The sequence below is a fragment of the Saccoglossus kowalevskii genome, chromosome 2, assembly GCF_978046115.1.
Source record: "Saccoglossus kowalevskii chromosome 2, keSacKowa6.1, whole genome shotgun sequence".
NCBI lineage: Eukaryota > Metazoa > Hemichordata > Enteropneusta > Harrimaniidae > Saccoglossus > Saccoglossus kowalevskii.
Window position 1 is genome coordinate 4807241 of NC_140642.1, and position 144179 is coordinate 4951419.

Consider the following 144179-nt stretch of genomic DNA (forward strand, 5'->3'; position numbering starts at 1 on the left):
GTCGCGTCCTGTTCGATATGGGACTCATAGCGACGTTTACAACGCGTGTAAAATACATTGTTTATTTACATGAAATTCGAACACGCGCTGCGCGACGACCACCGCGCTTTAAATAAATCCACTCAATAAACTAAAATAAACTAATCACTAAATAAACACTAAAAACATTTTTCGAATGAATCACGACAACCACGTAAGTTTTATGTAACTCCCGAAAGGCTTGCTGTGCGTATAAATAATAGAGACAGAATACATCTAAGAGTTTATCGCTGCTTTTATTAGGAATCCTGAGCATTCTAGATATGTGGATACTTGACCTACAAGTCAAACGATGTATGCCAATTGTTACTTTTGGATGGACGTGTTTTTTCTTGTGCCAGAAAAGCAAAAACTGTGGGCTCGATTAATCAAGTGTTTAGATTTATAAGAAATGTGTGCATTACATCATGTGCAAATATAGATAATACCAGTCGTCATTATTTCATTTGTAGGAATTTTTGAAGATGCATTTGATTTTTGAAGACTTTTGAAGTGAGGTATTTGCCGGAACATTGGGACAGAGTCAGTTTATCATGATATAAATGGGTTCTTTCTCAACATTTTCACGACAATTTTGGTGATTGTGCCCGTTTTATGACACACGATTTCGTTCGTGGACAGTACGTGTGATCGTATGTGATGCTAATAATGTTGTGATGTCAAGCGAATTATCATCAAATATATTGTATAGCTGTCAATGAAATAATTTCACATAAACAACCTTACCATATTTAGATATGGATCTTTTTCAATAAAGAGTTCAGGAAATAAGGTGGTACACCAGAAAATATAGCTTTTGTAGAAGATTCAACACAAAGAAAACAAGACATGATAGAAAGGCCCTCAGCGCAAACTAGATCGACTGAGGAAACACAATCAACCAAAAATAATAACATACGATTGCCAGGAGAAAAATACAATAAATTCAAACAGGATCAAATTATGAAATAGAAAGTTAAATGTAGCTAAAGCTCAGTGTTATAAGCTGGTTGAGGTACTGGTGTTTCATTTCTACTCATCAACAGCTCATTTACAACTCGGATATCTTCGTCTATGATTTCATGCAACTCTTGAGTGAAGGGATCAAAATGAAATTTCGCAGGATGTTGACGATGGTAAAGACCTTCAATGTCGTTTCGCAAGCATTTGAGTCGTTCAGGGGTTAGTGTAATATTTAGAAAGTTCACCATTTTCTTCACATTCTGTATTGGGTTTTGTACCAAATCCTCATAATGTACCACCAAAAATGGATTCCCAGATTTGAACCAGCTAACAACTAGATTCCGCCAACTTTCATGTTTCTTTTTTACCATATCAACAAAATCTGTACCTGTTAAAAGTAATAGTATTTATTTGAAAACACAAACAAAATAAATAAACGCACTGGGGACGAGATGTCCCCTTTTAAGCACTTTTCGATGGATGAAGAGACTGGAGAAACGTGTTTCTCTATTCTCAACACATGTCTGTATTCTCAAAAAAACTGAGTCACACTAATTTGACTTGAGAATTTGGGTACGATAATATGGAAACAAAGTATATGACTTCGGGGGATAATAGAGTTGGAATGAAATACCACAGAAAGAATACAAAATACACCACTGGCTTATAATGCAAAGGAAGAAGATTTTCACTCTGTGTGGAGTGTTATCATTGTGAAGGAACGGGCACTTGGAATGGTATTGTACTACTTTAGCATGAAGATATAAGAAATGCCAGTAATAAATAGATTACTGATTACTAATATTGGCCCAGATTCGTGAAATTTTAAAAAATTATCAACAAATTGGCTTGGAAGTAGGATGGAAGGGAAATTTGACAGATTACAAAACCAATGGAAGAAGATGGCTGGAAGTACCACTGATAGCTAACCCTAGTCAAGAGTGACTAATGTGAAGAAATTAGGAAATGGCAGGGAATAATCTTGATTAAGATATCAGTCAGAACTGGGAATGTAATCATTCCCAATAACACAGAATTGACAATCATTAACAAAATAATCTATAAGAACACAAAGGACAAGTTTGCTAGAATGCATTGTCAAATCAGAAAGAAAAGGATAGGTGGACCTCATGGTATAAATGAACATTGCGTCCAGAGTTTTGAAAGATGAGCCCGCCATGCCATATATGGCCTCTCCATACATGTATATCATTGAAGTCATAATCGAATATCATAAACACTTTAAGGTTATGACTAGTCGTTCTTTAAATGAAAGAAGACAATGTCATTGTTAGAAAATTAAATCTAGCATGGCATGATAAAATTGGCCTCTTATTCTAAAGAGAATGTATCACTTATTCAGGTGCGGCATATTCAAGATGGTTTCAATTTGATTAAAATGCCATGTACGTATAGGCTCCATTTTGTTTTTAATTTTTTACATTTTTATAAATAACAATATACTAAGAAACCACACTTGTGTGTTTTGAGCGTATTACTTACTCTTTCGAAATAACTCGAGGCTCGGGTCGCCCATCATTCCATTCAGGTGAAATGCATGCAAAGAGAGCAGTGAGTCATATAGGTTTCTGATGAGCAAAATCCCAAACTTGAAGGTCTTAATATTTACCGAGTGGCATTTATACACCAACTTTTGTCCTTGGCCTGGCTTATCAAGTTCTCCTTTAAAACCTAATAATAATATCACACGTGATAACAAGTTTGAAGGGATATAATAATACGAGATGGAAAAGTGATAACCTGGTAAAAGTCTGATGCCAAAATGTTGGTAATTAATATTGAAAATTGATAATTAATCATGTCAGGTCGACGCAAAAGACACAATACCCATCAATAATTGTCGCTGTGTGTGTGTGTGCACACATTCTTGTAGACATTGTTACATGAAACTTCAGTTTCATTTGAGTATAAGTATCTTATGACTAACAATATGTCTGCCCATCATAATAAGGACTAAAACGGAAATAAAATGCCATACATGTTAGCAATTGCAGTATAATCTTATAATAATATGAAACTGGAAAACTTGTTGAATTATCTCAGCAAGCAAAATTTTGAACATCACATAATTAAAACCTCAACTCATGAACAAAATCAAACAGCAACACTAAAATGCTAAAACCACATAACAGAAACCTTTGATTTAGAAAAACATCTGCTATATACCTAAAACACTTTCAGCTGGTGGCTTATTTTATGTCTACAGAACTATGTGTGAGGAGCTATCTCGGGGGTCTACTGTGAACTGTCCATGCTGCGCTTACATATTGGTGCTTTGACTAGAACCTGTTCTATTTGTGATACATTTTCTAGCCATTTTCAAGAACGTCAGTATTGAGTAGTAAATGTAAAGAATGGCAATATAAACAATGCTATGTGCAAGATTAATTCAGATAAACACTAATAAGAGCGTTCAATAGAATATATTTGTTTTCAGGGGCTACAGGTGGTATTGCGGGTTGGTGTTTCATGCCAGTACTCAACTCATTAAGGATAATGGGGTGAATGACATACCATAGGCAAAGGTTCATGTCAATAAAAGAACAATGTTTACAAAAAATAAACTCTGAAAATGACTACAAATATTATAATCCATATATAATACGAATGGATACACATGCGGAAGTTCCTGTGCTCTATCTATACTCTACCCAGTGGCACTAAATTATAATGTCAATATAAACATAGTCTTTTGCAGTTTTGCTGTGTTTAATAAACACAAGCAAAGTATCGATAATTGAGCTATATATAACAATACTTTTTTGTTTTGAGGTCAAATGCCACCATTCAACAACTCCCCATAGGAAGATATCTATGTTCTTCATCAGTATCTTCAATATTTTCTTTTAGTCTTCTAGACAGGGACTTCTCGTCATCACACCAACCTCATCTTCAAACTTGTAGCTTGACTTTCTAATTAAATTACATTAAAAACTAACAATATCTCCTAAGGAACTAAAATGGCTGTAAATTATGCACAAGAGCGAATCTGCATACTACAAAAGTGCAAATGACTACTTCATACTTATTTTAATGTATTAGACTATGTATTTTTTCATTTTGCTACTTGGAAGTTTCACTTCCATCTACCTCTAGAACATCCTTTATCATATCCTCTTCTAGTACATCAGGACCACATCTTGTTAATAATACTACAAACTGGAAATCCCAAATCTGGAACAAACACCATAGAACATCACCCAGCAAAGTACAACCACACATTGATGTAATTCAGAAGCCATATGCACAAACAACATATGCAGCACAGCAACCAAGTGACTGGACTAGAATCTCCTACATTCACAATAAGACACATCAATGTGAATATATTAACTGCCAAAACATGGCAAAAAAGTAAAGAACCATGTGACCAACAATACAACACATTGACTCAAAACAGACAGCTAGCAAACTACTGACTTACATACTGGATTCAGCTAATTTTGAGGTTACCTCTCAACTTTTGTCTCACAATATGTCTGCAGCCCACAAACTTGCTTCTTGCAGTCCTACAGCTCACTTTTTATCACATCATATTACTCCACACAACCACCTAATTAAATTGGACCATTATCCTCACTTCCCGATTCAGTTTCCCATGATTCAGTCTCATTTGTAACTCTACAAACTATGGATTCTGCTAGCATGATCTGTTCTTGTATCTCCATCGGGCAGGTCCTCTATGTGTAAACACCACCCACTCAACAGTATCAGAATCCTCTCCATCACTTGAACTTGCAGCCACTCTGAAATAGTTAGTTGCTAACAATATATCCTTGTATCCCCCTTTCGATGAATTAAGTGTAAGATCATCAAGGTGGTACTCTCATCACAAAAATCTCATGCACTTTTCCAATAACTGTATTCTTCTTTGCTCGTCTTGCCACATTTCAGGTGCAGTATCTGGGAGGGTTATTTGACCTACGTCAGCACTTGGTTCACCTAGTGTCAAAGGCACTACCGGTGATGTAGTTATTCTTTTGAGCCTTACAAACTGATACTTAGATTTCACTTAGATTAGATTTCAAGACTTCTCTACCATGTTTTGCAGGTGGGACCAGTCTAACTAATGAGGTTTCCCTTTGCTATCAGTTACGCACCTCTACTGTGGTCGTTGTGACATGACATCAGCATCACCATTTAACTTGCCTGGTCTGTGCTAGGCATGCTAACCACCGATGTCCTGTTGCATCTAATCGAGTTGATGTGGGTCAAAATGTAGGTCAGCGGTTTGTAGTCTATAACCACTTTGAATTTGTGCCCATACAACACAAAATGTATTGCTGACTGCCCATTTGAAATCCCCAGTTTGTGAGCCAGATAATTCATCTCATTCATCTTCTATAAAGTTCCCTGCTGGCATACCCTACCACTCACTTCATTCAATTATGTTCTGGATACAGAGATGCACCCAATCCTATCTGACTCGCATCAGTATGCAACTCAAATATCTTTTTATAATCACTGTAGGCCAACAGTGGTGGAGTTGTCAGACTTTCTTGGTGGTGACCTTCAACCCATTGTCACAAAGCTTCTTCAGCACTTCAGTCTCTCAAAGTTTTCAAGGAATGAAACTGAGTAGACAATCACATCATCCTAATAAATCAAACAGGTCTTAAATGGCTAGGTCACCTAGACATCTCTCTATAACTCTTTGAAATGAGCTGGCATTACTAGAGGGCCACATGGGAAACTGTTGCACTCCTAGTGTCAAACCAGAGTCACAAAGGCAGTCACGTTCATTCATTTGTCATTTGTCAGTACCCACTTTTCAAGTCAAACGTTCATGCTTTCTTCTATTCAAGGCAGTGCATAACGTCTTGGTTTTGGTTTTGGTTTTGCTTCCCAACCACACATCCTGGCTTGGCGGTTATAGCGTGATTCATTGAAGTATTAGATATAGTTACAGGAACTTTAGATTTTCTTCACTCACACTCCTACATAGCAGCTGCTGACTCCGCCACTACAGATGTCCAGGCATTTTTGGTTGGCTCTACAGCCACTACATATCTGTCTTTTTGGTGCTCCCTTAACTTTGCCTTATATGATCTGGCAGTCGTCAAGACGAATCATCACTGGCTTGTTGATATCAGCTTTCACTATTCCAAAATGACCTCTAGGTCTAAGAACTTGTCTCATGCCCCCAAGTGTTGTTGACTCGTGTATCTAACAGTACCACTATATTCATCACCATTACCATTGTCCTGCATGAGCGATGACATTGATCCAAAACATTGTGCCAATAGTCCCAGGTGTCTTCAGAGTGTAATTATCTGGTACAACAAGAGTTATGGCGATATGATGCTCTGTTCTACCAAACACTCTAGCTGGGAATTGGGCAGGACAGTTTTTTTTATAGAAATGGACCTAACTGTTGTTACTTGTGAACCGTTAAATATTTGCTTTATTTCCCTTCAATAAAAACTGTTTCTCAGAGCAGTTTCTAGTCATTTGACCAAATTTATCACATTCACTCACCAGACTATTTGGCACCAATCAAACGCTACAGAAACAGTCTGAACCTGTTGTCACACTTCATGTTCAGTGTCTCAGGTCTCATGCAACAACTCATCATAAGTGCTGACCTCATAGTACTATGGCGAGCTATGGACACTTTCACATCTGAGATGTTGTGCCAGACCACAGTTCTCAAAGTCTTGTCTAACTAACTAGAGACAATGCTGCACCGCTTTCCAACAGTCTCCAAAGCAAGCTCCAACTGGTTTCCATTCTTAACTATAGTTTCGCCTTCTACTGGCTGTAAAACTTGGCCAGCAGAGTCCCTCCAGGCCCAACTTCACAATATAGGTCTAATCGAGCTGCACTACTATGCAGAGAAGTACGAATTGCTTGCAGCACTATCTATAGAACTTGCTGTTATGACATATGTATAGTAACTTTAATAGTTGTTGGCGGTTGACATTGCTGTCAGTTTCATTCGATGTAAACCAGAAAAAAAATGTATATGCTTACTGTTATGCTCAGATTGACGTTCTATCTGGGTCTCATGTTCATGGGTGTTTTTATATGTTCGTTATGCACCTGTAATCTCTATTCCCATATATCTCAAAATAAAATCTGGTGTTCAAAAGACAGAAAGTAAGGGTGCTACATCATTGGCAAGGTCAAGGGAAAAGTTATTGCCCGCCAACTTGTTATTGACACTGGTGATTTGAGCTTCCTTTCAAGAGACACCTGCTAGAGAGACATACCTGTTGGTACACAAGACATTGGCCATTTACATTACTGCAAGATATTGCATTTTTATAAACAAACAAACAATACAATCATCAATTCACACTGTTATGAATACCAGTTCTATTCTGTCAAATGTGAATAGCGAAAACATATGTATTGTCAACAATCATACATTCTGAATCTAAATCCGCATATCGCTTGAAACAATTTGACAGTGATTTGACAATGTGACTGATTCCCATATAACTTTTAAAATCGTGATGTGTTCCGGGAACATTATTGACATCGTCAGACTAAACAATATAATTTCCAATTCTAACATTAGGGGTAAGAAAACTTTTGAACAAGCAAATAATGTACATACAATTGACAAATGAACTGACTGAAGAAAGAAAAGAAGTGAATTGAATAAAGTGCAACAGAATCTAACACAAAATACAAAATTAACTATTGTGCTCAAATCAGGTATATCCATGAATTTGTAGTAGTTGGGATTTTTCTAAATTGTTAAAGTGAAGACAAGGCCAAATAAAACAATGCGGTGATGCAATTTTCTTTCTTTTCTTCTTATAAATGTTATATAAAAAGTTTTCTTACCATGCATATATAACCCATTTGCATTGTGACATGAACCAGTATAAATTCCTGTTGCAACTTCCAATAAATGACGTGTCCAAGTGTTTCCAGATCTTGGAAAGCTTGTTAACCACACTTTCTCTTTTGTTCCTTCCGGCCATTCACCAAAATTAATAGCACAGTTGAAGGTTTTATTCCCTAAATTGTTAAACAGAATGTCATTTCAATGCTTTGAATACTACAGCTAGTATATTGCATTGGCAGTCGATGACAGCACAGAGGCTTGTCGGAAAGTGCGAGAATGGAGGACACTTCACAGCTCCGATGACGTCACAGCTAACAATTACCTGAATTTTAGGCAGTGATGCATTGTTTAATTTCGAAAAAACGGACTAAATTATATTTTCGATACGTTTAAATCAAAACCACGACAATATCAGTCAATCATTAAACGTTTATTAATTCATTACTAAACAGCATGGTAAATACTATTTCAAATAAACAAGTACAGAGTGTGTGACTCGAACCAGAGTGTGCGTTCGGCATCTAATCGCTTAGCTTGACGTCACGACACGTCATTTCCTCTAACACCGGGCATCTCTAATAATGGTGAATATCAGTGCAGCAGTATAACAAGCTGCTGCTGACACGCAAGTAAAATAAACAACATGGTTAACATTATTTCAAATAATATTATTTTGTGCAGTGCGTTTCAAAGTAAACATTTCGTGCGTATGTGACTGAGACCAAAACTAACAAATACACCGCCTAGATGAGGGTCACGGCACACCTTTCCCTCGGCCACCGTATATGTAGTGAACTTGTCTGCAATGTACGCCATACTCGAACTAGCGGCCATAGTTACGTATTTTAAGCTTAAAGCCTCTTTCTGGTGGCCTCTCATTGATGGTTTTAAGTATCATTTCATAATAGTGTGCGTCGATTTCAACGACTGGAAATAGTGACTATTCAACCCTTCTTATCACATTTTATGTCATGTTAGCCTTACGTAGGGATACCTTGCAAATGTGTCAGAATTGACTATTTTTATGAAGTTAAATTTAAACAAATATGTGTTCAAAACTACAGCTAGTGCCGCTTTAATTATTCACATACCTTTGACACCAAGTGTATTTTGTGTAGATATCATGTCTAGTTTTACTTTATCATAATTGTCTAATGCTGGATCGGAACGCAGCCCTGTTTTTGAAGACAAGGTTGATTTGTCTAAAAAACAAAATGTGAATCAGAACTTTAATCATTGCACGTCTTCATGATTAGTATATGAGTCGATGTAGTTGTATTTGTTCTTAAACATGGAACTATATATATATAATTGTTCTGATTATTTGTTACTGGATTTTGTGCCCTCGTAGACAATAAGCTGATAATCATCTAAGAGGGGTTAACAGTATGACCATTACACTACTATTACTACTATAGTTAGACAGAACTATACACACCTTGTCTGTTCTCTGTTTCACTGGGTATCACTTCAGATTGATATTTTGTATTGCCGTGTTTCGTTAATTCCATGATTGGTTCAGGATTGCCATGCACATGTGTTAAATGGTAATGCTGTGCATTATAGTACAACGACACAGTGCATATGCCCAGTAAAACAACTTTAAGTATTGGTGCTTTTATAGTCATACTGATGTTACAATCTCTGTGAAAGATATTAAAAGTGCAACACTGTTATAATTGTGCTGCAAAAACATTTCATGCAACATTCGTACTAATTCACACGGCAAACATATTTACCACTGGTGCCGGTTTTGAACACGCGGGAATTACGGAAATATTTTTTTGTTGGTCGTGAAAACAAAATACATGTATCAGCATTCAAAAAAGATCGCCGCAAATTAGGTAATATATTATAGTCTATAGTATAATGAGAATGCCGAATAAAACACTCGTAGCTCAGTGACGAGGTCCAAGTGAGTATTATCACTTCAAACAATAAGCACAATATGTGTAAATGATTCAAAATAAAAGTGGGAAAAAAAATATTACAATATCCGTTCATTTTCTCTTTAAGCTTGAGGTACGTGATGAGAATACAAGGTAATTAATATAATACTTGATAACAGTTACGTGCGATATGATTCACCATCAGAGTTCAACAACATTTTCGTGTTATCTTACAATTTCCATTCGTGTCTGCGACTCTAAAGTGTGCATGTCAAAACATTATAAAATATAAAAATATATAGAGCTGTGTTTCTCATCTAAATATTTTACATAAACACTATTCATGATTTAGTGCATACTGTGATCAGAAGCAGATTGTGTAAATGAAACTATACAACACTATACAATGAGCAAGTGTGTTCAACTCCAAGTGTAATTTACAATACATAGTTTAGATAATTGGACAACGATTAAACGATCAGCAAATTACATGAAATTTCTTAGATGTCGAGTTTTGACCAGCACACAAATACCAAAAATTGCAGTTTCGTAACATTTAACTGATTCCATCATCTAAAAATGCTAATCTACTTCAGTAAATGTGTCATTATTTCTACGACAAGATAGCATGATAAAGGTCGCATGTATTTCTATTGTGTGATATTCAATTTTCACTACAACCTCGACGCAACAATCACCGCTCAGATAATGGCAAAGACAAAATACATACCTTTATTTCATTGAAATGATGAAGTAAACTCGCTGCCTACAACCCGGTCTAGCAATCGAAATAAAATCCGCATTACTTCTACGAGGAATAATCCATTTTTACGGAGGGGACTGCTTGGTGTTGTTAGAGACAGTATGGTAAAACAAACACCAGCAAATTGTTTGTAAAATACATAATAATTAAAATTAACAATAATAAAAAAATATATTAAAATAAAATTAAAGAACTGTATTGTGCTGAGGATATTGGAGACATATTACAAATGAATTAGCTTTCCAAAACAAAAGGGTTGGCAACTAATATTTGTTTGCTATACGAGATGTACAACATGAAAACGATTTGATCCACATTATTGAAGTTATAATACTTATACAAATTATTTGATGTTTTTTTTTTAAAGTTTTACATTTGATTTTTCATCTGTAGTTTCAGTCTCATTTATTCCAGAGCACTTCTACTTTTTTTGAGATACCAGAAATTAGCAAATAATAATTAGATGATTAATATGCATATTATTGATTATTAAACAAATGTCAATGCAATATGATGATTATGCAATTATTATTCTCTCATTTCAATTCTTATCTTATTTTAATCATATTGAATTGGTGTCTGTTTGCTTTTGTATGTCTGTCAACATGAGTATATATACAGTGTTACGCTGAATGTGATTTTTTTCGACCACAATAGTAAATAACACAATGAACAAATTAAAAACAAAACCAGAATGTATAATATGAATAATAAATATAATAAAAAGCAGGGCAATGTTTTAATGTTGAGCTGACCATGAACTAATTTAAACCGCCACCAGCCACACTAAACAAACACCTGTATCTATTCGAACAGCCTGCGATATTGATATTGTTTTTATCATTGCCATAATATTGTGAATAACCACATTGAGTACAACACCGTATGTCACTAAGCGGTATATATTAATGCAATACAAGGCTAAAAAAACGTACATTTCAGCAACGTAATATTGGAGTAATAATCCATTAACTATGCTTCATGTTAATGTGTTAGTCGACGCAAATATTTACAATTTAAAATCAAAGGGTATTATTGACCACTTTTGAAATGTGCGTTACATAATTTGTGTAATGCGATATGTAAAATCATCTTAATGAAGACACGTAAAACCATAAAATTAGTCATAAATAAACAAAAAACAACCCTATGCCTATGTTGGATTTTAATCAGATGTTTTTAATCATATGTTTTTTTTTTTTTGCATGGCACAGTTTGATGGTTCTTGGTCAGGTTAGTTGGTGTATTCAGCAGTGATATATCTACCAGATGTATGAATTGTTGTCCCCTAATCACGTGTCTTGTGTAAAGCAGGTATTGTTTCTCACAAGTCTGTGCTGATCATGTCCATGTGCACTGATCACCAAGTTCATCATGATTCAACATGTACTTACTTCTGCTGCGTCTTCTTTTTTCAGTTCCTTTTGTAACCATTATTTTCAATTCATGCTCAGGTCTTTGCCATGTTCTGTTGAATCTGTCATCCATTTCCTAACAAAGTTTATTGAGATTACATAGAGCAGTTTTTTTTTTTTTCAATTTCCGCTTTATAAAGTGTCTGGAGTAATGAACGATATAATACTCCCACTTTTGGCCCGATATTCATTAATACATTTCCACGACCTTATTTGTTGCCAGTAACTCAATTATTTTATTCAGTGTCAGCCTCGTCAGCTGTACATTTCATTTAATATATACTGCCATAAAGCAGTGATTTCAAATTGATGTTAGAAGCCTGAGTAATACAACCTGACTGCAGCCCCTTCCTCAGTTCTGTGGTCCTTGGACGCAAGCTTGGTGGTTCCATGAAATTCAAAGTTGGTAGAAGCGACGACAAATATTTATCTATTGCCCAGAATAGATGTTTGGCGCACGCTAGTGCTCAACTATTAAATATGACATCTGCTTATTTGCGAGTTGGTATTAACGCAAAAGCACAACTGATATAGCTTTTATAAGTGAGCTATATGAATGGAAGTTAAAGGCAAGTAACACCTACTAGCAATGTTAATCATACTAGTACTCAAACGGGGGATCATTTCAATGCAACAATTCACAAGACGTTCTACGTTGCTAAGACACACACCACTGTACCATGTATTTCAATGAGCCGGTGAAAATAGCTAAGTTCGAGAAAACAACACAAACTCAACCTAGAAGTAATCCTGAACAACCAAATTTATATATGTTGTGCATGCAGGAGTAACATTGTTACACTGTTCAGGGGAGTCTCAATAACCATCTCAAAGTACTATTTTCTTAGAGTTTTCTGCCTTTGTTTTCACCGTGATGGTTGCCAAGCGGTTAAAATGCCCAGATGTCCGCTCCCAAGTATATGGCCGCTCCTATGTAAAGTTTCGCCAGTAAAGGCGCTCATACTTCTGTTTCTGGCGTCAACACTTAGATACAAGCAACATTTATGATAAACAAGGACAGCTTTGCAGTTCCACCATCATCCCTACTGTGGACTTGTTGGCAAACCAGGGTAATGTTGTTGATTTGACTTACACCCTGATTCAAGTAAGACTAAACGTCACCCAAATCTTAAAGAGCCGAGTGAAATTTGATTCTGACGATTCCTCAGTTGCGAGACAATAAAAACAATAACAACCTAGTGTAGTGTATCACTCTTAGGCTCTGTAATATACCAGGCCGTCACTCTTACTATCATAAATTATAGGACTCAATCGAACATGGATGGAGACTTTATTTACCAAACTCACGAGGTAGTACCCAGCATGCAATGCGCTTAGGCAAACTCAATACATTACATATACACATATACATTGCTAGTTATAATATTGGTCGAATATTTTGCTGTTTATAAAGCACACTATTTCCCCCACAAGGCTGTACATCTTTTCAACTACCAGCGCCACATCGCTAGCAAAGCCAAACGCATGGGTCAGCTTCGATAAAGAATTCTGACTAGATCACTCACTTTACCCTGGCCTGCAGAACTGGAGTTTGCCCAATGATTACAAATTCTGTCAATATAAACTAATCTGCTCATTCCAACAAAAAGATCACACGAGGCAAGAGTGTTAACACAATAGAACACATGGGTAAATGAATCAACAATTATAATAATTCAGTGTGCCGCATCACGCCATGCCCATACAACTGTCTTCACATTTGTTCATGCCACACTGCCACTAGCTATCATAACACTGAGCCAAATGAACAACTTCACAAGCAACCACCACAACCCTTTCATCCCCATGCATATGTCAGTACACGCAGGGGCAAATTTGCACCCAAGCACACCTCTCAATAAAGCAAGCTTGCGTCTTTCGGGCAAGAACTGCACGATCGACCGGAAAAATCAGTTTTATGAATGGAGCATTACAGAATGAATTCTGAAAAAAAATCAAACTTAGTCGTGTTACACTCTTCACTACAGGTACACGGAGATGGTTTTGAGTACAAGTGTATAATAGTTGGGTTTATTCAATGAGGTACATAGAGATCACACAGTGGAGTATGAGAGAGCTGCTATAACAGATGTTGATCCCTTGCTGGTCTGTCTAGGGTGTGTCTGACTTAACTGCCTCCTATCTACTAATTACCTCCACATCCTGTTTAGATAATACTCTTAATTCCATACATGGTAATGACCCTGAAACTTGAACATGTGCTCCTGTTTACATAAAGTACTAGTGTGCATATGTCTTTTAGCCTTGAACGTCTTGTTTCACTAGTACATGGAATAATAGTTATATTATATAATTGCTATCTAACTATAAATACTGATATATAATAATAGTTACAGTGCACTAGTGGCTACCTTACTGAATAATTAATAAATAAATAACAATGACTGCCTATATAACACAAAACTACAATATAATGTTAATTTGATAGTCAACCTAATTCTACCAGGACTCCACACTCGCACCATCAGTCCATTTAAAACCCTCTCATTGACAGCTTAATCAGTAACTTACTTAACCTACGTCCAAAGAAAAGTGGGGGCTTTAGTATTATCATGGATCTCTCTCAACAATTGCTGATGCCATTTCTTGGGTTGTTAGCCATCAAAGACTTTCTACGTAATTTACAGTTGGGTCTGCAAACACAAACACAAGCCAGCACAATGTATATCTATGTGATGCTCTAATCTGTCTCCACTTAAGAGTACCCATTGCTACAGAAAAGGTCGAGGGTCCTTTCTCTTACATTACCTTTCTATGAGCTGGACAATATCAACATGCTTATATGAACATGTGATATGTGCAGCCAAAATATAGTTGAGGATGAGCAACATTTTGTAATGAAATGTCCAGCTTACAGTCACCATAGGGACAAATTATTCCTGACTGCACAAAATAAAATTCCAAATTTTGATAAAGAAAATAGTCAGAATAAATTCATTTTGATTATGGCAAACCATACTCTAGCACCAGCCTTAGCTGTCTTCTTAAAAAACAGCTATGGAACAAAACAGCAACAACTATCAGTGTATTAGGCCACATTCTGTGTTCATTCTATATTCTGTATTGGCTGCAAATTGTATTTTTTTTGTTTTTGACTTGTTTTTTTTTTTTTTTTTTTTTTTGGAAAAGTTTTTATTTTTTGTTTTCTTTTTTAGATTGTAGTTTTTTTTTGTTTTTTTTTTAATTTCTTTCTGTAAGACCCTTTTTATCCTTTCCTAAGGATTTTATGCGTCTAATAAAAATATATAATATATCAGGCTGCCGAAAGAAAAACTCTTTGATCTATTCTCCAAGCTGCCCATCTGAACGTTATATACGTAAGCAGCTAATTAATAAGATACTTGATAAACTCCCTAAAGATAATAATATCAGGAGAGGTACAGGGTTAATAAAAAATATAAACAGCTTATTAAGGCTAACAAAAGAGAATTTAGAGCCAAATTGTGTGACAAATGTCAATGCAACACTTTGATCCACAATAGTTTTGGAAATTATTAGAGGAGTTTGGTAGTTTAAACAAAGATGGTAAGGAGGAGGATTGTATTAGTGGAGAGTAATGACTTAGCCATTTCAAATCCCTAAATTCAAATACTATTACTGGTGATAAGGATTTCACAAAGTATGTTTACAGTAATACTGTAGAAATGGAAAGCAGTGTCATAGGCAGAATGGATCTTGACAGAGATTTTAGTTACAATGAAATATAACTGAAATATAAGTCAGACAAAGCACCTGCACTAATTGTGATTGCACTGATTGCACTAATTACCGCCGGTGACTCCTTCAATACCATCAAATGACCTACAAAATACCCCATTAAAGCTTGATAACGTCTCAGTTTGTACTCGTTGATCTGCGCAACAGTCAAAATCGCCATCTTTGTTTATATGAGACCTGCATATATGTCGTTCTTTAACATGCGACTGAGTTTCAGCTCACTTGTCAAACTTCTGAACTATCTTGCGATCGAATCCAAATTTCCTTTGTGGACTTTGTTGTTTTTTTGACGTTTTCATGACACGCACAGACCAATCATACTATACACGGGTGCCCGCGCTGTCCATCCCCAATGGGCTGTGAGTCTACCTGCACACTCCCGCCAGACATGATGCCTGGCTGTACATTCTGCGGGTGGAAGGTGCGACCAGATACCACGCGCTCAGCATCATGGCGAGATTCACAGGCGAATCACATCATGGAGTTCAACTATTACCAAAAATTGTTCTGTCTTCTGTCATTTATTAAAGCGTTAAATCTTTGTAAAACATATTAAGAACTGATTTGCAAACTTATATTTCACAATGAAGATGGCATTTGACTATATACACGTTATATGTTTTCTGTTGGCTCTGATCTTTAATTTCGTAAAACTTATTGTTGTGTTTAAACACATGCAAGTACATTCCTGTTTTCCTTCAAACTAATATTATTTAGTAAAACGTTGTGTGTGCTCAAAATAGAAGAAGACAGCAAACGAGACTTTTTATTGTTATCAGTGTTTAGCAAAGCAGGAAAACGACAATTTCTGTTTATATGTGTAAACTAGACAATGGGAAATTTGCATAAAAGTTATTTAACTTTTCAATCAAGTAAAAATAAATCTATTGCAATAGGTATTCCGTGTAAAAATGTAACAAAGTTTCAGCATTCAGTTAAAAACACGAGTAAATATGGTGATACAACTTCTCCCTGTGTTGTGTAACTAATAAGTGTTTTACATAATCATATAGATTACTGTAACAATTAAATATAAACGCAATCTCACATACTAAAGCCTTTTTTTTTAGCATAAATTAGCATTTCTAAACATAATTCGAGATCAGATTTGTTACTAGTGTTGATCTACACAATCCAAATTTACCTACAAAGCTGTGTCGCATTCTTAAATGAGATACGAATATGTATAATATGAAGTAATATCGTCTCGACAATTCTTCTCAATAAAATGAACTACACCTTACCAGACAAAACACTACATGTATATGTTAAGACACCAATGTGATATGCACCAGCCTCTAATACAAAATAGTTCTAAATCTCAGCCTCGAATGTTGAAAAAATAGACTAGCTTTAGAACAAGCTCGCGCCAGAAAACCAAATGAGCCTATCATCTCGAACGTAGCCACTGGGCAGTGATTGGTTGATGGGCACGACTGTTGCATTGAAATTATACGTCTTAATTACAGTTATGTTAGGTGTCTTTGTGCATAGGCCTTTAGTTACCCAATCTGGCAAGTCCAATTGATTAAGGATTTCTGTGAAATAACCCTCAATTGCAAAGAATTTCTGTGAAAAAATTAAATAAAAAATGATTTAGTATTGAAGGAACATTTCATCATAAAATATTCATAGATCCTATCATAAGTAACTGTCGGCAAACATTAAAAGAAATACAAGACACAGGTTTACAAGCTATCATTTTAATAAATGACTTCAGTAATATTAAAGTTAACGTGGTGGACTTCCTCTGTCAAAAAGCAAACATAATAAGCGTTTTATTGATTAAGATTTATCAATTATTAATCTCGTTTCACAGATTCATTTCATGTTTCTATGTTTATTGCGTAGTCGAACGTTGCTCGTTTTTGAATGCATACTATGTTTTGTTCGTTGTGACTGGGTGCAGCCATTTTGAAGTGTCTTCGTTGCATTGCGTTATGGATTGTGAAGTTCGTGTCCAGTTGTACAAGATTTAACAAGCCATGCATGGCACAGTCCCCGTTAGTTATCAAATTTAAGATATAAAGTTTTGTTTATAGTAATATAGCTGGAATATAAACATGTCAGGAATATGATGATTGTTTAACATTTAAATGATTGACATTTGTATCTGATCGTCAAATGAGTATTGAGAGATATTGCTCTGGAACAGCATTAATTAAAACAAAATCAGCCATTATGAATATATGTATAATGAATATAAGAAATTTGAACATAGTCAGTCAAAGCATGTCAGAGATATGGCTCTAGAAGCCCATTCATTAAAACAAAAAGGCCACTAGTCAGCCATTCAGAATCCGATCTACAAAATAAAACAAGTTTTTTAGCACAAAAATAGCCACCATTAGGCCACTTTGAAAAGGATCGTCAAACCAATATATCTGTATATCTGTGACATGATGTATAATGAATATTAAAAATTTGAACATAATCAGTCAAAACAAGTCAGACATATGAGTTTGGAAACCCATTCATTAAAACAAAATGGCCACCTGACAGCCATTTTGAGTCTGATCTGAAAAATAAAATGACGTGCATTGGGAACCCGTAATGTCTAATGTATGTAGCAAGTTTGAACGAAATCCATCCATAAATGCCAGAAATGCTTGATATTTGATGATTTTTTTAGCACAAAAATGACAACCATTCGGCCATTTTGAATAGGATCGTCAAACCAATATATCTGTCTATCTATAACATGATGTATAATGAATATTTAAAATTTGAACATAATCAGTCAAAACAAGTTGGAAATATGGGTCTAGAAGCCCATTCATTAAAACAAAATGACCGCCAGTCGGCCATTTTGAATGTTATCTGAAAAACAAAATTATTTGCATCAAGGTCCCATAATGTCTAATGTATATATCAAGTTTAAACAAAATCCATCTGTAAACAGCCGAGAAATGCTTGATTTTTATGATTTTTAGTACAAAAATGGCCGCCATTCGGCCATCTTGAATCAGATCGTGAAACAAATTGACGTGCATATGTATGATATCATGTATGATGTATGTGTGAAGTTTGATTGTGATTGGTCCAGGCATTTCTAAGATACAGTTCCGGACGCACGCACAGACGCACGCACGCACGGAGGTCAAAACATATGTCCCCGTTTTCGGACTTCGTTCGAACGGGGACTAATAACTGTCCATCTCGTTTTACTAGTACATACCGCGTTTCGATATTTATTGCCTGAACGGATGTCCACTTTTTTCATAAATTATAGTCCTAAATAGTAAGTTACCGACATCGTTACGCGCCTGGGTTATAGGCTATTATTGAGTATCCTGTCATCTACAATATTACCATTATTAAAATAACCATCGCTGAAAGTACAGGCATATTACGAACATATAACTACACAAGACGAATAAATGACCAACTCACCCAACTTTTACTGATTTACATAATCACGTCTTTCGAATTGTGAGTTCACGCGTAATTTACACAGTTCACCTAGTAACATTCCGTAAATGGAGATATTACAGACGTAATAGGATTCAAAAAAAACCCAGAGGAAATATACAAATTTTCTATAGTGGTATATAAATATGCTACCGTATATATAAACATATAATGAGGTACAATTTTACAGCACTGTTTATGTTCACTAAACTATTGTACCATGTACATGAACTATATGATAAATGAATTTTTATGAATATCAAACAATTTTCCCATATTCATTTGAACACTATTATATGATTTACCTTTTGTGCATTATACACCTCAACAAGACTTGAATATACAGGCCAGTTGGGATCCCTTGTAAACTTGGTACTGTTAACTGTATCAGTGCTAAATTGTAAAATACCCCACCTGGTGAATGAGATAAAATAATATCATATCCACCAACCTATACCTTACCTATTAGCCCATAACATGGCGTTTACAAAATATAATGCAAACAAATGATAAAATTTTAAACAACATCACCACATAAAATATATATATTACTCTAACCTTTCTGGCAAATGCATATTGATAGCATGTTGGGGGGACCAAACCCAATTGTCTTCTGGTAAGCCTGAAATCTGAGGAGATGTAAAATTATTATTGACACTCACTACTGTTCACAGCAGTCGATTGATAGGAAGAGTTTCAAAATTGCTGCATGATTTGTAAATATAAAGCTTTTTTTAACACAGAAAATTGTTGTGCAAATTTTCGGAACTAATTTCCCGTCAATCAATATTAACTTATTAATTCGTTATGACAACCATAAATACCGATCTTATATCTAGATGTGATGTGTTCTCTTCATGTCGCTGAGCACAGTGTAGGTTTAAAAATTTGTGATGAGACCTTTCTACTACAGAAACCAATTGTAAATTGTTAAAAAACATGTCGTTTTATAATGAATAATTGTCCCATTTTGTGTTTGAATCGTTGTTCAGTAGCCATACTAAACTGTAAGCAGTACAAATTCTATATAAGCGTCGTCATGACAAACTTGTAGTTGCGATTGTAATGATAAATTATATTTGGCATATAATTTAACTGACAATCATACCTTTTCATAATGTCCGTCTACATTCTGCACATGCCACTCGACCCTGCCAAGAATAATAAATGCCAAAGAACGATTAGGGTAATAGCGACAGAAGAAAGGCGATTACTAGTAACATGAATGTGCATATCGTAGCCTTCTCAGAAAATTGTTTAGGAAGAATACAGCTACTCAGGCAGAGGGCTCAGGTATTTATTAAATCTCGGAATGCCATCATTTTGATGCAACATACTTCGTCTTTGTGCTTCTCTGTATCTTCTGTATAAAGTCTGGTGCAAAACAAGTATACTACAAAGAGTAATTTTGATGCAAGAGAAAATGTTTTTTTTTGTTTCTCCTGAATTATCCAAAGGACGCCAAAAAAAATTATTGCCGTTTACAGTAGTTATCGATTCTCAAAACGTAATTGAGCGTACGACATTTGTACATGGTTTGGGTTTAGGTGCTTTAACGTTATTTTAATGTCTCAGCATTATAATTAAAATAAATTTTTGTGTACTATAATAGGTGCGGCTCGTGAATTATGCAATTTCTCGGGGCTTTATCATATGTTATCAACCCAATATACGAATTAATTAAATACTCCGAACAAATAAATTACAACCTGCTGAAATTGATTCTCCACTGGTCCCCATGCTTTGGTGGTGCCGTGGCTTTGCAGGTCTGTCTAACCAGGTCTTTAAATGGCATGGCTATTTCCACTGTCCAATATTTATCTGAAAATGTGAACACTTACATGATATGAACGTGAAGTTGAGAAGTTTAAAATGGCCACGTACTAAATTACGTGTTTCAATACTGGTTACCAATATGGTATAGAAATTCGTAACTGAGCATTAGAATATTATATGTAATTAATTGCTGCATCTTAATACATAACAGATATATTTAATTATACAACTTACTTTTAATCTTTGGGTTATTGACAGGCCCATCTACGAATACAGCTGACTTCATTGACGGCATTTCAAAACTACTATTGGCAGATCCTCCATTCAGATAAGGCTATAGAATATAACATTTACTGAATATATTATGTCAGTTATAAATATACTTTGACGAATAATCAACGATGATATGTTTTGTTTTAATAGATTCGAATCGTCTTGAAGACTGAATGTCGGCGACAAAAAGCCAATATTTGTGGCAATGCGTATACACTTCTGACCTTATCAAGTTCCAGGTCCCATACGGTATTTATGGCATTTATTTCGAACTCTTTGTACCTGTGAGACAAAGTAATAGCAACATTGTTGTTACAAAACAATATCCGTGGACACTGGTAACACAGTGGACTTGTTTTGCATTAGCCTAAAATAAATTTAATAACTGGCCGATTACATAGTAATCTGAGGTTAACACTGCTGGGACGACCACACCTGTCTACTACCTACATATAATGTTTTCACAATCATAGTTTACTTAACACCTGACCATGGGGTTCATTTGCCTCACCCCATTGCCAGTCTTTTGTTCAATGTTATGTTGGCGATCCGCTCCGCTAGGATTGCCCTTATAATCACTTTTGTCGTTTTGTGTGTGTGTGTGTGTGTCTGTGTGTGTACATTTCCAGTGTTCACTATTATTTCTTCTGTGATTTTTTTGGCTTGGCCAATTTTGTTCAAACTTGGCAGGTAGGTCACACCTTAACCCTAGTTATAAGGAAAAATCTGAAAAATTTTTTTGGCCCACCGTTGCCATAGCAACAGCAAAAAAACTGATTTTTGGATAGCTTCACGCCAAATGTATCTCCTCCTACAAATTTGGGATAAAACACTTTAGACATAGCTCATTCTACTCAGCTTGAGTGTGGGCACAAAGTTACCATTTGAATTTTTGATATCTATTTTCATTACCGAGAAATTTGACCCTAAAGTTGGGGTAACTTTTCACCAGCAACGGCTTTTAACTCCTCTGTGATTGTTTCGGCTCGGCCGGTTTTGTTCATACTTCACAGGTAGGTCGTGCCGTCACTAATTGGAAAACAATCCTGGCCCACCATTGCCATTGCAACATCCAAAAACTGATTTTTGAATACTTTCGCCCCAAATGTATTACCTCCTACCAGTTTTATCAGTGTCGCTGGGTGTATATGATAAAGGGAAGTTGTGCAACCAAATTTGCCGAGTTCGCAGTTTTTCGCCAATAAAAAAATAACTAAGGCAACAACTCACGGTTTTTCAGCATTTTTGTAATAAAGACATTATTCTCCATCAATAATCCGCCCAAAACAGGAACATTTCTACTAATTCTTGTGTTTTTTCGACGTTTTTCGAAAAACCTGCGATTAGGCTGTGAAAGTAGAACATTCCGGAGGGGGCGAAATGGAAGAGCCATATTTAACGTGTAAAAATAGAACGCGTATTTTGACCTCTATGCGGTCGTCGCCAAAGAGCCCCCCGTCCATCGCCTGGCAATGCTCTTCCGTTTCACCAGTTGCGTTTTTTTGGCTAAAATTTGGGCAGTACTGTCAGTCACGAAAATTGATGAATAAATTAATACACGGGCTATGAATCACGGGCTAATTCAATGGTCACCGAACACTCCACTGTGGCAAGATAGTAGCGTACTGTATATTTAACCCAGATTTGACAAGCGTGGTACAGTTTTTTGCGCGTGTCCGTAATAATGCGCACAAAGGATTGTGGGGCAGAGTTCTTTATTTGCTGGCATTCTTGACTTTTGACTGCAGTTCTTTTTTATATTTTAGAGTAAATGCTTTTGATATGCTCTTAGGTTTCTTAATATCCGTCTGAAATTCTGGACTGTGGTCATATTTTTCGATTAGGAGTCGTATATTTAAATAACTCACCGTGACTAAAGTTTTGCATTATGAAGTATATTTTTATGAAGGTCAACACACTGTACTTTAGGTAAATATTTACCATCTCGTTATTTCATTATTTCGCTTTCCAGCATTTACAGGAAACGTTTCATTCTAGAAAATGCTATCGCAAAACTGTTGGAAATAATAAATGTAACAGCAGAATACGTCCTAGCACATCACTCGACTAGGAGAGTGATTGTGGTCCTAGTAATAAACTAAGTGACTTCCAAAAACTGAATGGTATTTGCGAACTTCATATTAGTTATAAACTGACGTTAGCTTCACGTTTATGTCACAACATGGAAACAGCCAAAAACATGGTGCTTGTTTTTGAGCGGAGCGGATCGCCAACCAGCCTACCGGCTTGTTTTAATTATCACCCTCATACTTATAATAATCCTCTTTCTGCATTACACATCCAGTCCTTTGTTTCATTGCCATGCTTTGTTATTAAGTACACATTCCATAACCTGCATTCTTGGAAACCAATCATATTTTGTATATTCCATAATCCTCCCATTCCCAACCAATCAATTCTCTGCATCTTGGTTATTTAACCACTAGACCAAGCATTCACTCATCAGTCATATCACACTTGCTTCATTGCTTGCTGTTGAACGATTTTTCCCACCCACCCACCGCAAAGTCTCTGTTATTCACTTGATTTTCAGTATTATACAATAAAGCACAGGGGGGGGGAGGCTGTCACTGCAGCATACACAGCCTTGCTTGGGTACCACAGTGTTCTTGCCGCAGTGTTAGTCTAAATTGTGACTCGTACTGTGGCAACAACTCTTACGACGCCTACTTGTGAGGTTGCCCCATACCTACCTACCGACATCCTTGTCTCTGTGTCATTTATTTTGGTCTCACCCCACTTGATTTAACTACTGTAGTCCCATCAGTGTTAATCAACTCTAATATTAGTGTTTTCGAAGCTGCTAATTCGAAGCTGTGAATTGTTAACAAAATGGCGTAATTGAAACATGAAAAATATCTTGAGCATCAAGCCATGCTGATAAATACTTACCAGTGTGTACTGCCGTCGGGATCGGTGAATACCTGTCAAAAATAAATATGGAACATTGTCTGTGTTCTAGAATGCGTTGAATTATTGAAATCAGTGTAAGATTAAGTCCGTGGCCAATTCATGGTATTAAGAAAGAAATACAATAAAATCCTAAAAATTAAGAGAAAACAATATAAGCAAAATTTATAGGATTCAGTCACGTTGCAAGAAAGTAACCCAAAACAGTATTGGAAAAATTTCAAAATCTTTTTAAAGAATGATACTAGTATCAGTGCTAACAATGACATAATCCAAGCAGATGAGTGGTACAACCACTTTAAAAATCTAAATAACTTAAAAAATAGTAAAACCAGTAAATATGACAGTGATTTTCAAAATAAAATAATTAATGAAACTAGGGAGATGGAAACTAATAAAGAGATTAATAAGGAACTAAATGAACCAATTATCATAGGTGAAGTTAAAGCTGCAGTCAAGAAATTAAAATTAAACAAATCTTCTGGTGAAGACAAAATAATTAATGAACTAATCAAGTATGGCCAGAACTATCTTATGGAACCAATTACTGCTGTTTTTAATAATGTTTTAAAGTCAGGAACATTTCCTAAGGGATGGAAGGGTAGCATTATTGTACCAATACACAAAAAGGGATCAAGATCAGACCCAGACAATTTCAGGGGAGTGGCTTTGTCCAGTTGCTTGGGTAAGCTATTCACTGCCACACTAAATAATAGATTAATAAAATATTTAGAGAAAAATAATTTATACTCTCCTTATCAATTCGGTTTTCGTAGAAATAGACGGACGACAGATTGTTTATTTATTCTAAAATCTATAGTAGATAAGTATATTCACTCAGAATACTCAAAAAATTCAAAAAGTAAAAAATTGTATGCATGCTTCGTAGACTGTAAGAAGGCATTCGATAGCATGTGGCGTGATGGATTATATTGGAAATTGCAAAAATATGGTATCACCGGAAATATTTACAACCTCATAAAAAATATGTATAGTGGGGTATCCTACAAGGTAAAAACTAGTAAAGGGCTCACAAATGAATTTGATTCATTTATGGGGGTAAAACAAGGCTGTAATATAAGTCCAACTTTATTTAGTTTATTCATTAATGACTTGCCGGAAAAAATAAAATCTGCAAATGGCACCCCCCTGAACTAAACGGCCAAAAACTAAACTGCATTTTATTTGCTGATGACGTCCTAATATTATCACAGACCCAGGAAGGTATGCAGTGCAGCATAGATGCACTGGCAAAATACAGCAATTCTTGGAAACTATCAGTAAGCCTCAATAAAACTAAATTAATGGTATTCAATAAAAGAAATCATACATTAAATAAGAAGTCAGTGTTTTATGAGGGAATGAAATTGCCACAGTAGATAGTTTTAATTACCTGGGCATAGTTTTCACGCCGAATGGAAAATTCAAAACTGCGTCCAATACTTTAAAAGAGAAAGCTATGAAAGCTATGTTTCCACTAAAGCAGTCTTTATTAACATTATCACATTATAAAATTAGCACAGCATTGAATTTATTTGATAAATTAATTGTACCAATCATTAATTATGGGTGTGAAGTATGAGGAGAAGAATCAGCAAAACATAGTAACATTATAGAAAGTGTACAGTTTGCATTCTGTAGATTTCTCTTAGGTGTCAGCAAAAATTCAACAAAAATTGCTATTCTTGGAGAGCTGGGTAGATATCCATTGAACATCAAAATTGAAACACAATTGTTAAAATATTGGTTGAGACTAAAAGCCCCAGTAATTCCAAACATTGTAGCAACTGCCTTTATGGAAATAAACACTTGGAAAACAGGATGGGTAGAAAGAATAGAAGAGATAACTAAAAACAACAATCTTTCAGAATTATCAAAACAACATGAAAAAAAGATAGGGGAGGTACTCAGAGAAAATTATGTAAAAACATGGAGAAGGAAATTATTTAATGACAGCAGAATGAATGGAGCAACAAACAAACTAACTTCATACAGAAAATTTAAAACTACTTTCAATATGGAGAATTATTTAAATGATATAAAAAATTTAAAAATAAAAAATTTAAATAATTTCTGATCATAAACTACTCATTGAGACTGGCAGACAAAAGAAAATTCCTAGAAACGAAAGAATATGTAAACTCTGCACAGATGATAAAATTGAAGATGAGTACCATTTCTTAATAGGATGCAGTAAATATGACATACCCCGTAATAAATTATTTAAATATATACAGGGCAAAAAATCTGACTTCTTGAAAATGAATGAAGACGAAAAATTCCGATTAATTATGACAAGCTTTGCAGGAATAGAAACTGCACAATTCATACATACAAGTATGAAATTAAGAGATGAAACATAGCAACTCCATCAAATTAGTCTGCAGGTAGTTTTAATGCAATGGCATATTTAGTAGCTTAGTAGTTTTATTGTTATACTAATTTTCATATATTTTTTCCTCCATTCTTAGTTACATGTATTCAATGTTTTATTCGTGATTCTGGTGGATTGAACTGTACTTCCGTCTTGCTTTGTACTAAACAATAACATTAGCTTATGTTTAATGTGCTATTTGTGATATTGGTTGTGTGAAGTATTATTTCTGTTCTTGTTTTACAACCATAAAATTACTCTCTGTAGTAGATTTTCGTGTTGAATAAAATTATTATTATTATTATAATGGAGAGAAACAATTATTACATTTATCAGAGACATATATAAACGTATTATGTCAAATGATTAGAAAAATTTCATATCTTGCACCACATAGTCATAGTTCTGAGTAGGTGGTTCACATCCGACTACTGCAGTGATATAAATACTGTTTTATACTCACTACTATTTTAATAAAAAGAGTTCTCGTCAATTGAAACTCGTACACAGACAAAATAACAACCCACACGAGTTAAAGTACTAACACACATACATTACACAAAACCAGTAATCCTTCTCTGGGTTCATTTAATTTATAAATATGGAGAATTAACAACCAATTTCCCAAATATTAATGTGTTGTGTTTCTAAAAGCATTTTTTGAACCTTGTATTCAAATGCGTTAAATGGGTTAAATGGGCAATGAGCAGTATCGTACTTGAAATAACCAACTTACCTCAAAATCGTTATCAAGAAACACTATGAAGAAATGCGGAAAATAAAGAGCATCAAGTGTGAGGTTAATCAATTACGTTGGTCAGAATGATTAGCTAGCTTGTCCAAATTAATTGGGCACAGTTGTCGAATAATATAGGCCCAATCATTAATATTACGCGACAAAAACATCACATATTGTTCAGATTCACATTTATATTTATACAACTGAATTATCTGAAAATTGTGAATAGCAGATACTTACCAACTGAATCATGTTTGGTTTGGTTTGCGAAGACGTCTGTCTCCTGCAAATAACCACCAATGTACAAATAGGTATCATCCCATCTAATTTTAACCCATGTATCCAACCTAGGCTTGGGAAAATCTTCTCCTTGAATGTCTAGGAAAAGAAAAACATTACTGTTATAGAATCTCCTTTGACTACAATATTCATTAAAATACACTGAAAAATACAGTACAAATTTCATTGTGTAAATCAAAATGCCTGTCTAACCGTTTATCGTTTGCTCTATCGAAATGTAGATGGTTGCAATGCCAGTTTACTGTACTGCACGATCGATGGTTGGATGCACTATAAACCAGTTTACTGTACTGCACGATGGTTAGATGCACTGTGATACCAGTTTACTGTACTGCACGATGGTTGGATGCACTGCGATACCAGTGTACTGTACTGCACGATGGTTGGATGCACTGTGATACCAGTTTACTGTACTACACGATTGGTTGGATGCACTGCGATACCAGTGTACTGTACTGCACGATGGTTGGATGCACTGCGATACCAGTTAACTGTACTGCACGATGTTTTAATGCACTTTGATACCAGTTTACTGTACTGCACGATGGTTGGATGCACTGTGATACCAGTTTACTGTACTGCACGATGGTTGGATGCACTGTGATACCAGTTTACTGTACTGCACAATGGTTGGATGCACTGTGGTACCAGTTTACTGTACTGCACAATGGTTGGATGCACTGTGATATCAGTTTACTGTATTGCACGATGGTTGGATGCACTGTGATACCAGTTCACTGTATTGCATGGTGGTTGGATGCACTGTGATACCAGTTTACTGTACTGCACGATATTTTAATGCACTGTAAACCAGTTTACTGTACTGCACAATGGTTGGATGCACTGTGAAACCAGTATACTCTACTGCACAATGGTTGGATGCACTGTAAACCAGTTAACTGTACTGCACGATATTTTAATGCACTGTAAACCAGTTTACTGTACTGCACGATGGTTGGATGCACTGTGAAACCAGTATACTGTACTGCACAATGGTTGGATGCACTGTGATACCAATTTACTGTACTGCACGATGGTTGGATGCACTGTGGTACCAGTTTACTGTATTGTACCCTGGCTGGATGCACTGTGATACCAGTTTACTGTACTGCATGATGTTTGAATGCACTGTAATACCAGTTTACTGTACTGCAAGATGTTTGAATGCAATGTGATACCAGTTTACTGTACTGCACCATGGTTGGATGCACTGTGATACCAGTTTACTGTACTGTACAGTGGCTGGATGGACTGATACCAGTTTACTGTACTGCACAATGCTTGGTACAATGTGATACCAGTTTACTGTATTGTACCCTTGTTGGATGCACTGTGATACCAGTTTACTGTACTGCACAGTGGTTGGATGCACTGTGATATCAGTTTACTGTATTGTACCATGGTTGGATGCACTGTGATACCAGTTTATTGTATTGCACGATGGTTGGATGCACTGTGATACCAGTTTACTGCATTGCACGATGGTTGGATGCACTGTAAACCAGTTTACTCTATTGCACGATGGTTGGATGCACTGTGATACCAGTTTACTGTACTGCACGATGGTTGGATGCACTGTAAACCAGTTTACTGTACTGCACAATGGTTGGATGCACTATAAACCAGTCTAGTCTACTGCACGATGGTTGGATGCACTGTGATATCAGTTTACTGTATTGCACGATGGTTGGATGCACTGTAAACCAGTTTACTGTACTGCACAATGGTTGGATGCACTGTGATACCAGTTTATTGTATTGCACGATGGTTGGATGCACTGTGATACCAGTTTATTGTATTGCACGATGGTTGGATGCACTGTGATACCAGTTTACTGTACTGCACGATGGTTGGATGCACTGTAAACCAGTTTACTGTACTGCACGATGGTTGGATGCACTATAAACCAGTCTACTCTACTGCACAATGGTTGGATGCACTGTGATATCAGTTTACTGTATTGCACGATGGTTGGATGCACTGTAAACCAGTTTACTGTACTGCACGATGGTTGGATGCACTGTAAACCAGATTACTCTACTGCACGATGGTTGGATGCACTGTAAACCAGTTTACTGTACTGCACGATGGTTGGATGCACTGTAAACCAGTTTACAGTACTGCACGATGGTTGGATGCACTGTAAACCAGTTTACTGTACTGCACGATGGTTGGATGCACTATGATATCAGTTTACTGCATTGCACGATGGTTGGATGCACTGTGATACCAGTTTACTGTACCGCACGATGGTTGGATGCACTGTGATACCAGTTTACTGTACTGCACGATGTTTTAATGCACTGTAAAACAGTTTACTGTACTGCACGATGGTTGAATGCACTATGATATCAGTTTACTCTACTGCACGATGGTTGGATGCACTGTGATACCGGTTTATTGTAATGTACGATCATTGGATGCACTGTGATACCAGTTTACTGTACTGCACGATGTTTTAATGCACTGTGAAACCAGTATACTGTACTGCACAATGGTTGGATGCACTGTGATACCAATTTACTGTACTGCAAGATGTTTGAATGCAATGTGATACCAGTTTACTGTACTGCACCATGGTTGGGTGCACTGTAATACCAGTTTACTGTACTGCACCATGGTTGGATGCACTGTGATACCAGTTTACTGTACTGTACAGTGGCTGGATGGACTGATACCAGTTTACTGTACTGCACAATGCTTGGTACAATGTGATACCAGTTTACTGTATTGTACCCTTGTTGGATGCACTGTGATACCAGTTTACTGTACTGCACAGTGGTTGGATGAACTGTGATATCAGTTTACTGTATTGTACCATGGTTGGATGCACTGTGATACCAGTTTATTGTATTGCACGATGGTTGGATGCACTGTAAACCAGTTTACTGTACTGCACGATGGTTGGATGCACTGTAAACCAGTTTACTCTACTGCACGATGGTTGGATGCACTGTGATATCAGTTTACTGTATTGCACGATGGTTGGATGCACTGTGATACCAGTTCACTGTATTGCATGATGGTTGGATGCACTGTGATACCAGTTTACTGTACTGCACGATATTTTAATGCACTGTAAACCAGTTTACTGTACTGCACAATGGTTGGATGCACTGTGAAACCAGTATACTCTACTGCACAATGGTTGGATGCACTGTAAACCAGTTAACTGTACTGCACGATATTTTAATGCACTGTAAACCAGTTTACTGTACTGCACGATGTTTTAAAGCACTGTAAACCAGTTTACTGTACTGCACAATGGTTGGATGCACTGTGAAACCAGTATACTGTACTGCACAATGGTTGGATGCACTGTGATACCAATTTACTGTACTGCACGATGGTTGGATGCACTGTGGTACCAGTTTACTGTATTGTACCCTGGCTGGATGCACTGTGATACCAGTTTACTGTACTGCATGATGTTTGAATGCACTGTGATACCAGTTTACTGTACTGCAAGATGTTGGAATGCAATGTGATACCAGTTTACTGTACTGCACCATGGTTGGATGCACTGTGATACCAGTTTACTGTACTGTACAGTGGCTGGATGGACTGATACCAGTTTACTGTACTGCACAATGCTTGGTACAATGTGATACCAGTTTACTGTATTGTACCCTTGTTAGATGCACTGTGATACCAGTTTACTGTACTGCACAGTGGTTGGATGCACTGTGATATCAGTTTACTGTATTGTACCATGGTTGGATGCACTGTGATACCAGTTTACTCTATTGCACGATGGTTGGATGCACTGTGATACCAGTTTACTGTACTGCACGATGGTTGGATGCACTGTAAACCAGTTTACTGTACTGCACTATGGTTGGATGCACTGTAAACCAGTTTACTGCATTGCACGATGGTTGGATGCACTGTAAATCAGTTTACTCTATTGCACGATGGTTGGATGCACTGTGATATCAGTTTACTGTATTGCACGATGGTTGGATGCACTGTAAACCAGTTTACTGTACTGCACAATGGTTGGATGCACTGTGATACCAGTTTATTGTATTGCACGATGGTTGGATGCACTGTGATACCAGTTTATTGTATTGCACGATGGTTGGATGCACTGTGATACCAGTTTACTGTACTGCACGATGGTTGGATGCACTGTAAACCAGTTTACTGTACTGCACGATGGTTGGATGCACTATAAACCAGTCTACTCTACTGCACGATGGTTGGATGCACTGTGATATCAGTTTACTGTATTGCACGATGGTTGGATGCACTGTAAACCAGTTTACTGTACTGCACGATGGTTGGATGCACTGTAAACCAGATTACTCTACTGCACGATGGTTGGATGTACTGTAAACCAGTTTACTGTACTGCACAATGGTTGGATGCACTGTAAACCAGTTTACAGTACTGCACGATGGTTAGATGCACTGTAAACCAGTTTACTGTACTGCACGATGGTTGGATGCACTATGATATCAGTTTACTGCATTGCACGATGGTTGGATGCACTGTGATACCAGTTTACTGTACTGCACGATGGTTGGATGCACTGTGATACCAGTTTACTGTACTGCACGATGTTTTAATGCACTGTAAAACAGTTTACTGTACTGCACGATGGTTGAATGCATTATGATATCAGTTTACTCTACTGCACGATGGTTGGATGCACTGTGATACCGGTTTACTGTAATGTACGATCATTGGATGCACTGTGATACCAGTTTACTGTACTGCACGATGTTTTAATGCACTGTGAAACCAGTATACTGTACTGCACAATGGTTGGATGCACTGTGATACCAATTTACTGTACTGCAAGATGTTTGAATGCAATGTGATACCAGTTTACTGTACTGCACCATGGTTGGGTGCACTGTAATACCAGTTTACTGTACTGCACCATGGTTGGATGCACTGTGATACCAGTTTACTGTACTGTACAGTGGCTGGATGGACTGATACCAGTTTACTGTACTGCACAATGCTTGGTACAATGTGATACCAGTTTACTGTATTGTACCCTTGTTGGATGCACTGTGATACCAGTTTACTGTACTGCACAGTGGTTGGATGAACTGTGATATCAGTTTACTGTATTGTACCATGGTTGGATGCACTGTGATACCAGTTTATTGTATTGCACGATGGTTGGATGCACTGTAAACCAGTTTACTGTACTGCACGATGGTTGGATGCACTGTAAACCAGTTTACTCTACTGCACGATGGTTGAATGCACTGTGATATCAGTTTACTGTATTGCACAATGGTTGGATGCACTGTAAACCAGTTTACTGTACTGCACAATGGTTGGATGCACTGTAAACCAGTTTACTCTACTGCACGATGGTTGGATGCACTGTAAACCAGTTTACTTTACTGCACAATGGTTGGATGCACTGTAAACCAGTTTACAGTACTGCACGATGGTTGGATGCACTGTAAACCAGTTTACTGTACTACACGATGGTTGGATGCACTATGATATCAGTTTACTGCATTGCACGATGGTTGGATGCACTGTGATACCAGTTCACTGTACTGCACGATGGTTGGATGCACTGTAAACCAGTTTACTGTACTGCACGATGGTTGGATGCACTGTGATGCCGGTTTACTGTAATGTACGATCATTGGATGCACTGTGATACCAGTTTACTGTATTGCACGATGGTTGGATGCACTGTGATACCAGTTTACTGTACTGCACGATGGTTGGATGCACTGTAAACCAGTTTACTGTACTGCACTATGGTTGGATGTACTGCAAACCAGTTTACTGCATTGCACGATGGTTGGATGCACTGTAAACCAGTTTACTCTATTGCACGATGGTTGGATGCACTGTGATACCAGTTTACTGTACTGCACGATGGTTGGATGCACTGTGATACCGGTTTACTGTAATGTACAATCGTTGGATGCACTGTGATACCAGTTTACTGTACTGCACGATGGTTGGATGCACTGTGATACCAGTTTACTGTACTGCATGTTGGTTGGATACACTGTGATGCCGGTTTACTGTACTGCACGATGGTTGGATGCACTGTGATACCAGTTTACTGTATTGTACGAACGTTGGATGCACTTTGATACTAGTTTACTGTATTGTACCCTGGTTGGGTGCACTGTGATACCAGTTTACTGCATTGTACCCTGGTTAGGTGCACTTTGATACTAGTTTACTGTATTGTACGATGATTGGGTGCACTGTGGTACTAGTTTACTGTATTGTACCCTGGTTGGATGCACTTTGATACTAGTTTACTGTATTGTATGATGATTGGGTGCACTGTGGTACTAGTTTACTGTATTGTACCCTGGTTGGATGCACTTTGATACTAGTTTACTGTATTGTACGATGATTGGGTGCACTGTGGTACTAGTTTACTGTATTGTACCCTGGTTGGATGCACTTTGATACCAGTTTACTGTACTGCACAGTGGTTGGATGCACTTTGATAGCAGTTTACTGTACTGCACAGTGGGTGGATGCACTGTGATACCAGTGTACTGTACTGCACAGTGGTTGGATGCACTTTGATACCAGTTTACTGTACTGCACAGTGGTTGGATGCACTGTGATGCCAGTGTACTGTATTGTACCCTGGCTGGATGCACTGTGATACCAGTTTACTACATTTGTATATTACACGATCGATGGTTGGATGCACTGTGATAGCAGTTTGCTGTACTGCATTTTATGTCTATCGTTGATCTGTGGTCGGGGTGTTTCTGCGGTACGGCAACGGCGAGCGATGAAATTACTCGGTATGTGTTACATGTCCTACATCATTACTTATTAGTCGTGTGTAACGATTTACAAACGTGGGCAAATGAGAGACATTCTACATAAGCATACCTACCAATAAAGTCGTCAGTAGTTTTCACGTCAAGCCATGCCTTATCGTCTAGTTTGCCATCAATTTGTATGGATTCCCCTTGTCTCAGCTGATAAGCTACATACGATTTGGGCGTCGGCAGCGTGTCACAATCAAACGACGTCACTTTGAACGGAGCCAACACCACGATATAAACAAATACTATGTAAATAACGCGTGTGAATGCATTCATCCTTTAGTGTGATTCAAAATGCCAGTATATGGCGAGTATGCAGCAGCAGCAGAAGACAAAACCCGGAAATCGTTAACGATCGAAGTGAGTCTACGAAGCATGCGCAGCGACCTTTGGTCCACCCAGAGACACGTTGGCGAAAACAGCTGGCCTGTTCGTTCGCTTACACTGTTTTGTTTTTCTTTGTGATATGTCCCGTGCCGTGTATCCTGCAGCCGTAACGACATGACCTCTAATTTATTTTAAAATGCCAACAATTATTTCTCAGGTAAGTGAATGTCGGTTAAATCTTGATAGTTCCGTAGATATGCGTATACATACTGATCTATTTTATGAGAGTACCTTTCGTCCTCAACTTTATGAGATATATTTTTCTCTAGATCGAGCAGCTCGAGGATAATCTCAGACGCTTTCGTTATCGGTTTGACACTGTCGAGAAGTCTTTGAGATCTGGTTCACTGTCGGTTAAACGAAGGTAATGCTATGATGTGTGCAGGCTTTCATCCATGGCCTTTGCATCCATGGTCACCATGTGTGGTGATTAGACTGTTTATAAGTGGTACATTTCATTGGTTCATTAAAAACAGCTTCCCTACTCCTCACCAAGCCCCGAACTAAACTAAGTGTTTGTTCCATTGGACGTTTTTTCATTCTATTTTATTTTATTTTTTATTTTCATTTGATTTTGTAAACATTAAAGTCCCTCTGTGGAATGCGTAAGGGTTTTCACAACTAAAAATAGAATAAACATATACACGTACAGTAGTACGAAGTTGTGTCGATGATTTGCTGTGTATTCCCGCATTATCCACAATGAGTATTCTCTTTGCTGAAAAACGTGGCTTAGAACTTAAAAACAAATTTCTGCTATGAAATTCGGAATTACACTTATTCTCACCAAGACCCAAGACAGCGAAACAAGGGACATCTAAACTCCATAATACCTACACTTCAAGTTGTTTGATTTCAATCTATAATTTATTTTGCAGAGATGATTTGCTGAATGAGGAAGAAAATTTGACAAAATTGATCGCTGAAAGCGGTGAGATATTGCTTTGTTATTCGTGCACTGGGTTCTGTATTCAAGACACTGGCAATATGAAGTACTATTAGTAAAATGGTAAAGTTACTGCTAGTACTTGCCAATCAAATCCTTCCAGTAATGGTATGTCATTCAATAGAGTGAAGTAAAATAAACACTAAATATGAATTGAATATTATCTTTGCAGAAAAAGACGTGAAATTACTAAGAGCCGAAAACAGGAAAACTATGCTGGTTTCAGTGATATTACTTGCTGTGCTTGCAGGACTATACTACAGTTTTGCGGGATTTAGTTAATATACATAAAGATTCAAGACGTGTACGTATATCACCAGGATTATGTTGTGGGGGAACTTCAACACATTGTATGTGTGTCTCCATTTGAAGTGAAGCCAAGTTCACTGTGACATTCCAATCAACAGGACGAGCCAAGTCGTTAATAGTGCTACTCTTCACAACCCTTATAACAACAATGTTGTTATTGTAATTAAAAAAACAAACAAATAAATTATGTGCCAATCGTTTATAAATCTCGTAAATTACTAGTCATTTGTAAGACATTATCATTGTTTGAATTTCCGTTTGAATACGACTTTGATATAAAAAAAACATTCTGTGTCTCGTGTTTACGTATTCCAATTGACGAAAATGTTCTTTTCATCCATTTAAAATTAAATAGAAAAAATAATCAAGCCCTTGGAAATGAAGTGCATTACCGCTAAGACCAGTGATTGTTGGGAGTTTTCTCCCCCATAAATCAATTCATCCGAATGACATTATTTCATTAATGAAGTTAGTATTGGATTCTATTATCATATTTTGAATGTTGGAATTGTATTGACCGCGTGGCCTAATGGATAAGGCGTCTGACTTCGAAGTTACTCACGTTGTAATCAGAAGATTGCGGGTTCGAGTCCCGTCGTGGTCGTCTCAGATTTTTTACATCCTTTTTCTGTTTTTTTTTTGAATGGATTCATTTTTTTGCATTTTAAAATAGTCTTAGAAAATACTAACATTATGCTAATTAGTATTATTAGCATAATATGCCATCTATTTTGTTTGGCCCTCTACGTCGAAATTTGTTCATTTTACTGGTAGGTTGGCATCCACATTCAAAAAACGAATAACTTGTAACTAATTGTCAGTTGTTTAATAGTTTCGACCGGACTTCCTCTGCCAGTATCCACCAATGACGTGGTACGAACATGTGGGCAATAACAGCCCGTAAACTAAGAAGTTTTGTGCAAACTATGCATTCACGTGACTCGAGTGCAAATATTTCTTCTTCTATATACTAGTCTATGCGTATAATAGCAGCTTCTGGTCATATACACTTTCGATATTTATATTTTATGTCGATTTGGTTGAACATTTTAATAAACAAATAACACAATGCGCGAGATTGGAAACTAAAAACGTGAAAAATGAAAAAAAAAGCCGACACATTATGGGACACAATAATACAGTACTCCAGAATCCGTGACAATTTTTGTGTATATCAAATAAACAAGATGGAATTATGGCAAAACAGTATGTTTCATCTTAGAAATTTACACTTAGACTATGAAAAATATCCATATTTAATGATTCAAGCAATAAAGCCACAGCGGTTTTATTCCATTTTAAATTACCCCTACGTCTGCCCTACATACTGTCACGGTGGCCATTCATTATTTTATTCTCATTATAACAGTTAAACTTTCAAAATACGAGCTTAATGTATTCAATTGGACTGAGGGCGTACTACGACAAATTGAAAATTGGAATATTGGAGGCAAAATTCTTTATTTCATCTGGGTCTTGACCTGTTTTCAAGATAAACAACAAACCCAACCTGCGAGATTTGATACAAAGTAGCATTGTCATATCCGGCCCTTCGACGTGGAAACATTCTCGGCAGGAGGAAGCGGACAGAGCCCCAAGCCAGCTAGTGAAAACTGAAAAAGTCTAATTGGTTAAACGATTGATTTAGAGTCATCTACATTGGGTGAACAGTTAGTAGAATGTTGTTTAAGCGCAGGAAGCCCATAAAATCTAAAAAATAATACCAGGTTGAAGAATATTAGTTGCTCCTTCGAATTTCGCCAAAGCCTTACCTACATTTTACCGATATCTGCAGAATAAATCAAGAACGCTACACAAATTGACTCCATTTAGGAATCCCTAACGGTTAGTCCGAACGCACGACACCGTTGGAGGCGTGGCCTGTTCAGCATTTGTCAACAACCAATCACAAGACTGGTTACGAACCAGTTGAGCAAGGCTAACCGAGTCGTGACCTCGATGTGGAGCCTTCATCCCTTGTCTATTTCTTACACTAGATACCAGCCGATACCCCCCCCCCCCGCTCATAGAGACTGCGTACTGTATTACAGTTGATTATAGTTCCTGGGCTCCCTGTAGTTTAAGCCACACCTCTAATATTACGGCGTTTTCTATTGGCTGGAATATGTCGACGTGACTTGCACACAGAACGAAACAGCGCATAGAACAGTACGAAGCTCGCCCGTAATAGTCACGGTGGTTGGGGTTGGTGCGTCACGGTGCAGTATGTCGGTTAACATCAAGGTGAGGAAGATGCGGAATCTAACGCCATGATTGGGAAATGCCGCGGCAAGTTAGCACGGAATACAGTTATACGCGCTGTACTCATTACACTGGTTGTAATAATAATAATAAATATAGCTGCGTTGCAGCAATGTCGGGTTTCGAGCCCACTGACTTATTAGCAGCGTTCCAAAATCAGCATCATTGACAATAATATATTAAAGGAAATTGCATGGCCTTCATACTAAACATGTTACATGTTCCTGTCTGTAACAGTGCTTAAGGTATTATAATCTCGCATATTTAATTATGTCCCATGACCATATATGGTCATCTGATGTTTTTGTCAGCTCTGTTGTGCAATAACTTCAATATTGCATTGGTGGCATGTTCCTATCTGTAACAGTGCTTGAGATATAACATTGATGCATATTTGATGAGGTCACATGACCATATATGGTCATCACATTAGTTAGTCACATCTCTTGTTCCATAGATTCAATATTGCACAGGTTGCATGTTCCCGTCTGTAATAGTGATTGAGTAATTACATTTATGCTTATTTGATGAGGTCACATGACCATATATGGTCATCGGATATGTTAGTGACTTCTGTTGTGCAATAGCTTCAATATTGCACTGGTTGCATGTTTCTATCTGTAACAGTGCTTGAGATATAACATTTATGCATATTTGATGAGGTCACATGACCATATATGGTCATCGGATGTGTTAGTCACTTCTGTTGTGCAATAGCTTCAATATTGCACTGGTTGCATGTTCCTATGTGTAACAGTGCTTGAGTTATTACATTTATGCATATTTGATGAAATTACATGACCATATATGGTCATCACATTAGTTAGCCACATCTCTTGTCTCATAGCTTCGATATTGCATAGGTTGCATGTCTCTATCTGTGATTCTGCTTGAGATATTACAATTATGCATATTTAATGACGTCACATGACCATATACGGTCATCACATTAGTTACGCACATCTCATGTCCCACAGCTTCGATTTTGCACAGGTTGCATGTTCATGTCTGTAACAGTGCTTGAGATAATTCAATTATGCATATTTAATGAAGTCACATGACCATATATGGTCATCACATTAGTTAGCCACATCTCTTGACCATACCTTCGATATTGCACAGGTTGCAAGTCCCTAAATCTTGCAGTGCTTGATATATTACATTTATGCATATTCAATGAGGTCACATGACCATATATGGTCATCTTGTTTGTTAGTAAAATTTCATGTACCATCACTTCAATATTGCACTGGTTGCATGTTCCCGTCTGTAACTGTGCTTGAGTTATTGCATTTATGCATATTTGATGAAGTCACATGACCATATATGGTCATCACATTAGTTAGTCACATCTCGTGTCTTATAGCTTCGATATTGCACAGGTTGCATGTCCCTATCTGTAACAGTGCTTGATATATTACATTTATGCATATTTAATGAGATCACATGACCATATATGGTCATCTTGTTTGTTAGTAGAATGTCATGTACCATCACTTCAATATTGCACTGGTTGCATGTTCCTATCTGTAACAGTGCTTGAGATATTGCAATTATGTCTATAAAATGAGGTCACGTGACCATATAAAAGAACAAAAAAATATGAAAAAACATTCTAAAATCTTCTTATAAAAAACGGCTTTTCGCATGGACTTCCATATTTTGGAATTAAATACTATATCATATGATCTTTCAAAGTTATTCAGGGTTAGTTGATTTGTCGAAAATTATGCAAATGAGATGCAAAACAAAATTTAAAAAAATTCTAAAAAAAAAAGTCACGTGACCGCTAAAGTTTTTTTTGATGAAATTTGTAGCCCTTGTCGCACTGCTACTATCATAAAAAAATTGGAGCACTCAGACCCTCAGAAAGGTGCGCAATTCGGCATTGAAAATTTCGCCTTTAATCCAAGATGGCGGCCTGGTCATGTGACCTATGTGTCTGAACTTAGGATATGCACCAGATCTCATATTGCTTTACCATTGTGGCAAGTATTGAATTGATCGGTCCAACGGCGTTGACATAAAGCGTGACCAAAAATTTAGGCGGAAGAATAATAATAATAAATATAGCTGCGTTGCAGCAATGTCGGGTTTCGAGCCCACTGACTTATTAGCAGCGTTCCAAAATCAGCATCATTGACAATAATATATTATAGGAAATTGCATGGCCTTCATACTAAACATGTTGCATGTTTCTGTCTAGTAACAGTGCTTAAGGTATTACAATCTTGCATATTTAATGATGTCCCATGACCATATATGGTCATCGGATGTTTTTGTCAGCTCTGTTGTGCAATAACTTCAATATTGCATTGGTTGCATTTTCCTATCTGTAACAGTGCTTGAGATATAACATATATGCATATTTGATGAGGTCACATGACCATATGTGGTCATCACATTAGTTAGTCACATCTCTTGTTCCACAGATTCGATATTGCACAGGTTGCATGTTCCCGTCTGTAACAGTGCTTGAGTTATTACATTTATGCATATTTAATGATGTCACATGACCGTGTATGGGCATCAGATGTGTTAGTCACATATCTTGTCTCATAGCTTCGATATTGCACAGGTTGTGTGTTTCTATCTGTTACTGTGTTTCAAATATAACATTTATGCATATTTGATGAGGTCACATGACCACATATGGTCATCACATTAGTTAGTCACATCTCTTGTCCCATAGCTTCGATATTGCACAGGTTGCATGTTCCCGTCTGTAACAGTGCTTGAGTTATTACATTTATGCATATTTGATGAGGTCACATGATCATATATAATCATCACATTAGTTAATCACATCTCTTGACCCATAGCTTCGATATTGCACAGGTTGCATGTCCCTAACTCTTACAGTGCTTGATATATTACATTTATGCATATTCAATGAGGTCACATGACCATATATGGTCATCTTGTTTGTTAGTAAAATTTCATGTACCATCACTTCAATATTGCACTGGTTGCATGTTCCTGTCTGTAACTGTGCTTGAGTTATTACATTTATGTATATTTGATGAAGTCACATGACCATATATGGTCATGACATTAGTTAGTCACATCTCGTGTCTTATAGCTTCGATATTGCACAGGTTGCATGTCCCTATCTGTAACAGTGCTTGATATATTACATTCATGTATATTTAATGAGATCACATGACCATATATGGTCATCTTGTTTGTTAGTAGAATTTCATGTACCATCACTTCAAAATTGCACTGGTTGCATGTTCCTATCTGTAACAGTGCTTGAGATATTGCAATTATGTCTATAAAATGAGGTCACGTGACCATATAAAAGAACAAAAAAATATGAAAAAACATTCTAAAATCTTCTTATAAAAAACGGCTTATCGCCTGGACTCGATATTTTGGAATTAAATACTATGTCATATGATCTTTCAAAGTTATTCAGGGTTAGTTGATTTGTCGAAAATTATGCAAATGAGATGCAAAACAATATTTAAAAAAATTCTAAAAAAAAAAGTCACGTGACCGCTAAAGTTTTTTTTGACAAGATTTGTAGCCCTTGTCGCACTGCTACTATCATAAAAAAATTGGAGCACTCAGACCCTCAGAAAGGTGCGCAATTCGGCATTGAAAATTTCGCCTTTAATCCAAGATGGCGGCCTGGTCATGTGACCTACGTGTCTGAACTTAGGATATGCACCAGATCTCATATAGCTTTACCATTGTGGCAAGTATGGAATTGATCGGTCCAACGGCGTTCACATAAAGCGTGACCAAAAATTTAGGCGGAAGAATAATAATAATAATAATAATAAATATAGCTGCGTTGCAGCAATGTCGGGTTTCGAGCCCACTGGCTTATTAGCAGCGTTCCAAAATCAGCATCATTGACAATAATATATTAAAGGAAATTGCATGGCCTTCATACTAAACATGTTACATGTTCCAGTCTGTAACAGTGCTTAAGGTATTACAATCTTGCATATTTAATGATGTCACATGACCATATATGGTCATTACATTAGTTAGTCACATCACTTGTTCCATAGATTCGATATTGCACAGGTTGCATGTTCCTGTCTGTAACAGTGCTTGAGTTATTACATTTATGACCATATATGGTCATCGGATGTGTTAGTCACTTCTGTTGTGCAATAGCTTCAATATTGCACTGGTTGCATGTTCCTATCTGTAACAGTGCTTGAGTTATTACATTTATGCATATTTGATGAAGTTACATGACCATATATGGTCATCACATTAGTTAGTCACATCTCTTGTCACATAGCTTCGATATTGCATAGGTTGCATGTCTCTATCTGTGATTCTGCTTGAGATATTACAATTATGCATATTTAATGACGGCACATGACCATATACGGTCATCACATTAGTTACTCACATCTCATATCCCATAGCTTCGATTTTGCACAGGTTGCATGTTTCTATCTGTAACAGTGCTTGAGATAATTCAATTATGCATATTTAATGAAGTCACATGACCATATATGGTCATCACATTAGTTAGTCACATCTCTTGACCCATACCTCCGATATTGCACAGGTTGCATGTAACTAACTCTTGCAGTGCTTGACATATTACATTTATGCATATTCAATGAGGTCACATGACCATATATAGTCATCTTGTTTGTTAGTAAAATTTCATGTACCATCACTTCAATATTGCACTGGTTGCATGTTCTCATCTGTAACTGTGCTTGAGTTATTACATTTATGCATATTTGATGAAGTCACATGACCATATATGGTCATCACATTAGTTAGTCACATCTCGTGTCTTATAGCTTCGATATTGCACAGGTTGCATGTCCCTATCTGTAACAGTGCTTGATATATTACATTTATGCATATTTAATGAGATCACATGACCATATATGGTCATCTTGTTTGTTAGTAGAATTTCATGTACCATCACTTCAATATTGCACTGGTTGCATGTTCCTATCTGTAACAGTGCTTGAGATATTGCAATTATGTCTAAAAAATGAGGTCACGTGACCATGTAAAAGAACAAAAAAATATGGAAAAACATTCTAAAATCTTCTTATAAAAAACGGTTTATCGCCTGGACTCAATATTTTGGAATTAAATACTATGTCATATGATCTTTCAAAGTTATTCAGGGTTAGTTGATTTGTCGAAAATTATGCAAATGAGATGCAAAACAAAATTTAAAAAAATTCTAAAAAAAAAAGTCACGTGACCGCTAAAGTTTTTTTTGCTGAAATTTGTAGCCCTTGTCGCACTGCTACTATCGTAAAAAAATTGGAGCACTCAGACCCTCAGAAAGGTGCGCAATTCGGCATTGAAAATTTCGCCTTTAATCCAAGATGGCGGCCTGGCCATGTGACCTATGTGTCTGAACTTAGGATATGCACCAGATCTCATACAGCTTTACCATTGTGGCAAGTATGGAACTGATCGGTCCAACGGTGTTGACATAAAGCGTGACCAAAAATTTAGGCGGAAGAATAATAATAATAATAATAATAATAATAATAATAAACGGAACAATTACAAAAGGGTTTCGACCAAATGGGCTCGAAACCCTAATAATAATAATAAACGGAACAATTACAAAAGGGTTTCGACCAAATGGGCTCGAAACCCTAATAATAATAATAATAATAATAAACGGAACAATTACAAAAGGGTTTCGACCAAATGGGCTCGAAACCCTAAATAATAATAATAATAATAATAATAATAATAATAATAATAATAATAATAATTGAAACTGTATCCAGGATTGGGATCTTAGTTGAAAATACAATAAAGTAATACAAAAAGATAGCAAAAAAAAAAAAAAAAAAAAAGACATTCATACCAATTGAAAAGAAGAAAAAAAAATTTAATTATTTGGTGGTTGGTTGATGTATCTGGCATTTTAAGATTTTTTCTTGTCGTAATTTGAAACAAGTGTGGATGAATTTTCCTAGTTCAATGATTGTTTTGTCATTTTTACTTTTTAGTATATTTGTAAGTTTTTCGTCATCCGTCCCCAAGTTGCTTATATTGTATTTAATATTGTTGATCGTGATTTCTCGTTCCTTCTTGTATAAATTACAATTGAGAAGAAAATGTTTTTCGTTTTCAATTTCCTGTTTGTCACAAACTGGGCAAATTCGGTCCTCCGCTAAAATGTTATTATATCTGCCCCTTTAGATTTGAAGGGTATGAGCACTTATTCTGAGTTTTGTCATAGCTGCTCTATGATTTGGATTTTTGATTGTGGTGAGATATTTTTCATATGCAAATTCTGTTTTAATTTTCCTATAGGTTCGTAACTTGTTTTTGTGGTTTTTACCTTTATTGTCATCGTGTAATGTTTCTGTGCTATGTATTTCAAAGGATTGTTCTAGTTTGCGCGTTACTGTTTCAGTGATTTGTTTGTCATCAAGAGATTGGTCGTATATATTGTCTTTTGTTGCTAATAAAATGAATACAATTACGATTAAAACAGCAGTCTCGCGGTTACAAATTTAGTCGGCATAGGGATTGAACACTCTATTGAAGGTCGTATCAAGATCAAACTGAAAAGAAAAATTATGTAAACACAGTACCGCTGTATTCAGGAAAATTACTCCGCATTACGTCCACGAAATAAATGTGGAGGTGAAGCATTTACCAGCAACAAACTGACAAGATGACACGCCCTCTACCCCAATACCCATTTTGAAATGTTGCGTATACGTCGAAACTAGGTCGGGTCCTACCAATGCACATTGAATATTGAAATTTTGATTTCAATATATAAATTTTCAATTTAGATTTGTGCGCTATACACTCGACAATGTTGAATTCATCACACATTGTAATATGGTTATGGGTCGTTCGTAAATAAATAATAAACGTATTATGTATTTCAATTCGACAAATGCGCATTTGAAAATATGGATAAAGTTCAATTTCCTTGCCGTTTATTCGGTGTTATTTGCTTACTTTACTTCCTATGTCGACAGCAACTATGAGTTTAAAAAAAATTATTTCTCAGTACTTATTCACTGTTAAAATGCTGTACCATTACTTTCACCATCCTACTACAGCCAGATCTGAAGGCCTTTGCCACATTCTGGCCATGCTGTGTGGCGCGTATCGCGTCGACGGGTTTCACGTTCTCTGCACGTAATAAGCTCGGTTATTAAGCATCCTTTTTTGGGGATGCCCGGTGGCCGAGGGGAAGACGTGTAGTGGCGTGAAGCTAGGCGATTAGGTGCCGTACGCGAGCGCCGGTTCGAGTCACGCACGCAGTACGTATTTACTATATTTAGACATAGTCTTTACCTTGCCGTTTATTCGGTGTTATTTGCTTACTTTACTTCCTATGTCGACAGCAACTATGAGTTTAAAAAAAATTATTTCTCAGTACTTATTCACTGTTAAAATGCTGTACCATTACTTTCACCATCCTACTACAGCCATATCTGAAGGCCTTTGCCACATTCTGGCCATGCTGTGTGGCGCGTATCGCGTCGACGGGTTTCACGTTCTCTGCACGTAATAAGCTCGGTTATTAAGCATCCTTTTTTGGGGATGCCCGGTGGCCGAGGGGAAGACGTGTAGTGGCGTGAAGCTAGGCGATTAGGTGCCGTACGCGAGCGCCGGTTCGAGTCACGCACGCAGTACGTATTTACTATATTTAGACATAGTCTTTACCTTGCCGTTTATTCGGTGTTATTTGCTTACTTTACTTCCTATGTCGACAGCAACTATGAGTTTTAAAAAAATTATTTCTCAGTACTTATTCACTGTTAAAATGCTGTACCATTACTTTCACCATCCTACTACAGCCAGATCTGAAGGCCTTTGCCACATTCTGGCCATGCTGTGTGGCGCGTATCGCGTCGACGGGTTTCACGTTCTCTGCACGTAATAAGCTCGGTTATTAAGCATCCTTTTTTGGGGATGCCCGGTGGCCGAGGGGAAGACGTGTAGTGGCGTGAAGCTAGGCGATTAGGTGCCGTACGCGAGCGCCGGTTCGAGTCACGCACGCAGTACGTATTTACTATATTTAGACATAGTCTTTACCTTGCCGTTTATTCGGTGTTATTTGCTTACTTCAATTTCCGTTGTCGTTTTCAATATTGAGAAATGATTTTTTGGCATAATCATATTTACTTTAGCTGCCATGTGAAACATTTGGTCTAGGATGGGATATACAAAATCACTATTTGGTCTATAATGGGGTATGTTTTTTGAGCCTGAGGTGAAAATTGTTTATGATGGGGTCTGATGTTTTACATCCTGGCCCCACACACCTACTAAACTGAAAGGCCAGTGACCTCCTCCCCCTCCGGGATTTCATCTCCGACATTTTTTTTCGATCTCCATTTCAATTAGCAAGGCAACGAATCGGTTAGCGTGGCTTTAGTTCTAGAATATGATGACGTCATGTACGAAACGAGCACGTGTCAATATAAATGAATAATAAAAAGTGGGCCTCAAAACAGAGCTGACTGTTTCTGGTCAAGATAGGTATAAATATCGGTAATATTTTTCCGATTTGGTATACTTATGGGTCTGTATATGAGCAAATATCTCCACCTCAGATCCCGGCCTCAGATCCATAGATACATCAACCCGGAAATTAAACAAGTCAATCAACACGGAATAGAAGAGGGCGCACATTCTTCAGTGCATAGGCTTCTATTGGAGATGCTCTTCTAATAAAGCAAATACGGTTTTATTTAGTATAAACAGTGATGACAGAAATGTTACTTTGGTATAAATATGGGTATAGATTTTGCCACTATCCAGGTATAAAAATGGTCATATGATTCTAATATTTTGTGTCAAAATCTGTCTACAATTATTCGTTTTGGTATTAGTATGTGAACTTTCTTAGTTCACTGTCAATCTGATTTGAGAAAAAACTTAAAAATAATATGCATAAATGTCATTTTAGCAGCAGTTTCCATAGCAATCCACATTGTCATATTCTAGACACTATATATCTTACTTTTTCACCATATATCACCGAAGAGAATTTTGAGATATATCCGTTCATTGGGAAACAATGGTAAAATGCCCTAAAACAGAGGAAAAAAAACTATTCTGACTTCATTTTGTACATCGATCGCGACTCGTAAACGGAGACAGAAGTGTTCCGGAAATGAATACACGCCCTACAAAATTGAGTCCTAACTTATACAATACTATGTAAATGTATTCCGATTTTGGTTAAGATGCCCTCGAGTACATTTCAAGATTCGTGTAACATTGCCGATAATCGTATAATATCGCCAATATTCGTATATCATCGCCGACAATCGCATAACATCGCCACTAGTCGTATATCATCGCCGACAATCGTATAACATCGCCACTGGTCGTATATCATCGCCGACAATCGTATGATATCACCGAACCAATTGTATAACTTTATCAGTTGTTGACAACTGATAAATTAATGGTTGCCGCTTGGGGCTCGAGAGGGCGCTAGTTAAAAGTTTAGAATGTGTCAGGGCGAGTCAGGGCAGTGTTAAACTTTCAACAGATCCTTACCACACATAAATTCAGACATTGACTGGGCAACATGCATGCGCAGTAGTAGACGTTAAATCAAACTGGGACGTCATAAGTGTAGTTACTTTTTTCACCATGGCTTCGTCGCACCACGCTTCTTCACGCAAATATATTGCACTGTCTGCACTCGCACTTCTTTTTGGTCTGCTTATTGGAGTCGTAATTGGTTACTTCGCATTTTCTCGCGGCACTGAGACTGTTACCGTTCCCTCCTGTGGCGATGCCTGCCAAGAACCCGATCCGGACATTTTCAACAAGCTGGTGAATGAAATGAAAGCCAGTAATATCGGCGACTATTTACGGTAAGTAAACATATTTTTATTAACAAGTTTTTTACAACTTTTTACAACCAACCCCCAAATCCATATTATTTATTCAAATGTACTATAGTTTAAGTGACGCCAAACAATGCCGTTTAAAGGGCATATAAAGATAAATAAATAAACAAGCTTTCCCAGTAGAATGCGATGAATGTACGTTATAAATCAACAAATGGCCGACTTGTCATTACTATACCAACTGTGACTAAAGATCACAGTGGAAATCAATCAACACTATTTACGCAAAACCTTATCCAGTGACTGTAGCATGTGTTGCCATCGATGTCAATCAACTTGAAACTAGTTTACACATACTTGGTGTATCGTGAGCTAGAGAAAACTCTTAGCCTTGTTTTATTATCATCCACGAATGATACTTCGCTGGAACATGCTAGGTTCTAAGTTTAATATTGTATTTCCACTGAAACAGTTTATATATAGTACGTTTTATTCAAGTCATAACGAGGAACTGTGATTGACTATAAGATTGACTTGTTGATACTTTTTTTATTCAGGAAGCGCGTTCATATCTAGCCGTGGTCAGCGACACAATCAAATACATAATCGCTCAGTTTGGTTTTCTCCAACCGTTATTATCAGTTCAGAAAACCTAATCTGTCGAAATCAGGTTTATGGGAACGTAGTGTGACGGATTCGAACTAATATTTATAGATTATTATATTTTTAATATTTAAGCAGTGAACACATAGGCACCTAAGAATTGAAATACCCATCGCATAGAAAAGACAATATATACGTTCGCGTAAGGACGTTGAGATGGTGACAAAACTTGTGACACAACCATTCGTCCCTATAATGTAGTACAAAAGATAGTACAAGGAGACAACTTTCGTACAGTGTGTACAGTGACTTGGTGTAACGGTCAAGTGCCGGAGCCTCCATCTCACCTTTATTCCAATAACCCGGATGTGACATTACGTCATTAATACAACGTAAATAATACATAGGAGTATCGACATATAAGTATAATATTGGTAGATACTTGGACATTACAGTCCCTTCATTACAAACAACAAATTACGCATATTTTCAAGTATGACCGGAACGTTACTTTGTATGAATTTATGTCATTACAGACTGACAAACCACCCAATTAGCATAATTATTTGTTAATAAATTTCGATTGTTACCGTTTTTAGAAAATTGACCAGTGTCCCTCACCTTGCGGGTACACCAATGGACCTTGAAAATGCTGAATATGTCCGAGATGAATGGATAAAATACGGACTGGACTCGGCAAAAATATATTCATATGACGTTCTCTTGTCATACCCTGACTCAAATGAACACAATCTGGTAAGAGCAATTGTTTTCCAATAAAACCCACTGCACCTTTGCCTTCATCGACACAATTGGCCCGGGGGGGGGGGCTACTTCCATAGAAGTGCAATATTAGTATGTGCCGCCCGACTGGGGTGTCATTTCACGTTATTTTGTTTAGAAGTGGGTAGCCATTTATCAATGGTTTGGTTTAGAAATGTGTAGCATTTACTTTTTCACAGATCCTTATATTCAAAGCCAAATACTGGAAAAGGCTGAATATAATGCATTGCCCTGGTGCGCTCACTGGTTGCAAAAGTCGTGAGCTGGGTGTTTTTTTTTCGCTGAAAACACTTGTGTTTAGAAGTGGGTATATAAATAGAAAAAAAAATGGTTTAGAAGTGAGTATGGTTTTCGAGAGGTGGGCTTCACACCCTTACCCACTTAATGTGGAAGTAGCCCCCGGGACAATTGGTTAATACAGAATTCTACCAACCATGGAACTATAAACCAATAGTTCCATGTACCAACTAATCAGTTAATATTGTTCAATTCTTTAATCGTATTTGCGCCATTGGATCAATTTTACATAACTACACAATCCTCGGGGCGGAGCTACGTCACAAGACGTTCCACATTGCTAAGACGCGCACCACTGTACCAGCCATGAATTTCTATGGGCTCTGTGCGCGCTGCTGCCAGTGTGGAACGCCGGTGGAGCCGGTGAAAATTCGAGAAAACAACACAGACTCAACTTTGAAGTAATCCTGAACAACCGAATTTATATATGCTACACACGCAAGGCTAATCTTGTTACACTGTTCAGGGGAGTCTCAACAACCATACCAGTACCGTTTTCTGCGAGTTTTTGGCCTCTGTTTTCACCGCGATGGTTGCCAGGCGGTGAAAATGCCCGGATGTCTGCTCCCGAGGATACTGCGGCGGGCTCATTCACATTCATTAAGTTACTTTTTCAATTCCCTAATCGCTGTAGATTTAATGATTTTAATCACATTACATTATTACATACAGGTGCAGCTACTGGACGAACATGGCAATATCAATTTCACATGTGCCATAGAAGAACAAGGTTTACGTGACGATGAGAAGGTTGAAAACATTGTGAATCCGTTCAATGCCTACTCTGGAACTGGAAACATCACAGTATGCACATATTTAGTTGTGTTTGTTACATGAATTGGAGATATATAATATATAATGGATATCAAATAAATATTACTGCAGGTTAATAGAGGTTAGTTGGGAGAATTTGACATGAAGTCATAAACATATACGACTTTATGTCAGACGAACGTTTTAGCAGACAGAAATATCCAAAATAATATAACTCTTAATAATTATTCAATAAATATTGTGAAAAATCACCAACATTTTAAGATATTGGCGTATTTTGTAATACTCAGCCATGATGTTAAAAGTTCAATATGGCTGCATGAACCAATCATATTGTCAGAATTGTTATTATAGTACCGAGTTATAGACAATTTTTACACATCTTTATTACACTGAACTGATATGATATATGGAATAATATCGCTAGTTTAGGGCATCGCAACAGGAATTTAGAATATGACGGTGGATATATATTTGATTACCAAAGTGTTTTGGTTATATATAGAACGTTAATACCATAAATGTTTGGTTAGCACATTGCGACACAAATTGGCGATATCATGGACGATATATTTTGCACCTGGTTAGTACATTGCGACATGAATCGGCGATATCATGGACGATATATGTTGCACCTGGTTAGTACATTGCGACATGAATCGGCGATATCATGGACGATATATGTTGCACCTGGTTAGTACACTGTGACATGAATCGGCGATATCATGGACGATATATGTTGCACCTGGTTAGTACACTGTGACATGAATCGGCGATATCATGGACGATATATGTTGCACCTGGTTAGTACACTGTGACATGAATCGGCGATATCATGGACGATATATGTTGCACCTGGTTAGTACACTGTGACATGAATCGGCGATATCATGGACGATATATGTTGCACCTGGTTAGTACACTGTGACATGAATCGGCGATATCATGGACGATATATGTTGCACCTGGTTAGTACACTGTGACATGAATCGGCGATATCATGGACGTCATATGTTGCACCTGGTTAGTACACTGTGACATGAATCGGCGATATCATGGACGATATATGTTGCACCTGGTTAGTACACTGTGACATGAATCGGCGATATCATGGACGATATATGTTGCACCTGGTTAGTACACTGTGACATGAATCGGCGATATCATGGACGATATATGTTGCACCTGGTTAGTACACTGTGACATGAATCGGCGATATCATGGACGTCATATGTTGCACCTGGTTAGTACACTGTGACATGAATCGGCGATATCATGGACGTCATATGTTGCACCTGGTTAGTACACTGTGACATGAATCGGCGATATCATGGGCGATATATTTTGCACCTGGTTAGTACATTGTGACATGAATCGGCGATATCATGGACGTCATATGTTGCACCTGGTTAGTACACTGTGACATGAATCGGCGATATCATGGACGATATATGTTGCACCTGGTTAGTACATTGTGACATGAATCCGCGATATCATGGACGATATATGTTGCACCTGGTTAGTACATTGTGACATGAATCGGCGATATCATGGACGTCATATGTTGCACCTGGTTAGTACACTGTGACATGAATCGGCGATATCATGGACGATATATTTTGCACCTGGTTAGTACATTGTGACATGAATCGGCGATATCATGGACGATATATGTTGCACCTGGTTAGTACATTGTGACATGAATCGGCGATATCATGGACGTCAGATGTTGCACCTGGTTAGTACACTGTGACATGAATCGGCGATATCATGGACGATATATGTTGCACCTGGTTAGTACATTGTGACATGAATCGGCGATATCATGGGCGATATATGTTGCATCTGGTTAGTACATTGTGACATGAATCGGCGATATCATGGACGTCATATGTTGCACCTGGTTAGTACACTGTGACATGAATCGGCGATATCATGGACGATATATGTTGCACCTGGTTAGTACATTGTGACATGAATCGGCGATATCATGGACGTCATATGTTGCACCTGGTTAGTACACTGTGACATGAATCGGCGATATCATGGACGATATATTTTGCACCTGGTTAGTACATTGTGACATGAATCGGCGATATCATGGACGATATATGTTGCACCTGGTTAGTACATTGTGACATGAATTAAATTATTATATTACCGTTAGCGTACACATAGATCTGGTTAGCACATTACACAGGTGCAGCCAACGAGCAAAAAATTGAAATAGTCCATTCTCTGGGACAAAATTTATTTCATGGGCCTTTTGAAGTATGATAATTAATATAAAGGAAAGAAAGGAAATTAAAAGCTGTTCATAAGCTACCCTCCATCTGAAAAAAAATTGTTTTTCCCTCCTGCTGACCAAATTCATCTTTACCCCCCCCCTCATTTAGCAGACGTTATTCCCCCCCCCCCCAATGCGTTTTTTATTATACCCTGCCTTAAAGGCTGTTTTGCCCACCCTGCGATATTTTTTTATGCAAATACCCTACCCACTAAAAAAAGTTTCCCTGTCCTTGCATTTTTTTTTAGAAATCTGCCCTGCCCACTGGGGGGTACTGATATTTCCCGCCCCCTACAAAAAATTTAAAAAAATCCCCTGCCCTCAACAAAAATCCTTTGGAACAGCTTTTCCGATGAACAGCTCCATTAGCTGCACCTGATTGCATATGTAGCTGATGTAGTATGTACATATATCTAATTAACATATCGTGACATCAATTGGGGAGTAGTAGGCATACACATATACGTTGCTGGTACCATGGTCAAAGTAGCATGTATTTGATTAAAATACTGCGACATAAATTGATGATATCATCGATGACATAGGCATATATCTCATGAGTGACCTACAATATCAGATTTAGTATACGAGTGTAGTTACATTTGAAAACTGCGCATGCGCAATAAAAAGTCGGAGTCACAGGCCGGGATTTTTATTATTGACTCAGAGTCAATAATGAGTTTCATTCACCACCACCACCGCGTTCTAACCAACATGACAATCTTGAACATGAAGTATAATAAAGAATAGTTATACAGTGTTTTATTACACTGAACTGCCATGATATATAGGGTAAATCGGGTTGGTATATTGTAACACAAATCTGTGATGTCATGAGTCGGCATATATTTTGGTATCATGACATTAATTTGTGATATCAAGGCTAAAGGTAAGCATACTAACGTTCAGTATACTGTAAAATGTTTTTCGTAGGGTGATTTGGTCTACGTGAACTATGCCCGTGTAGAAGACTTTGACGAATTGGAAGAATATTACCCGGATTTAAATCTCACTGGGAAGATATTTATTGCTAGATATGGGAAGATTTTTCGAGGGAATAAAGTACGTTTTTGATTGAATTACATCGGTTTTATTTGCATAGAGGATTCGTATATATGGTCGTCTTCACACAATTCCCAATTGGAAGATTGTAATTTTCACCGTGCATATTGTATTGATTGTGACTCATTATAGTAATGCAATTGAGATAACAAATATATTAAACTTATTGCAGGCACTGCACTCAGAGCAGCGTGGAGCTATTGGCCTCATTATATATTCTGATCCGGCCGATTATGCCTCTGATGACGCAACAGATGTATACCCCGATGCATGGTGGTTGCCAGGCACCGGTGCTCAGCGTGGCAACTTACACGTCAGTGACCATAAAGGTGACCCATTGACACCAGGATATCCAGCGAAAGGTCAGATTTCGAATGAAATAATAATAGTAATATCTATACAATTATTCTAATATTTAGAACTATTCTAACGCATAACATACAACCACTTTCTAATAGCTTGGGGAATATTAGTCACGGTTACGTATATGCGTACATAAGATACAGGATCGGTAGACCAGAGTTCAAATCATACCTTGGGTTGAACATTAAAAAAGGTTGACCCCTGCCCTGGGTGAGTGTGCGACGGACTCAGTGGGAAAGCTGAATCCACTGGTCGAGATTCGTTCACAAACTAATGCGAATTTGGGGAACCTTCATTACGATCCCTAGATACATATATTTGTATTCGACCAGACCTGGTCGACGAAATAAAGTGACATAATGGCGTTATGGTAGGGAGAATGTCGAGCAGCCCTGTCACGTAGTCCCAAATATGTTTTCTGTGACAAATGCACCATACGTCAACACTGCCATTAGCACATACAAAGTCAGAAAAGACAATAGTGATATGCAATGTCTGGATATGTCGCCTGGCACACAAGTATTTATAAAAAATTATATATCTTACGTTGCAAAATGTTATTATGGCTGTGTGTTTTTTCAGATTATGCCTATCGCAGTCAAGTTGAAGACGCACCATTACCAAATATACCAGTCCACCCCATTGGTTATGACGATGCTAAAATGTTCCTTCGGTAAGTCAGTAAAAGTAAGTCGTACCACATTGTACTTGTGCATACAATGTATATATGGGAGCAGTTGTGTAATAATGAGATGGCAAATGACTGGATTTAAACCCATGGATGACTAGTACTCAACTAATGGTATTTTGAAATGAGGACGCCTATATATATGTCATGATTTATATTTCCATGTATTTAGTTGAGACCGCTTTTAGCAGTTATAGCGACTTTCACTGATGACCCTGGATAATCCACACCTGCTCACAATTTGTCATGATCAGGTTCATTTGCATGTTAGTGAGATAAGTAAGGAGACAACTTGCGGGTATAATTGTCGACTATGGAAGTTGTTTAAGTCAACGTGGCGCCTATAAGTATGAGAGTTATGTCCCGACATAGGGGCAATTAATCAGACATTATGGCGTGTTAAATACTTTGTGTGATTAGCTATATGTGTGGAGACCACGCCACGAGCTCTTAAACTTCCATGTAAGGTGCTATAGTTTTGAAAGGAAATTAAAGGAATCTCGCACAGTTACAACGTGGACTGAGATGAAATGTGACACAATTCGATTCTTTGTGTGATAATGCCTTTATTGAAATCATATCCTGTTCATGATCTGGATTTTTAAAATACAATAAAGTTTCAAATACACACAGAATGGCAAGACGAAAAATACAAATGAAGACATAATGAAAACATAATAAAATAAAAACGGAGAACAAGGAATGGTTAGTGAGTTATATCAATTATAAAAATAAAGAAAGCAGCTGGTATTTTTTGTTTATGGGTGTCATTTCTTAAATTGAAGCACTCAAATATATATTTTGTCAAATGAATTAGTGATTGTTTATCTTTTGTTTTTAGAATGTCTACAGTGTTTTCAATATCAGATTTGTCAATTGTTCATAATGACCTTTGTGGTATGGAGGAACTTGTTTCTTAAATCAGCATAGCGAGAACATTTTAATAGAAAATGGCTATTTGTTTTTCCTGACAGTAGTGGCATTTTCTCTCTTCTAACTTTTGGTTGATGTATCTTTCTGCCTCCATCTGCAATGTGTGTGCACTGATCCTTAGCTTAGTTAGAGCAGATCTGTGCGATGGGTTTTTAACATTTTCCAGATATTTTTCAAAATCGAAATTATGTTTTATCATTCTATAAGTTCTTAATTTATTTTTGCAATTTTTACCTTTGTTATCATTATATAGTGTCTCTTTAAAATGATTTTTGAACATTGATTTTAGATTGCTCTCAAGGGATGTAATAATTGTCTGTTTTTATCCGCTGTCACAGTATCCAACATATGGACCATGTTTGTAATATTGAATATGTTTTTAGCGTGGGACACCCACTTTTTTACCCCCTTTGAGTCCATATCTTTACCTAGTCTGAAGGCCTCATAGATTAAAGTGTTACATGGTTTGTCAGAAATTCTGAGCCAATATTTTATTGTCTGTACAATGCTTGAGAAGGCAAGAGGATATCTTCCTAATTCCAGAAGGCAAGCTATATTTGATGCTTTGCAGTTAACTTTTAACAGAAATTTGCAAAATATACTGTGTAATTTTTCCACAGGTAAATTAAAGTTGAACAGATTTTTTATATTAATATTTTCATTTGACCATATTTCACAGCAGTACATCAACACTAGTTTAATTACAGAGTCAAACATTTTGAAATATATTTTAATTGGGATGTTTGTTTCGGAAAATAATTGTTGCTTTAACTTGAAACATGCTTTCATAGCTCTCTGTGTGTCTTTGTTCAGTGAAAAGGTGACAAATTCCCCGATCACTGGTACCTGACTTGAAGGTTTAATAACACGATAATTAAGCCATCATATATACCTTACCATTCGACGTTACGTTTACAATTGCAATCAAAGCAAGACAATTTCATTTTAAATAACTTATTTAAATTTTTGTTATATTATATTTGTACAATAACAATATCTGATCTTTGTGCATTTACTCTTTGCAAATTTCCAAAAGCTTTGCTTATTTTGATGAATTGTTTTGGAATAATGCGTACACCAAAACACTTGTACTATAAGCAAATTTCAACATGATTTTTATTTCCCTCTGCAGTGAACTTTCAGGAGACATAGTTCCCAGCGGCTGGGCTGGTGACCTTGGTGTCACCTATAGAATTGGCCCCGGATTCAACAATGCAAACAGGTAAGGTAAACGTAAACACGATAGAACACGTTCTAATCAAAATATATAAATCATACATCAGTTACACTCACGTTATGTCGAGTAGTTATTGTTTGTGTTTTACATCTGTGATTTGTCTTTACTTTAGAAAAGTAAATATGGACATTCATACAAGAAACGAACAGCGAATGACTCATAACGTTATTGGTTTTATAGAGGGCGCTGTTGAACCTGGTAATTAGTAAATAATCAATGTCAGATTTCAATGAACTCGATGACATTTTGCGGCGCATGCCTTCTATCGGTGGCTTTAATGCAAACTCGTTATTTAACCATCGAAGGAGTGCGCTACGACAATTATCAGGCTACGTCACTTGGATGTTTCACCCCCTTCAACTGGTCCATTCTCCTACTTTCTCCATTCTTCTTACTCCCATGTTACTATTGTTACTATGTAAGTCGTTGTGATCATAGCCACGTTTTCTTTTCACACAGATCGCTACATAATCCTTGGTAATCACCGTGATGCCTGGGTATTTGGTGGGGTCGATCCGTCGAGTGGCACTGCTGGCATGATGGAGCTTACTAGAGCCTTTGGAAAACTCTTAAAAGAAGGTTAGCTGTTACGTCACAGTTGTCTTTGACATAGCAACAAAACGAAGTACATGTACATGTATTTAAGTTTTTCTCTATGGTTGCTATGTATTGTGAGCAACTTGACAAATATTGCATGTTTTTGATATGTTTACTGTATTTCTTAGGTTGGAGACCACGTCGGTCTTTGGTATTTGGAAGCTGGGGAGCGGAGGAGTACGGACTAATCGGGTCTACCGAGTGGGTTGAAGTAAGGTTCAATTCGACTCCAGATATGGCTGTTTTACTTTATAGCCCATTTCTTTTCAATCTCACATGTTAATCTATACTTAAGTAAATTCTCATAAAAGTAGCGCTCACGCACAGCTTCCTAGCCCGTGCGAATTGTGCATGAACTCTCAACTCGGGCTAATCGCCCAAAACACCATTGTATTCATTGTTCATTTCGAAGATTTACTATTATATACATTGTACATAACTTTTGGCTTGCCTGTTTTGGTATGCCATTTCTTACATGTAAATCAACACGAACACATCTAGAGATATTGTTCTCAGAAAAAATAACTGATAATAAGACTTCTTTTTATTCCTACAATTTGCACTTTCTAGATTTGCTTTGGTATTGTTTTACAATCGTAGAACTAACATGTATACCTTTCTAGGTACTGAAGATTGTTGTATATTCTTAACAGGTATAGGCGTTACTTAGCCCGTGCTAACAACTGTTTCCTCCCGCGCGTGAACGCATTGGGTCTATCTGATATGCACAAATATGAGATTACCTTTAGTCTTAGTTCGTACTTCGTGAACACGTAACTACTAAAGTGGTAAAATATTGTGTAAGTGTATAAATATCGAAAGCTGGGTTACCGCGAAATTTCAGTTTCGGCGCGGTTTCTCATAATCTATCGAGACGAATATCTGAATTTAATTCCAATTTTGACCTTAACGCTGATTGGTGGAATATTAATGAGCCTCTCAATCATTGCATCACCACGGGCTAAACCCCAGACCCGTGACAATCATCACCAGTGTCGCAAGGTCGATAACAGTTCGGAGGTAACTCGGCTTTCGCCATTTATACAAATGTCGGCTAAATCATAAATCACGTCATACTTCTAATGTTCACCATCAGCTTCTTAGCGTGTGTAGCTTGTTAATTTAAGACATCATATTGAACTTCATCGCCAACTTAAATTAACCGTTGCCATTTGTAATAAACACAAATTAAAGCGGGCTTTACAAACGTTGGTTGTATTATGAGTTTTGAACCCAGTGTGCATGACAGTTCGACTGTTACTGCTGCCTTACTTTTACATCACACCATGTATATCATTGTACATTTCGTAGGAATTCGTCCAAAATCTCGCTGCAAGAACTGTGGCCTATCTGAACGTTGATATTGCTACAAGTGGAGATTTTACATTCGTTGCCAAGTCTACACCTCTATTATATGAAGCTATTTACAGTGCAACAAAAAAGGTAAAATTCAACAGCTGTCATGTTGGATATAAAAAACTAACAATTTATAATCGTGCTAGCCGTGTCATAAGTTGGCTGTTCGACATAAGACACTCATATATGTCAAATATTTCTTCTCGAATGTCGTTAATGTTTTGGTATAATTTAATATGTATGTGTTCGTTAGGTGACGTCACCGGAAGACAGTAGTAAGAGCGTCTATGATGTTTGGTTAGAGAGATATCCTCCTGATTCTGGCGATTTACCTCCGTAAGTATTTTAACCAAATACTGTAAATAAATGGTGTTTTTTGAGCAAATTTCCATTTGATATTTAAGTAATGTGATCTACAGCCGAACGATTTAAGTGTCCGCACATGTTTGTATGCTATTGAAATATACATGGCATTTTTATTTATTTATAAAATTTTACTGATCGGCGCTGGTGTGGTATATCGTCGATTAAAGTGTTCATTATTCTTTATATATTACAGGGGTAAGTATATCGTTAAAATTCATTACCTATCATATATTACATTATATCGTCGGTCGCTCATCAAAGTTTGGTACTTTTATCAAAAATTAACCACTCATAGTAAATTCACAAAACAATATAATAATATGTGGTTCATTACATCTAATAACGTGTTTTATTATATGACTACAGCATTTCATCTCTAGGATCAGGCAGTGACTTCGCACCTTTCACTTACCGTATCGGAGTACCTGCAGCTGATCTGCGTTATAGACATAATCCGGTAAGTACGCTAATCGTTATACACAGGTGTGTTGTATTTAAGTTAGAAGCCCCTCCCCCCCCCCCCCCATTCGTCGTGTTGCGGCGTGTGCAACACAGGTCAAATGCAACGTAACTGTAACATTGCATCGTTTGATTGTTCACACTCTGGCGCTGGAACGTTAACATTAAAGATGTGACATGTTTATGCCAACGATTTCTGGTATTGTATGTTGTGCAATTCATAGTCGGTTTGTACATGTCTACTACAGCAAGCGTTGATCTAAATGACATTGATCCATTCTAGGGCCTGGGTATTTCATCGTATCCAGTATATCACTCAGTTTATGAAACGTATTATTTGGTGGAAGCTTTCATAGACCCGGAGTTTAATCGAAACTTAGCTGTGACCTCAGTGTGGGGCGAGCTCGCACGCGATCTGGCTGACTCCATAATAATACCATTTAACTGCAAAGATTACGCTGAACAGATACAGTTGGCTGTGGAGGATCTGAAAAGCAAATTTGAGAGTGAAATGAGAAACGAGGGGATTCATTTCGGTAAGTCTGAAAACAACCACCATTATTTGGTTCACGCCCTCAACGGTAAACTAGCATATATAAATCATTCGTATTTCAAAGATATTTACAAGTTATATTAAAAAATCAAATTGCTTTTTAATAGATGCCGTTGATTCTGCTGCTGCCAATTTCACCAGTGCCGCAACCTCATTCCACCAGCGTATTGCCAGCATGGAGTTAAACGAGTAAGACAGTTCTGTTACAATGCATGTACCCCATGACCAATAATCGTTGCGTTATTAGTTATTAAACAAATTGTTACCGAATTGCCAAATTTTCTGTTCTCGTAACCCAAAGATGAACTGGATTACACGCTATGTTCTTGTTTTTCTGTTCTTCAGTGCTATGAAAATTCGCAGAATTAATGATCAGTTGATGAGTGTGGAGCGTGCGTTTATAGACCCATTGGGACTTCCTAGTAGAAGATTCCTTAGGTAAGACTTACAAGAAAATGACAAACATACCCGAATACTAAGAATGCATCCAGTAAAAGTAAAAGTCAAAGATTTTAATTAATCGGAAAGGATCTCTAAAGGAAGAATCTACATAAAGAACTTGATAGGCGGGCTATACTATGTAAGCAATGCAACTTTCATGTATATTTGTATACTCCTAAACCGTCAAATGTTTCCGCTGATTTTTTTTTTTCATTTTTACACATTTAAAATAAATGTGTTGCTGGTTCAGGTGAATGTACATCCATAATATTATGTACTGATTTATGATTTTGTTCTCCAGGCACGTGCTTTTTGCTCCTAGTGTTACAAACTACTACGCTGGCTCAGCTTTTCCCGGTATTCAAGACGCTATGTACAAAATTAACGAGAATCTGGACCAATGGGATACCGTTAAACAACAAATGGCCGTTATTGCATTCTGCATACAATCTGCCGCATCCACCATGATGGATGTGGTTTTATGATTTGAGTTGAATTTTCACTCGATTATTTTTACCCGATACACTGTTACCCGTTACCTTCATTCGTTAAATTGATTTTTCCATAATTCTAAAATTATCTTTATCATAGATTTCTATTAAGTATTAATTCAAAAATCTGCATAAACTATTGCATAGTCCATGTAATATACCATTTTGTATTCATCTATTCAATGTTTTGTAGTTAACCCCTCGTGTCTTAAGAGTGTTGAATTAATAAATAACGTGCTATCCAAACTTGATTATTTCGAATCGGCCGTACTGTATGTGTAAAACTTGTTGCCCATGTTAGACTGGTTAGAATGACTGACACAATGACAATTAATGACTGACACAATGACAATTCTTCAATAATTACAGGGGCTGACTCGGAGTCGGCGTTTTTTACCAGGTAAAACAACTTGAACAACAACAAAATAATATACACAATTCAAAATAAAGCAAATACATTTAGCAGAATACGAGCCCACTATAACACACTGGATCCGTTACTGTGAACCGTGGTGAACCACTCAAAACATCTGTGCTATCGGGTTATATTGGTCTCTTTGTAATAGAATATTGACTCCATATAAATACTAGTAGTTAATATTCCGATCCCTAGGCGGGAATCGAACCAATCAAAGCCTCATATCCTAACCACTAGACCATTAGGGAGATGATTAATATTTAATTAGTCTTGTGAATATCGGATACTTAGATTGGGTGGTATAGTCTGATTTATTGAGCATAATTTACAAAAAATGTTTCCTCTAGGATGTTTTCAACGGCAGAGACCACTATTATGGTTCATAAGTTTTTTCTAACCGGTTTTCATTCTGACGTGATCACTACTGTAACGAGAAGATGTTTCCATCAGTAACACTTTTACTTTTTTCCTGTAAATTGAAAGTTGTAAGAATAACGGCGATTACTGGTACGATTTCAAAATCGTATGCCACCGGTTGTCGACGTGAGCATGCTCTTAACTGGGTGGCTGACTGTTCCATAACAAAGGTACCACCTCGACACAATTTAACTCGTGTAAGTATATGTCCTTACAGAACGTATGTACAAATTCTTATCAAGAATGGGATGTAACACATACTGAATAAATTCATTATCCGTATAAATCAGAAAGCAATACACCGTTCCGATAATTCGCGCCCTCTAGCGGTTACATTAGTTCCAACCTCAAGGAACCGCGACAAAAAAGTTCAAATTGACACGGATCACCTATATAATTTTCATCACACATTCTCAGGTCATCGTGATAAGGTTTAAAAAAAATTACAATATGTCTTGTACTCAAGCCATTGTTTACAACTGCCATATTTTAAGTTCATTTTTATTGCACACTTGCTCATTTGCATACATCCCTGCCAATACTATAATGTCGTACGGACGGGTAGATGGTTCAGTCTCCAAAACGCGTGTTTGCATTTTTGCAATCGTGTTAATGTCGATCGGGATATGTATTGGGATTCTGCTTGGGTACCTGATCGGATACTCCGTGCACTCGGAGTCTACCAATGAATCATGTGGAGCTGCCTGCAACGAACCCGATGATGACATCTCAAAGCGGCTCATGTCGTCCATGAACACAGCAAACATACGACATTATTTGAGGTGTGTATACTGGGGTGTCAACTAGTTGACTGATATTTGTTTTTTTACAGCAACGCATCGCTTTATATTTGACTGTATCACATCGCTTCCTTGACTTGGCGGTCTTAGAAGTGTTGCGAGATGATTTTTACATTTAAATAATATTTTGACTAAAACGTATCCAAATTAACCAAAATGTTTGCACAGATGTCAAACAAATGTCTATTATGTCCTACCTAATTAACAAACACTTCATTACGTTGACTGATCTTCTTCAACTTGAAGCGCAAATTGTGCAGAATACCCAATATTCGGTAAACTTCGACGGTGTCTATGTCAATGCAACTGAACAAGGCACACGTAGCATATAGAATTAAGCCGATTAACACCTTAAACAATAGGCGTTGCCAGTCAGTTTATTGGTTGCCTGGGTTATGATTATAACAAATCCGATAACGGTACACTCCCAATAGGCTGAGAGTAATGCAAACATATTTGTATTTGAAGACATGTAAATCCCGTAAGTAAATATATGCTGTCATGAAGGTCCGCCCTATATTTAGACAAAGACAATAGAAAAGATGTCTTTGATCACAGTCCCTCTATCATAGATAGAGGGACTGTGCTTTGATTCAGAGAACCGATTGTACTGTTGACGCTGTTCAACATAACAAAGGACTTGAATAAATTAATTGCCCGATACGCTATCTTATTCAAGTTCGCACCCACTTGCGATGAAACTGCTAAATTTTGTTACTTTTTAAAAAACAACCAATCAGTTGTTCACGACATAGCAGTCCTCGCAGATCAGATGCTTGTATATTTATATTTATAATGTATGATCGACATGGTAGACATTTGGTAAATATTTAGCTGTTTATCAGCGGCCAAATTCAAAGAAACGTTTTATTGAGTTTTTACGGATAATATTTTTTGATTATCATTACTAATGAAGATGTAATCTTTTAACACGTTCTTTACGCTAACGATGTGTAAATTACACAATCTATTCGCCACAAAATGGGCTAAAATGTGATGTCTTATGGACGTTTATGTGAGCCGTTGACGTTGAGTTACGGCTACGAGAACATGGAGACGTTCATGAAATGTAGTCCATAAAACATGTATATTGTTATAACTGCATACTTAGTAACTGGCGAGTCCTAATTTCAATTAAACTAATACTTGTGTTTCCCCTCTCGCTACCTTAATTTGTCAATGCACATATTGATATTTTCATACAATACATCCGGGTATATTGAATTTAATACTTTCCGCACCATACTCAATTATGTGTGACAGAAGTGATTCCTTATCCGAACCATTCTACTTGGTGTATCTACGTATCTAATAATGACTTGCGAATTGTTTCTAGTGTTTTAACAGAAAACCCACATCTGGCAGGTACATCGGCTGATAAATATACCGCAGAATATATACAGTCTACATGGTTAGAGCAAGGATTCGACTCTGCAGATATACATTCCTATGACGTATTACTTTCGTACCCTGACGAAGACAACCCTAACCTGGTAATGTGACTGTGTTTGTCTTCATAATCTACACGGATAAGCTTCTTTTATAGATTGTATTGCACTTGTGGTAAACGTATTTGCTGTGTTTGTTTCTTACAGGTACAAATATTAAACGATGATGATACTGTCAACTATACTTGCTCGGACATGGAAGAAAGTTTACGACCTGAGGATGAACATCCAGAAATGGTGAAACAGTTTAATGCGTACTCTGCTGCAAAAATGGCAAAGGTATGTGACAGTCATACTTAGAGTGGCCTTATCTTGTTTTATTAAACAAGAAAATAATTCAAAGTCTGTGATATATCCATTTATTTTATGGCTTGTTTGGTACATGCATGCCACGATTTGTAAGCATAGTAGTTTATGCTTTTATTGTTATTAATGTTTTATTACTGTTAAAATATGAAGATTGTAAATCTCACGCTTGTATTCATGTTGGCCTCGCATTTACAAGTATGTGTGTTTACAGCCATAAACATACTTTGTACGTCCAATTGTTTAACGTCCTGTGCAAACAAACCCTAACAATAAAATGCAAATTACCGAATAGTGAACATTATTGGTCTAATGTCCATCATTTCTGACTTTATTTAACCTCATCGAGGTCTTGGAGATATTAAATTTTCGCGAATTAAGGGAAATATTTGATGGTTCATCCTTGTTTTGATTCACTGCAAGTCAGCATTATTCTGAGCAAAATTCCAAAAACAAATTCCCCCAATTGAGACCATTACATATTTCACATCATAGTGCAATGACCCCAATACAGTTTAAGAAATATTTCATAATTTAACTTTTAATGATGCCGTTGAGCAATAACATGTACAGTGGTGTCGTTGTTTCTGCAGGGTGATTTAGTTTATGTCAACTACGCTCGTGTGTCTGATTTTGACACACTGGAAAGCGTAGCTCCACATGTCAACCTGACTGGTAAGATACTCATTGCAAGATACGGAAGACTATTTCGAGGAAACAAAGTATGTCTACAGCATGAACTGTTTTATTCTACACTTAGCATACATTTGCGTTCATTCGTTTATTTAAACATTTTGCCTTCATGTTACACTGGTCCAGATACTAGTACATGTTATTTGACCTATGTTATAGCTTTTTTCACTAGGATTATGAGGATTATTATGTAGGCATTGAATATACCCGCTATTCCAATCATGCAGGTAATCATTGCTCAAATTCGCGGTGTTATTATATCAAAACAAAGTTTAAAAGACAATGTTCCCTAGCCGGGAATCGAACCCGGGCCCTGTGGGTGAAAGCCACATATCCTAACCACTAGACCACTAGGGAAGACTTAAGTGATAGAACATTCTTGAAGCTAAGGAATGCTATGGTGCCATCATCACGGCATGGTGCGTGTACTATTATATTTGTACAAAGTTCCGTAGTCACTTGGGAAAATATGAACGGTGTTCCTATCGTGTATGTATTTAATACTCGTGTTCGTGTACTGTATTCCAATCTTGTAGGTATTAAATGCTCAGAACCGTGGTGCTATCGGAATGATATTGTACTCTGATCCTGCCGATTATGGGAGTAACGATGACAATGCCAAAGAGTATCCGGATGATTGGTGGTTGCCAGGCACCGGTGCTCAGCGCGGTAATCTACATGTCAGTGATTACAAAGGTGACGTTTTGACACCTGGATATCCAGCTAACAGTAAGCAATAATATCATTATTGTTTTTAAACAACTTGACACATATTCATAAATGTCAGATATTTGTCTTTTTTTTAATCAGTGGTCTTAAATGTTGAGTTGTAGAGTAAAATATTTATATACGGTGACTGATAGCGTCAGGGTATGTTTTTGCTGTTTTGATTTGTTTTTGAAATCTGGGTTTAGTGTAAATAGGTTATTTGTGAAACAATGCTTCATTAACATTGGGTTTTATGGACATCCTGATTGTCCTCAGTGTTGACTAATGACTAATTGAATATTTATAATGATATGTATGCGTAATCACTAAAGCTACTTTTTTAACCTGACACTATAATACAATAGGTTACATGGTACGTATTGACGAGGAAGACTCACCACTGCCAGATATACCTGTACAACCAATAGGATATGACGACGCCTTAATATTTCTCAGGTATGAGCAGTATTATAACCCACTTGTAACAACTCTATTCAACTAGTTAGTAATATTTAGTTTTTCATGTAGTTGTCTGTCATCGGGCTTTGGGTCTTGTATTTGGGGATGAATTTGGGGTATGTTGCTTGGCTTTGAGGATACCTTCTGGGAATCGCATATGTGATATTTTAACTGCCCAACAATATTTAAACAAGTCACTGCATGTCTTGTTCATCATTTATAATATAACACACACCAAGAGTTGCACGTTCTGAGGCCTACTTGTACATCAAAGCAGTGTGGCGAGCCGTACTGAACCGATCTGTCGTCCACTCAGTCTCAGACCGCCTAATCTGCCCTGACCGTCGACTCTGCACTCTCCCCACTGTGTTCTAACTCTGACTGACCCAGGGACTGTCCTAACTGTCTACCTCGTAAATTTGCATTTAAATGGGTCTCGATTTTTGTATTTTAGGTATATTTATCGGTCTTATTTCTGGTCAAGATAGGTATAAATATTGGTAATATTTTTCCGATTTGGTATAAATAACCTGAACATTGTGTTTTTAATATGCTCTTATGTAAGATACAGAGGTGTTTCTATGGTCAAAATAAATATTTCAATAAATTAATATACAATGCAACTGTTGGCTTACATGTGCTTCTATTTGAGATGCTCTTCTAATAGAGCAAATACGGTAACTGTTTTATTTGGAATAAACAGTGATGACAGAAATGGTACTTTGGTATAAATACAGGTATAGATTTTGCCACTATCCAGGTATAAAAATTGTTACACCTCCCTGGCCAGCTATGTATCAACTGCCCCCCCCCCCCGGGCGGGGGGGGGGGGGCTTGACAACTTGCTAAGCTGAGGACCCCGGTAGTTCAATAAGATAAGTTATAAACGGAGAGATGAAACGGCGGCTGCTAGAATACCTCCTGGGTCTGAAATACTGATTATTTATTCTGCAGAGAATTGGGTGGTGATATTGCACCAGAAAGTTGGCAAGGTGGACTTAATATAAGTTACAGGATTGGTCCTGGATTTACAAACCCCAATAGGTGAGTAGACTTTCAATCTTTACTACGCATTATACTTTCATCTCTGTTGCTACTATTTAATGCTAACTCATTAATACTGACCATTTGTTTATGTCGTTTTTGCGCAATATTGTAGTGAAAGTTAGAGAGGAATACCGAAAACTAAGCAATGAATGAACACGTTTTTTTGCACTGTCAAACATGTCAAATACTCTACTCACAGACGCATTTAAGTTTACATATTAATATTATCTTTTGTAATATTACCAGGGGTAAATTCTCTTCTCTCTGGGGTTCTCCACACTTGCCAGGGGGGAATCTCGTCTCGTCTCTATATCTCGTCCCCTTGAGGTGCGGGATCGGGGAAGTCACTTATACTTTACAGTCAAATAAGACAAGCACAACGAAATGCGTTTCAACTTTCGTCTTAGTCGGTCTGTGGAGCACTCTATAAGACACAGCGCCCTGGGGAAAAATCCCCAAGACTATCGCAAGGCTGACCCAAGACTCTTTTAGACTGCGTCAAGGCTCGCCCCAAGTCTCTCCAGGACTGCACTCTCGACTGCGTCTGTCGTGCTGTACTCCCCAAGACCAACTCAAACTCTCTTTATTCATTTTCAAATCTCTAACCAATTACAAAGCAGTAAAAAGACTCTAGGGTGTAACCTTCAATCATAAAGCCAATCACACTAAGTAGTGAATACGTCATATCTTTGATTAATCGTTCACTACATTAATAACTACGAATACCAACTGTCAGAATGAGTAGTCTGAATAGCGGCGGATATCTCGTAATTAGTTCCAAATCACTGAGCCAAGTTCCGTCCAAAACTTCAAATAGGCCTAAACGATGACAGACATAACACAGCAATTCAGCTAATAATCAACTAATTAAGTCGGTTAACAGATACGCAAAAATAAATTCATGACAATATTATTGGTAGTGTCAAACCATAGTCTAGCATCCAATTTGGGAGATTTACATAATTATTCTGTAATATACCGTTTGAATGACATTCCACTCTGTCGCTGCATTTAAATTAACAGAAGTGTACAAATGGACATCCACACAAGCAGAGAAAGACGATTGACCTATAATACTATCGGGTTTATCCGCGGACAAGTTGAACCAGGTTAGTATAAATTGCATTTTGAGAAACAAATACTAGTATTGAAAGTATTTACAATACCTAAACACAAGCCCAACAGTGCTACAAATGCACTGAACAGAAATTGCAATTCAACTAGCCGTAAATAGTTGAGTTCATACGGAGATTTTAAATGTTACTGTAGTAAATGACCACACTTACTCATTCAGATAGTAAATCTCATATTTGAAAAAAAACGAGGTACACCAGGACCTGTACTCAGTATGTCAATTCAGTGTGTGTATTTTTTCCGTGTGTACTAGATCGTTACGTCATCGTTGGCAATCACCACGACGCATGGATATATGGATCCGTTGATCCTTCAAGTGGAACAGCCTCAATGTTGGAAATCAGCAATGCCTTTGGACTACTTCTTAAAGACGGTATGTATTCAAGGCACTGGGATAGTACATCAACTCACAAGCAAGGCTTTTAGTCGTCATTTCCAAACAGAATGTTATCTAATAAATCCATTTCAATTTTTATCTGTAGGAAACTCCGTGTATTTCACTCTAAGTTAAATGATAAAAGCACGATGCTTGCCGAACTTCATGTATCATTTCTAATTATTAGTGTCATTGCAGTAAGCTAATATTTATACTGGTAATCTAATTGCTATTATTTTCTACAACACAACACAACACAACACAACACAACACAACACAACATAACACAACACTCATATATTTATTGTCATTGTTTACAGGCTGGCGACCTCGACGATCAATAATATTCTGTAGTTGGGGTGCCGAGGAGTACGGTTTGATTGGGTCTACTGAGTGGGTTGAGGTAATGCAGATTACATATTCAATGTTCAATTTGCTTAACTCTCAAACTTGAGGGCCAATTTTTAGAAAAATAGTTTTTCGCAACGTGTATATAATGCATAACTACGGTGGGAGATGGGGTGTCTGAGGTTACTATTTAACTTTCCACACGAATATATTATTAAATATTAACAGAAAAGTTTGGGTCAAGCCATACTGGGTTGTGATTGGTGCTTTCGGGGAACTTCGATGACATTGAATCTAGTCTTGAGTTTCACCAACCCCAGACGTATTTCCACCACCGAACCAGAATTTTAATTTTCATTTGATATTTGGATCCAATAGATTTAACTTGTTGATTTTTTTTGCTATAGGAGTTTGTCAAAAATCTTGGTGCACGAAGTATAGCGTATCTAAACGTTGATCAGTCAGTGAATGGCGATTGGTACATGCGAGCTAAGGCCTCACCGCTTCTGTTCCAAGCCATATTCAGTGCAGCCAAGAAGGTAAGAATTGGAAGTATTAATTCCCAAAGTGGAGACTAATTAATAATTACAGTAGATCGACGGTGTTGTTTACAATGAATAATGAACTGGTTATGATATCATTTGGCAGGTATTTTGTTACAGTTCAAATGGTTATTTTGTTTTGCTATAAATAAGCGAAGAACGGAGATTTTCGTAAGTGGTGATGTAATTGCAAACTGTTAATGTACACGCAAAATTATCCCAGACTGAAACCAGTCAAATTTCAGTTTGCTACTGTTGGGAATTTATAATTTATTTTTGCTGTATACAAAGCCTTTAATTATCTTTATTATTATTATTATTCCATTCCAGGTTGATGACCCTAGCGACCCCAGTAAAAGTGTTTACGACGTGTGGTTAGAGAGAAACCCGGACTTTCTTAACCCTGTACCTTAGTAAGTTAGAATACAAAGCACGTGACAATTTTGAATTATTGGAATATTAACAACAAACTCTTACCGTTCTGGATCGGAGGACTGTGCCTGGAGTGAGATAGTGTACGCGGGGCTATAAGCGCATTCTCACATCAAATCCTAAAATGAGGGGAGGCAAGGGGGGTAGCTGGTACGGTTTTACGGGAAATAAAAAGGGCTTTTTACAATTTACAAGGAAAAAAAGACGTTTTTACAGTTTACAGTGTTAAAAAAAGGAACATTGAATGGTCCGAAGAGCTCTCCGGCTCAAATTCTCCGCCATTGCTGCGCCGTGTGTAGAGATGAAGGCGCATATTACCCTCGTAATGCTCTTCATTCGGTTAGAGGGCCTTTTACGTACGTCTTGACATTCAATTTTGTAGTGAATTGTGTCATCTAGTCGTTTTACAGTTTCTATAATGTAATTTCCCTGGATTATTCTTTACGATTTTTTTATTTGGATGTAAATTCTTGTACTTACCGAGAAAAATGACACATTTTTACAGTGTACGAAAAAAAATGTTTGATCGATTACGTTGTACGTCTAGCCTGTGATTACAGAATTACGGAATTTATTTTTTCAATTTACGTAGTACGAACAAAAAAATATTGCAATTACGTTGAACGAAAATAACCCTTGCCCCCTCCTAAAATGCGTCTGTCCATTCCATTTTATTCTCAAACAACTAAATTACTAGTACCTGAATTTCATAATATACTAGTACCCACGTCTTTAATGAAAGTTTTCTATATCTCATACTAGTATTTTATATTATTTCACTGGTTTATATTGCATATTTAATGTTGATCAGATAATGCTTAACTTTGATTTTTTTTTATTTAGTGTCAGCAATCTTGGTTCCGGTAGTGACTTTGCACCATTTATGTATCGTATTGGAGTGCCTGGCGCAGACATCAGATACACCTATAGTAGAGTATGTTATAAGCACGAATCACATCTATTCTCAACATTTAAAAAATAGATTGTGTTTTATGCAAGTTATCAGGTAAATAATAGACGGTAATTCTCATTTCAGTCTCTTGGTATATCGTCATATCCGGCCTACCATTCAGCCTACGAAACATTATATCTAATGGAGACGTACATAGATCCAGGTTTCAAGTATCATCTTGCTGTGTCCCGCGTGTGGGCAGAGCTAACACGTGACATAGCAGAGGCTATCATCATTCCATTCAACTGCAATGACTATACAAGCAGGCTTGTCGAGTCGATTGACAAATTGAAGAAAGACTATGAAACAGATATGGCACAACATGGAATAACGTTTAGTGAGTAAATAAATTAATATGGTAAAGTTTTGTGATCAATTTATTTTAATTGAAACTTAAAGCTATGTTACATTCAGTTTATTTTCAATGCATAGTGGTGTAACGGTGAGCACCACATCTGATTACAGTGTTGAGTTGACAGTATGAATAACATGTTTTATGTTTGTAAATGTAATTATACTATTTCAGATACATAATTGTACAAACATGCATACATATATACTGTTGTCTACCAATAGATTTTCTTGATATTTCTTTTCTTTCTCTACAATTATTTGTACAATGGTATACTCTATTTATTCGCAGGTGATATAGACTCCGCCATGATTAATTTCACGAATGCAGCTAGAGATTTACATGTACGAATTGATGGCATGATAAAAAACGAGTATGTCTGTTATATATTTGATGTACAATAGATATTCAAATGCGTGTTGAGATTCAATTAATTAATGAGTATACTTCTGACATGGTGTGTGTTATTTATATACACATGGATATAATGCGTTAAAACTCTTTTAATGCAGTGCCATGGCAATAAGAGCTGTTAATGACCAGTTGATGAATGTTGAAAGAGCTTTTATTGATCCTCTTGGATTACCAGATAGAAAATTTCTCAGGTGTGGTATAAGATTTAGTTTTTCTGAATTATGATCATTTTTTGTGTCAAGAATCAACTGTGTGAGATTACCATATCCACATTGACTAAGTTTGCGAAAAGGTGTTGCTTAGCTCCACAATGTTGAATAGCTGATAAACACAACAAAATATTAAAAATTCAATACTTATTAATTCTTTTTTGAATACACTTATTTACAGACATATTGTTTTTGCACCAAGCAGTACAAACTCTTACTCTAGCGCTACATTTCCGGGTATTGTTGATGCTATGTTTAAAATTGATGAGGATTCAGATCAAGATGGGCGATGGAAAGTGGTAGAAGAGCAAATGTCAGTTGCAGCATTCACCATCCAATCAGCATCTACTACTATGGCAGATTACCAAATGTGACAGGCTGAACATTTTCACAGATTGATAAACATTTGTAGTTTTTACTTATACTATTATATATGAAAAATTAATGATTGAAATTAAAAAAAAATCAGAATATTGATGTTATATAAAAATCTGTGCCCTCTCAAAATAAATCCACTAATAATAGATCGAATTGATTGATTAGCAACAAACATATCAAACAAACAAATCCCCATAAATCATAATGTTTTTGAATATAAATGATTTTTGAACATTTTCAAACCAGGTTTGATGTTCAGTTCAGGCGGCAAGTTCAGGCTGACAAAATTTGGTCTTAGGAAGGTGAAAGAAAATTCCCCTCAACCAGTAATTCGGACATCTTTATACATTTGTGTTGATGAAATTATTTCTCAAAGGCTTTGTCCTTGGAAATTCACAACAAATCTCAGCAAAGTAACAAAGTTTGGGTTTTTATTGTTTGCCACATTGTCCTTGTTGATCTCTTTCACAAGCTCCATCATATACTATGATCAGTCCTAGTTTTAGTAAGATCTTGTAATTATGACAAAAAATATTTATATGCAGACTTCAAATCTAGTATATCACCACATCTGAATTCATCTGATTTTAAATTCAACTCCTGTATGCAATTATAAATCACAAATTTGTATTAAGTTTTCAACACATATATTTATATGCAGATAGTAAATCACACATTTTTATTCATAGGGATTTAAATCTAGTAAGCCATCATTCCATGTGCAGATTTTAAAGCAAACACCTGTATTTATATAAATACTTAAATTCTAGCAGATGAGCACATCTAAATTCATAAATTAACACCTATATTTATATGATAATTTAAACCACACATTTGTATTCATATGCAGATTTGTATTCATATGTAGAATTTAAATGAAACACCTGTATTCAAATATATCTGTATTTATATGCAGATTATAAATAAAAGTTTATACAAGCTTGAAAATCTACATTTTTAAATGTAGTTTATAAACTATTGTACCATCATGGTTTTTAGTAACCATACGAGTGCCATGCACTTTTAGAAAGATTAATTGTGTGGTTCAAAATGTGAAGCTTTTTTTTGTGAAACCAACATTGCTAATATGATAAACAAGCCGGTAGGCTGGTTGGCGATCCGCTCCGCTCAAAAACAAATAACATTTTTTGGCTGTTTCCATGGTGGGACATAAACGTGAAGCTAACGTCAGTTTATAACTAAATTGGCCCGTATACGAAGTTCGCAAAAGCCATTCAGTCTTTAGAAGTCACTTAGTTTATTCAAAGTTCAAAGTTGCGTTGGGATTACGTTGATACAGTGTAACAATGTCGGCGCTGGCGATCTCCTACCAGTGGGCAACGTATACGTAGCCAAAATAAAAATTATGGTCATTTGAACACTACTATTACAAAACCACAGTTGTGCAACCAAAGTGGGTGAAAAGGATGAGCATCGCCAGGCGATGGACGCGGGGCTCTATGGCTGTCGCATACGACTTATTTACCACTTCCGTGTCACTGAGAATGTTCTAGAACCGTACTGTGTCTGGGTGGAATATTCTAGATTTTTTTTAGAAAATGGTTGAATAGGTAATAGAACACTGTAGGAGGCAATAGAAGGTAATGGAACATTCTAGAAATTGGTAGTAAGTTCCAGACTCGTTATGTATGCTGATGTAATGGTCTATTTATAGACAGTGGGGGTATATATAGGGGAGTTGTTCAGCACTGAGTTCAGATCGGAGATCTCGTTGAATTGTATTGGAGTTTAAGTATCTAGTTATTGGAGTAGTGGAGTTTTACCGCGTTATTATACTTGATGTTTGCAGAGTATAATAATACCAGTACCAGTTGAAACCTCATCTGTTGGCTCTGTGTTCGTATTTTATCATCGCCGCCAGGGAAGTCTTTTGTTACTGTTGCCATTTTGGTATTTGAACCATCACACCTGTACTATACCAATTACAGTAATATTACGTTGCGTGTCACATCTGGGGGCTCGTCCGGGAACAGTGAAGACATATAGAAGACAACATGGCCAGCAAGATAAAAGATATGTCGAAACAAGAGTTGATGGAATAGGCGGAAGAACTGGGAATGACTGGAGAAGACAAAAGGAAATTTATTTTGGAGCAACTGAGTTCTCAGCGAGCTGACAGACAAGCGGCGAGGGAAGAGAGAAAGGCAAAAATGGAAATAGAAGTAGAGGTGAGGAAAATGGAGATTGAGGAAAGAAAGGAAAAGTTATGGCTGGAAGCGGAAGCAGAACAGCGAGAAAAGGAAAAGGAAGCAGAGGTGAGGAAAATGGAGATTGGGGAAAGATAGGAAAAATTACGGCTGGAAGTGGAAGCAGGTGAAAGAGAGAAATTGCGAATGGAAGCGGAACAGCGAAAAAAAGGAAAGGGAAGCAGAGGTAAGGAAAATGGAGATTGAGGAAAGAAAAGAAAAGTTACGACTGGAAGCGGAAGAAAAGGAAAGGGAATTTGAGTTGAGGAGATTAGAGCTGCAAGCAGCATTGCCTGGGTTCCAACAGGCTGATTTTGGCGGTCAACGAAATGTGGTCAGTGATGCACAGTCACCAAAATTGCCTGCATTTGTTGATGGTAAGGACAAACTTGATAGTTATTTATTGCGGTTTGAGAGGTTTGCAACGAATAAGAGTTGGCATAGAAATGGATGGGCCACAAAATTGAGTGCGCTGTTGACTGGTAGAACACTGGAAGTATATTCCAGGATGTCCGACACTGATGCAGTTGACTATGATCGTGTGAAGGTGGCGCTGTTGACAAGATACGATTTCACAGAGCATGGATACAGGAAGCCATTCTGTGAAATTAAACCTGAAAGTTCTGAGAGTCCTGACCAGTTAATTGTGTGGCTTAAGAATTATTTTGCTAAATGGGTTGAGTTGTCAGGCACTGCAGCAACATATGATGGTGTTACCGACTTGATGGTAAAGGAGCAGTTTATTGGTGCCTGTACAAAAGATCTTACAGTTTATCTTAAAGAAAGAGCACCCAAAGATTTAGATGAGTTGGCAGTAATAGTAAAGCAGTACCTAGTGGCACATGGTCGACAGTTATCCACAAAGGACCAGGTGAGGCGTAACGATAATAAGACTGCCATTAGAAATACTGATGTGGGACAGGGTAGTAGTATCCGGTGTTATGTATGTCAGGGTGTTGGTCATCGAGCAGCACAATGTCCATCCCGCAATACTGATGTCAACCATGACAAAGGTGAACAGTGCCTTCAGTGTGGTGCCATAGGACATGTGGCTAAGTTCTGCCGTAGTGGACAACACAGGGGTCAAGAAAGAAAGAGTGTCAAACCCAGCACTACTACTGGTGCAGCTGCAGTGGTTAAAGAGGAGTCTAATATCAGTGCTAGCTGTGCTGTTCAAATTAGCAGTGTTGTGTCTAAAATGATTGAGAAGGACCATTTGTTGTTAGCATCGGGGGAGCAGTTAAAGGTTGTGAATAATGCATGTATGGAACGGAGTGGCGTTGTGGAGGACAGGACTTTGCCTGTGGGTCAAGGGAAGGTTGGTGACACGGTTGTGACCATGTTGAGAGACACTGGGTGTAATGGCATTATAGTCAAGAAGAGCTTGGTACCAGATGACCAGTATACAAAAAAGATGGGTCATATATTGATGGTTGATCGTACTGTAAGAAGGGTTCCAGTCGCCATGGTGGAAATTGATACGCCATATTTGAGAGGCACGGTTGAAGCATTATGTGTGCAGGACCCAATCTACGAGTTAATTGTTGGGAATGTGCCCGGAGCAAGACCACCAGATGACCCGGATCCAGTGTGGAATGTGAGTGGAGCAGTAACAACCAGAGCGCAAGCGAAGAAGATGCAGCAAGCAGACACATCGTTGAAGAAATATTATAATAAGAGAGAACCAGAAGTGAGAGGGCACCATACAACCGAGTTCCAGGTATATGGAGGCTTGCTATATCGTGTGTATCGGGATCGTTCAGTTCCAGGAGGCAAGACGGTACGTCAAGTGGTTGTGCCGAAACTGTTGAGGACTAGTGTTATGGAGATTGCCCATGATTCAATATTTGGTGGACACATGGGGAAAAAGAAGACAGAAGACCGGATTGTGACTAGCTTTTATTGGCCTGGGTTACATCAAGATGTTACCAGTTTTTGTAGGTCGTGTGATGTGTGCCAGAAGACTGTTTCAAAGGGATCAGTTGTGAAGGCCCCATTAGGTAAGATGCCTTTAATTGATATGCCATTCAAGCGTGTGGCTATAGATTTGGTTGGACCAATTACACCAGCCAGTGACGGGGGTCATCGATACATCTCAACTATGGTGGACTATGCTACACGGTATCCAGAGGCCGTTCCACTTAAAAATATAGATACGGAGACTGTAGCCGAGGCGTTGATTGACTTTTATAGTCGATTGGGGGTTCCAGAAGAAGTACTAAGTGACATGGGGACTCAGTTTGTGTCAGAATGCATGCAAGAAGTATCAAGATTGATCAGCGTTAAGAGACTGACGTCTATGCCCTATCACCCCATTTGTAATGGACTGGTGGAAAAGTTTAATGGTACTTTGAAGAAGATGTTAAAGCGGTTGTGCCATGAACAACCAAGGCAATGGCATCGGTATATTAGTGCTTTACTCTTTGCGTATAGAGAGGTACCACAGGAGTCAACTGGTTTTTCCCCATTTGAGCTGTTATATGGTCGAACGGTTAGAGGCCCAATGAAGATCCTTAAAGAGTTATGGACCGAAGAGAGCGATACTCCTGAGATAGTTAATAGTTACCAGTATGTGTTTGAGTTGAGAGATCGGTTAGAACAGACTTTAGAGATTGCTCGAGAAGAATTACAAAAGGCACAGAACCGATACAAGTGTTACTATGATTGTAAAACGAAGAAGCGAGTGCTTAAGGAAGAAGATAAGGTCTTAATTTTGCTGCGAACTGACAACAACAAGCTATTGATGCAGTGGAAGGGTCCTTATGTGGTGGAGCAGGTAATAGGCGAAAACAATTATCGAGTGAGGGTAGGTGACAAAGTGAAGACGTATCATGTAAATATGTTAAAGTAGTATGTTGAGTGGGAGACATCAACTCAACCAGATGGAAGTGAGACAAGTTACTCACCAAATACGGCCATGGACTTGATGAATGCTGTGCGCGCAGCTACAGCGGGGTGCAACGAGTCAGATGAAGAGAATGCTGTAGACGAAGACGATCTTCTAGAGTTAGGAACTTGTAAACCCAAGGAGTCAGGTAAAGATGTTCAAATTGGTACAGACCTGACAGAACACCCGAGAAAAGCACTGGTGAGTTTAGTCAATACTTATGATAAGGTGTTTACTGACTTGCCAGGAAAGACCAAGATAATCAGTCATAAGATTGACCTGACAAATGATACCAATTACGGTAATATTACGTTGCGTGTGACAATGGCAATGACCGCAAACATATCGTGTCCAGCCATTTGTTGGCCACATAGAGGTCAAAATACGCATTTTATTTTTACGTGTTAAATTTGGCTCTTCCGTTTCACCCCTTCCGGAATGTTCTACTTTCGCAGCCTAATCGCAGGTTTTTCGAAAAACGTCAAAAAAACACAAAATTAGTAGAAATGTTTCTGTTTTGGGAGGATTATTGATAGAGAATAATGTCTTTATTACAAAAATGCTGAAAAACCGTTTTTGCCTTAGTTATTTTTTTATTGGCGAAAAACTGCGAACTCGACAAATTTGGTTGCACAACTTCCCTTTATCATATACACCCAGCGACACCAATGCCAGCTGACTGTGTACAAAACTGGTAGGAGGTAATACATTTGGGGCGAAAGTATTCAAAAATCAGTTTTTGGATGTTGCAATGGCAGTGGTGGGCCAGGATTTTTTTCCAATTAGTGACAGCACGACCTACCTGTGAAGTATGAACAAAACCAGCCGAGCCGAAAAAATCACAGAGGAGTTAAAAGCCGTTGCTGGTGAAAAGTTACCCAAACTTTGGGGTCAAATTTCTCGGTAATGAAAAATATCAAAAATTCAAATAGTAACTTTGTGCCCACACTCAAGCTAAGTAGAATGAGCTATGTCTGAAGTGTTTTATCCCAAATTTGTAGGAGATACATTTGGCGCGAAGCTATCCAAAAATCAGTTTTTTGGCTGTTGCTATGGCAATGGTGGGCAAAATTTTTTTTCAGATTTTTCCTAATAACTAGGGTGAAGGTGTGACCTACCTGCCAAGTTTGAAAAAAATCGGCCAAGCCAAAAAAATCACAGAAGATTCATACGTGAAAACACTGGAAATGTACACACACAGACAGACACACACAAAACGACAAAAGTGATTGTAAGGGCAATCCTAGCCGAGCGGATCGCCAATACATGCATTTGATATAACTGCTACTATAAGGAGGATTTAGTGGGCAGTACACAAATCAACAAATTTAACAAACTACTGTGTGTTAAAAAAGTTTTTATAGTCAAAATCTTTCTGGGTGCACTTCAGCATACAATAATAGTAGTAACCATGGTTACTAAAAAGTATGTAATGGTGTAGTAACTTAATATCAGTAACTAAATACAATTTGTTGCCAGACCATTCCTGAGGTTGACGTTAACTTTTTAACATGACTTGTTCAAAATGTTGCCTATAGTCTGTTAAGGCAAGCGAGTTCAGTTGTGCGAATGGCTATTTTACTTGTCCCGAGCTGGCTGTATGACTACCAAGTACCAAGTCAAGCTATGCAAGAGCAAGTTTGTATACTTTTATGTGTACAGCGGAGTTTGTCCTGAGCTGTGTATCTGGCTCCAGGTCATCGTTATTTGGTTCTAAGTCATCCAATAATTCGACGGTTGATGTATTAACTGATATTTCCAAGGATCCGAGTCCCCTTATTTTCAGTTGCAACGCCAAGTTTATTGACCTATTGATTGCAGCGCCCAGTCCGTGAATAAACACTACATCATATCCATTGTCAAACAGTTTTTGACTACGCTCAAGTTGAGCGTTAAAGTTTGTTTTCCTGTTAACGTAAATGTCGTTCTTACGTTTCGGCAATCTTCTTGGCAATCTTTTTCGTAGAATATACTCATTTTCATCAATTTGTGGCATCGCACGCTTCTCTTGACTTTCTTCTTTCTCCGCCATGTTGAATATGGGGTCAGGTCAACATCCGGGCACGGTGTATAAACAATTTAAAAAGTATCCCGAGTTACTACAGAACAAATGTTATTACATGTTGCATATAACATGTAGTGGTTGGTAATGTACCTATGATATATAGATGTATTTGGCACGGACAGTATAAATGTAAACAAAACTTTGCGCAAAGCATTTTGGGTAGACTAGATTACAAAATGGCGTCTAATGTACACGTTCTTCGGTCGCGCTTAGGATATTGACCGTTTGCTAAGCTTGGAATGCGTAACAGTGAAATTTACCTCACTGAAACTAATGACGATATGAATCGGCACGTTTTAATCTGGATTGTTTGACCAAGAACATGGAGGAAGACTACGACACACCCCAGGAGCGCCAGGAGAACGAGCTCCAAGTTTTGAAATCTATTTACATGGACGAATGCATTGATGTCAGAGACAACGACACTTGGAAGGTAAGAACACTAAAACATTGGGAGGTACACCGTCTTTTGAATTGTCTACGCCATTCTTTGTGAGGTTTGCATGATAAAATAACGTCTAGACGTGCGTATTTATCATGATCGATCGTTATGTACTTGTCATGTTGAACGTTACGTCGCATGTAAACAACATGATGTAAATACAATCACACATCCACGTGGTGTATTCGTGTTGTAGAGTATTGTCATACATGTATACCGCCTATCAATTCGAAATGCCACGTGAAGACTACGTGGCATTTACGTTGAATGTCAACGGAATAAATATATTCATTTTATATCTATATTCTATTTTATATCAATTCTGAAGTGTTCTTTTTAAGAAGTATTATTTGTATTCAAAATTTCTTAATAAATTGAAAAAAATAATAATAATAATTTCCAGTTGTCTAAAATAGCTAATTATTTATTTTTAAAAAGCATTTTCTTCTTTCTTATTTAAAATAAATAATAATGATTTTTTTCAATAGATCTTGCAAAACAAAAAAATATCAAATTATTTGCAGGATGGTATTTTTCTATTTTCCAAGGGTTTTTTTCAATGACATTTTATAAAACTCTCAAATAATATTTATTCTGAAAAACCTTCACTAAGTTCTCAAGATACAGTGTGGTAGCATCCCAGTGTGTTTTTTTTTACTATATTGCAATGGCAATTACCAATATCTTGACTGCTATATTTTTGATTGTGTGGTTTGAGTAATTTGTAAATTAATATTAATTATGTAAATTTTACCCAAAATCTAAAATGGAAATTTGAAGTTTTTACTCATTGAAAAGGAATGAGTAGTTTGTCATTGACATTACCATGGTTATAAATGCATAACTTGTTTTCTCATGTGTTTAGTATTGCAGCAATGACTAGGTGGGTATCCAAAAATAAATGTATGCACATTTTAAAATCTTTACAGGTTCAGCGGCCATTGGAAGTACTGTTACATTTAAAGCCGCAGCAGAGTATGGGTGGAACAAATGAAATATATGTCAATATTGATCTCAGAGTAAAGTGTTCAGATAACTACCCCAATGAGTGAGTCCATTTTTTTTTTACTTACATGATTCAGGGGTGTTTCTAGAAAAGAACTGCAAGAGGGAGCACTGCAATTCAGCGGTGCCACCAAGTGGGGGAGATAGGGTTCTCCCTACCAGGGTGTGGAGTTTTTGATAATTCTAAGTTAAAAGGAAGCATTCTATGGCTTCCTTGGGACCAAAATTACTATCATACAGGTCACAGTTGAAGACTGTGGCCACATGTGATTCCTGATCATTCAGAATTTTATGGTTGCCAGAGGATCTGCTCCCCAGGGTAATGGGGGTGCATGGCCTTGGCATGAGGGCGCTGCGCCCCTGTTGCCTTGTTTAAAAAAATCCCTGTGATTGATGGTGTATGAGCATACCCAGTAACCTGATAAATATCTAGACTCTAGAGGACAAGCCAGACGGCAAACTAGATTTTGAAAAACTTGGAAAACATTGACATGCGTATCGTGAAGAGTTACATGGCAATAGATGTGGGCACTTCAACCGACTTCATTGACCACCATACAACAGACTGTGATTGTGCAGTACGGTGTTGATTGCCGTGACCAGCTACACTAGAAGGGATATATTTTGTATCTAACTCAACCTTTTATGATAAACTTGATAATATGTGTTCTTTATGGTTTACTCTTCCCTGAGGAACAAGTTCATGAGTGGAAATTTCAAAGACGAGAAAATTGAATAAGAAATGTGTGATATACATTATCAGCAAAGCACGCTGACCAGCAAGTCCTCCCGCATGCGTCACCAGGGGTGTTTGAGTATGCAAATGAAAAGCTAATGAGGAGCCTAGTTTTAAAATACATAAAAATAAATTTTGTGTAGATTGAGTTTGAAACCAATTTTTCACTTTAAAAATTTATTTTGTACTTACCGTACTCGACCGCGTTAGCGCCCAGGGTCCTCAACTCATAAAATCAGGATTTTTCAGGGGTGGGCGCTTACCCGACTTACGTTTGCCTCCTGGTTTGCCTCCTAGTTTGTCCCCGCAGCCTGAGTCCTTCAAACGGCCTGAGTCCTTCTGTAATCGCATGTTCATTGATGAAGGAGACGCTCTCCGACTTGCGTTTGTTCTTATTCTTTTTACGCCTTTTCTTGAGTGGACTTATTATCACTGGTGTCCGTGGTACGTTCGGCTGGTAACTCCCCGACGTCAAATGTTTCTTTTGCTTTGGATTTCTTTCTTTTCCCACGCTTTGCTGGTGAAAAATCTGTCGTGTCAATGTCAAACTTAGCACTCCCCGTGCCACTGCACGATTGACACGTTTTCTTGCCTTCATAAAACACTTCCTATCTCTATAGAACGGCATATTATTAACGTATGTGTCGGAAAGGAGGCACACAGTGAGTCAGGGCTTTATCTCACTTTCTTCGGCCATATTTATACTGAACGACCAGATGTCCACAAGACTGCATCTCCCCACAATTTGAATATTTATTGTTATGTAAATAAATATGTTATTTTTTCAAACACGGATTGGTTACAATTTGCATACACATAAAATTGCATATGCTAGCTCAGACGGTGAAATCACGTGGACTTGAATATTTCCTACCAGCTGTCCCGGTCATTTTACGTTGGTGATTGCCGACATTCCAAGCTCAGCCGTTGGAATCTATCATGCTATTCATTCTAAGTGCCGGGACTATTTGCCAAGCTGGTCAAAATACGTTACTACCGTTATAATCGTGAATCGTGTCGTTCAAATACGGTTGTAATGCTGCAGTTTGCAATGTGGTCAAGGCGTTTTTTTTTACGTCGTCGCAAACGTCGCGTTGTGACGGTAAAATAGTGAAATGAGCAGACAAGTGTATAGAATTACATTCTTTATTACTTGGTTAATTTATTTGACTTGACGGAATCGAAAACAAATTCTCTCCCTCCATAATTTCACAAGTGTAAAATATCAGGTTCTGTACAACGTATTATAAACGCTTGACCGTCTGAGAAACCTAAATAGCAGGCCGTTTTTCAACGACTTAACCAGTTAGCTAGCTGGAGTGGTAAATTCTAGCATACCCATATTGACGGCGGTTTTTCACCGACTTCACCGGAAAAGGGTTAATTCATCGTGTGACAGATTGAGGGGGATATTACGTCTTTGAAAGTTTGACGGAAAACAAAATTAGGTGCGTCGTCAATGAAGAAACAGAAATGGTCAAATATTCACATTTTGTTACAATAGTAATTACGTACCAAAAATATTTGAGTCTGTTGGAGCACAGTCAAACTCAAACTCTTCATCATTATCGCCACAGACGAATGTGTCGGATCGTACGCAAACTCACGATGAGAAGCACTTTCCGCCATGATGTATTTGCATTTGACCTGCATCAACGTCCTTTGACCTAATGGGTCAAGTCTGTTATTATCCAATCAAAATGCTATGTGGTACTGACGCAATTCTTCGGAAATTCCCGAAGACTCTCAGGTAACGCAATGCGGAAGTGAATTATCGATGTCGAAGTACGATCTGTTGGATTGATTTCGGCGAATAAACGACATGTTTTTGTTTTTTTTAAATGGTAACTAGCAATTTTTATCAGTAAACTGAATACGGCATGAAATATTTACTGCATTTTACTTTTATTAACAGGTCATTGTCGAAGCGTAGTTACCATGGTCTACGCCGCATTCACAACACGGCGATCGATATCCACGCTGTATCATGATATAAAAAACGATTACCAGTATTCGTTAAGCAATGATCAAAGACCAAGTTTTAAATGAGTGGCATTTTGAAGGGGTGGGCGCTTTGCCAAATGTGACCCTGAATATAAAAATTGTGCAAAAGTGGGGGGTGGGCGCTTGACCGGGCATGGGCGCTAACGCAGACATTTCACAGGCACTTTAAAGAGCACCCATAGCAACATGTACAACTTTAGTGAAATACAGTGTTTGTTTACACAAAATTTGACATGCGCTGCATGACAACCACCACCTTTTAATGTCTGTGTTTTCTTTTTGTAGGCTGCCAGAGATAACCTTGGAAAGTCCCAAGGGGTTGTCTAATGATCAGACAAAGAAATTAAGAAAAGACTTAGAATGTGAAGCTAAGAAGAGAATTGGAGAGGTAAGTTTTATGATCCTGTCAATGTGAGTGTAATCTTGATGGATAAAAATTACAAAATGTAATTGATAAATTAGGTTTTGGTGCAATATTTCAGTATGCTTATCTCTATATAATTGTATTCTATTTTAGTAAATGTGTGTTGCACTTACATCTCTGCTCTCTATTTCTCTTGGCCATTCATAGTGGATATGAATTAATAATTAAATTCAATAATCTAAATTAGGTAATGATTCTGGAGTTAGCTACTCAGATTGAAGAGTTTCTGCATATACACAATGTTCCTCAGATGAAATCATTCTATCATGAGATGTTAACCAATAAGAAAAGGAAAGAAGAAAAAGCTGCTAAAGAACAACAGAGAAAGATGGACCTTAAGAAAAGGAGGGAGGCAATGCAAGTGAGAATCATTTTCAGACCTATTAGTTACATTGTACATGTAGATTGGATATGCATTGATCAGAAAAGTTATTTGCACACTGCCCATCTTCATTGTCCTCCTACTTGCACACTGCCCATATTCATAGTGTCCTCCTACTTGCACACTGCCCATCTTCATAGTGTCCTCCTACTTGCACACTGCCCATCTTCATAGTGTCCTTCTACTTGCACACTGCCCATATTCATAGTGTCCTCCTACTTGCACACTGCCCATCTTCATAGTGTCCTCCTACTTACACACTGCCCATCTTCATCGTGTCCTCCTACTTGCACACTGCCATTTTCATCATTTCCTCCTACTTACACACTGCCCATCTTCATAGTGTCCTCCTACTTGTACACTGCCCATATTCATAGTGTCCTCCTACTTGCACACTGCCCATCTTCATAGTGTCCTCCTACTTGCACACTGTCCATCTTCATAGTCTCCTCTTACTTACACACTGCCCATCTTCATAGTGTCCTCCTACTTGCACACTGCCCATCTTCATAGTGTCCTCCTACTTGCACACTGCCCATATTCATAGTGTCCTCCTACTTATACACTGCCCATCTTCATAGTGTCCTCTTACTTACACACTGCCCATCTTCATAGTGTCCTCCTACTTGCACACTGTCCATCTTCATAGTCTCCTCTTACTTACACACTGCCCATCTTCATAGTGTCCTCTTACTTGTACACTGCCCATATTCATAGTGTCCTCCTACTTGCACACTGCCCATCTTCATAGTGTCCTCCTACTTGCACACTGCCCATCTTCATAGTGTCCTCCTACTTACACACTGCCCATCTTCATAGTGTCCTCCTACTTGCACACTGCCCATATTCATAGTGTCCTCCTACTTGCACACTGCCCATCTTCATAGTGTCCTCCTACTTGCACACTGCCCATATTCATAGTGTCCTCCTACTTATACACTGCCCATCTTCATAGTGTCCTCCTCTCACTTACACACTGCCCATCTTCATAGTGTCCTCCTACTCGCACACTGCCCATATTCATAGTGTCCTACTTACACACTGCCATATTCATAGTGTCCTTCTACTTACACACTGCCCATCTTCATAGTGTCCTACTTACACACTGCCATATTCATAGTGTCCTTCTACTTGCACACTGCCCATCTTCATAGTGTCCTCCTACTTGCACACTGTCCATCTTCATAGTCTCCTCTTACTTACACACTGCCCATCTTCATAGTGTCCTCTTACTTGTACACTGCCCATATTCATAGTGTCCTCCTACTTGCACACTGCCCATCTTCATAGTGTCCTCCTACTTGCACACTGCCCATCTTCATAGTGTCCTCCTACTTACACACTGCCCATCTTCATAGTGTCCTCCTACTTGCACACTGCCCATATTCATAGTGTCCTCCTACTTGCACACTGCCCATATTCATAGTGTCCTCCTACTTGCACACTGCCCATCTTCATAGTGTCTTCCTACTTGCACACTGCCCATATTCATAGTGTCCTCCTACTTGCACACTGCCCATCTTCATAGTGTCCTCCTACTTGCACACTGCCCATATTCATAGTGTCCTCCTACTTATACACTGCCCATCTTCATAGTGTCCTCCTCTCACTTACACACTGCCCATCTTCATAGTGTCCTCCTACTCGCACACTGCCCATATTCATAGTGTCCTACTTACACACTGCCATATTCATAGTGTCCTTCTACTTACACACTGCCCATATTCATAGTGTCCTCCTACTTACACACTGCCCATCTCCATAGTGTCCTCCTACTTGCACACTGCCCATATTCATAGTGTCCTACTTACACACTGCCCATCTTCATAGTGTCCTCCTACTTACACACTGCCCATATTCATAGTGTCCTCCTACTTACACACTGCCCATCTCCATAGTGTCCTCCTACTTGCACACTGCCCATATTCTCCAGTCTGCTTGCCTCTCTGTTAACAGATTTTTCAGTTGTCATCATATACAGTTTCAATGAATGTTTTCAACTTAGACCATTCAAATCTCTATTCTCTAATATATAATATAGAGAAAAGAAATTGAGGAAGAGATACAGAGAAGGCAAATGGCTCTCAAAGAAGAAAGCAGAAGAAGACGTGTTATGTCTAAAAAGGTAGTAGATTTAGATATTAATTGGGTTAGATGAGTTATAATTCTCTGTATCAGTTTATGATGTAAACTGTTTTATAGCTGCTGTTTTCTATTTTGTAATTCTAGATTGTTTCCAAGGACAACATTTTGTGAAAGTCACTGTGACTGTCTGTTTAAAGACCCAAAATAAAATTTTCACTGCTGTGTAGTTACCACTCTCCTTTGATTTTAGTGAATGATACTTTTTTTTTGTCTTCAAAATAAAAATAAAAACTTGACATTTAACCTATTTGCTCTATTAGTAGTGCATGTACTGACATGTGTGTGTCAAAATATGTCATATTTGAATGAATGAATTTGAATTTTTCATATGCATTTCTATTGAAGATGCAGTATATTAGTGTGTGTGTGTGTGTGTGTGTGTGTGGGGGGGGTGTTAAATGTGGAATCATCTAAATTGAGGCTATTCTTGTAGTAGAGAGTATTGAATAATGACATCAATATCTCTTTTTAGGAAGACCCTGTCCCAGAGGAAAAGAATAAAAAATCAGATGAATCTGAGGATTTGATGCAGAACACATCCAGTGAGTCAACTACTTCATCTCCAACTAGAAGAAAACGTCAGCCTGACCCTGTAAATGGAGATGACAAGCTTAAACTAAGGTTAGTACATAAATGTTGAATTTGCTTCCAAGTACATTGTTATCCAGGCGTTCTCTCCGGACTTTATGTAAGTAATCACAGTTAATTTTCATAATTGTATTAGCATGTTAATTAGTTCCAATTTTCATGTCATCTCAAAAATAATCTTTTATTTTTAATTAACTGGCGATTCAACATTTATGTATTTTTACCGTATTACCCCGGGCATGCGCCCATCCCCGGGCAAGCGCCCACCCCCCTGTTTTCATAAAATTTACATGTTGGGGACATCCTCGGTTAAACACCCAGGGTGATTTTTAGCCAAGAACGGGGTCAACAGTAAAGTTTTATTTGTCAAAAACGAACGCGTTTGATTTATTTAAATAGTGTGTTTGTTACGGTAGTTTTCTTTTTGGAGTGTGTGGTGGCCCTGAAGAGGGCTGTTTTGTTTGTGTTTTTACGTAAAACTCATTGGAACTTAACGATGTAAGATGAACCACGCAGCATGTGGCGCACACGTTCTGCTTTCTTTTCATTCACGATGAATCCAATATTGCAATAATCCATACCTTGGTGAGTGGTTTAATGCACTTAGCTTTGGTTTCAAAACGTAGCACTTCGCTGACTGTGAATCCATAACGGGAGCACAGTCAGCTGGCATCGGTGTCGCTGGGTGTATATAATAAAGGGAAGTTGTGCAACCAAATTTGCCGAGTTCGCAGTTTTTCGCCAATAAAAAAATAACTAAAGCAAAAATACAGATCAAAACACTAGATGACTTAAAGTAGTTTCATGATTCAGATAATCTCAGGTCTATGTTTCAGATCAAAATACCATGATTTGGATAGACTCAGGTCTATGTTTCTGATCAAAATACCATGATTTTGATAGACGAACAAATATTCACTTGATTTAATTTTAACAGATTTGATGTTTTATGGATACTCATTTGTGGTAGTGGATATTTATACAATTTATTCTATTGTTAACTTTTCAGTAATTATCAGCCCTATTCATTGCCTTCAATTATCATTACTTAATATTTAATTCTTTTTACCAGACATTCCAGCTCTACTCGAATAAGGCATGATTCATGTGGAAATGAGTCAAGAAGTAGGAAAGGTAGTGGTAATGTTGGAACCGTGACTACAACATTCTATACTAAAGGAAATAGAACAATAACAAGAGGGAAATGTTTAGGTCAGTATAAATCTCTCATCACTTTATTCTATTTTTTTAAGTAGTCATAATGCTTGATTTTTAGTCCATATACGGATAATTTATTATCAATAACCTTCCTGCATGTCTCTGTTTGTAAGGTTCAATAATTGTGCTATTTTTTTTATCTTGAGACAAGGCTCATCTGGCATTAAATCTTTTTACATGGGGCAAGGTATCAATGATTGTGCTATGTTTTGATCTCAGGACAAGGCTCATCTGGCAGTAAAGTTTATGTAGGAATGGATACTGCATCTGGGGAGTTAGTGGCCATAGGTGAATGGGTGTTGAAATGGAGGCATTCAATTGGTGGTGATAATGACAGTGAACAAGCTGCACAGTACATGAAAAAGGTGATACCTGGTAACACAGGAAAATAATGATTAATAATGATACCAGTATATTTGACATAACTGTGTGAGACTGAGTGGCAGAATAGATGAATTCTCTGGTTAGGAAGAGAGTAGTGGGATGATTTTATGACCAGTCTTTGTGCTTTTTTTCACAATTATAGTTATGTGACCCTTAGAGATATCCAAGCTGACACAAACTATGTTACGTAAATCTCAGAGATATCCAAGATGACACAAACTATGTTACGTAAATCTCAGAGATATCCAAGATGACACAAACTATGTTACGTAAATCTCAGAGATATCCAAGATGACACAAACTATGTTACGTAAATCTCAGAGATATCCAAGATGACACAAACTATGTTACGTAAATCCCAGAGATATCCAAGATGACACAAACTATGTTACGTAAATCTCAGAGATATCCAAGATGACACAAACTATATTAGGTAAATCTCAGAGATATCCAAGATGACACAAACTATGTTACGTAACTCCCAGAGATATCCAAGATGACACAAACTATGTTATGTAAACCTCAGAGATATCCAAGATGACACAAACTATGTTACGTAAATCTCAGAGATATCCAAGCTGACACAAACTATGTTACGTAAATCTCAGAGATATCCAAGCTGACACAAACTATGTTACATAAATCTCAGAGATATCCAAGCTGACACAAACTATGTTACGTAAATCTCAGAGATATCCAAGCTGACACAAACTATGTTACGTAAACCTTAGAGATATCCAAGATGACACAAACTATGTTACGTAAATCTCAGAGATATTCAAGCTGACACAAACTATGTTACGTAAATCTCAGAGATATCCAAGCTGACACAAACTATGTTACATAAATCTCAGAGATATCCAAGCTGACACAAACTATGTTACGTAAATCTCAGAGATATCCAAGCTGACACAAACTATGTTACGTAAACCTTAGAGATATCCAAGATGACACAAACTATGTTACGTAAATCTCAGAGATATTCAAGCTGACACAAACTATGTTACGTAAATCTCAGAGATATCCAAGCTGACACAAACTATGTTACATAAATCTCAGAGATATCCAAGCTGACACAAACTATGTTACGTAAATCCCAGAGATATCCAAGATGACACAAACTATGTTACGTAAATATCAGATATCCAAGATGACACAAACTATGTTACGTAAACCTCAGAGATATCCAAAATGACACAAACTATGTTACGTAAATTTCAGAGATATCCAAGATGACACAAACTATGTTACGTAAATCTCAGAGATATCCAAGCTGACACAAACTATATTACGTAAATCTCGGAGATATCCAAGATGACACAAACTATGTTACGTAAATCTCAGAGATATCCAAGATGACACAAACTATGTTACGTAAATCTCAGAGATATCCAAGCTGACACAAACTATGTTACGTAAATCTCAGAGATATCAAAGCTGACACAAACTATGTTACGTAAATCTCAGAGATATCCAAAATGACACAAACTATGTTACGTAAATCTCAGAGATATCCAAGATGACACAAACTATGTTACGTAAATCTCAGAGATATCAAAGCTGACACAAACTATGTTACGTAAATCTCAGAGATATCCAAGCTGACACAAACTATATTACGTAAATCTCAGAGATATCCAAGATGACACAAACTATGTTACGTAAATCTCAGCGATATCCAAGATGACACAAACTATGTTACGTAAATCTCAGAGATATCCAAGCTGACACAAACTATGTTACGTAAATCTCAGAGATATCAAAGCTGACACAAACTATGTTACGTAAATCTCAGAGATATCCAAGATGACACAAACTATTTTACGTAAATCTCAGAGATATCCAAGATGACACAAAACTATGTTACGTAAATCTCAGAGATATTCCAGCTGACACAAACTATGTTACGTAAACCTCAGAGATATCCAAGCTGACACAAACTATGTTTAAATACGTAAACCTCAGAGATATCCAAGATGACACAAACTATATTACGTGAACCTCAGAGATATCCAAGATGACACAAACTATATTACATAAACCTTAGAGATATCCAAGCTGACACAAACTATGTTACGTAAACCTTAGAGATATCCAAGCTGACACAAACTATGTTACGTAAACCTCAGAGATATCCAAGATGACACAAACTATATTACGTAAACCTCAGAGATATCCAAGATGACACAAACTATGTTACGTAAACCTTAGAGATATCCAAGCTGACACAAACTATATTACGTAAATCTCAGAGATATCCAAGATGACACAAACTATATTACGTAAACCTCAGAGATATCCAAGATGACACAAACTATGTTACGTAAACCTTAGAGATATCCAAGCTGACACAAACTATATTACGTAAACCTCAGAGATATCCAAGCTGACACAAACTATATTACGTAAACCTCAGAGATATCCAAGATGACACAAACTATATTACGTAAACCTTAGAGATATCCAAGATGACACAAACTATATTACGTAAACCTCAGAGATATCCAAGATGACACAAACTATGTTACGTAAACCTTAGAGATATCCAAGCTGACACAAACTATATTACGTAAATCTCAGAGATATCCAAGATGACACAAACTATGTTACGTAAACCTTAGAGATATCCAAGATGACACAAACTATGTTACGTAAATCTCAGAGATATCCAAGCTGACACAAACTATATTACGTAAATCTCAGAGATATCCATGATGACACAAACTATATTACGTAAATCTCAGAGATATCCATGATGACACAAACTATGTTACGTAAACCTCAGAGATGTCCATGCTGACACAAACTATGTTACGATACTTGCATCATTAATGTGTCATCGATAAAAAAAAAAGTTACAAAACTGAAGCTGGTAAAATATCTGCATAGAATAGAGTATTAGCCTGGAAGTACATGTACATGTAGAAAAAGACCCACTTGTTTATGTTTTGTACTTTTGTGACATGTTGGCAAGAACCAGTCAGTGTTTGCTGCTGTTGTTACAGCAGTTTTGAGAATTATTCAGAAAGTTAGTTAGCAAGGTTTCAATTTTTTGGTTAAGTTTGTCTTAGTGTCCACCTTTTCCAAAATGCTCCAAATCTGACTGTTAAGGCATGAAACTGAGTCACTGGATATCACTATACTTTTCTTAATTATAATAAATCTGTGCACAGATAAAACTATGCTTCAACAATAAACTGTTGACAGATGTGTGATGTTAAATACTTCAAAACTTGGTTTAATCACCATGTTAAAATAATCAATATCATGACACGCTGAAATATTCACTACCTACGCCATTGCATTGAAATAAAATGTCATAAATTTGAATATTCAGGTTCAATAACGTTGCAGGTCAAATCATGCAGCAAAACATTCCTCATGTCAATCTTGACTTTGACTTGTTGTCCCAGAGATTCTCACCATTTTCACATGCAAATATTATTTTTATATTTTTCAATCATGAGATGTAATAACCCCTTAACCTGGGGCATGATAATCGAAAATTGTTTTAATCATTTTTGGAGTGGGGTGCTCAACTACACTTACCTCCTAAAAAACATGATTTTTAAAGATGATTATCAGTGCACTGGTTGCTACATGTAAATTGATCAAGTATGGTATTATTCATAAATATTCATAGCAATGTTTAAAAACTAATAAAGGTTTATGTTTTTTAGGTTGTCAGTATTGAACAAGAATTATTGTCATTGCTGCGATTGGATAATCCCTATCTTGTACATTACTTAGCTATAAAGTATACTGAATCTAACAACTGTATTATTATTGAGGTGAGTATAAGCAGGTTTTATTATACATCGTGTATGCCTGCTTCTACACAAAAAGTATCTTGGTTTAAAAACTTTAGACTCAATGGATGTGTTGAATTAGTGTTGACTAGTTGTCATATTAAACATGACATCACTCTTTAGAAATATCTATTCACAGTCATCATAAAACATGCAGTCCCCAAATTCTACTGTTTGACATTAGCATGAATTACATAACCACTGTTTGAGGTTAAAATTCTCCTCTTACCACATTTTTTTCCTGAGGATTGATTTTTATTTGCTAATTGTATTACAGGTGTTAATGGAGTATATTGGGGGTGGTACCCTGGCTACCTTTATAGATAATGGTACTCCAGTTCAGCTGGAGTCACTTCGACACTATGCCATTGATATACTAGAATCCCTGCAATATTTACATAGTAAAGGAGTGGTTCATAAAGATTTAAAAGCTTCCAGTATTTTTATCGATTCAGAAGGTCATCTTAGAATTGCAGATTATAGTATAGGAAAAAGGTAGGAGCAACTTAATTATTCAATCATTGAGTCTGTATTTAAAAATAATAAACAATCAATAAACATCATTACCTCATCTAAGGTCTGAAATTATCATTAATGTATCATTGTGATAAAAATTGGTTTGTATACTGTTTGAACACCCATAAAATTATGACATGTAACATGAATGCCATTGCATTTACCATACTATAAGATAATACTATTTATGTCAAATGTGATCATGTACCATGAATAGTGAAGAGTGCCAAGACATGCATTATTAAAATTATCATCATTGGAATATTTATTTTCAAGAAAAATAAAATTTTTGTCTTTTAGAATAAGTGACTTGTGCCACAGCAGTAATGCCACTAAGCAAGGTGTTCATTTTAGTGATGACAAAATTGTTGCAAAAGGTGGTAAAAAAGGAGATATTTTAAAGTTTGTAAGTATTAACTATGTAGCTTAATTTGTTGACTTGAATATTGAAACATTGTTATGAACATGCAAATTCATCATTGCATTCTGCCACTGATGTAGCAGTGTTTTATATTTATATTTTTATATTTAGTTTAGTTTGTTTATTTTTTTTTACTCAGGGTATGTTGCTGCTTTCGTTGTTACATGGAGATTACATTACAGAGTACCCAGTAGAAATACCTCACAATTATCCTCCTGATTTTCAAGATTTTCTTACAAAGTAAGTTTCTAATAACATACAAGTATAAGTGGTTGATGCAAAATTTCCAGATAAAATCTCGAATTAGGTTTTCTTCTTATTTCTTATCCTGCTAGTTGAAGCAGTCTGATATCTCATGAATAGTGAAAATTACAATCCACTTTCTTAACAATTTCTTCTAACAATACAACCTCAACCAAAGTGCTATTTTCCAATAGCTATTCCACTGTTCAACCTGCATTCAATTATTTTGAAATAATAAATCTCTGAAATCCAAATGTATTTTAAGTTCAATAAATAGAGAAGTTTGCACAGGTTTCTCCTGATTTGTGCAGGCACCTATATCAATTTTCATAAAAGCAAATTTATTTGAAAAGTGTTGAATTTCTGTAGAATCATCCACACATGTGATGAATTTCTGTGGAAGCATCCACACATGCCATACTCGTCCGACTTGTGCCTATGCTCAATTGAGTGTCCATCCCCCAATTTCTGGGGTTTTTAGCTTTTAAGTTACTGAGTACCCACTTCCTCTGAAATGTTCGAAATTACACTATCAAATAATGAAACCTGGTCATTGACATAACCGGTATTTTACTTTTCCAAGTAATTAAAATGTCCATTGTGACTATCGACTATGGCATGGGGAGTGAACGGGTAAACTACGAAATGATGTGAACTGTTGATGGTCGTGAAAGGTGTTAAATACTCCTTCTACACTCAGTTTACCTTCCAAAAATTGTGAATCACACGTTTTAAACAAAACAATCTAACCGTTTTTGTTGTCGTATTTATTGGTAATAAATTTTAGCTTTCTGTTGTAAAAAATGTCGTCAGTATTCATTATTAATAAAGTTGCATCAGTTTGACACATTGATTGGTTAATAACATATTTGACCTGTCAGGTCAGGGGTCATTGTAGGTCTATCATGCTTTGTATCAAGAGTTTGCGTACAATCAAAAACTTTCAACAGTTAAGACGAGCCCCTCTATTTGATAAGGGAACTGTAAATGAAGATAATGATGAAGCTGCAGACTTTATCTATTTTCCCACAGACACTAATCATTTTTACCCTTCAAATTCTGTAAATGGGTATGTCAATATCATTTGTAATAAAATGGTCATATTTTTTATGAAAGTTTCTATTTCTTTATTGTAAAGGTAAATCAATGATGACACCCTTATTTTGCAATAGTCCCCTTTGTCCGGCACATTGGAAACGCAAATTGTCATTTAAATATTTAAGTTTAAGTGCTCGACTAAGCGCCCATCCCTTAAAAAACACAAGTTTTTGAGCTGGAAAACTAAAACGTCTGTCTACATTATTGTTGTGGCTTGTTTCATAAACTTTGTTTACACATATAGAAAGAACACAGATTATAATGACACATGTGCAATTGTCATTGCAGATGTCTTACTACAGATGACAGAGTAAGATTATCTCCACAACAGCTACTCAGACATGCATTTATTTGTCCTTCTATTGATAATATGAATAATGGTGGCTTTGGTAATGACTATGGCGCTTTACATAACCCCAGTACAGGTTTGTTTATGTCATGTTTATCACTTGATGGAACTGAAAATTAGTTCCTAGGTAATAACAATATGCTGGTGTAGGGTTTATTCTTAATCCAGAATGGACTCCAATATTATAATCCATCCTTTTATCTGTTGTCTAATTTATGGGTAGTTTTATCTAAACTAAAGACATCATGGTAAAGTGAGAAATTACATTAGAGTTGTGTTTACTTCATGAATGCACACAATGTAAATGTCACCTTAATAATGAGGAGACAAATTTGGATTTTCAGGAATAAACAAACGGCTTGAACATTGAATCACATGTTAAGAGTGGAATGATACTCCAACAATGTTAGCAATGTAAATGTATGGTTCCAGTATGAATAATCATTAATCATCACGTGTTCATTCTGATAAATAATATATCTCCATGAGGCCCATTATGTATATACCAAACCAAGATAATGAATGAAAATATGGCAAAAGACAAGCTTAAAATTCTGTTATGTGCTGTGTTTCATATCCTGCTTCAGAACACAACTAGCCTAGGAAGTACAAAGTGTTTTATGTTCAAAGTTTGCTTGGATGCAGTGACATGTGATATACCCGGTAAATCTGATAATAATTTAGCTGGTGCAGTGAAACATAAGAGGTTGGTTCTCGTTGCAAACCAATCATTAGTCAGGATATCCTGCATGTGCTATGATGGACTTGATGAAGATAATGAAATCTCAATCACAGCAAAATTGTTAGCTCTTTTCAAAAAGGTTCTGACCAAGAAATTTTGTGAATAGTGCACTTGTTTCATTTGGTATATGGCACATAGTACTTCATAGGCTTCATAACAAATCATATCCAATAATACAGCATTACAGCACACACTGTCTGTTACCCATATTTTGGTTTGTTGTTGTTCAGTAGTCAATGAAGGAACACCCGACGAGTCTCCGTTTGAAAGTCATTTTGCTACCCCTAAACCAATTGATGTTTCCAAATCAAGGTTATACAGTGAATTTGAAGAACTTAAATGGCTTGGCAAAGGAGGGTTTGGTGATGTTATTAAGGTAAGAAAGCTATTTTTCTGATTACCATGCTGTAATACTGCTACTAACGGGTATCAAAGTTGGAGGATAGTAGCCCAAGGCATGTGACATTTATTTATTTGTGTTAACACTTCCTTGCTGGTGCTGAGAATTATTCGGAAAGTTATTTAGCAAGATGGCTTGCAACTTTACAAAACACTTTCTATGTGTATTCAATAACTATGCTCTAAATTTTGAGTGTGTTGATGGAATAGTGCCATCAAGTCTGGACTAGACAAAAACCAATGTTTTGCAAACTTGCAAGTCTTGCTGACTGACTGTCCAAATAATTTTCAGAACCGCTGTGAGTAGCTACAGAAGCTACCCTATATTACCCTGATACTACCAACTTTTAAAACTGGAAGCCCATAATAAATTTTGTTAATTTCAAGCCATGGTTACAAATATTTTCTTCAAAGGTGCAAAACAAACTTGATGGTTGTTTTTATGCAATTAAACGGATACCACTCAATCCCAAAAGTAAAGAATTTAACAAGAAGATTACAAGGGAAGTCAAATTATTATCAAGATTAAATCATGAAAATGTTGTCAGGTATTTTACTTTACTTGTATTATACTGATATTTGTCTAGCTTATGTGACCATCTGACATTGCTTGTACATAATGTGTACTATAAGAGTATGTGTGAGTGTGATATGTGATGAGGATCACACATGACCGCACAATTGAAATCTACATTACAAAATAATAACTGGTTCGTGTTTAAATCATTTGGGCTCTAGGTTACTTGCGTATTCACAAAGCGTGTAATGCATGCATTTAGCGTTTTATAATGTGGTTATAATCTTACTCTTTTTACATGTAGCTCCGCTGTCGACTTTGTCGAGCGGAGCTTATCATATGAGTGATTGTCCGTCTTTGTCGTCGTCCGTGTCAATGTTTTACTTTTTCGACTTCTTCTTGAAAACTACAAGCCTGAATGCTTTGATACTTGGTGTATATGTACCTTGGGTAGACCTCTCTTAGGTTTGTTCATTTCATGTTGATATCTTCAATTTTCTAATTTTGGTGAATATTTTTGTCATTTTTGGTAAAAAGTGATATTTTTGACTTCTTGTTAATAACCGCAAGTTCGATTGCTTTGATATTACATATATAGGTACTACATGTGGACCTCTTTCAGATTTGTTCATTTTGTGATGATATCTTCAATTCTCTAATTTTGGTGAATATTTTTGTAATTTTTGGTAAAAAGTGATATTTTCGACTTCTTGTTGAAAACTGTAAGTCCGATTGCTTTGATATTACATATATAGGTACTACATGTAGACCTCTCTCAGATTTGTTCATTTTGTGATGATATCTTCAATTCTCTAATTAATTTATTTTGGTGAATATTTTTGTAATTTTTGGTAAAAAGTGATATTTTCGACTTCTTGTTAAAAACTGTAAGTCCAATTGCTTTGACACTATTCATATTGTTCATTTTCTAATGATGTCTTCAGTTCTTTAATTGAAATGTGCATTGCTAACAGCGGAGCTATCTCAGCCGATAGGCTGCTTGTTAGTTTATGCAATCAAACATTTCAAAGCAACCAGCGTGTTTGTTGATGCTATTGGTTAGAAATATGTTTGATTGATGTGTATAGAATGAGTTCTCTAGAACTAGTAATAGAGCAAATACAGGGTATCATTGTACAGTAAATAAGATGAAAATAATATATGAAAATCAGGGATACATTAATCTTGTGAAATCATGATCATTGCTAGCAGCAGACAGTTTTCAGTAGAGTATATAATAAGGACATGTATGAATATATCTTGGGCTGTACATGGATATGGATTGTTTTTATCATTTACCGATAGATATTACAATTCTTGGATTGAAGTTTGTGAGAATTCTGCATCCCAAGAAACAGACAGTGAGTCGAAAACATCAACGGATCCAGAGTCTAACAGTTTTATGAAACCTAATTTACGCAGAGGTCTCAGTTTTTCTGATAATATTGAGAAGTTTGCACCACAAGGTTTGTTTTTCTCATTGAAGTTTGTTATTTAGACATTAATGATGGATTTAATATGATAAAAAACATTTTGTTTGACTATTTGTTTACTATACATTTACTCGATTCTGCCATAAATTCACCCTGGGCCGTTAAACGGCAGTTTGGGTCTAAAAATAAAGATAAAATGGGACCAATAAATCTTGTTTTTAAAGTTGTTTTTTAAATATTTTGGTGTCATTTTTCGGACATTTCAATCTTTCCTGACACCTAAAATAGAGTCTGTTTATTTAAGTTTTTAATTTTATTCAAGAGTGTGCGACTAGCGTGAATGGGTAAGCTTAATTTTGACAATGAGCTGTTATCACTATAAACAATGTTAAATTATTCTTCTAATGCTCTGTTTATCTTTTGAAAACAACTATTTTTTACAACTATATTTACAACTGTTTTCCCATCAAAATCCAATCCAAAAGATCGTACTACAACATTGGCAAATCTCTTCCGCGTTGTGTTCAATAACATTAACATGTTTAACATATTTATATGGTAATTTTAACACATTGGCATCATCTAGCATTTTGATTGGTAATTAGAGATTTGACCTATTTGGTCAACTCATGCGAGAGCATTGAGCGTTTATATGCGACCGGAATCATTTGCTTACCATGAAACTAAGTTGAATTTTATTTGCATTTCATAACAATTGAACAAATTTATTTTTAGTACGTTATTATAATCACTACTGAATAACAATCAACAATTATGAAACGCAGCATGACTGGATTGCGCAACAGTGATTTGATGCAATGCAATGCAGTTGTTCGTTTTTATTTGAAACTTCGTTTAGAATATACTTTTGTGTTAATATGATTTTTTGGAGAAACATGACTCTGGATGACATTGTAATGAAATTTTAGGTGGTCTACTTTTTAATTCAGCAAGAAAAAAATGTATCAAATTTTAGATTAGCTTCTGCAATAGTTTCTTTCGTCTTGGGTGGCCCAACTGTCGGCGTTGAAGTCGGCATAGTTGGATTTTTCAATGAAAATAGAAGTCCCCCAAAATATTTGACGGTATTTTTCTGAAATTTTGAACCCTAAATAAGCGCCACCAGCCGTGAAATCGTCCAGGGCGATTTTTTTGGATGGGTGAATTTACGACAGAATCTGGTACATGTCCCTAGTAGCTGGAAGAGTTTTGTGGACAACATACATGTATGTAGAGTCATAATGAAAATCATAGTTTGGTATTAAAATTACATATTGAAATTTCTCAATAGAAATTAAAAAAACATAACTGTAGATTTGGATAGATAGATAGGATAACTATGAATTAATCATATTTCCTTGACAACCAGCTGTTGATGAGTCCATAGAATGGAGTATGTCTTTTGAGGTATCGAGAAGAATGCAGGAAGAGAGTAGTGAATCGTCTAGTGATGAGGAAGATGTTTTTGGTACATCGTTTCTGTAAGTTGATAACATCTGCTCATGTGACATTGCAAAATTGTCTGCATAACTTATTTATGTAACACGTTGTAATCTTGTGAATTCACAAATACCGTAAATACTGTAGGTGAGATGTGTTATTGTAGCTTTGCTATTTAGTACTGTCCAATCGTGCTTCTCGCTATGAAATGTTAATTAACTTTGATGTAACTATCAAGCGCAATTTTCAAGATTTGGAGTAAAATTTGACTGAAATAAAACATTTGTTAGATGTAAGAGTGGACAGAATGACAACATTTACACTGTTGATAAAGACAATACATGTATATATTATTTGGGTGCTTTTATACAATTTATGTTATATTATTTTACAAGGAACATTGAGATTAATACAGTACATGTAGTATTAGTTGAGGAACATGAATATTAAATAAGTTCATTGCATTGTTTCAGGACTTTCATACTCATTTTTGCTATACGAAGAAAAGATCATTCATCGTTACTCATTGAAAATAACAAAAATTAATTCCAAGCGAAAATAATATGTTATGTTTTTGCTATGTTTTTTGTTTAATTTCTTACAGGCCCCATTCAGATTCATCAGACATCGTGTTCGAACATAGTTTCAGGAATTCAAATTTCCCTGGTTTTGATGATTCTGATTCAGAAGAGGTAAAAATATAGTATTTGGTTGTCAAAAATTCCCACTATATAGTAAATTTGTCTTTGAAAGTACCATGGATATCAAAGTTACATATCTTTTTCTTATAAATCCTTGATATATCACATATCGCCATTCATAGATATCAAAGTTGCATATCCTTATCTTATAAATCCTTGATATATCACATATCACCATTCATAGATATCAAAGTTACATATCCTTATCTTATAAATCCTTGATATATCACATATCACCATACATAGATATCAAAGTTACATATCCATATCCTATAAATCCTTGATATATCACATATCACCATACATAGATATCAAAGTTACATATCCTTATCTTATAAATCCTTGATATATCACATATCACCATACATAGATATCAAAGTTACATATCCTTATCTTATAATTCCTTGATATATCACATATCACCATTCATAGATATCAAAGTTACATATCCATGTCTTATAAATCCTTGATATATCACATATCACCATACATGGATATCAAAGTTGCATACCCATATCTTATAAATCCTTGATATATCACATATCACCATACATGGATATCAAAGTTACATATCCATATCCTATAAATCCTTGATATATCACATATCACCATACATAGATATCAAAGTTACATATCCTTATCTTATAAATCCTTGATATATCACATATCACCATACATAGATATCAAAGTTACATATCCATATCTTATAAATCCTTGATATATCACATATCACCATACATAGATATCAAAGTTACATATCCATATCCTATAAATCCTTGATATATCACATATCACCATACATAGATATCAAAGTTACATATCCTTATCTTATAAATCCTTGATATATCACATATCACCATACATAGATATCAAAGTTACATATCCTTATCTTATAAATCCTTGATATATCACATATCACCATACATAGATATCAAAGTTACATATCCATATCCTATAAATCCTTGATATATCACATATCACCATACATAGATATCAAAGTTACATATCCTTATCTTATAAATCCTTGATATATCACATATCACCATACATAGATATCAAAGTTACATATCCTTATCTTATAATTCCTTGATATATCACATATCACCATTCATAGATATCAAAGTTACATATCCATGTCTTATAAATCCTTGATATATCACATATCACCATACATGGATATCAAAGTTGCATACCCATATCTTATAAATCCTTGATATATCACATATCACCATACATGGATATCAAAGTTACATATCCATATCCTATAAATCCTTGATATATCACCATACATAAATATCAAAGTTACATATCCTTATCTTATAAATCCTTGATATATCACATATCACCATACATAGATATCAAAGTTACATATCCATATCTTATAAATCCTTGATATATCACATATCACCATACATAGATATCAAAGTTACATATCCTTATCTTATAAATCCTTGATATATCACATATCACCATTCATGGATATCAAAGTTACATATCCATGTCTTATAAATCCTTGATACATCACATATCACCATACATGGATATCAAAGTTACATATCCTTATCTTATAAATCCTTGATATATCATATATCACCATACATAGATATCAAAGTTACATATCCTTATCTTATAAATCCTTGATATATCACATATCACCATTCATAGATATCAAAGTTACATATCCATGTCTTATAAATCCTTGATATATCACATATCACCATACATGGATATCAAAGTTACATATCCCTATCTTATAAATCCTTGATATATCACATATCACCATTCATAGATATCAAAGTTACATATCCATGTCTTATAAATCCTTGATATATCACATATCACCATACATGGATATCAAAGTTACATATCCTTATCTTATAAATCCTTGATATATCATATATCACCATTCATAGATATCAAAGTTACATACCCATATCTTATAAATCCTTGATATATCACATATCACCATTCATAGATATCAAAGTTACATATCCATGTCTTATAAATCCTTGATATATCACCATACATAGATATCAAAGTTACATATCCATATCTTATAAATCCTTGATATATCACATATCACATATCACCATACATAGATATCAAAGTTGCATATCCATATCTTATAAATCCTTGATATATCACATATCGCCATTCATAGATATCAAAGTTGCATATCCTTATCTTATAAATCCTTGATATATCACACATCACTATACATGGATATCAAAGTTACATACCCTTATCTTATAAATCTTTGATATATCACATGTCACAATACATAGATATCAAAGTTACATACCTTTATCTTATAAATCCTTGATATATCACATATCACCATACATAGATATCAAAGTTGCATATCCATATCTTATAAATCCTTGATATATCACATATCACCATACATAGATATCAAAGTTGCATATCCATATCTTATAAATCCTTGATATATCACATATCGCCATTCATAGATATCAAAGTTGCATATCCTTATCTTATAAATCCTTGATATATCACATATCACCATACATAGATATCAAAGTTGCATATCCATATCTTATAAATCCTTGATATATCACATATCACCATTCATAGATATCAAAGTTGCATATCCTTATCTTATAAATCCTTGATATATCACATATCACCATACATAGATATCAAAGTTGCATATCCATATCTTATAAATCCTTGATATATCACATATCGCCATTCATAGATATCAAAGTTGCATATCCTTATCTTATAAATCCTTGATATATCACATATCACCATTCATAGATATCAAAGTTGCATATCCTTATCCTATAAATCCTTGATATATCACATATCACCATTCATAGATATCAAAGTTGCATATCCTTATCCTATAAATCCTTGATATATCACATATCACCATACATAGATATCAAAGTTACATACCCTTATCTTATAAATCCTTGATATATCACATATCACCATACATGGATATCAAAGTTGCATATCCATATCTTATAAATCCTTGATATATCACATATCACCATACATAGATATCAAAGTTACATATCCTTATCTTATAAATCCTTGATATATCACATATCACCATACATAGATATCAAAGTTACATATCCATATCTTATAAATCCTTTATATATCACATATCACCATACATAGATATCAAAGTTGCATATCCATATCTTATAAATCCTTGATATATCACATATCACCATACATAGATATCAAAGTTGCATATCCATATCTTATAAATCCTTGATATATCACATATCGCCATTCATAGATATCAAAGTTGCATATCCTTATCTTATAAATCCTTGATATATCACATATCACCATACATAGATATCAAAGTTGCATATCCATATCTTATAAATCCTTGATATATCACATATCGCCATTCATAGATATCAAAGTTGCATATCCTTATCTTATAAATCCTTGATATATCACATATCACCATACATAGATATCAAAGTTGCATATCCTTATCTTATAAATCCTTGATATATCACATATCACCATTCATAGATATCAAAGTTGCATATCCTTATCCTATAAATCCTTGATATATCACATATCACCATTCATAGATATCAAAGTTGCATATCCTTATCCTATAAATCCTTGATATATCACATATCACCATACATAGATATCAAAGTTACATACCCTTATCTTATAAATCCTTGATATATCACATATCACCATACATGGATATCAAAGTTGCATATCCTTATCTTATAAATCCTTGATATATCACATATCACCATACATAGATATCAAAGTTACATATCCTTATCTTATAAATCCTTGATATATCACATATCACCATACATAGATATCAAAGTTACATATCCATATCTTATAAATCCTTGATATATCACATATCACCATACATAGATATCAAAGTTACATATCCTTATCTTATAAATCCTTGATATATCACATATCACCATTCATAGATATCAAAGTTACATATCCATGTCTTATAAATCCTTGATATATCACATATCACCATTCATAGATATCAAAGTTACATATCCTTATCTTATAAATCTTTGATATATCACACATCACCATTCATAGATATCAAAGTTGCATATCCTTTTCTTATAAATCTTTAGTCTAATTAGTAGTTAATCTGACACATATTCATAGTTACCGGGTCTTAAACACCATGCTATAACTAGGTTACGGTATATAACCATAATAATTTTGTAATGTTCTACATTGGCCAATCAACTGTGGATACAATTTTACTTTAAAACTTCATGTATATTAGTTTGATTTCATTGTCTGACACTTTGTATTACAGGAATCTAAAAAAGTAGAGAATAAAGATAATGGTAGCAAGATATCGGTGATAGGAATCCAGTATCTGTATATTCAGATGGAGTACTGTGAAAAGAGTACACTGAGAAATAGTATTGATGATGGGTTATTCAGTGATCACAAGAGAGTATGGAGGTTATTTAGAGAAATACTGGAAGGTTTGACACACATACACTTACAGGTAAAACAATGTCAAATCATTGCTCAGTATATGCACAAAACAAAGGCTACTCGTTACAATCATGCTTTATTATTCAGCATTGCAATGTCATGCCAATATAGATTTAAAATTCAACTTTTGTTTTATCATGGAGCGAAATTGTTTCTAAACTTTTATCAATGTGCTATTTTTGCCAAGTTGTTTTTCAAGTTTTTTGCTACTGTGCTTTGTGACTTGGTTGGTTAAGAATGCCATTACTCAATCAGAATGTTGTTTGATGCTGATACCATTTTTGAATATTGGAAATGGCAAAACAATGTTGCATTATATATGAAAGCATCCACAACAGTTGTCCTCTTAAATCACATTGCTTTCACAAAGCTTTATCTCATAGCAGGTTGTCTTATTGAAACATGAGTATTGCCCACTATTGTTCAGCTGTGGGTCCATTAGTTTTCTTGGGTTTTTCTTTTGTCTTTGTGATGGTATTTCAGTCATTTCTGATACACTGGATATCTTTAAATTTTCTGATATTAGGTTTTTCATGACACAGAATAGCTCATATAGCTACACATTGTTTAGTATCTAATGAAGTATTGTGTAATTTTTCATACCAGGGCATGATTCACAGAGACTTAAAACCAGTTAATATATTCTTGGATTTAAATGACAATGTAAAGATTGGTGACTTTGGGTTGGCTACTACCCAGGCATTTGAACGACCCCTGACCCCAGAAAGACAGGGTCAAACACCAGATCATACATTAACAAGTCCAGATGGATCAAGATCTCAAGAAGGCATTGGTATGTGTTTAGTTACTTGAACTATTGGTAGGGTAGATGCTGTGTGGCCAACGTAAATGTCATACTGAAAATCTAAAAAAACAAACATAAATTTGGTTTAATTTTCATATTTGGGAACATTATATGAGCTTATTCAGGAATGTATGTGGGAAATATTCATCATTGTGACCAACAGTAATTCCAAATTGAAAATTATTTTGATACACCAAAACACGATTAGAAAGTATCAATCTAGGAGCTCAACTGTGTGAAAATTGATGGTGGACGAAAAACAATTGCCATCATTCACGGATGCTTATGAAAAGGCTGATTTGTGAAATTTAAAAATTCCCACAAATTGTTTATATTGCTACTATCAAATATGTTGCATAAATTCTCACCAGTAAATATAAAAGTAACGTCCTGGAGACAGTAAATATAAATGTAACGTCCTGGAGACAGTAAATATGAAAGTAACATCCTGGAGACAGTAAATATAAAAGTAACATCCAGGAGACAGTAAATATAAATGTAACATCCTGGAGACAGTAAATATAAAAGTAACATCCCGGAGACAGTAAATATAAATGTAACATCCTGGCAACAATAAATATAAAAGTAACATCCTGGAGACAGTAAATATAAAAGTAACGTTTTGGAAACAGTAAATATAAAAGTAACGTCCTGGCAACAGTAAATATAAAAGTAACGTCCTGAAGACAGTAAATATAAAAGTAATGTCCTGGCTGAACAAATTTCTATATTGTTATTGATCCTGTCATTGCTACAGACTGTCAGTCAATTTGATAATATGCTATGTAGACAATTGGAATTGAGCTAAAAATTTTGATTGCAGTAAATAATTCTCATTTTCTGTAAAAGGTTATTATGGTATAAGATGAGTTGAACAGTTGTGTATTAAGGATGCTGTACACCTTTTTTTGCTTTGAAACCCAAAATTCTACTTTTTTGTATTTTTCAATGCTGGACTACAAGGAGCAAACACTCAGTAGGAAAACAAGTGAATTGGATGTTTTTATAGGGTGTAAAAATCAATTTTTGTTAATTAAAAACAAAAGCACATGTCATTGTTTTGAAAGCCATGTTTTAATTAATCAGCCAAAACCATAATAGACAGATAATTTGCATAATAGTCACCACCCATAGCAAATATAAACAGTCTCGTGCATTCAGTACAAGCTCAGACTAGTAATACAAGTATTAGTAGTCCGAGGTACAAGTTACACGCATTCCATTTACGATCATCCACAAATTTAATTTCGTTGAATTTCTCGCTCTTCAAGCAGTCGACTATGAAACCGTCTTTGGGTCGACTATGACAGTGACGAAAGAAAATGAATGCAAGGAAATTTGGAGAAGAACGTCGACAGTATGTAAAGCGATTATTATGAACATTTAATCATGGAAGGTACCTTCCACGATTTAATTGATCAGACCATGGAGGTATAAACAGAAGGTAGAAAATTTGAGCACATGGCAGACTTAGTTTTCGTGACCAAATTACGTGTCATGATGAGTCGGAAGTGAAACACTTGGGCCCGGACTTGGCTACACCATGGCTACACGTAAAGCACGAGTCAAGCAGCTGTAAAAGCGTGTGTGTGAGCATCTTTGTTTTACCCGTTTTATTTTTCTTAATCTTCACATTCTCAATAAATAATTTGACGGATTCAATGAAGTTAGAGTTGTTATACATGATATAGAAAGTGAACTGAATGTAAGATACCGGCAGTAGTCCCCGCCAGCAGTTGTTCTGGTACTATGTATTACGCATTGAAGATGGAAAAAGAATCATCACACTAATTTTGTCAACAGTTTTGGGAACTAAAAAACGGAAAACACGATTTATGGCGAACAGGTTATTTTACAAATCAACAAAATAATAACGGAGCAAACAAACTGAAAATTCACCGCCCGATCAACAGACAACTTTAAACCTAAGCGATCGCATCTCCCGATTCAGTTCAGCGCTCGCTGTGACTTCTCTCCCCCTCATTACCATTCAAATCAGATAATACAGATCTTCGTCGAGACATCTCGCACAGTAAAAAAAAAATCTTGGAAAGAAAACTACATGTAGTTGACTCTGGTGGTGCGTTCAGCCACGGCTATTGGTTCAGCAGCTGAGCAAGAGAATGACCTTCCATGGAGGGCAATGTATGGTAATGAGTCTTCCAGAAAAGGAGTGTCTCCTCCCACAACGTATTAATGAATAATAAAAACAGTGAAACAGTGTTTCCTATTGGATTCAGGAGCATAATTTCGTACTTTATAACCAATTGCGACCACGCATATCCACACATCTGCGTGATTATGACAGATAGATCCATGACTATTCATTATGAGTTTGTTTTGATCCATGGGACAAACGGATTTTGAGTTAGCTAAGTTGTTTTTGCCATTTTCTCGGTTAAACAAAACAGCGATTCACGGCAACTGCAGGCCTTTGATCTCGAGTTTTAGTGGACGCATTATACTAATTTTTCGCACAGACACTCTTCGATATGTTCCCTCTCAAGCCGCGCTGGGATTTTTCTATTTTCCTATTTGTTTCAAAATTCAAAATTACATTCTAATTTCTGAATACCGGAAAGAACCAGATCGCATTGTCTTTTCAAGATAGCTAAATTATTATTTTTTCTCCAACTATCATGTAGATATATATCTCAATTAACACGGAATGGTGGTGAGAGTCGTCTGAAAAACTGTTTTGTTGCCAATGTTCCACTAAATTTGTTTATTCATTGGTTCAATTATTTTTTACCGAAAATGGCTTTCTGTGTTTACACAGAGATCACGTGACTATACACGTCCATACACACACTATCTTGTCGATTTCATATCCAGTGTGAAATAAGCTTTCCATCAATATATAGCTTTGTGTTGTTCAGTAAATATTTTATATGAAAATATAAGTTTAGAAAATCAATACCAAAAACGTACAGCATCCTTAAGTAGAGTTATTTTGGCAACAACGTAGTTAACCTACTGGTAAATCTATTACAATTCTCTGATCTTTTAATTTCTTATTCATGACAGGTGAGGGCCTGACTGGAAAAGTGGGTACTGCTCTCTATGTCAGTCCTGAATTAGCTAATGTTAAATCTAAAACTAAAACTACATACAATCAGAAAGTTGATCTATACAGCCTTGGTATAATATTTTTTGAAATGTGCTACCGCCCTCTATCTACTGGTATGGAGAGGGTTAAGGTTATTGGCAATCTTAGAATGGTGAGTATTAAATCATTATTCTTATATTCACCTGTGTAGTTTTTAGCTCTGCTGTCGTTGAAGTTGAGTGGAGCTTATACTATTACTGATTGTCTACCGTCGTCGTTGTCAACTTTACATTTTCGACTTCTTCTTAAAAACCACAAATTGTATAGCTGTGAAACTTTCTAGGAAGGTACCTTGAGTGGTTCTCTCTCAGATTTGTTCATTTCGTGTGGATATGTTCAATTGTCTTATTTTCATGAATATTTTTGTCATTTTATGGTCCAATTGTTTTGATATTACATATCTAGTTACTACATGTGGTCCTCTCTCTCAGGTTTGTTCATTTTGTGATGATATCTTTAATTCTCTAATTTTCATGAATATTTTTGTCATTTTTTGGTAAAAAGTGATATTTTCTACTTCTTGGTAAAATCGCAAGTCTAATTGCTTTGATAATAAATATACTGCATAGGTACTACAGGTAGACTTCTCTCAGATTTGTTCATTTCATGATGATTTTGTTCTTCAAATATCTAATTTTAATGAATATTTTTGATAAAAACTTATATTTTCAAATTTTTGTTGAAAACAGCAAGTCCGATTGCTTTGATACTATACATATTGTTCATTTTCTAATGATGTCTTCTGTTCTTTAATTGCAATGTGCATTGATAACAGCGGAGCTATCTCAGCCGACAGGCTGCTTGTTAGTCCCCGTTCGGACGAAGTCCAAAAACGGGGACTTATAATTCGGTCTCCGTCCGTCCGTGTGTCCATGCATCCGTCCGGAGTCATATCTCAGAATCCCTTGGACCGATTCCATTCATTCTTTGCATGTGCCTAGTACTTTATGTGGGACATATGTCCATGATGATTTAATTCACAATTGGATCAAAGATGGCCGACTGGCAGCCATCTTGTTTTTTGAAAATATCGTATTTTGGACATGCTTTGTCAGTTTTCATTCAAATTTAGTACATAGATCATACATGTTAGGATACATGTCCCCGACCGTCCGTGAGTTCCTGAGTCTGTCCGTCCAACCGTCCGTCTGTTCGTGCGTCAGTCTATCCAACGTCATATTTCAGAATCCTGTGGAACGATTCCGTTCATTCTTTGCATGTGCCTAGTACCTTATGTGGGACATATACACATGCAGTGGTTTAGCGATTCGATTCAAAATGACCGACTGGCAGCCATCTTGTTTTTTGAAAATGTTGTATTTTGGACATGCTTTGTCAGTTGTCATTAAAACTTGGTACATAGATTATACATGTTAGGATACATGTCCATGATGATTTATTTCACAATTGGATCAAAGATGGCCGACTGGCAGGCATCTTGTTTTTGTTTTTTTATGTGGTATCTTGGACATGCTCTGTCAGTTTTCATTCAAATTTGGCACATACATGTACTTTATACATGTTAGGATGCATGTCCATGACAATTTGTTTCAAAATCTGATTGACAGCCATCTGACTTTTTGGCCTTACTACTATATTTCCACAATTTATGTACCCTTTTCATTCGTATTTGGCACATACATCATACATATCAATGTGTTTCATAATCAGATCAAAGATGGCTGAATAACGGCTGTTTTTATTTTGGCCATATTACTACGACACGAAACACGTGTTTTGATGTAAATAAACAATCTGTTGTATACGCCACTTGGAACTCAAGTTTCAAGGACCCGCTCGCGACAACCCCTCCGCTTTAATATGACGAGCACAATGAGAACTTAACGGGGACTGTGTCATTTTCAATGACTTGTTATACATGTACCTGCAATCATGCAGGTACAATCTGAGTGTGCCTTTAACTTTTTGAAGATCTATGTATGTTTTTCACTTGAGTCTGAGTAAGACTCAATGTTGGTAAATAAATTGAAAAGTAATTGTTTCCATGGCAACAAATTCATGTAACTCCCTTTTTATTAACTCTTTGTCTTTTGTTTGATGTGAACTTGGCGAATTAGAATGTGTCACGCCTTAAAATTTTCTATTTTTCTATTTTGACTCGTTAGCAAAATCCATTGTAAAACTTTGGTTGATAAATTAAGGTTTTCCATCTTTAATAAATATTTTGGTTTATGGCAATAGGAACCTGTACAGTTTCCAGATGATTTTGATGAAATTAAGTTTCCCAAGCAAATACACATCCTGAATTGGTTGTTGGATCATGATCCAGATAAGAGGCCTACCGCACAGGAACTGTTACAAAGTAACCACTTACCCCGTCCAGAGATGGAAGATGCTCAGTTATATGAAGTACTTAAACATACCATGTCTAATAGAAAATCTAGTGCTTATAGGAGACTAATGAATGAATTGTTCTCTCAGCCGATTGAAACTGCTACTGATTATACCTATGATATGAATATTCATAAGGTAGGTATATGCCAGACATCTACATCTACATGTACACAAATGCAAATGAATTCTGATTCATTATAAGGTCTTGCTCATATTATCAAGACAAAAATGTAAGTTTAATCACACAGTGTGTATTTTTGCATCCTCCATGTCCATGTCATCACAAGAGGTGATGGTATTTGGGGTATCAAGTTATGTACGGGTGCCTCAAAAGCATATTTGTGGGGGTGTTGTGCGGGCATGCAGAAACCACAACACTGATGTCTGCGTGTTGATCTGCGGGTACGTTCTGAGGGCATGGAGAAACCACACAAGAAATGTTTGTGTGTACCGGTAATACCGATTCTTTTGTTTTATTATGATAAATAAAATCCATTAACCTATCAGTAAAATCGGTTTTCAGTGGGGAATGTTTGAAGATGTCATTAGAACGAATTAAGCGAAAAGCTATGTCTAGGTTCAAAGATGTCGGCCCCATATTTAATCTTTTGTTCTGGTTTGTGAATGTCAAGATCAAACGTAAGATGATAGGATGAGAAGTGACTCAAGGTATTCATTCAATGCTGAGGATAGAAATTGTGGATTGTAGTCGGTATATTACAAACCCAAACCATTTCTTAGTGCAATTCAAGTTAAACATTGTCATTGAAAGACTGCAAACAGTCAGAAAAGCAGCAAAGTATGAAAATGACAAGTGAGCTGCAGGCATAGCCAATTTTTACAGCAGGCGCAAGAATATTGCATACACTACCCCACATCTGGTTTCTGAAGGGCTTCGCAACTTTCCCTGACACTTTTACCAAGGAACTAGATTTACTGATTATCCAAACTCTGGATGCGGTATGCCTTTGATATATAATCGCTGTGCCAGCACATGTGGACTATTCCATTACCTTTGTAGGTCAAAAAACATTACTGTAACATTTGAAAGAAATCTAGCATGAACATAGAACAGAGAAGGAATAGTAACAAGCAATAGTAATTCTAAATTCCGTTGATTGGTTCTCAATCTCCCATACAATGTTCCATTGTCAGTTTTCTAAAACATTCCCTGGAATCTTTCACTTTTAGTTTTATCTCTATACGACACAAGCCACACTGTGACCATTACCGTGAACTTCCTGTTTGTAATGCTATATGATAATGCTAGACCAACTGTCACACAAAACCGAATAAAAAATCATTCTTAAATAACAATTTATTCTGATTTCATCGACCAGAGAAATGTGGAGACCAGTAGAATGTAACATTTACATTGTCACTTAATTAAACATTGTAAACGGAAATTGATTTCAGCTTGACAGTTCAAAATAAGCAACTTATTTTTACCTTGCCCGTACCATCAAAGGTATATTAAAGGGAAAAATAAGGCACCATTTTGTCCGGCGTTGTCATCGTTGTCGTCGTTAATAATTGTTATTGTGTGCATAATAACTTTACTAATTCTATTCCAAACTTCATCAAACTTGGTCACCTTATTCATCAGTATAAAGTCTTACCTGAGTTTGAACAACAGATGTCCTGTATGAAAATATCATGCAAAAATTGAGAAAATCTGATAAAATATTTTGACTGTTTCTACTTGACTGATCGCTGGTGATACACATCAAAGGTCACTGATCTCAGTGGAAATATGCATTGTTGTATGTGTTCAATGAAGCAAATGGTTTATCATGTAATAATATTCTTGGTAATGTATCTCAGAATCCCATACTGGGTTTCAAAACCAACTCATGGAGAGATTGCACAGTCTGATACATGTTTGCAAACCTACCAATAAATTCTTTACAGAAAACAAGATGTCAGAAAATCAATATAAGCACTCCTATGAACTGGGTGCCAAACTTTGATCAAGATCTGATGCTAATAGAAAATCTGTTTAGTTAAAAGTTATCAAATCAAAAACAATACATAAAAAATACATAAAAAGCAAAACATTTCATCCACATTTTAAAAAGAAAATTGTTCTAAAATATATGTATTCTATATTTGACAAACAGTTCATTCGACAAATGAAAACTCACAGGAATATGTTTCAGCTATGAGAACAGAATGATAGAGTTTTTATACTACTCGTTTAAAAACGCACTTCAAAGATTGCAGTGTTTGAAGATGTAGATTCGCATGAGGCAACAGCACTGTTGACTTCTCCCTCCACTGGACACCAACTAACTATTTAAAGCAGAGCTTGCAACATGATAGCTATTCATAAAGGGTGTTTTTTTTTACTTTTCATATAATACAGTAGTCACACAATGAGGCAGTTCATATTTGTCTCAGTGAATCATTAATTTTTGACAGACACCTGTACAAAATACTTTTAAAATTACTAAAATTTTCTGTTATCTAGCATGTTTTATGAATCTATCCATGTCTAAATGCAGCACTTTTTTTTGCGATGAGGCATTTGTTTTTATACTAAAATATCTGAATTACTTTGAATAAAGCTGGAAATTCTGTCCCTTAAAATAATTAAACAAATAAGGCACCAATGTTTTTGTAAGATATTTATTTGTTTATTTCGGTGCATTCCAAAATACGAACGGTGTCACTATTCAGAATTGCATTTTTTTGTCCTTGGCTTACTTCATAATGATAACATACAAAAGAATTGGCAGTACATGCAGATTTAATTTGCATGGTTTCTGCATGCCTTTTATAATGGACCCACAAAACAACACACAGACATCAGTGTTGTGACTTTTCTGTGCCCGCACAACTCACCCGCAGATACACTTTTGAAATACCTGTAAATAAATGGGGTATCTGTATTATGGAAAAGGCAGACATCAAAAGGGGTTCTATGTGCTACTTTTGTGTCTGATTGTGATCTCCCAACTTTGTCTTTATGTGCTTTCAGGGTTTTACTTCATGTCAAACCAATCTAGCTCAACGAACAGTGCATGACACTCTATGCAAGGTGTTCCAGAAACATGGAGGTGTTCTTATTAATACACAGTTACTGCTTCCCAAATCTGAGTTGTATGAAAACGCTGATTATTGTACAACATTGATGGACCATAGTGGAGGTTTGGTTACTCTCCCATTTGATCTAAGGGTAAGTGTGCGATTAAAATAAAAAACATCATGTTTATTTATTAAATGCATACTACAATTTGTAACAAATGTAATATTCATCAAAATAGAGAAGAAAATGCTAAAATGAGTAGTATAGCGCCCTCAGTGTCATTGATGGCCGAGTCCCAACTGTAATTCTCCAATTCGAACTTTGTGTCTTGTGCCGACTGTAATTCTCCAATTGAAACTTTGATGGCCCAGCCCGATTCTAATTCTCTAATTCAAACAATGATGGCCAAGCGCCAAATGTAATTTTAAAATTAAAACATTGATTACATAGTCCCAGCTGTAACTCTCCAAATGAGTTTACACTGTACACGATAGAGTACAGAGCCAATTTATTATTTTAAGATTTTGCAGAAACAGTGAGAACTTTTTTACGCTTCCCAAATTTAATCAAATTAAATTTTGAATTATTGTGATGACAGATTATACTGTATGTATGTATGTATGTATGTATGTATGTATGTATGTATGTATGTATGTATGTATGTATGTATGTATGTATGTATGTATGTATGTATGTATGTATGTATGTATGTATGCATGCATGCATGCATGCAATGTTGAAACTATAAAACTATAGTGTTTCATGAAATAACTGCTGTCTGTTTACTGGTGTGATTATTTCTAGGTTCCCTTTGCTCGTTTTATTGCAAGAAATAATGTCTCCTACCTGAAAAGGTCAGTGATAGGGATTAGAGATCCTGTACTGTCAAATGGAAATATTTTTTTTAACAGAAAAGATTCATTACTTTAAACTCTTCCATGATGAGATGCATTGAGAGTGTTCACCACTAGAACAAAATTTGGCAAAACTTACTTTGACCGCACAACTACAATATTTCATAATTTTCAATGACTTGGTATCTTGGTGGACAGTATATCTGTATTGTATATTAGAAACTATGACCACACCTATAGATACCTTGGTCGACAGTATATCTGTAATGTATATTAGAAACTATGACCACACCTATAGATATCTTGGTAGACAGTATATCTGTATTGTATATTAGAAACTATGACCACACCTATAGATATCTTGGTAGACAGTATATCTGTATTGTATATTAGAAACTATGACCACACCTATAGATATCTTGGTAGACAGTATATCTGTATTGTATATTAGAAACTATGAACACACCTATAGATATTTTGGTAGACAGTATATCTGTATTGTATATTAGAAACTATGACCACACCTATAGATATCTTGGTAGACAGTATATCTGTATTGTATACTAGAAACTATGACCACACCTATAGATATCTTGGTAGACAGTATATCTGTATTGTATATTAGAAACTATGACCACACGTATAGATATCTTGGTAGACAGTATATTTGTATTGTATATTAGAAACTATGACCACACCTATAGATGCCTTGGTCGACAGTATATCTGTATTGTATATTAGAAACTATGACCACACCTATATATATCTTGGTCGACAGTATATCTGTATTGTATATTAGAAACTATGACCACACCTATATATATCTTGGTCGACAGTATATCTGTATTGTATATTAGAAACTATGACCACACCTATAGATACCTTGGTCGACAGTATATCTGTAATGTATATTAGAAACTATGACCACACCTATAGATATCTTGGTAGACAGTATATCTGTATTGTATATTAGAAACTATGACCACACCTATAGATATCTTGGCAGACAGTATATCTGTATTGTATATTAGAAACTATGACCACACCTATAGATATCTTGATAGACAGTATATCTGTATTGTATATTAGAAACTATGACTACACCTATAGATATCTTGGTAGACAGTATATCTGTATTGTATATTAGAAACTATGAACACACCTATAGATATCTTGGTAGACAGTATATCTGTATTGTATATTAGAAACTATGACCACACCTATAGATATCTTGGCAGACAGTATATCTGTATTGTATATTAGAAACTATGACCACACCTATAGACAGTATATCTGTATTGTATATTAGCATCTATGACCACACCTATAGACAGTATATCTGTATTGTATATTAGCATCTATGACCACACCTATAGATATCTTGGTAGACAGTATATCTGTATTGTATATTAGCATCTATGACCACACCTATAGACAGTATATCTGTATTGTATATTAGCATCTATGACCACACCTATAGACAGTATATCTGTATTGTATATTAGAAACTATGACCACACCTATAGATATCAACTTATAACCTGACAGGCACTTATTGGAAGGAGGTTGTACATACTTGATAAAAAGTCGTTGAACCTGTGTAGAGCTCTATATGCTTTGTGTTTCCTAAATACTGCCCTCAGTGGTTTAACTGGAGAGAGCATTGTAGTATACCCATTATACATAGAGTTATCTCAAATGTGAAATCTCATCGACACTGACATAATATTTGTAACTGTTTATGTTTCTAGGTATTCTATAGAACGAGTATACAGATCTCGAAAACTTTTTGGTGCACACCCTAAGGAAATGACAGAATGTGCTTTTGATATTGTCAATACATCTCCAGATGGTCTGGTACCTGATGCTGAGATACTTCTCATTGTGTATGATATTATTAATGATATTCCAGTGTTACAGGTATTGCCAAATATACAGTTACAGCTTTTATTCAACCTGCCATTATGTTTGTATTTGTACTGCACATTTGTTGAATTAGGGTCATATATATGTCACAATGTTATCACTGATTTATTGCTTTCCATCCCCATAAGCATTACTTTTCATGGCTGGTATTGCACATTTTAACCACTGCAGTGGTGATTTAAACTTACTCTGCAAAAACATTGCCACCTGAATTCTATGATTGCTTATAAATTTATTCTTTAATTGTGTCATTGGATGAAAAAGTTATACAGTGTTTGCCATTAATGATATGAATTCTAATGTTATTAAAACATTTTAAAAATTTGACATTCAATTTAGTCAGCGTCTAGTGTACTAGTTTTTCATTGTATAAAATGGGAAGTTCTCTCTCATAATGCATTGCACATTTGAATTTGGCTTGAAGTACCATAGCCTGCATCATCATTGTAACAATATAAACTGTTCTACTTTCATTTCATTTTTGTAGCAGTGATGCACTCAAACTAAAAATCATGCAAAAGTGAGGGAATGGGACACATGTGCCAACATGGTCAAATACAATGATTAAAATGATAGCTAGCTTTAGGAGTTGACTCTCAAAATATCTTCAAAGGAAAAAATTGACGAAAAAGTATATTTAGGCAAATTTTGAAAAAAAATTGTCCAGAGTTGTGCTTCTAAGTTTGTGAATAGGGTTCTGTTATCAGTTACATTAATTATGCTATCGTGGTAGACTTATTTGAGTGGAGACTGCTGATGAATAGACACACTATGATTTCAATGACATGTAAGTGCCTTTACAAGTAAATTTAACACCTATTGGGCAATTAATATGGTGATTGAAATTTATACAATGTAGCTCTCTCTGCTCTGGTTTCCATGGTGATTGGATAACAATGCTTTTCACCCAGCCATTTTGAGGAGTGATCAAATCAAGCCTGTGCTGTAACATACATGTGTAGTGTATAGTTACTGTTTCTGCCTTTCTTGACTACGTGCAATAGTTAGGTTTTGAATGAAAAGGAAATTAAGATACATTTTAAAAGAAATTTTATTCAAAAGCATTTTGTGAGGATCTCTTGACTGGTGGTCATTATATTTATTTTTTTGTTAAAATAAATATTCAAGTCATTGTTTCGTTGAAACTTGATACTAAGGAACACTTTGATTTGAACATTTCCACATCTGCCATTATTTGAACGTTTCCACATCAGCCACTATTTGAACGTTTCCACATCAGCCATTATTTGAACATTTCCACATCAGCCATTATTTGAACATTTCCACAGTGGCCATTATTTGAACATTTCCACATCAGCCATTATTTGAATGTTTCCACATCAGCCATTATTTGAACGTTTCCACATCAGCCATTATTTGAACGTTTCCACATCAGCCATTATTTGATCGTTTCCACATCAGCCATTATTTTAACATTTCCACAGTGGCCATTATTTGAACATTTCCACATCAGCCATTATTTGAACGTTTCCACATCAGCCATTATTTGATCGTTTCCACATCAGCCATTATTTTAACGTTTCCACATCAGCCATTATTTGAACATTTCCACATCAGCCATTATTTGAACGTTTCCACATCAGCCATTATTTGAACGTTTCCACATCAGCCATGATTTGAACGTTTCCGCATCAGCCATTATTTTAACGTTTCCACATCAGCCATTATTTGAACGTTTCCACATCAGCCATTATTTGAACGTTTCCACATCAGCCATTATTTGAACATTTCCACATCAGCCATTATTTGAACATTTCCACAGTGGCCATTATTTGAACATTTCCACATCAGCCATTATTTGAACGTTTCCACATCAGCCATTATTTGAACGTTTCCACATCAGCCATTATTTGAACGTTTCCACATCAGCCATTATTTGATCGTTTCCACATCAGCCATTATTTTAACATTTCCACAGTGGCCATTATTTGAACATTTCCACATCAGCCATTATTTGAACGTTTCCACATCAGCCATTATTTGAACGTTTCCACATCAGCCATTATTTGAACGTTTCCACATCAGCCATTATTTGATCGTTTCCACATCAGCCATTATTTTAACGTTTCCTCACCAGCCATTATTTGAACATTTCCACATCAGCCATTATTTGAACGTTTCCGCATCAGCCATTATTTGAATGTTTCCACATCAGCCATTATTTTAACGTTTCCACATCAGCCATTATTTGATCGTTTCCACATCAGCCATTATTTGAACGTTTCCACAGCAGCCATTATTTGAACGTTTCCTCATCAGCCATTATTTGAACGTTTCCACATCAGCCATTATTTGAACGTTTCCACATCAGCCATTATTTGAACGTTTCCACATCAGCCATTATTTGATCGTTTCCACATCAGCCATTATTCTAACGTTTCCACATCAGCCATTATTTGAATGTTTCCACATCAGCCATTATTTGAACGTTTCCTCACCAGCCATTATTTGAACATTTCCACATCAGCGATTATTTGAACGTTTCCACATCAGCCATTATTTGAACGTTTCCACATCAGCCATTATTTGAACGTTTCCACATCAGCCATTATTTGATCGTTTCCACATCAGCCATTATTTTAACATTTCCACAGTGGCCATTATTTGAACATTTCCACATCAGCCATTATTTGAACGTTTCCACATCAGCCATTATTTGAACGTTTCCACATCAGCCATTATTTGAACGTTTCCACATCAGCCATTATTTGATCGTTTCCACATCAGCCATTATTTTAACGTTTCCACATCAGCCATTATTTGAACATTTCCACATCAGCCATTATTTGAATGTTTCCACATCAGCCATTATTTGAACGTTTCCTCACCAGCCATTATTTGAACATTTCCGCATCAGCCATTATTTGAATGTTTCCACATCAGCCATTATTTGAACGTTTCCACATCAGCCATTATTTGAACGTTTCCACATCAGCCATTATTTGAACGTTTCCACATCAGCCATTATTTGATCGTTTCCACATCAGCCATTATTTGAATGTTTCCACATCAGCCATTATTTTAACGTTTCCACATCAGCCATTATTTGATGGTTTCCACATCAGCCATTATTTGAACGTTTCCACAGCAGCCATTATTTGAACGTTTCCTCATCAGCCATTATTTGAACGTTTCCACATCAGCCATTATTTGAACGTTTCCACATCAGCCATTATTTGAACATTTCCACATCAGCGATTATTTGAACGTTTCCACATCAGCCATTATTTGAACGTTTCCACATCAGCCATTATTTGATCGTTTCCACATCAGCCATTATTTTAACATTTCCACAGTGGCCATTATTTGAACATTTCCACATCAGCCATTATTTGAACGTTTCCACATCAGCCATTATTTGAACGTTTCCACATCAGCCATTATTTGAACGTTTCCACATCAGCCATTATTTGATCGTTTCCACATCAGCCATTATTTTAACGTTTCCACATCAGCCATTATTTGAACATTTCCACATCAGCCATTATTTGAATGTTTCCACATCAGCCATTATTTGAACGTTTCCTCACCAGCCATTATTTGAACATTTCCGCATCAGCCATTATTTGAATGTTTCCACATCAGCCATTATTTGAACGTTTCCACATCAGCCATTATTTGAACGTTTCCACATCAGCCATTATTTGGACGCTTCCACATCAGCCATTATTTGAATGTTTCCACATAAGCCATTATTTGAAGGTTTCCACATCAGCCATTATTTGAACGTTTCCACATCAGCCATTATTTGAACGTTTCCACATCTGCCATTATTTGAACGTTTCCACATCTGCCATTATGTGAACGGTTCCACATCTGCCATTATTTGAATGTTTCCACATCAGCCATTATTTGATCGTTTGCACATCAGCCATTATTTGAACGTTTCCACAGCAGCCATTATTTGAACGTTTCCTCATCAGCCATTATTTGAACGTTTCCACATCAGCCATTATTTGAACGTTTCCACATCAGCCATTATTTGAACGTTTCCACATCAGCCATTATTTGAACGTTTCCACATCAGCCATTATTTGATCGTTTCCACATCAGCCATTATTTTAACGTTTCCACATCAGCCATTATTTGAATGTTTCCACATCAGCCATTATTTGAACGTTTCCTCACCAGCCATTATTTGAACATTTCCACATCAGCCATTATTTGAACGTTTCCGCATCAGCCATTATTTTAACGTTTCCACAGCAGCCATTATTTGAACGTTTCCTCATCAGCCATTATTTGAACGTTTCCACATCAGCCATTATTTGAATGTTTCCGTATCAGCTATTATTTGATCGTTTCCACATCAGCCATTATTTGATCGTTTCCACATCAGCCATTATTTGAATGTTTCCTCATCAGCCATTATTTGAACGTTTCCACATCAGCCATTATTTGATCGTTTCCACATCAGCCATTATTTGATCGTTTCCACATCAGCCATTATTTGATCGTTTCCACATCAGCCATTATTTGAACGTTTCCGCATCAGCCATTATTTGAACATTTCCACATCAGCCATTATTTGATCGTTTCCACATCAGCCATTATTCTAACGTTTCCACATCAGCCATTATTTGAACGTTTCCACATCAGCCATTATTTGATCGTTTCCACATCAGCCATTATTCTAACGTTTCCACATCAGCCATTATTTGAATGTTTCCACATCAGCCATTATTTGAACGTTTCCTCACCAGCCATTATTTGAACATTTCCACATCAGCGATTATTTGAACGTTTCCACATCAGCCATTATTTGATCGTTTGCACATCAGCTATTATTTGAACGTTTCCACAGCAGCCATTATTTGAACGTTTCCTCATCAGCCATTATTTGAACGTTTCCACATCAGCCATTATTTGAACGTTTCCACATCAGCCATTATTTGAACGTTTCCACATCAGCCATTATTTGAACGTTTCCACATCAGCCATTATTTGATCGTTTGCACATCAGCCATTATTTTAACGTTTCCACATCAGCCATTATTTGAATGTTTCCACATCAGCCATTATTTGAACGTTTCCTCACCAGCCATTATTTGAACATTTCCACATCAGCCATTATTTGAACGTTTCCGCATCAGCCATTATTTGAACGTTTCCACAGCAGCCATTATTTGAACGTTTCCTCATCAGCCATTATTTGAACGTTTCCACATCAGCCATTATTTGAATGTTTCCGTATCAGCTATTATTTGATCGTTTTCACATCAGCCATTATTTGATCGTTTCCACATCAGCCATTATTTGAACGTTTCCTCATCAGCCATTATTTGAACGTTTCCACATCAGCCATTATTTGATCGTTTCCACATCAGCCATTATTTGATCGTTTCCACATCAGCCATTATTTGATCGTTTCCACATCAGCCATTATTTGAACGTTTCCGCATCAGCCATTATTTGAACATTTCCACAGCAGCCATTATTTGAACGTTTCCACTTCAGCCATTATTTGAACGTTTCCACATCAGCCATTATTTGAACATTTCCACATCAGCCATTATTTGAACGTTTCCGCATCTGCCATTATTTGAACGTTTCCACATCAGCCATTATTTGAACGTTTCCACATCAGCCATTATTTGATCGTTTCCACATCAGCCATTATTTGAACGTTTCCACATCAGCCATTATTTGAACGTTTCCACAGTGGCCATTATTTGAATGTTTCCACATAAGCCATTATTTGAATGTTTCCACATAAGCCATTATTTGAAGGTTTCCACATCAGCCATTATTTGAACGTTTCCACATCAGCCATTATTTGAACGTTTCCACATCTCCCATTATTTGAACGTTTCCACATCTGCCATTATGTGAACGGTTCCACATCTGCCATTATTTGAACGTTTCCGCATCAGTCATTATTTGAACGTTTCCACAGCAGCCATTATTTGAACGTTTCCACATCAGCCATTATTTGAACGTTTCCACATCTGCCATTATTTGAATGTTTCCGCATCAGTCATTATTTGAACGTTTCCACAGCAGCCATTATTTGAAAGTTTCCACATCAGCCGATATTTGAACGTTTCCACAGCAGCCATTATTTGAACGTTTCCACATCAGCCATTATTTGAACGTTTCCGCATCAGCCATTATTTGAACATTTCCACAGCAGTCATTATTTGAATGTTTCCACATCAGCCATTATTTGAACGTTTCCACATCAGCCATTATTTGAACGTTTCCACATCTATTTGGTTATGTGATTTATTTTTGATGTTGAAGGCACTGCATACTGGAAGGGGACTATGTCATTAACAGTGAATTAGAGATGTTGAAGGCACTATAACAGTGACTTGTTAATGCTATCATTTACTAAAAAATAGAGTGTGGAGGAGAGATGAGATTTTAATTATTTAAAAATTATTAATTTGTGAGCTTTTCCTTTTCTGTAAAACCATTTATTTTCAGTGGCATTTAATTTAAATTAACTATTTTGAGTATATTCACAAAGGAAACATTGCATTTTTAGCTCTGCTGTTGACCCTTGTCGAGTGGAGCTTATCGTACGAGTGATTGTCCGTATGCGTCCATCGTCGTCTTTGTCAACTTTTTACTTTTTCGACTTCTTCTTGAAAACTACAAGCCTGAATGCTATTATACTTGGTGTATATGTACCTTGGGCAGACCTCTCTCAGATTTCGTAATATTATCTTCAATTCTTTAATTTTGATGAATATTTTTGTCATATTCGGTAAAAAGTGATATTTTCTAATTCTTGTTGAAAACAGCGAGTCTGATTGCTTTTATACTATACATATTGTTTATTTTCTAATGATATCTTCAGTTTTTTAATTGAAATGTGCAATGCCCACAGGCTGCTTGTTGAAACGTGCATTACTAATACCGGAGCTATCTCAGCCGAGAAGCTGCTTGTTCACTTGACATGGATGTGGATTTAGTTTAGAATTAGATTTTACATATGCAAAATTAAAACCCAGTGAAATATTAATGTATTCACAGTAAGTGAACTGTCTTAAGCTGAACAGTTATTTCTCTGTCTTACTCCCCAGGGACGTAATTATATTCTTAAGTTGAACCATACTTCCTTGCTGAAGGCTATTCTCAACTATTGTGGTATCCCAGAAGACAAACATCTTCAAGTTTATGACATTATGAATGATGTTAAAAATGAAAAGCTTACTCACACTCAGAGACAAACACGACTATGTAGTTTGTCTTTGTCAGATCAAACGGTAAGGATCTCAGAGACGATTTTTTTACTTCGTTAAGTTTATCTCATTGACATATTAAAGTTGATAGATACCTTAGACCTAAAAATTATTAATTGATTGATTTTTATGTTTTTTTGTCATACAAAAGTCTTTTGTATATTCAAAACGGTTTCCTCAAAAATCAGCATTGATTCTCAGGAAAATTTGTTGTACGATCAGTTTTAAAAAAAATGTCATGAGTTTACGTAGCAGCATTTGCTGCATAGATGTCTAACTTTTTGGCCTTGATAACAGTTTTTTTTTAAAATTATATCTTGCTATTATCTTATTAGTATACATGTACTTTAATATTTCACAGTTAGCATTTTGGGTTTAACACAACAAGTCAAAAAGCTAAACACATAAACAAGATGCACTAGGATAACATAATGAGGTATTATAATATATCTCTCGTCTCCTACCTCATCTACCTTCATTGCATTGACGTTTACACTGCTTCCTCTGTTTAAAGTTGTCAAATCTGGTGTTTTGGATAAAAGGCTAAAATAGACCCCCCCCCCCCCCTTAACACACACACATACACGTCTTACCATTGTTGTAACGACACACATTGGATTAACTTTTAATATAGTTGCAATATGAACTCTATTAAAAATGTGTTACTATAGGGTTGCATTTTAATTTGAGTTTAATTAAACTCAATTACAATGCAATTCAAAATTGCGTTTTAACTAAGTTTAATTAAATAAATGTTGAGTATCTCGTGACCTAATATAGAAATGTTTGCAAAGCTGAGGTTTAGTAAAGGGGGTAGCTATGGTACAACTATATTAATATTAATATAAATTGAACCATACCTTCCCCTTTACTAAACCTAAGCTACACAATTTGACTTAGATTTGATTAAATATTAATATAAATTAAGGGTGAGGGTCGTCATAATGTAGGTCCTGTCGTCACAAGTCGCTGTAAAGTTAAATTGAAGTCGTCACAACGTTGATACCACACACACACAAACAAACACATGACTTTTATAAAGTCTTTAATGTATAAATATCATTTTGTTTTTCAGGTGTTGAATTTTAATAAGTACATGCAAATTGAGGGTTCCTACAGCAAAGTGAATGAGATATTGAAACCTATTACACGAGCAAAAGGTGCAAATGCTTCATCAGCCAAACAAGGGTTACATGAACTAGAGGCTATCATGTCACATGCACTGGTCTTTGGTATCAAATTACAGGTATTGGATGCATCTGACTCGTTTTACAACTTATTACACTACAATCCTGTGATTTTGTGCCATATTTATCAGTTATCTTCATATTTTGATGAGCGTTGAGTCAAATTACCAAGATTACAGTAAAACAGTGCAATATCACAACGTTATTGTATAAAAATTAATATATTTATTTTGCATGGTTTCTAGATATATGTGGCTGTGAGACAAATATTGATGAAATAGAAATACAGATCCATAGAGATAAACAATAAATAATTGGACAAATCACATATCCCATTTATGATAATGCAATTGGTTATTTGAAAGTTTGGTTGTATTTATTTTGGCCAGTTGTCAATTTTAAATATGTGTCAGAATAGGGCTTAATGCTACAGGGAAATACCAAAGTGGTATTCAATGGAAACAAATTTGGGTACCCCCATAATTTATAGTATTACATATGTACTGCAGTTTATTTTGATTCGTCCTTGAAAACAAAATCGGTATTTCCACACCTCATATGCAAATGAGGCCTGAGAGCAAACAAAGTAGTTCCTTCAGGAGTACCGTTTTTCGAAACAAGGCAGAAATAAACAATATTTAGAAGTACCATATTTTTCTCTTGGAGTACGTGAATATACTTGCCGAGTGAAATAAAATTTGAACAATAGTAATGGTACTTTTATCAAGTCACTTATTTTGACTAAAACTAATTTGCATATCACCCATGCAATAATGTTTTCGGTATTTTCACGGTCGATATGCAAATGAACATGGTATTTCCATTGGCTACCGAACTATTTTTATTTTGTAAACACATTTTCGTCATATTTTTATCCAGTTCAAATCGTCAGGCAACATTTTTGGCGTGTTAAGTGTACATCACATGGAATACTACGATTGAGAGAACTTAATGTATGTTGACCACCAGGAAACTGAGTTTTATAAACCTTGAACCCCAAATGAGCAACATTTTAACCGGTAACCAAGACTCGGTCAATCCACGGCCAGCAAGCAACATCATACACAAAGTTGTAGCGTGCAACTCAGTGCTTTGCTTGTGAAAGTACGGCCGCAGCATACACCGCATCACTCATGAAAATAACTTCATATGCAATGAAAGCCACAGGGAGGGTGTGGGGTTCTGTCATAGAATTGAATTTTCACTCAATAAAATATAACAAATTTGTACTACATGTACTTTTAAAATTTTCTGCATTTTGACTTGTTAGCCGTGCCAATTATTTGATATCACCTTGGAAGGAAAGTGTTCCTTATAATCACTCATTCATCACATATTGAGGGTGTTGAAGATGGTCAGCATATTTTCTGATCAACACCTTGACTTTTATTGTCACTTCTGTTTAATACAAGCTTTTGTTGGATAGATTGATAATGACATGAACACGATATTGTCAGCTGTCTCATCAATTAATTGGATACACATAACTAATTGGTAACACTTAATCTGCCAAACCTTAATTTTTTTAATTTAAACTGACAGTAAATTGTTCAGAATAGATGTTTCTGAAAACCAATTATGGCAAAAACAAATTTGTAAGAGAAATTTTAAGCAAAATTTTATTTATTAAATATTTCTTGGTCTAACATGCAACGCTTAATTTTTGTACATGTACTTGTAGTTGGAAATACGTCTGTCTCATACAATGCACATATTATATCATTGTTTCATTGATGGAAATACGTCTGTCTCATACAATGCACATATTATATCATTTTTCATAGATGGAAATACGTCTGTCTCATACAATATACATATTATATCATTTTTTCATAGATGGAAATACGTCTGTCTCATACATTGCACATATTATATAATTTTTTCATAGATGGAAATACATCTGTCTCATACAATGCACATATTATATCATTTTTTCATAGATGGAAATACGTCTGTCTCATACAATGCACATATTATATCATTTTTTCATAGATGGAAATACGTCTGTCTCATACAATGCACATATTATATCATTTTTTCATAGATGGAAATACGCCTGTCTCATACAATGCACATATTATATCATTTTTTCATAGATGGAAATATCTCTTGGTCTGACATACAATGCGCATTTTTTTTCTGGTTTGATTTTCCAATTTATTGCTGAAGTCAGTCATAAGAAAAAGAAAATCGTCATGGATATCCTTGCTGGCGGTGGTAGATATGACAAATTAGTAAGTAATATGCTGGATATATATGATTGCCAGGAGGAGCAGTTTGTCATTTTCTCTAATTGATAGTTATTTATTTCTGCTACGATAACAACTAAGATAACTCAGTCCTGATTCATTTTTGGCAGGAAGAGCAATTCTGAATCATCCTTATTTGTTGCCTAATTGTTCGGATATTAATTATATCACCTTCATACAATATCCAAGTTTCTCATTCTCTGGTTGCTTAGCTACAATGTGCGTCAAAAGTGTGTATGTTCAGGGGTTGATACAGTTTCAGTCAGCGTGTCATCCAGGTTACAGAAGTTTATGATATATTTGTGAAATATTGAAAATATTTTTTTCTTTTATTTATTTACACAATGAAGCAGGACATAATATAATTAATAACATCTCGGTATCCATACACAATTTGTAAGATACATGTATTTCTGCAGAATATCATACAAAGATTTGTATTCAACTTTGTCCTTCATCTTTCTATTGTGGGTGTGCAAAGACAAAGTAGCAGCAAGGGACCTATTGATGAGTTTAAACACCCTGTAATACAATGTGATATCTTGGAATTTGTGTTGTCTTATCAGTAACACCCTGTAATACAATGTGATATCTTGGAATTTGTCTTGTCTTATCAGTAACACCCTGTAATACAATGTGATATCTTGGAATTTGTGTTGTCTTATCAGTAACACCCTGTAATACAATGTGATATCTTGGAATTTGTGTTGTCTTATCAGTAGCACCCTGTAATACAATGTGATATCTTGGAATTTGTCTTGTCTTATCAGTAACACCCTGTAATACAATGTGATATCTTGGAATTTGTGTTGTCTTATCAGTAACACCCTGTAATACAATGTGATATCTTGGAATTTGTGTTGTCTTATCAGTAACACCCTGTAATACAATGTGATATTTTGGAATTTGTGTTGTCTTATCAGTAACACCCTGTAATACAATGTGATATCTTGGAATTTGTGTTGTCTTATCAGTAGCACCCTGTAATATAATGTGATATCTTGAAATTTGTGTTGTCTTATCAGTAACACCCTGTAATACAATGTGATATCTTGGAATTTGTGTTTTATCAGTAACACCGTGTAATACAATATGATATCTTGGAATTTGTCTTGTCTTATCAGTAACACCCTGTAATACAATGTGATGTCTTGGAATTTGTGTTGTCTTATCAGTAACACCATGTAATACAATGTGATATCTTGGAATTTGTGTTGTCTTATCAGTAACACCCTGTAATACAATGTGATATCTTGGAATTTGTCTTGTCTTATCAGTAACACCGTGTAATACAATGTGATGTCTTGGAATTTGTCTTGTCTTATCAGTAACACCCTGTAATACAATGTGATATCTTGGAATTTGTGTTGTCTTATCAGTAGCACCGTGTAATACAATGTGATATCTTGGAATTTGTCTTGCCTTATCAGTAACACCCTGTAATACAATGTGATATCTTGGAATTTGTCTTGTCTTATCAGTAGCACCCTGTAATACAATGTGATATCTTGGAATTTGTCTTGTCTTATCAGTAGCACCCTGTAATACAATGTGATATCTTGGAATTTGTCTTGTCTTATCAGTAACACCCTGTAATACAATGTGATATCTTGGAATTTGTCTTGTCTTATCAGTAGCACCCTGTAATACAATGTGATATCTTGGAATTTGTCTTGTCTTATCAGTAGCACCCTGTAATACAATGTGATATCTTGGAATTTGTCTTGTCTTATCAGTAGCACCCTGTAATACAATGTGATATCTTGGAATTTGTCTTGTCTTATCAGTAACACCCTGTAATACAATGTGATATCTTGAAATTTGTGTTGTCTTATCAGTAACACCCTGTAATACAATGTGATATCTTGGAATTTGTCTTGTCTTATCAGTAGCAATAGTGGCAACAGAAACTGATGATTTATTTGCTGCAATACAATTTGAAAATCAGAAAATCTGTGTGGGAGAATTGCAATATAAAAAAAATATTTGAACAAATCAGAAAATGCAAATAAAAAATTGCACACATAATTTTACATATTGAAACTTAGTTTTTGAGATAGATGTACATTATAATTTACTGCCGAAGGTATGCATAATAGTGCTTTTTCTGATTTGGGAATATCATGTGTTTCATTTGAAATAAAATAAATGTTGAGGGGGGTGACTAGTACTGATTGTCCATTTATTCTGTTTATTCCAGATATCACACTTCAAAGCCCCAGTAGATAGTAATATGGCAATTCATACACAGCATGCTGTCGGTGTGAGTCTAGCTTTTGATAAACTTGTCTCTGCAGTCCAAGAAGAAACTGACTATGTGAGTAATTATATTTTTAGAGCTTCTGGCCTTTTTTGTTAGCATCAGTCTTTTTCTTTTCTGAGCCCTATTGTCCAATTTGGGATTAATGTTTTGGGTTTTGTTTGTGCATGCATCTGTGTGTTCATCAGACAATATTTCTTGCACATACTTGAACCGATTTTATTCAAAGTTGGTACAAAAGCAAAGCTTGAAATATATGTAGATCAATTAGTTTTTTTCTGTTTACCTTTGACTGTTTTGTTTTGAGGTAATCAAAAATGGATGACTGGTGGCCATGTTGGTTTTACAATTTCTCAGATTGATTTTATTCAAGATGGTTGTCTTGCTCAGTAGGCAGTACATTAACATACTAAATGCTCTTGCATTATTTAATTATAATCCACATTTTTTATAAATAATTCACACAGACACTAAAAATTGACTTCTTCTTTCGCTGTTTTGTTGACAGCTTGTTTGAGAAAAATGATAGAATCTTTTCAAATTTTATGTGATGTCTGGGGTTGATATGAACTAGTCCATCTATCTTTCAACATTAGTTTTGTAGCTTTAGTGGCTAGAAGATACAGGATTCATTTAAAACAATCTTTACTGGTCAGATAATGTTCACCAGCTTTTTTGATTTCCATAAATTGGCTTAAAATGTTTAAAAATCTTCTCATTTTAATATAGACCTGATATTTTTGCTGCAAGCACTATTGACTGGCAACAATTTAGGCAAAAAAAAAAAAAAATAGTTTCTCATATCACTGAAATTTGAGAATTTTTTTGATATACTTTAGAGAGACAGTTGTTGCATCAAATACAAAAAAACAAAAACATTTTGATTGATAGAATAGTCATTTTCACTGCAAATTACACTAAAATTGCCGCCATTTAATTCAATCAAAGTAAGAAAATTTTGCATATTTTATTGACAGGCAGGCAGAAACAAGAATTGTTTCCTGCCATTACATATGTTTTGTGATTTGTCGACCATATTTACAAATATTGCAACAATTACCTTCAATCTAAATAACACCCTTTAATGATAATGTCATATATTCTATTAAAATATTTGGCCTTCACTTGGAACCCTGTGATGACAGCGTTAATCCATATTTATTGTTATGGTTAATAATACCAGGTAGTACTGTAAAGTAGGGAGTCATTAATATGGGCAATTGTACTATGTATAATGCACGCTGTATATTTAATAATAAAATATATGCTATATTTACTTTGTGTATTATTAAACACTGATATTACATATGTATGTATTCTGTGTATTAATTAATAATCACTTATATTACATATGTCTGTATTCTGTGTAGTAATTAATAATCACTGATATTACATATGTATGTATTCTGTATATTAATTAATAATCACTTATATTACATAAGTCTATTCTGTGTAGTAATTAATAATCACTGATATTACATATGTATGTATTCTGTGTATTAATTAATAATCACTGATATTACATATGTCTATTCTGTGTATTAATTAATAATCACTTATATTACATATGTATGTATTCTGTGTATTAATTAATAATCACTGATATTACATATGTTTGTATTCTCTGTATTAATTAATAATCACTGATATTACATATGTATGTACTGTATTCTGTGTATTAATTAATAATCACTGATATTACATATGTATGTATTCTGTGTATTAATTAATAATCACTGATATTACATATGTCTGTATTCCGTGTATTAATTAATAATCACTGATATTACATATGTCTGTATTCCGTGTATTAATTAATAATCACTGATATTACATATGTATGTATTCTGTGTATTAATTAATAATCACTGATATTACATATGTCTGTATTCTCTGTATTAATTAATAATCACTGATATTACATATGTATGTATTTGGTGTATTAATTAATAATCACTGATATTACATATGTCTGTATTCTGTGTATTAATTAATAATCACTGATATTACATATGTCTGTATTCTGTGTAGTAATTAATAATCACTGATATTACATATGTATGTATTCTGTGTATTAATTAATAATCACTGATATTACATATGTCTGTATTCTGTGTATTAATTAATAATCACTGATATTACATATGTATATATTCTGTGTATTAATTAATAATCACTGCTATTACATATGTATGTATTCTGTGTAGTAATTAATAATCACTGATATTACATATGTATGTATTCTGTGTAGTAATTAATAATCACTGATACATGTATTACATAATGTATATTAATTAATCATTGCTATTGCATTCATGTACTGCCTTAGTATATTTTGTTTTTGAATGGACATTTAGTTATATATTCAATAACTGAAATTTTTGGTTGTGCAGTATAGCTTCCAATGTGTTATCCTATGAGAGACTTCATTGCCAAATCAAGTAATTTTCACACTTTCTGTTGACAGGCACCAAGCGTTGTTGATATCCTTGTATGTGTTGTGGGCAGTAAACCTTTATTAAAAGAAAGACTGAAAGTTGTGCGTGATTTGTGGAGTGCTGGATTAAGGGCTGACCTTATCTATGACAGTACTTTGGTAAGGCACCATTTTACCCATGTGTGTGTCCGCACTTGAGATTTATTTTTTTGTATGTCAATGATGACTAAAAATGTCAAGGATGTTTTTGCTTCCCAGCACAATCAAAATAATGGTGTCCGATATTTCTGAGTATACAGATCTAACACTTTACTGTGTATATTGTATTTTTTTTAATTTATTACAATAATTATTAATTAATTAAGTTTTAATTGAGCTATTTGAAAATAGTGCAATTTTGCAGTATGAGACACAATCTAGCCATCGCTTCCTATAGCATAACAGTGTCTCATACTGCAATATTGCTCTTCTGTTCTTTCTTGCAGTCACAGTAAATACTAGTAAAAAATTAATGCTTTTACCATACTGCATCGCATAATACTATAAAAATTATTATTTTTGCCAACATATTGAAACTTTTTGAAACTATAGGAATACATTGCTGTTTTAATTTATCTTTACTGCAGTTTAAAATATTTGCCTGCAATATGTCATCACCTAATTAATTATGCGCACTTTAAATACAACCAAATAATATATTGTTAACTGTCATTGAGCCACATTCAAACAAATATTTATTTGTCAGTTGACAAAAAAGTCTAATGTATGAATGGAAAGAATAATCATTAGTCAGATTTCCCAGACTTGATTATTCATTGGCATAAATTATTATCATGGTTTACAATTGTGATTTTGTAATTTGCAGTCGCTGGAGGAGATACAGGATTACTGTAAACAAGAAAACATTCCACATTTGGTGATGCTGAAAGATGTTGAAAGTGGCACTTTAAAGGTAAACAGCATCAGTTTTACTTTTGTGCCCCAATCATTGTACTGAAGTCTTGTCTTGTTTCATTGCTTTTCAGTTTTCTATTTAGTCAATCTGATTAAAATCTGATGTAGTGTACGGGCTTTAATTATTTTGGCTATAAATTAATGCCTTTTTATTTTATTATTTTATTTTTTTTTAATTCCGCCCTACATACATCTGATCCGACGCTTATGCAAGTCCCGTTCAAATCTTGTGTAAGTCGGTTGTCGGTTGCATACTTCAGTGTAGCGATACTCTACAGGCAATCTTTCTGTACATTATATTTTGCCCACTTGAATGAACCATTAATAGAAAATTGCTAGTATATTTTTATTTTCAAAAGGAATTCCACAGCATTTTACAATTTTTGTCATTACATTGAATATTTTTTTTCACTTCCAACAAATGTGTACACTTCCTGATACATTTTCGCCAGCCATGGTTTGTTTATTCAGTCATCGCTTCAATTTTACACCAAACGCTGAGCATAATTATCTAGAATGGAAGCAAAAAAATGAGTAAATCGTAATGATTAGAACACTGTAAACAGCTATAGTAAACAATGTAAACTGATTTTAAATTGTATAACGGTCACCGGCCCACGACATCGACGCAGAAAATTGGAGCAAAAAAATATTTCCTGATCAATTGCGATGTGTTCCAAATAAAAAATATTTTATTCCAGTCCAAATCAGCTCAATTACTTTAATAAAGAGTTATTGTATAATGTACAAAATGTTGATACAGTTTGATGAATATTTACAGCGACGGCTTCAATACCGTAGGCGATTTTGGCCCGATCGTCAACAAAACATCACCCGTCTCCAGGGCAAGCGACTGGAAAATGACACAGGTGTTCGGTCGAACCGGTGGAAACAAAATAACGATCTAAACTCGAACCATTCGAGCAACAACATAAACACACACAAAATGACTTTCGTTGCATTTGACAATGATAAACTAACCGAAAAGACGTGTTTTTCTCGGTCGCTAACGTCGGTACAATCCGCCATTTTATTTGAGTGTGTTTGCCACCTGACTCTGCCCGGTGACGTCATCATGTCTGCTATAGAAGGAGGTCTGTGATTCGTTGACTAAAATTGTTGATAGTGGGTCTCGTTGAAATCTCGTTACATAGGCATCGGGTCAGATGTTAAAATTACAAAAAATCACAAAATCAAAGTAAAATAATAAAATAAAAAGGCATTAATAACAAACGTAATAAAAAACAGAATAAGTTTATAGCCAAAATAATTTAAGCCCGTACACTACATCAGATTTTAATCGGATTGCTATTTAGTCTGATGTTTAATACATATTGTACATGCTATATCCAGTTCATGCAATGCAACATGGCCATAAAACCCCTGTTTGAGCTAACATCCAGACACATATTACAGAACCCTCTTGACCATGCAGATCTGTTTATTCTTTGCATGTGCCTTGTACTTTATGTGGGACATACATTGTATGCACACCTTTTGGTGTAGTGATTCGATCCAAGATGGCCATCTGGCAGCCATTTGTTTTTTGAAAATGTGGTATCTTGGAGACGCTTTGTCAATGTTTACTAAAATTAGGTAAGGGGTAGATACATGTTAGGATACATAATGATTTGCTCTTCAATCAAATTCTAGATGGCCCACTGGCCATCTTGATTCCTTTTCGTTCAAATTTGGTACTTACATTATGCATGTAGGGATAGCCGCCGTCCAATTGTTAGGGTTTGAGGCATCAAACGTTCGCGATCTTGATGGTTCGTTGACATCGCCCAAGGCGTTAATTGGTAAAGAAAGGGATCGATGGCGACCCCTACCACGGCCTCTAAGACTTGATTTTCTAAATAGTCTACTGTCGATAATCTTGCTTTTTGTCCATATACTATATCTCTGATACCCAGCTACCAATTCTGTTCATGTTTTTGTCACATATTAGTCAATCTTAGTTTGTGGTAATATCTAAAAATTAAAAAATCAATCATTTTGCTCATATTATTTAGGATAACATATATAAGTGGTTGCAAATGAATTCATAAATGGCAATATTTCATCTTGAGATGTATATTCGCTTGTACAACAGATTATAACTATGGGTGTGAGCAAACTTCAACTGACACAAGTTGTATATTCTTAAAAGAATGACTGTATGTGTCATATCCCAATTAACACATTATCTGCTGAAGCTTTTCTAAGCGATAGATATTGACAATCTGTGTCAATCTGTGGAGGCATTCAGCAGTTGTATTGTATTAATTTCCTGCTATAAAAGTATTTTTATATTACAGTATATAGTGTCATTGGTTAACCCCACAACAAATAATCTGGCACACTCTTACGAAACTACAAACATGCATGTTTTGATACAGAAATGGCATAAATATGAGAAAAAATATATACTATTAAATTTGTGATCATGTGATATTAGATCAATCATGATCACTGATTTCTGTTGACATCTGAGTAGCCTATTATTCACTCTCAGTAATTGACCATACACTACATTTAGAAACAATTTACATGGTCACATGACTAGTATAACAATAACAACAATTTGATTGCATAACAGATAATGTTTTCTGTTTATATTTGATATTTACATACATTACATACATTGTTATCAATGACCTTTTATTATTTCATAAAAACTGAATTCTTTCATTTTTTCTAAATGTTGAAAAAAAGCTAAAAGAATGATGACAAACATTGTTGAACAGGAACATGAATATTGGGGGGGGGGGGGGGGCTTAGTCACAATATTATCCACATGACTGTATTAAGTCATAAAATTATTAAAAATATTTATTGGAATGAAAATGTAATGCTTTACAATGTATTTTTTGTATATATAACTAGAATGAGATACTGCCCCCCCCCCCCTCCCCAGCACTGATTCTGACACAAATGATACAATACATTGTACATGCTTGATCACTGTGGTAACATTATGCCTACATTCTTTCATATGGATATTCATTTCTGTAGCCATGACAACTATATCAGATATTGATTACAACACTAGTAATTATGACTAAAACAAATATAATTAAAACATTATCTTGGTGGTGGTTTTTCCAGATACTCATTCAATCTCACCTCTTCTTGTGGTTACAACAATAAATATTTGTTATCTGACCATCTTTAAATTAGGGAATGTTTTGGTACAATGTAACATTTGTTAGTTGTAGAATTAAGTAGAAAAAATAAAGACCGTTGACAATGAAGTTGGTAATATGCTTTCCAAGATCTTTTAGTAGTAAACTGATCTGGCTAGTAAAAGAACAACAAAATACCCGTATACTGTGCTATATTTACATGGTAATTAGTCCCTTATAGGACTTGTAATTCTGTCTCCGTGCGTCCATTCGGAGTCATATCTCAGAATCCCTTGGACCAATTTCGTTCATTCTTTGCATGTGCCGAGTACTTTATGTGGGACATATGCACATGCAGTGGTTTAGCGATTTAATACAAAAATGGCCGACTGGCAGCCATCTTGTTTTTTGAAAATGTTGTATTTTGGACATGCTTTGTCAGTTTTCATTCAAACTTGGTACATAGATTATACTTGTTAGTATACATGTCCATGACGATTTATTTCACAATTGGATCAAAGATGGCCGACTGGCAGCCATCTTGTTTTTCGAAAATGTTGTATTTTGGACATGCTTTGTCAGTTTTCATTCAAACTTGGTACATAGATTATACATGTTAGGATACATGTCCATGACGATTTATTTCACAATTCGATCAAAGATGGCCAACTGGCAGCCATCTTGTTTTTTGAAAATGTTGTATTTTGGACATGCTTTGTCAGTTTTCATTCAAATTTAGTACATAGATCATACATGTTAGGATACATGTCCCCGACCATCCGTGAGTTCCTGAGTCCGTCCGTGTGTCGTCCGTCCATGCGTCACTCTGTCCAGAGTCCATATTTCAGAATCCTGTGGACCGATTCCGTTCATTCTTTGCATGTGCCTAGTACATATGTGGGACATATGCACATGCAGTGGTTTAGGGGATTTGATTCAAAATGGCCGACTGGCAGCCATCTTGTTTTTTGAAAATCTTGTATTTTGGATATGTTTTTTCAGTTGTCATTCAAACTTGGTACATAGGTTATACATGTTAGGATACATGTATATGATGATTTATTTCGCAATTGGATCAAAGATGGTAGACTGGCAGGCATCTTGTTTTTTGGGGTTTTTTTATGCGGTATCTTGGACGTGCTCTGTCAGTTTTCATTCAAATTTGGCACATACATGTACTTTATACATGTTAGGAGGCATGTCCATGACAATTTGTTTCAAAATCTGGTCAAGGATGGCCGATTGACAGCCATCTGACTTTTTGGCCTTACTGCTATATTTCCACAATTTATGTACCATTTTCATTCATATTTGGCACATACATGTACATCATACATATCAGTGTGTTTCATAATCAGATCAAAGATGGCCGAATAAGGGCTGTTTTTATTTTTGGCCATATTACTACTACAAGGAACACGTGTTTTGATGTAAATAAACAATCTGTTGTATATGCCACTTGGAACTCAAGTTTCAAGGACACGCAAAAACTTCTTCGCTTTAATATGACGAGCACAAAGAGAACTTTTAAAAATTTAACGGGGACTGTGTCATTCTCAATGACTTGTTATTTCAGTAAAATAGTAATTGTGCAATTTAGTTGTACAGTGGCCCCTCGCTAAGTCGCGCCTCGGTAAGTCGCGATTCGGCTAAGTCGCGGGTACTTGGATGGCTCCCAAAATTTCTATTGTGTTTTGACAGCAATTTTGAAGTACAAAGACTAATGTTTCGTGGCATAGTGTTTTTAACTAACCGTTAAAGAGACAACTTAACACCTACTATCCATCAATTGCTGAGACGCAATGGGTGACAGCGGCCTTACTCAAGGTGTCAACAGGGGTGTCGAGTAGTGACTGTACGTACTTCTTGGCCGGTCCCATTTTGGTATACCTCTACAAAAACTCGCTACAATGAGTTGAATTCATAGAATTCTGATCTCTATTTCTCAATTGAGCAGCATGTCAAAGCGAAAGCTATACAGCCTGTTCGTACGCCATAAACTCACGGCGATCGACCGTGTCAAACCAAGTTAAGGGTTGCACGTGGTTGAGCCCACTATTCGTGGGTGGGTAAAAAATGAAAAGTAAATTTGTTTTCAAAGTTGACCAAGAGGCGGGACTGAACAGAAAAACAAGCGAAAGTGTCCGACAATGATGACACCGATAAAGCTGTTTACGTTTCTTTAAGAACGGTCTGCCGGAACTCCACTATCTGGTCCCATCACCCAATGCAAAGCATACAACTCAGATATGACGACTTTGAATTTAAGGTCAGTTCAGGGTGGTTCTTGCGATGGCAAAGAAGACACGCTATCGACACACGCAGTCTCAATCCAAAGCGAAGCTCGATCTGGGAACATTGACGCTGTCGGAACTTTTCCCGAAAAACTGAGAGAAATTACATTGTATCTATGAAGGTGGTTATTTTGACAAACATGTTTATAATTGCGATGAAACTGGTTTATTTTGGAAGCTGTTACCGTCGAAGTCGCAAGCAACAGCAAGCGGCCCACATAATATCAGACACAAACAAAATAATCAACGCAATGTTTACAGCAAACATAATCATGATTTTATTCGAATACTGCCTGACACATGTGATGATACATCAATTAACTGAACCGAAGGTTTATATGTGCTTTTTATATGTTTTTCAATGCACGACCTCCCTCTTTCACGACGTCCCTCGGTAAGTCGCGGCCTTCGATAAGTCGCGGTTTTTGCTTGGATCCCAACACCCGCGACTTAGCGAGGGGCCACTGTATGTATAAAAAATTTCTGTTCCAGACACAATAAAACTTGTTATTTAAACAATAATTACACACCAGAGGAATTGTAAAAAAAAAATTTTAAATTTGTGTATTCCTAAAAAAAAATGTATGTTCTTTCATCACTGTGGAATGATTCCTGATGTATGTCCTCTGACTGATTCTACAGGTGTTTGTGAAAACCTTTGACACACAGCGAGGAGGTGCCATAGAGAAGAAGGTATCCGTCATTGAATTGGTAGAATATTTACAACAGAAATTTCAAATAGCTAAATTGTGAGTTTTATCTTGTTTACATTTTTAAGAAGTCTATGTACTTACAACACTCATTGCGAATGGTTATCAGTCCTGAACACTGCCACATCTGTTTTTAAACCTTTGTAAGAATACAAGTATGCTGTTGCTTAAACTTATGTATATATTATTACAACATTCTATTTATAAACTAAAATCTGTCAACTATTATTGCTTTATTGGAAAAGTACACAAAAGACTATTAAACACTAAACAATATTGTCAAACAAAATGTTATTGAAATGCAATTGAGCATCATTGTAGTATTATCCAATATTTTTGGTAACAAATTTTCAACTTCTTTTTGAAAATGGCTAGCCCAATTGCTTTGATATTTTATATAACCTTAGGTTAACTCCTGACAGTCTTGTTCATTTTTTGACTAATTGTAATTCTCTAATTTTAATATAAAATATGCTATTTTCAACTGTCTATCTGTACAGCGGATCTATATCTGACTGCTTGTTTTCAATACTAGACACAATTTTTGCTACCAAGTTTTTGACTCCCCATGTGCAAAGCACACAATGGGAGTCTTTGCAGTTAGTGTTTCTGTATGTGTGTGTGTGTGTGTGTGTGTGTGTGTGTGTGTGTGTGTGTGTGTGTGGGGGTGGGTGTGTGTGTGTGTATGTGTGTCCGTCTGTTCCACTGCTATCTCAAGAACCATACATCGGTTTTTGATGAAACTTGGTGCAAAAATGCTCTGGGCCAATGCGCAGATTTGATTAGTTTTTGGTAAAAATCCATGCATATTAATTACCTAATTTGCATGATGATTAACTAATTTTTAGCTATTCCATGACTTTTCTACTGATATCTAAAAAACCACTCATTGTATTTTGATGAAACTTGGTACATGGATGTTCTGAACTAATGTGCAAAATCTGTGCATATTAATTACCAAATTTGCATAATTAGTCAATTTTGTTTTTTTTCACTGATATCTCAAGTGCTAAACATCACATTTCAATGAAACTTGGTACATAGATGTCATAGGACACTGCACAGACCTGATAGTTTTTAGGGTAATATCTGTACATATTAATTACCTATTTTGCATGATTAATTAATTTTCAGCTTTTGTTATTTTAAGTAGTAAGCATTACATTTCAATGAAACTTGGTACATAGATACTCAACGACTATACAGAGATTGATTGTTTTGGGATAAATATTTGTGCATATTAATCACCTAATTTGCATAATTAGTTAATTTTCACCTTTTCCATGGATATCTCAAGTACTAAACATCACATTTCAATAAAAATTTGTACATAGATCTTCTAGGACTATGCAGAGACCTGATTAGTTTTAGGGTAAATAATTGTGCATATTAATTACCTAATTACCTCGTTTTCCCCCTCTGAATTTAATGAAAAATTTAAATCAGATTCCAATAGTTTGTTCAGTGTTTCTCACATAAACATCCGTTCACTTAACTGAAATATTGACAATTTCAAACTGCTTTACAAAACTTGCCTTAATCTACAATTTAAAATAATTGGAATATCAGAAATTTGGCAGTTTAATAATCCCCAACTGTTTCATATCCCATCATATACATTTGAACATAACATTAGAAATAATGGAAGGGGAGGGGGTGTAAGTGCCTATATACACAATTCTATTTATTATCGACTTCTAAACAATAATGAAAACCACGCAGAGAGTTTGTGGATAGAAATTATGTCTGGTAAAAAGAAAATAGTTGTTGGTGTTATATACAGAAAGCCGGGTACAGATATTACAGAGTTTGAGAACAGTTTAGTTAGCGTAATGTGTAAAATTAAAATTGATAAATATTCCTGTGTATTGACAGGTGATCTCAACATTGATGTCTCAAAACATAACATCCATTCTGATAATTTCTTAGCAACCCTCGAAAGTTTTAATTTATACCAACTTATTAGTGTTCCAACTCGTGTTACTAGTACCAGCAGTACTATTATTACAGCAGTACCATTACAACTCATGTAACTGACCACTTCCCAATATATGCTATTTTTGAAAATGTACTTTCTGTTAATAAGTCACACAGTACAAACAAATATTACAGAGAATTTAAAAACTATAAGTCAAACAACTTTAAAAACGATTTGTCTATTCAATCTTGGGACAGGGTCTACAGACAACAGGATGTTAACCTGGCCTACAACACATTCTACATCAGTTTTAATGAGATATGTAATAAACATGCACCCATTGTGAATAAAAATGTAAAGTGTAACAATTTGAAGAAGGAAAAGCCTTGGATTACATTAGCAATTAAAAAGTCAATTAAGAAAAAACATAAACTGTACATCAAAGTTTTAAATAGTAATCACGCCTCTCGTGAATTTACCACCTATAAAATATATCGCAACATGCTTACCAGTGTATTAAGAAAAGCAGAGAAAAATTATTATTCGGATCTATTTACGAAGTATCATAATAATTCTGGTAAAACTTGGGAAATTATCAATGACTTACTTGGTTCCACTGAAAACATAAAACAAACTTTACCAAAAGAACTAAAAATTAATGTTGATAACACCAATAAAATACTATCCAATCCCACTGACATTGCAGAAGCCTTCAATAACTACTTTGTTAATATTGGACCCAACCTTGCCTCAAATATTACCAATCCCCCAAACAATTTCGATCACTATCACATGACCCCAATGTGAATTCATTCTTCCTTGCACCAACCACAGAACAGGAGGTACATGTACATTGTAGCTTTCTCATTAAGCCATCTTGATTAGAACAAATCGTCAGGCTATGACTGTTTACCGGCACGACTTCTTGTAGATGGAGCTGATATCGTTTGTAAACCACTTTGTTTTATTTTTAATTTATCATTTTTACAGGGACATTTTCCAAATGCATTAAAAATGGAAAAGGTAACGCCCATCTACAAAAAAGGCCCAAACAATATCCCTGGAAACTACTGTATAGGCCAATCTCAGTGTTACCCCTTATTAGCAAGGTTCTAGAAAAAATAGTTAACAAACAACTACTGCATTATTTGGAGAAAGAGAAAATTCTTTACAAGCATCAATACGGGTTTCGTAATAAATTCAGCACTAAGCTTTCCCTAATCAATTTAATAAACACACTACTCCTTCAAATTGACGAGGACAAGCCAACTATTGGAATATTTATCGATTTTACAAAAGCTTTTGATACTATTAATCATACATTTTTGCTGGAAAAAATGGGTCATTATGGTATACGCTGGCTTCCAAATAAGTGGTTTAAAAGTTATCTAGAAGATAGATCACAATTCATTTTTTCAAATGGTGTTTCATCTGGGCAACTTCCTATATCATGTGGTGTACCACAAGGTTCAGTACTTGGCCCTACCTTATTTCTTTTATACATTAATGATTTCCCAAACTCTACAAATTTTTTTAACTTTAGACTCTTTGCTGATGACTCCAATTTGTTTCATTCTTTTTCACCAGGGACAGATATTGATTTGCGTATTATTAACAAACATTTAAACAGTGTTGTACACCGGTGTGATGCAAATAAGTTGACTATCAATTGTTCAAAAACAAAATATATGATCATCAGTGGTAGGCGTATGTGTGTTACAGTAAGAGGTGCCCTATCCATAAAAAACAACGTATTATATGAGACTGAATCAGCAACTTTCGTAGGGGTGGAAATTGATAAATATCTGACCTGGGATAATCACATTTCAAAGATCAATAAAACTATTAGGAAAAAGACGGGTATTCTTTTAAAATTAAGACATTATATCCCACGGCATATTCTCCTTTTTTTATACAAAACGTTGATTTAGCCTCATATCGCCTATTGTTTAGAAGCTTGGGGTAGTACATACCCGTCAAATTTTAAAGTTATACATACCGCACAAAAAATGATAGCCAGAATTATAACGTTTTCCGACTTTACTGCGCATGCTCCACCAATTTTTAATACTCTCCAAATTCTTGATATTTTTAAACTTCATTACTTTTAAGTTTTATGTATGATATAATTCATGAGAATCTCCCACAATCAATGTCAACATATAATTTGCAGTATTTACATCATAAATATAGAACACGACAAAGATGTTGAAATGATTTACTTGTACCTAGAATGAACACAGTAGCGGGGACATTCGCAATATCTTATTTAGGGGCCAAACTTTGGAACAGCATATCAATTTCTTTAAGGTCTAAACAAAAACTTACATTCAAAAATACTATACAGGAAAATTTAATGTCAGAGTATTTAGAATAGAACTAATATTTATTATAAATGTATGTATATACATATATGTATATTATTATATTATCATATTTGTTTATTTGAAATATACTGAGGTGTAACCTACTGTCAGTCTTAACTTAAGTCA

The 144179-nt window shown here is 35.8% G+C and overlaps 7 protein-coding genes and 2 non-coding genes across 12 annotated transcripts in view; 5 read left to right on the plus strand and 4 right to left on the minus strand.

Moving 5' to 3' along the window:
• Nucleotides 1-256: 256 nt before the first annotated feature.
• Nucleotides 257-12601, minus strand: LOC102800993 (sialate:O-sulfotransferase 1-like). Its single transcript, XM_085508125.1, has 7 exons — nucleotides 11848-12601; nucleotides 10421-10468; nucleotides 9240-9445; nucleotides 8893-9003; nucleotides 7798-7974; nucleotides 2485-2673; nucleotides 257-1369 (listed from the first exon to the last, which is right to left on the minus strand). The coding sequence occupies exons 3-7, from the start codon at nucleotides 9427-9429 to the stop codon at nucleotides 1005-1007; spliced, it is 1032 nt and encodes a 343-aa protein (XP_085364251.1). The 5' UTR covers nucleotides 9430-9445; nucleotides 10421-10468; nucleotides 11848-12601; the 3' UTR covers nucleotides 257-1004.
• A 4245-nt stretch (nucleotides 12602-16846) lies between these two features.
• On the minus strand, nucleotides 16847-34560 carry LOC100368858 (uncharacterized). Of its 2 annotated transcripts, XM_006824866.3 has the most exons (11): nucleotides 34267-34560; nucleotides 27351-27488; nucleotides 27108-27130; nucleotides 23980-24011; nucleotides 21291-21348; nucleotides 21028-21127; nucleotides 20727-20838; nucleotides 20126-20168; nucleotides 19576-19646; nucleotides 19323-19431; nucleotides 16847-17175 (listed from the first exon to the last, which is right to left on the minus strand). In XM_006824866.3, exons 1-11 carry the CDS (start codon nucleotides 34472-34474, stop codon nucleotides 16960-16962), a joined length of 1110 nt encoding a protein of 369 aa, XP_006824929.1. In that variant the 5' UTR covers nucleotides 34475-34560; the 3' UTR covers nucleotides 16847-16959. The 2 variants fall into 2 exon arrangements, with proteins under 2 accessions (XP_006824929.1, XP_085364264.1); XM_085508138.1 differs by lacking the exon at nucleotides 19323-19431 and having other exon boundaries at nucleotides 16978-17175.
• A 45-nt stretch (nucleotides 34561-34605) lies between these two features.
• On the plus strand, nucleotides 34606-36046 carry LOC100369004 (coiled-coil domain-containing protein 167-like). Its single transcript, XM_002741402.3, has 4 exons — nucleotides 34606-34742; nucleotides 34855-34949; nucleotides 35464-35516; nucleotides 35704-36046. Exons 1-4 carry the CDS (start codon nucleotides 34722-34724, stop codon nucleotides 35811-35813), a joined length of 279 nt encoding a protein of 92 aa, XP_002741448.1. The 5' UTR covers nucleotides 34606-34721; the 3' UTR covers nucleotides 35814-36046.
• A 309-nt stretch (nucleotides 36047-36355) lies between these two features.
• Nucleotides 36356-36444, plus strand: TRNAR-UCG (transfer RNA arginine (anticodon UCG)). The gene is given in 2 exon segments: nucleotides 36356-36392; nucleotides 36409-36444. It is a non-coding gene; the product is annotated as a tRNA-Arg (tRNA).
• Nucleotides 36445-47702: 11258 nt separating this feature from the next.
• On the plus strand, nucleotides 47703-61446 carry LOC100369153 (N-acetylated-alpha-linked acidic dipeptidase 2-like). Its single transcript, XM_078005739.1, has 17 exons — nucleotides 47703-47929; nucleotides 49108-49264; nucleotides 50261-50392; nucleotides 53583-53711; nucleotides 53884-54073; nucleotides 54657-54747; nucleotides 56828-56917; nucleotides 57045-57130; nucleotides 57392-57511; nucleotides 57658-57740; nucleotides 58841-58972; nucleotides 59139-59221; nucleotides 59618-59708; nucleotides 59994-60246; nucleotides 60371-60452; nucleotides 60609-60701; nucleotides 61006-61446. Exons 1-17 carry the CDS (start codon nucleotides 47703-47705, stop codon nucleotides 61187-61189), a joined length of 2223 nt encoding a protein of 740 aa, XP_077861865.1. The 3' UTR covers nucleotides 61190-61446.
• Nucleotides 61447-62576: 1130 nt separating this feature from the next.
• LOC100369295 (N-acetylated-alpha-linked acidic dipeptidase 2) lies at nucleotides 62577-72624 on the plus strand. The gene is made up of 17 exons (XM_002741404.3): nucleotides 62577-62812; nucleotides 64167-64323; nucleotides 64426-64557; nucleotides 65178-65306; nucleotides 65814-66006; nucleotides 66351-66441; nucleotides 67399-67488; nucleotides 68515-68600; nucleotides 68879-68998; nucleotides 69322-69404; nucleotides 69757-69888; nucleotides 70222-70304; nucleotides 71167-71257; nucleotides 71360-71612; nucleotides 71919-72000; nucleotides 72140-72232; nucleotides 72432-72624. Exons 1-17 carry the CDS (start codon nucleotides 62577-62579, stop codon nucleotides 72622-72624), a joined length of 2244 nt encoding a protein of 747 aa, XP_002741450.3.
• Nucleotides 65563-65634, minus strand: TRNAE-UUC (transfer RNA glutamic acid (anticodon UUC)). Its single transcript has one exon. It is a non-coding gene; the product is annotated as a tRNA-Glu (tRNA).
• Nucleotides 72625-79062: 6438 nt separating the features above from the next.
• On the minus strand, nucleotides 79063-79781 carry LOC100369439 (ribonuclease P protein subunit p20-like). Its single transcript, XM_002741405.3, has one exon. The coding sequence runs from the start codon at nucleotides 79752-79754 to the stop codon at nucleotides 79347-79349; it is 408 nt and encodes a 135-aa protein (XP_002741451.1). The 5' UTR covers nucleotides 79755-79781; the 3' UTR covers nucleotides 79063-79346.
• Nucleotides 79782-79920: 139 nt separating this feature from the next.
• LOC102801472 (eIF-2-alpha kinase GCN2-like) overlaps nucleotides 79921-144179 on the plus strand; it is an 81760-nt gene continuing 17501 nt past the window's right edge. The window contains exons 1-32 of one of the 3 annotated variants that reach the window (XM_078005735.2): nucleotides 79921-80220; nucleotides 81159-81277; nucleotides 84260-84362; nucleotides 84586-84759; nucleotides 86822-86905; nucleotides 87398-87546; nucleotides 88586-88725; nucleotides 88951-89096; nucleotides 92796-92906; nucleotides 93202-93419; nucleotides 93741-93846; nucleotides 94001-94101; nucleotides 95491-95627; nucleotides 96524-96669; nucleotides 97107-97240; nucleotides 98515-98675; nucleotides 100012-100123; nucleotides 100687-100774; nucleotides 105096-105293; nucleotides 105890-106076; nucleotides 109116-109309; nucleotides 111400-111687; nucleotides 114533-114730; nucleotides 115385-115434; nucleotides 117186-117354; nucleotides 124413-124595; nucleotides 125647-125817; nucleotides 127855-127992; nucleotides 130208-130324; nucleotides 132735-132863; nucleotides 133570-133656; nucleotides 139702-139808. In XM_078005735.2, coding sequence (XP_077861861.1) covers nucleotides 80110-80220; nucleotides 81159-81277; nucleotides 84260-84362; nucleotides 84586-84759; nucleotides 86822-86905; nucleotides 87398-87546; nucleotides 88586-88725; nucleotides 88951-89096; nucleotides 92796-92906; nucleotides 93202-93419; nucleotides 93741-93846; nucleotides 94001-94101; nucleotides 95491-95627; nucleotides 96524-96669; nucleotides 97107-97240; nucleotides 98515-98675; nucleotides 100012-100123; nucleotides 100687-100774; nucleotides 105096-105293; nucleotides 105890-106076; nucleotides 109116-109309; nucleotides 111400-111687; nucleotides 114533-114730; nucleotides 115385-115434; nucleotides 117186-117354; nucleotides 124413-124595; nucleotides 125647-125817; nucleotides 127855-127992; nucleotides 130208-130324; nucleotides 132735-132863; nucleotides 133570-133656; nucleotides 139702-139808 — 4556 coding nt within the window. In that variant the 5' untranslated portion in view covers nucleotides 79921-80109. The remainder of the gene's footprint in view (nucleotides 80221-81158; nucleotides 81278-84259; nucleotides 84363-84585; nucleotides 84760-86821; nucleotides 86906-87397; nucleotides 87547-88585; nucleotides 88726-88950; nucleotides 89097-92795; nucleotides 92907-93201; nucleotides 93420-93740; nucleotides 93847-94000; nucleotides 94102-95490; nucleotides 95628-96523; nucleotides 96670-97106; nucleotides 97241-98514; nucleotides 98676-100011; nucleotides 100124-100686; nucleotides 100775-105095; nucleotides 105294-105889; nucleotides 106077-109115; nucleotides 109310-111399; nucleotides 111688-114532; nucleotides 114731-115384; nucleotides 115435-117185; nucleotides 117355-124412; nucleotides 124596-125646; nucleotides 125818-127854; nucleotides 127993-130207; nucleotides 130325-132734; nucleotides 132864-133569; nucleotides 133657-139701; nucleotides 139809-144179) is intronic. The other 2 variants (XM_085508172.1, XM_085508178.1) reach the window with 2 other exon arrangements.

Coding starts and splice junctions, on each gene's coding strand:
- LOC100369439 (XM_002741405.3), bottom strand. CDS start 79,754: ATGGCGGAGAAAGAAGAAAGTCAAGAGAAGCGTGCGATGCCACAAATT.
- LOC100369295 (XM_002741404.3), top strand. CDS start 62,577: ATGTCGTACGGACGGGTAGATGGTTCAGTCTCCAAAACGCGTGTTTGC. Junction 66,442..67,398: donor GACGCCTTAATATTTCTCAG/GTATGAGCAGTA, acceptor TTTATTCTGCAG/AGAATTGGGTGGTGATATTG. Junction 69,405..69,756: donor GGTCTACTGAGTGGGTTGAG/GTAATGCAGATT, acceptor TTTTTGCTATAG/GAGTTTGTCAAAAATCTTGG.
- LOC100368858 (XM_006824866.3), bottom strand. CDS start 34,474: ATGAATGCATTCACACGCGTTATTTACATAGTATTTGTTTATATCGTG. Junction 21,128..21,290: donor GGGACCTGGAACTTGATAAG/GTCAGAAGTGTA, acceptor TATATTCTATAG/CCTTATCTGAATGGAGGATC. Junction 19,432..19,575: donor AATATGCATTTGCCAGAAAG/GTTAGAGTAATA, acceptor CTCATTCACCAG/GTGGGGTATTTTACAATTTA.
- LOC100369153 (XM_078005739.1), top strand. CDS start 47,703: ATGGCTTCGTCGCACCACGCTTCTTCACGCAAATATATTGCACTGTCT. Junction 54,748..56,827: donor GATGCTAAAATGTTCCTTCG/GTAAGTCAGTAA, acceptor TTCCCTCTGCAG/TGAACTTTCAGGAGACATAG. Junction 60,702..61,005: donor CCTAGTAGAAGATTCCTTAG/GTAAGACTTACA, acceptor TTTGTTCTCCAG/GCACGTGCTTTTTGCTCCTA.
- LOC100369004 (XM_002741402.3), top strand. CDS start 34,722: ATGCCAACAATTATTTCTCAG. Junction 34,950..35,463: donor TCACTGTCGGTTAAACGAAG/GTAATGCTATGA, acceptor TTTATTTTGCAG/AGATGATTTGCTGAATGAGG. Junction 35,517..35,703: donor AAAATTGATCGCTGAAAGCG/GTGAGATATTGC, acceptor TTATCTTTGCAG/AAAAAGACGTGAAATTACTA.
- LOC102800993 (XM_085508125.1), bottom strand. CDS start 9,429: ATGACTATAAAAGCACCAATACTTAAAGTTGTTTTACTGGGCATATGC. Junction 2,674..7,797: donor AAATGGGTTATATATGCATG/GTAAGAAAACTT, acceptor TATTATTATTAG/GTTTTAAAGGAGAACTTGAT. Junction 1,370..2,484: donor CCTCGAGTTATTTCGAAAGA/GTAAGTAATACG, acceptor TACTTTTAACAG/GTACAGATTTTGTTGATATG.